Genomic DNA, 128,164 nt, shown 5'->3' on the forward strand with positions numbered 1-128,164 from the left:
CTGTGCTGACCCAAATCAGCTCTTTAACACACCCTAATGATTATGGTCCAGCATTACCATTTCCCCCCCATACACCGTGGATGGCTTCTACCCCAAGGAATACTTCCTCCTGACACACCTTCACAAGGTTCAGGAGAAGACACATAGGCTGCAGAAGCCTGAGATGAGGATCCTCCATGGAAAAGAGTTATTGTACTACAATGGGAAGACCTGCAATCAAATAAAATCAAGCCCAGGACCTTCAACTGCTACTGCAGTGAATTTTCTATCCCTTACAACCCAACAAGTCATGGATGATCCATGAACTGCACACTTCTGCATGTTGTTGTAAGTAAACAATGCTTGAGGACAAGGCTTTTCATACGCAAATAAAACTACAAGCTCAGATGAGCAACTTCTTTCAACACAAAGTACCTTGCCCCAACGAGGTTATTAGGGAAGCAGCAAACCGGTTGCCCAAAGTTTCCTGGCCACAGGACCCATGTAGGGCTGTGTTTCAGTTCCCTTTCTTGCAAGGGCCAGCAGCTGGAAAACCAGTCCTGCCGCTCTGTATTATTGCTAGGCTTTTCCTGAATTTCGTATTTAAATGAGAAAATCATGAGAAGATAACCTTCCAGAGAGCATTTCCCATATCCTGGCCTTCTGTTTCTCTCCTTGCGCCTCAGGAGAATCCCAACAACAACTAATGGACAAGAGGAGTGCGGAGACTAAAACTGCTGCTGCTTGCTCTCCAAATCCTACCATGTACGTCAAAAGAAGAGCCAGCGTGGAGCAGCCCTACGTTTTTACGAGCAGTACGTTTCCTGTGACCCACATTCTCTCCAACGTGTGGCTAGAAGAGAAGTCATCTCTGCAAGGCAGGCAGAAAACTAAAGCTGGGTTAAATAATGGAAAAACAGATCTGCGAGTATGTCAGTGAATAAATTACTCAATTCAGCGAGGGGCCATTCTATTCATTATTTGTGAACACTTGTAAGATCATTAGTGTTCTTTAATAGGGTAGCCAATTACAAATGTGCCTGGCACTAATGTACAAAGTGCATTATTATAGATCCAGCGACGCAGTCCAAAAGCAGGAAATATCCCCCTCCACCAAAAGGCCAACAACAAACAGAGGAAGCAATTTTCAATTAACAAATTCAAGATTACTAAGAGTCTGTGAGCCCTAAAGAAGAATCTAAATTCATCACACTCCTCTTTGCCTAATTAGTGGGTCTTCCACAATGTCATACTGCAGCACAGCTTTGGGTACCATGTATCTCCAAAGCCATCAAAAACCAGGAGCTGGCCAAGGGAGGAGATGGGATTTCATCCTTCCCAAGCCATGGATGGTCTGAGGAAAGACACAGTGTGGTGGTTGTGGCTGTCAGGGCTTGTTGCTTCACTTGGGAGGGAAAGCCACAAAGACAAGTGAGTCCTTGTGAGCAAGTGGCATCAAAAATGCTCTCCTTATGTACACCGAGCAGTCCTTTGGAGGTGGAAAAGGCCTGAAATTGTGGATGAAAACGCACTCTAGCCTGGCCCCTTTCCTCTCTTCACCTTGGGCCCTTAAGGCATCTCTATCTCCTTCTCTACAGACAATATTTAATGAGTCGGCTCTGCAGCTCTCCGCTTTCCTCCCCACCTGCCCTGCGTGCCAGCCCACCAGCTCCCAGGAGCTCTCTCTTGATCCGTTTTGCACAGTGCCTGGAGAGCTGCAACCCTGAGAGGAGCAGCCATCCCTTGGGAACAACTGGAGTATCAACATCGACCCAGCTGCCATGTCCTGCCACAGAGTCTGCAGCAGGTAATTCCGAAAATGGAGCTGGTCATGTTGCTACTTCTGCTGGGAGGGCAGAAGAAAAAACACAGCCACTAACACTGCAAATAACTAAGGTATAGAAAAACAGTACTGGGAAGGTTCTTTTATCTGATCCAAGGACATTATGTCTCCACAAACAGAATTACTGAGTCAGTTCTTTGCTTTCAACACTACTGATGGCTTTGAAACACGAGTACCATGGCAGATAGCTCAGACCCTGAAGGTAAGATGAAATCTATCAAGCTATGTTAAGATACAGAAAGTCCATGCTCTGCCCCTTGGCAATTTTTGAGACGTAGTAAGAAATGACTGGTGTGAAGTCTGTAGGATGACTCCAGGGATGTATTTCTCTTTGAAACACTGAACCAGAGCCCTTTCTCAATGCCCGCCCAGCTGGTGGTTTGCATGAACCATGCTACCCGTAGCCTGAGTTTTGTTGCTCACAGCTTTCTCCCAGAGCTATTTTCAAAGCCTAAAGCAGATGGCTTTATCTCCCCTTGTACAGAAGGAAAACTATCCTGCCAAGAGCAAACAGCTCGGTCTTTCTGCACCCACTGTCCATCCATCTCCCTCCTCTGCTCCAGCCACCCCTTGCATCTCACAACTCCACCCTCTCCTCTGAGCAAACAGCCCCTGGGAACACAATTGTTGATTAGACATGTCTACACTGCTTGGCTAACAGAGACTCTCTCCAAAACGTGCCAATCCATTTTTGGATTTGAAACCAGGAGCCCTGATCCAAAAGAAGTTGGTTCCTACAAGGAATTCAACCTGGAAGGTGATGCTTCTCCAGCATTGAGGTTTGAGCCTGTGGGGGAAAATGGTATAAGAAAAATTCTTGTGCACAATGGAGAAATCTGCGGATTTCCAAGGAGAAAGACAGGTGTGACAAGGGGATCTGTACTTCTGGCTAGAACATGAGGCAATGCTCAGCAAAGGCTTTGTCACTGGGGACAGGGAGATTCGGGCACAGCTGCAGAGAACTCGTAGGGTGGTGAAGGCAGCATTTAGATGAGCATATGGTAAAGCAGACCAAAGGGAGGCTGTCATCACTGCTGCTATTTGAGCCATAAGAAAACAGGGCTTTGGTGAGAGACAGAAATTGGCCAAATAAACTTAAATTAGATTGAAGACTCATTGCTAAAGACACAGGGTTAACAGCAGGTGTGGTAATACTGTCTCACTCATCTGAAAATCTCTTTTCTGGAGCTACTCATGACTTGGCCTGAGCCTTCTGCTGTGGGCAATGCAGGATCTGCAGCCTCCTGCTGCCATCAGAGTGGACCATTGCTCCAGTCCTTGGGGCTACAGCAAACAAGAGCAGAGATGAAGACACAGGAGTGGAAGGACCATCCTGAGAGCAAGAGGGTTTGAAATGGGGCACTGGGCAAAGGCCTTTCTTGGTACTCACTTTCAAACATAGTATTACCACTGATTATTTTTGTATTTTTTTTTTAACAAGTCTAAAATGACAATATATCAGTTTCAATCAAATCTGACAGCAGCAAGGCTAAATAAATTTATGTCCATTTTCATGAAAACAAGAAGCCTAGAAGAGGCAGAGGCTCCTTAATGCCTCCTTCCTTCCCACTCCAAAGGGGATCCTGAAGTGTGAACTCATCTTTATTAGACACCAGAGAAGTTGCCCCTGAGGAGAACATCCCCCCGGCCAATAAAACTCTTCAATCAGAATTTGCAACCAACACACTGTTAAAGAGTCACATCTCCTTCCTCCTAGTGCTGACAGAGCTACTTATTTTTTTTATTACATATTTACTGGATGCAAAATTTCTGCACCACCATGCATCTTCCTGTCCTGTTCTTAGACAGCACCTACCTTATCAAAGGCTGCTCCAGCAAAACCCAAGACTAACAGCACCATGTGAGATTGGCTCAGCTGTGACTGGAAGCACCCAAGTGCATGAACAGAAATGTCCCCAAGTTGCACTGAATTAACCCAGGAGGGAGATGCACACTCTCCTTTCTCAGCTGGAAAGTTTATATTTCTCCTTTCTAAGAGCGATTCAAATTGCTGAGGTCTAAATACTCATTGCTGCTTTGTAGGCTTAACCGTAAAGAAAACCAGATACTGGAAGGAACAGCCACTCGACTGGGCCCATGGAAGGAGAAGCACAGTTAGGGCGAATTCTGTTCAGTTAATCTGAGTTACATTCAGAGCATCCACAAAGCTGAAAATAAGCCCCTTGGTCACACAGGGACCAGCACCCACCTCATTTCTCCTGGCACCTGGTGACCACCCTCCTTCTGCCCAGCTTCCCCAGGCAAACTCCTCACCAACCAGGTCCCCTTCCCCATTTCTACATGCTTCCCTCGTCAGCCTCCAGCTCTGGCTCTTGCCCTCCCCTCCTTTGAGACCACACACAATTCCCTTTCTTCATTTATATTGTTACCTTGAAGCTATTTTTAGGCTGTGACCACGTTGCCCCTGAGCCTTCCTTTTCCCAGACTCTGTAAATTTAGTGCTCTCACATCTCCCAGCACTCACATTCCTCCTCCTGACCTCCTTGGTTTTTCTGCCTCCTCCTGTACCTGGGAGGACCAAAGCCACAACTCAAATTGCTGTCACCTCTGTGCTCTTAGACCTTGTTCCCCAAGACAGGCTGCTCCAGCACCTCCTCTCCTCAACCCTATGGCCACCACAAGCTCCTTGGGGATAAACCCTCAGATATAGCTTGGAAGACTGCCCATCAGCAACCCCCTTCCAGTTTCTCCAAAGCAGTATTTCATCCTTTACAATACACAGCTTTATAGCAAATAAAACTAACCTGGTTTTTCATGGGAGCTCCTCCAGTCTTGCCAGATCTCAGGACTGACTCAGCTTCCAGTAAAACACCTCCTAGGACCATAACTGCATCCTTGCTAGGACCCAGTCCCATAAAGCTCCTCATCAGGTGCTTTGTTCCCATCCAAGCACCTGCCTCCCACCAGCTTCAAAGCTGAATTAAAAGCTGCATGAACATTTAGGGACTAGAGATTGTCATCAGAAAGGAAAAATCCATCTTGAAACAGCAAACAACTCCAGCACATCTTATCTAAGAGATGAGCAGTGCAGGAGCACACACAATTGCTGGGCTTTGGTCTGCTTTAGGAGGAGCAGTGGGAGAAACCAACTGAAATAAATAGGTTTCAAATGGTCCCAGGTGTCCTGGGTTAAGAGGGGAGGAACCTTCCAGAGCTGAGATCCACCACACCTGGGTGGGCTGCTGTGGGGGTAAAAGGGGTTTGGAGAACAGGGCAGGAGCTGTTGAGGATAGATAGAATTTTTTTATTATTATTTTTTGTCTTCTTCCATGTTGGGGTGTTCTAGCACTTGTGGAGAGGTGCTGGATCATAGTGAGTCTTCAGAAGCAATGAGTCCACCTTGCCCCAGTGATAGGGGTCAGCCCTTAGTGAAGAACAGGGAAATAGGGTGCAATGTGCTTGTTGGGAGGGGGTAGCAAGGGGAGCTCTGGCCCCTGTGACTTTAAGATGTAACAGCTCCAAACCTGTATGAAGGAAAAACTTTTTTCCTTTTTTTCTAGTTTTTGGGCTTTTTTTTTCTTGCTGAAATGTCAAAATCTCCAGGTTTGGCAAGCAAGACAACCAAACCCAATCACTAAAATACTGAAAAGCTTTAAAGCTAATTATTGTAACCCTTCACTATTGAAAGAGATTTAAAAAATCTTCTTTCTAGGTTTTTTAATGTATTTTTTCTCTTTTCAAAAATGTTAGAGGGAGGATTTGTTGTTGGTTTTAATGAAGAGGCTTGCTTTTGATCCATGTTTCAGATTGAAAAATGCAGGTATTCTGTTGGGAAAATGCCAGGCAGACCTGGCTGCCTCGATGTTCCTGCCTCTGTCACAGTGTATGATGTCATAGGCAAAGAAAAACTCTTGAAGTAACTAAATGCACAGTTTTTCTGTACTGTGAGCTTTTGCTGCAGGCCTGCCTCAGCCAGTCTTTCAGCCTGGACGCCTGGGAAATCAAGAGAACACGAAGGGACAAGGGTTTATGATTTATTTATCTTTGACCTGAGGTCCTCAGGAAAGCTGATGTATGTGCATCTGCCTCTCGCTTCCCTCCTTTAAGAATGACAGAGCTTATGGGTGGTTTTTATCTTAAGGGGGACATTTCAGATTGCTACAAGTGAAAATGTGTGATCAGAGAGGACAGAAATCCTGAAATCTCCCTGCTGAGGGAGGTGCTGATGCACGTACACAATTGTATCAGACATCAGAGAACCTACCCATGGCTTTTCAAAACACAAATCCATGGAAAACTGGACCCCTTGGTTCTGCTGCTTGTGAAACTGCTGCTTTGTGAGCTCCTTTTGGATCCCACGTGGGAAGCACCGGAGTGGCAGAGCCTCTGCTAAACACTCCAGTGCCCGAGTGTTGGATGAGGCAGGACGGAGCCGGACGGGCAGCCTCCCCCACCCTGGGTGAAGCTGATGCTGTGTCTGCCAGATGACGTTTCCTCTCATCCAGCCTTATTTTCATGCAACTCCTGTTTTGTTCTTGTAACTTTGTCTTTCGTGCAGTGGTCCAAAGGATGTTCCTGTCCTCCGGGCATCCGGACACTCTGGCTGTGCCCGCAAAACCTCTCATTCAGCATCTCTGCACTCGCCTGTGTGTGCAGACAGCGGGCAGAGCAGGGGAGGGGGGGATGAAAAATAAGCTGTGTTTGTAGCCTGACAGCAAGCTGGCAGTGGCTCAGCTGCCCAGGCCACCCTGAGAGGGACTTCACCTCCACCTGGATATGCGGTCAGCCTTAGCCACCCCTCCCTCTCCCACACATTTCCCATAGGGATCTATGGCCAGAAATGTCCTGAGGCACCAAAGTGTATTGACCTGGTGCTGCATGCTTCCCTCTTGGGAACCGCTCTGACGGGAACTGCTCCGAGCATCCAAGATGCTGGTGCAGCTCCATCAATCACAGCTGCCCTCCGTCATCACCACAGTCCTTCAGATGGGCGCTGGAGGAGAAGTCCATGCTGTGCCCTTGGGGATGATGCACATCGGGGAGGATCTTCCCATTGTCCTGATGCGTGAGCAGGGGCTGGCACAGGCAACAGACCCCCCTGAGCCCCCACTCAGTGCCAAAACAGGCTGAGAAACCTGCAGCCTTCGCTAAGCAACTGCTGTCACCCCCATCAGCTCCCCACAGGGGTGATATCTGGGGCTCATCCTCCCCTCTCCCCTTGTCCTGCAGCCCCATCCCAAAGGCTGGCTGCTTCCCGACTCATCGCTCCGCAGTGCTGCGGCTGGCCGGGATGGCGAAAAGCATTTAGCAGATATGAGGCACAAAAAGAATGCCAGACGAGGGGTGATTAGAAAGCGTTTAGACTAGGCAAAACCAGGCCAGCCTAAATTTGCAGGCAGCCTGGCACACGTGAACACAGCTGAAATGAATTATTTGAAGATGCTGCAGTATCTCCGTGTAAAACACCCGAGGCAGGAGGGGCTGGCTGGGAGCTTGGCCCTGGGCTGTGTTACAGCTCAGGTTTCTCCTTCAGATCAGCAATATCTTTGCAAGAGGGTGAAGGCACAGGCCAAGAGGAGGATGGGACCTGGCGCATTGTCCTGCCCAGAGCTGCTGCTTCGCGCTGCCCTGGCGCTTACGCCAAAAGTGTGGATGCAGAGGGAGATGGTTAAAGGAAATGAGTTAAAACCTCCCAGGTTTGGTCCACTACTTGTTAAAAAATGCTGGGAGGGTGGCCCTTGCTACCCTTCTCCCTGAATTGGTACCTCTCTGGGGCAGGATTTGGCCAAGGGCAGGTGATGCGCTTTGCGAAGGGGGAATGATAGAAGCAGGGATGGAGAGACGAGACCCACCCAGGTGTGGGAGGGTTTCCTCCGGCCTGATCAGCCTTTTTTCCGCCTTCTGATTTGGCCCAGCATCTGTCTCCCAAGGAGGTTTACCCGGCGGGTTTTGTGCTACCAGCACAACTGTGCAGAAAGCTGGTCCTAAGGATGAAAAGCCCAGGGAGAACAGAGCTCCTGCCTGTGGCTTTCCATAGCCCTGTGGGGCCAGCCGCTTGCCCCAACCCTGTCTGCTCAGACCTGGGTGTCAGCACCGTGCAGATCTCCTCTGGGAAGGGGCTGAGCCTGGTAATATGTGCTGGGGAGCAGAGTGGAGGTGGTTTGTGTCTATGCTGGATGGAGAGCCGCCCACTACCAGCGTGGCTTTGCAAGGCACAACGTGCTGTGGAACCATCGAGGAGAAGGCAGGTGGCTGCTGCTGGGGCGCAGCCCCCCGGCAAAGGCGTTGGTCAGGGATGGACTCACTTTCCAAGGTCACGAAGTCATGGACTTCATGCTGCATCTGCATCGATCCTCCTCTGCCGTAGATGGTTCAGCAACTCCATCGCCAGCAGGCGATGGCAGGACCCATTGGAGTGATGTGCCCTGGTGGTGCTGGATGTGCACCTTGGCCTCCCTGGCAGTTGGTGGCATCTGATTCCAAGGTAGCAGGGACATGATGGAAGGTCAGGAGATGCCTGCTTGGTTTTCCTCCATAGCAGGGTACATTTTCAAACACTACCAAAATGCCCCAGATGTCATTATGACTTTTGAGTCAACATGAGACAGGCAGGACCTCACTGCCCACGTGGGGTTCAGGGTCAGCAAAACGTACTGGGAAACTGGTGACAGATGAAGGGAGCAATGGGAAAGTAGCTGCCTTAACCGGAGAGGCTCTCTCATGAGTCCAAACCACCACGTGATGCTCCGCACCAGCGTGCCGGAGGCTGGCACCGTGCCTGGTGACGTGCTGCCTGTGCCAGGTCTCTGCCAGGACGTGCCCAGGCAGACGGGGGGTTGTGGCTGGTGCTTTAACTCGCCTCTGAGTGCGGAAGGGCAGCGGGCAGCTCGAATTCACCCAGCTCAGCATCTGCAGCGTGGATTCCACTTGCAGTCTTGCAAAAGCCTTATAAATTTTTCAGAGCAGCCCAAAGTGCCTGCTGAGTTGGCCAATCGGCTCCGGTGGATTAAGGAAACTTACTTTAAATTATTAACAGTGCACAGCCAGACACGAGGCCTGTGGGGTGGAGGTGGGAAAGGAGAAGTTACTCATTCCTCCTTCTCCAGTGGGTGCCATCAGTGCGGCCAGCTGCAGGCTGGGGCCTGGCAGAGATGTCTGCTCACATATTGGAGGATGGTCCCATTCATGGGGTCTTCCCTTCTCCATCAGGAAACCCCAACGAAGCATCGGTGTAGTGCTGTGCACGGAATGTGCGTGTGTCTTGGAGATGATGTCCGTTTTGGAAACTGGATGCTTGTCCACATCCATCCCCTTGCACCTCCCTCTCCTTCCCTCTTCTTCTAGGTCCATTGGTTCCTCAAACACACTCTTGAGGAGCTGACCAGTTGTTGAAGAGAAAGCCAGCTCTGATGCTCTTTGACTTTCCTGCAACCTTTAGTAATTTTCCCCCCACGAGCTTTAAATTTCAGGTAATACAATCACATTTGCAAACTCTGGTCTCCAAAGAAACAACAATAAGCACTTTGCAGCTGCACTTCGCTTCGCTATGGACATGCTGCCTGCCAGGGCCAGGCTTTGCAGAGGTGGGATGCGGGACGGGATTTCCTCTCCTTGGTAGCTGCTCCAGAAGGACTTTGCCCTTGTTTCCACCAGATGGCATCGCTGAGACTGCTGCGGAGAGGAACCATCCACCGCGGCGCCCGAGAGGAAGACAGCGATGGAAAATGCTTCCAAAAAAAAAAAAAGTTGCTGGGAAAAACACCTCTGAGTTCTCGGTTGTGAGGTCCCAGCACACCTGGCCATGGTGAGGAGGAGAAGTCAGTGTTTTAAAATGCATCTCGTCAGCACAGCCCTGTATACCACCTGCCACGGGTTGCACAACACCCACGTGCCTTCCCCTGGTGTTGGTGGCTCTGGAGTCAACTCGAGTTCTCTTCAGGGTTTGCCAAAAGCCATCTGTGGCCCAGTTCAGGGTGACGCTGGATTGCTTAGAATTTTGGTAGAAACCCAAAATGGGTCACCTACCCCAAACAGAGCATTGTTCCCAGAGTGCTTCCGAGCCCTGCAGGGTCCTACAACGATTTGCACATGGCAGGTCATTGATCCGGTCCCAAACCCAGATCTGCAACGAGTCTTCCAACCCAAGGTTTGGGTAGAGGCAGGGCATGGCTTCATTTGATTTTGGTTTGAGATCCCCAGAAATTTGACATACTTAATTGGGTTTTTTTTTGAACCTCATGCGTTGAAGTGGGTCTAAATTAGAACATTTCTGTTTATTCTGGCTCTCTGCAGAGCCTGACCCAAACCTCCCAAACCAGGGGATGCCGCAGCTGCAGACACCTCACTTCAGGGCTTGTCTCTTCCTCCTGATCCTGCAGATTACCTGAGGTACCAACCGCCCTGAAACTGGGCTGAAACCCCAGACCTGCTGTGAGCCGTGAGCAAGTTGGAGTTAAATCCTCTGGGGTTTATGTTTTTCTTCTCTGCAGCTACACCGTTAATTACCGCACCGCTTGTGCATCGCTCCCAGAGCATCGTTCACAGCTCCCCTGGCATATTTCTATGGAAACGTGGCTGTGCTTTTGTCAAACTTGCTTTTGCTTTTCAAATAGCTCTAGCAGACCAGGGGCAGACTCTGTGCCTGCTCCTCTCTGTCCCTCACCTGACCCCAAGGATGTCCCCACTCCTGCTGTGCCAGGGATGGGCTCCCGTTGGGGACCGCAGAGCTGGAGTTCCTGCACAGCATGGGAAGGATGTTCCCGCAGGAGTCCCTGTTCCTGCTGCTTTTGAGGATGAAGGAAAAAATCACGCACATGATGATGTTCTCCTGCCTGGCTTGGAAATACCCAGGAAAGGGCACAAATCTGCTGTGCTGGCTCAAGGACAACATGCCTCAGGAGCTGGGAAATGCAGGAGGAGCTGGAAAATGAGATTAAACCATCAGTGGGAAAACAGCCTTCTCCCACGGTCGTGCTGCGCCTGGAGGGATCCCCAGATCCCCTTCCAATTTGAGGCATGCCAAGGACACGGCACTTCCTAGAGCCCAAGTGCTGCAAAGACCTTGGGCATCAAATCAGTCTCGATGGAGGAAGCTGGTGGCTGCCGGGGGTGTGAAGAGGGGTGAGGAGCCTCGGTGGCCTGTGCTCAGAGTTTTGGGGAAGGTGGCTCAGGGAGGCAGAACGTGTCCGTCTGCTGCCGGAGCGGGTCAGGGGATGGGGACGGTGTCGGAGGAGCAGGCGGTGGTGGCTTCATGCAGGGCTCTCTCCTTGAGGCTCTGCTTGGGGGCACTTAGCACTGCAGAGCGTCAGATGTTAATTAAGATCATTAAGAGCTCCTGCAACACAAACAGGAATGATACTTGTGCCTCTGGAGCTCTCCTGGGAAGGACGTCGCATGATGCTGTCCTTCACAGAGCCCGTGCATGGCACGCGCTCCCGGCACTGTGGCTTCTACTAAAAGCTGAATCAGGAGCACAGAGAACCTCAGGATGCTCCAGCATGCTGCTAACCCCACCTTCGAGGAGGAAACGTCCCTTGGGAGTGTCCCCGGAGCACTGTAGCAGGGTAGGAGCAGCACCCTCACATCTCCTCCCTCCACCTCCCTGCCCTCCATACCACCTCCCGCTCCTCCCCACGCTCGGTGCTCCCACCTTTTCCCCCTCAGAGCCCCTGGCTGTTGTGTTTTGGTCAACCCTAACCACTCAGCAAGCACAACCCTTTGGATTGGGACAGCTGGCACAGGGTGGAGCGGGGAGAGCTGCAGACCTTGTCCCGGGCTGCAAGTTTGCAACGCGAGCCAAGACACCATCCTGGGTAAAGACCGTGAGTTTTGGGGTTTCTTGGGAGTCCTGAGTCACATCTGGGCTCCAGCACGTGGCTTAGTTGGGGAGAAACATTCCTGTCATGTAGTTTGGAAAGAGCTGGAGGATCCACCATGCGTAAGGCAAAGAAAGGTGTAGAGAGAAGGCAGCCTTGGCCACTTCTCCTCAAATGATGGGGTATTATAAAGAATAACTGCGATGCTGCTAGCCCTTCCAGGAGGCACGGGGTACGCTATTTTCTCTCTTTAAATGGCATAACTTTAGGGGGTTAACTTCAGCTTATTTTCCATGGAAAAAAATGATAATGAAGGCCGTGATAATTGATAGTAGAAGGTTGAGCAGGTTAAGGAGCATATCAAAACCTGGACTGCCGTGACAGCAGCCCCTGCTTTAGGCTGGGAGAATCAGCCCAGACACTCGGTCGAGGGGCGAGAGCTGGGGAAGGGCTGGGCGCTGCGTGAAGCCCTGAATATGGGTGCTGAGCTCTCCTCCTTCCTCCAGACTTCCATCCCAGCCCTGTCTGTGCCTGTCCCCACCATCTGCTCTAAGTGGGACCACACGAAACCCACCAAAACCAGCCCCTCTCAATGACAGACGCACACACAGAGCTTCACACCTTTGGGCTTGGTTGGTTTGGGTTGGGGTCTTTTTTGTTGTTTCTTTTTTGTTTGTTTGTTTGGATTTTTTTTTTTTTCCACTGTGGATGTTGTACCAGTTTTATTGGTAAAATTAACATGAAGCCTCACAAACGCTGGAACATGCTTTTCCTTTTAAAGAATTTCCACTGGACCTTAATGGTGAGCATCCAGTCGTTGACATATAAACTCTTACAAGCTGATGTGCACACATGCGCCCGGGGGAGACGGTGGCAGCGTCCTGGTGTCAGGGATGGTTTCTGCGCGATGCACGGGGAGCCCACGATTCATTTGCCAGCCTTCTGGGCCTTCTGGGCAGACTTGGTGACTTTACCGGCCCCACCACTCTTCTTCTCCACGTTCTTGATGACGCCCACGGCCACGGTCTGCCGCATGTCACGGACAGCGAAGCGGCCTGGGGGGTGGAGAGACGGGGGGACGTGAGCGAAACGCGACCGCCTTGCCCTCCCTAAGGCTGAGCTCTTCTGGGTGGGTGATGGTGGGATCTGCACCCACCACTCGTGGTGCAACGCGTCACGCCTGTCCTGGGAGCAGGTTCCTGCAGGAACGAGCCCTGAGCCATCAGCCCAGGTTCCTGCAGGAACGAGCCCTGAGCCATGAGCCCTTGCTCTGACGGCTGACCTAGCCCTGATGCTCCTCTCTGTATAAATGCCTATTTATTAAACGTGAATCCCATCTGCTCTGCAAGCTCCCAGCATTGCTAAAGCTTCCAGATGTGCAACATCATCCAAGGAAAGCATGGCACTTCCCTGCATTAAAAGGTGTCCTCTGATGAGCAGACTTCCCTCTTTTTTCTCCTGACCAGTTGTGGTTCAGGGCAGAGATCATAGAATCATAGAATCATAGAATGGTTAGGGCTGGAAGGGACCTTCAAAGGTCATCTAGTCCAAACCCCCTGCACGGAACAGGGACATCTCCAACTAGATCAGGTTGCTCAGGGCCTCGTCCAACCTGGCCTTGAACGTCTCCAGAGGGGAAGCTGAAAAATATTTCTGCATTCAGAAACTATCAGGGTTTAGGAACCTTGAAGGAAAGACCCAGTGGCTCCTAAAGGGAAGATCCAGCCCTGCCTTTGGAAACCCAGCTCAGCAGAAAGCCCCTCCCACTCCATCAGCCCTAACAAAGTTCATGCATCAGATTTTGCACCCCCAGCACATAGGGGAGTAACAAAACATGCTCAGCTCCCTCTCCAGTCTAACTGGTGGGGGATACTGGGAGACATTCAGCATGGCTGGTGTGAGCTCTACAATCGTAGAGACTTCATGCTCCTCTGCAGGAGACCTCAAAAGAGCCGTTCCCTTACCAAGGGGTGGGTACTGGGAGAAGCTCTCCACACACATCGGCTTGCCAGGGATCATCTCCACGATGGCCGCATCGCCCGATTTCAGGGACTTGGGGTTGTCCTCCAGCTTCTTGCCGGAGCGCCGGTCGATCTTCTCCTTCAGCTCAGCGAACTTGCAGGCGATGTGTGCGGTGTGGCAGTCGATGACGGGCGAGTAGCCGGCGCTGATCTGGCCAGGGTGGTTCAGGATGATCACCTGGGAGACAGAGGAGTGTCAGGGCAAGGTTGGGAGCTGGAGGACAGTGGCAAACCACTCATGGTGGCACCATCCACTCTGCTGACCTGAGATGTGAACTGCGCTGCCTCCTGCGGCGGGTCTGACTTGCTGTCCCCGCAGACGTTCCCGCGGCGGATGTCCTTGACGGAGACGTTCTTCACGTTGAAGCCAACATTGTCCCCAGGCAGAGCCTCGCTCAGGGCCTCGTGGTGCATCTCCACGGACTTCACCTCAGTGGTGATGTTCACGGGTGCAAAGGTGACCACCATGCCGGGCCGCAGGATGCCTGTCTCCACCCGGCCCACGGGGACCGTGCCGATCCCTGCGGAGACAAGGACATAGCAGAGCAAAATGTAACCCACTTGGCATATCCCTGGGCCAGAGCCTGGCTGCAGCAAATGCAAGATATCTCCAGTGGCTTTCACCAAAGACCACGTTTGCTTCTTGCCAAAAAAACCCCAGTTTTTAGCTGCAAGATCAACATTAGGGTCTTCGAAAATACCATGAGTCTGTCCTTTCTACCCAATGTTTTGTGAAAAAGGAGTAATACCATGATCAGAAGGCCCTGAAAGCTCTTCCTTTGTAGCAGCTGTGGCATCTCCTGCATGGAGGACTGGGCATATCACAGCATACGTGCAACACCAACATTCCACATCCTTGATGGCCACACCATCAGCATGGGACCAGGCCCGGCTGTGCCAGGGAACGAGGCTGGTTAATTACATGAAGACGACCTTTTACAGCCTGTGTCATCAGGAAACTTTGGGAAAACTAACCTTCGGACTCAGATGAGAGTCATCAACTCACCAACTCAGATGAGTTGATTAAGAGAAACAACCTTGAAAAGAGGTTGAAGAGGTTGGCTGGACCCATCCGCTCCTCCACATCCACCCTGCTACCTCCCACGGTGTCTCTGCTCCCTAAGGACCTGCCTCATGGCAAAGCCATATCTCTTTGCCCCAGCTGAGCCAGGACACAGACCTGCTCACCACCCTTCATCTCCGTTGCAAACAAAAGACTGCACTAAAAAGCCTGCTGAAACCCAGGATCCATCCCTGCCTGGTTTCTGCAGCACACGTGTCCTTGGAAAAGTGTGGAAAAGGGCTGGAAATGGCCGTGCCTGCCTGATCTGGCAGCCGGGGAGTCAGCAGGGCTGCCCGCTGCTGCCAGCAGCTCAGAGAGCTCACGGGGTATTTATAGCTCAGAAAAGTGTCCCCATCACCGCTCCGGAGGGGAACGAAGACGCGCCGGCCAACACGTTCCCTACATGGCTGGTGCCGCGGTCCAGCTCGGCAGACGGAGGTGCCAGTGATGGACACCAGCATTTGGGAAGCACGGGCAGACCGCGGCCAAGCCGCCGCACACCGGCCTCACTGGTGGCCCTCTCCATCGACCTTGTCCCTCCTCTGGGCCCCAGCACGTTCTTGCTGCCTCCAACCCGCCCTGCCAGCCGTGACCTCTGCAACATCCAAATCCGCAGGCGTTTTGGCATCGTGTGTTCCCTGGGGAGAGCCCACAAACCTGCCGCTCTTTTCCGGTCCCTGAGCACCTTTGGGCATGTCAACCTCCCACCCGGACAGCCCAATCTCAAATGGGGACTTCGCCCTGGAGCTAACACCCTTTTCCCCAACTTTATATCAAGTTTGAGGAGTCCAGCCCCTTTTCCCAATACCTGGAAAGATCATTCCCAGATTCTCATGGAATGAAGACTCTGGTTAAAGCAGAGGGAAGAGGGACAGCAGCAAGGCTTTTGCTCACCTCCAATCTTGTAGACATCCTGGAGGGGCAGGCGCAGGGGTTTGTCTGTGGGACGGGTCGGGGGCAGGATGGTGTCCAAGGCCTCCAAGAGGGACACCCCACTGGCGTTGCCTTCCTTGCGCTCCACCTTCCAGCCTTTGAACCAAGGCATCTGGAAACAGAGCAGCAACAACATTGCACTGAGCGTGTCCGTCCTCAGCATCCAGAGGAGATCCCAGAGAGATGTCCCACCAGGACAACCTTCATGGAGTCAGCCCAGCCATGTCCTGGCTTCACCTGGGGGCTGGGGAGCTCTTTCCACTTCACCAGTCCCACAGGCTTATCTGCACCTCCTTGCTCAATCTCCCCACTCCCTCCGAGAAACATGCAAAATATCCATTAACAGGAGAAAAAGGATGGAAGTGGTTCAAACCAGCAAACGCACAGCCCCCATTTCCAACACCAACCCATGGGTGCTGCTCCAGCCACCTGGATCCTGCCCTCCACCAATGATGCCTCCAGCACAGGGACCACAGGGTCTCCAGATGAGTTCCAGCTACAAAGGACCCAAACTTCACTCCTGGGAACTGAGTTTCTTCCAGGTGAGCCCCAGACAGGTGCTTCTCCCTGCTCGCTCCTGGTATCACCCCTCCAGTGTTTGGTTTTTAAAATCTGGCTTAGGAAGATGCTGGAAACCCAGCACTTGCACTAGGGCTGCCAAGGGGCAGGATCGTTTTTCGCAGATTCTCTCTGCTCCTGCCCTAAATTGGACCCTTGAAACTAAAATTGGCCAGAAAAGAGGCAGAGAGGCAGGGAAACGTGCTCAGCAGAGGCTGTGCTCTGATGCAGGGAACGGCAGTAATTTCTTGGGGTGATGCTGCACATCTGGAAGCTGTAGGGTTTGCCGTCAAGAAAAATCCAGTCCTGGCTCTGAAATGACCCTGATACAATGAACAGGGATCAGAGTCTGCAGAGTCATTCCCCCTTCCGCTGCATGGAGAGGTTTGGATAATGTTTTCCCTCTCTGATGTAAACCGCTGCCCGTGTGTCCCAGCTCCATTGCACACGTTAGGGATGCGGCTTTTCCCTTGGGCATCAACGCCAATGTTGGGATGGGGCTGGGCTAGGGGTGAAATGGGACCCCCAGAGTGTCCCCAGCTTCACAGCCATCCCTGGAGGACACAGCTATGCCAAGGCTGGTTTCCCATCCCATCCCATCCCATCCGGCAGTCTGCACAGCTTTTGGGAAGGAGTGAAGGGAAGAGCCAGGTCCCTCTGGGAAATTCAGCCTGCAGACCCTCGTGGGGTCACATCCGACACCGCTTGCCCTCCTCGGTGACAGTGGCAGGAGGAGCCTGGGGACACATTTGCAGAGGGATCCTTCCCAGGGCACTGCACCTATTGCCACGCAGCCGGCCCCAGCGCCCGGCTAACTGCTCGGCTGGACCATGGATCCATCCAGGCGGTGATGGAGCCGCACGTGATGCACGGGATGACTCAGCCCTTCCTCCCGCCTGCTGCCGCCGGCCCGAAGCGCTGGGCAGGTGCCATGCGAGCAGCTGCGCCAGCAGCCGCCTGCCCACGGACTCTGCTCTCGAGGGTGACGGGTACCCGCGTGCCCGCGGCCCCCTCTGCCCCTGCGCAGCCTGGGGATGTGGAGAACCGGCAACCTCCGCCGCGCGATGCCCGGCTGTGCCAGCTGCCTTTTTTCCTTCCGATTCTTTATCCAGAAAACCTCTAACACCCCAAAAATCAGATAAAGACACCTGGCTTTAAACTGAAAGAGGGGAGATTTTGATTAGATCTAAGGAAGAAATTTTTTACAATGAGGGTGGTGAGGCACTGGGACAGGTTGCCCAGAGAAGCTGTGGGTGCCCCATCCCTGGAAGTGTTCAAGGCCAGGTTGGATGAGGCTTTGGGCAACCTGGTGTAGTGGAAGGTGTCCCTGCCCATGGCAGGGGGGTTGGAACTAGATGATCTTTGAGGTCCCTTCCAACCCAAACCATTCTACGATCCTATGATTCCGGGAGCAAATTCACTTTGAGAAACCTCGGCAGGATGAGGAGCATCTGCAAAGCCTGGTTTGTGCTGCCTCCCAGGGCCACCCGAGGAAAACCTCTCTTACATATTCCCCAAATCTGCTTCGCAAAGAGCAATTCCTGTTCCACCGCTCCTATGGCAAAATCAGGACCTGACCAAACCCTGCAGCCAGACAGGCTAAACCGCAGGCTCAAGCCCCATAAGCAACAGCTGAGCCCCAACTTTTTTGCACCCCAAGTGCATCTTACAGAGCAGTCGCCTCCGATTTTACCCAGCCCATGGGGATCCCAACACACCCACCCCACACACCCCGACATGCCCCAGGCCACCACACTCCCCTGCACCCCACAAACCCAAACCCTGCGTTTGCGTTGCAGCACCCCATGGGGTGAGTGTCTCCCAGTCCACCACGAGTGGCCCAGTTCCGTCAGCTGCAGCAGCATGAAGCTGGCTTCACGTAAAGCCCCGTTTGCCAAAAATATCTCAAATGTCAAACTTTGATGCACGCACAGCCCAGGCATCATTTTTTTTTGCAGTTGGCCTCGGGCTGCTGCACAACGGGGCCAGGGGCTGGAGTGTCCCAGCAGAGCTGGCTCCAGCTTGATGTACCACCACACCTCCCCTCGTCCAGAGGGGACAGGAGCTGCAGGGACATTGTGGCTCTAATCCCCACTTTCTGGTAAGTCCCCCGACAGACGGACAGTCACTTGACTGCCTTGTGCTTCAGCGAAACCTTGCCAGACACTGCGAGTGAAAAACATCCCAGCTTTTTTAGGTGGGGAATGAGAGGAGCGATATCTACACCAGCTTCTGCTCCAGCTTTCCTGGATGTGGTGCAATATGGGGAGGAGGAGCCTGTCCCAAGCCAGTGTCCTGGCACAGGCAGGATGGGAATGTCCTGGGGACCACAGCATGGGGAGGACTCTGCACCCTCTCTAGCAAAGCTCATGCTGATCCAGACCTCTGGCCAGACTTTCTTCCCAATTCCCCAGCTCAGGCAGCTCCTGGAAACCCACCTTGGAGCCAGCTGCCTCCTTACAGCAGAGTGGTGAGTTATTTTGGCCCCTGCCTTCTCTCGGGCAGCGCATCACGTTGAGAACATGCTCTGCGACCCGTCTGGAGGAAGGAGGCCAGCGAGCCCCATCCTGCTCCGTGCCTGCCCTCCGCAGCCTATTAATAGGAGAATTGTTCGGGATCATCTTCCCAGCTCAGCAGCTGCTGACATTTGGAGCCTGTCTGATTCGAGGCACCCAGGAGCTATGCGGTTGGGTTTGGCATGGCCGCAGCTGACCTTTATCCCAGCTCTGCTCCGCAGGGAACAGGAATCTCCCAAGCACCCCAAAAATTCCTTCCTTCCCAGGCAGCCCCAAGCGAGCTGCCTTTCCCGTGCAAGGCTGTGAGCTGCGTTTCATGACGGTGTGAGCTCACGTTGCAGCACTGCTCTAGCTCAGGCTCGGGAGCCCTGACCTCCTCAGTTGCTGCTGTACTCATACGTTGCTCCTCTCATCATAGAGCTCTGACCCGTAACCTACAGGTGAAGTCCTAAAACCCTCTTAAGCATCAAATTTCCCATTGGTTTCACAAGAGATTGCTGGGGACTTCTACTCTGAGCAACTTGCTTAAGGTCAGCCAGCAAGAAAGCAAGGACCTGCCTCTGGCCAAACTTTCCAGCCCATCATCTCTTGAGAAGAATAAAGTTGGAGTAGCTTTTTCCCTAAAACACAGTGTCAGAATAAACAACTGTTATTGGCAGCTTGTCTGCCAAGAAGCTCCCATCCTTCTTCAGGCTCTTCTTTCTCCCCTGGTATCATATGAAATAATGCCAAGGGCCCACCCAGAGTACCCTGCCTTTGAATGCCCACCATCCCCATCACCGCTGCACAGAGGGAGAGGCCTTGTAAAAACCAACTGGACAAGGAGCAGCCCCACAGGGATGCTCTAGGAAACCATGGTTTTGGCATGGGAAACCTGGTACCTCCTCACGAAAAAGTCACCTCCAGAAGGGAGATCCGGAATCGGAGGTGCAGCCACCACAGTGGCACACAGCACTGATGGGACAGGGTACCCGATGGTCGACACGCGGGCGCCCGGCTGCGCCGTGGGAGCCATTCCAAGCCTGTGACCAGATCGTGTTATTTCCCTGAGAAAGCAATGCCCTGAAAACAGACACGATCTTCCTGCTGAGAGTGACAATTACTGTGGATGACTCTAACGTCACCACGGCTCTGATGATGCAAAACCTTCAAATCGCATCCCAGAAGCAGAGCCATACAGATCATCTCCTGAAGATGCTCATGCTCAGCCTCTGGGGTGTCTGGCCACGGTACGGCAACCAGCGTGCCCATGAACAGTGTGTTCATTCATCCTGGCTCGGTGCGATCGGAGCTACGTGACAAACACAACCACGTTGGCATCACGGGCCATTACGCACAACGGGAGCATGGAATGCGCCCGCGGTTCTCAGAGCACGGAGGTCAGCTTCAGCCTGGATCAGGACAGTCAGGGTGGGGGAGATGTCTGACACAATGCACACTTACATTGGGAGAGGGCTCCAGCATGTTGTCTCCATGCCAGCCCGAGATGGGCACGAAGGGAACTGTGGCTGGGTTGTAGCCGATCTTCTTGATGTAGGCGCTGACCTCCTTGACGATCTCATCGTAGCGTTTCTCGCTGTAGGGGGGCTCTGTGGAATCCATCTTGTTGATGCCCACGATGAGCTGCTTCACCCCCAGGGTGTAAGCCAGCAGGGCGTGCTCACGAGTCTGCCCGTTCTTGGAGATGCCGGCTTCAAATTCACCGACGCCGGCAGCAACGATCAGGACAGCGCAATCAGCCTGGGAGGAGAGGGCTCATGAATTGCTTCTGTCCCCAGAGTACTGCTCCTGGTGACAGCCCTGAGAACTTTGAGTAAGTTCCAGATGAACACTACTCATGGTTTGGACAGACCCCCCACCAGCTGCTACCCATAACCCTGCTGATCTGCCCCAAAACTGACCTCACTGTGTTATTTCGGACTTGCCAACTGGGCATGGTTTTGCAACATGGGTCAGAAACCAGGGCGAGTCCCTCCAGGTTGCATGATTCTAACCAGGACCTGATCTTGATCATCCAGGGAAGCACAGACAAGGACTCACCTAAAACCCTACTGAAGTCTTGCAAATAATCTGCCTGGGTGACAGGTGAGACTCCAGGCACAAAAACTGTGCTCCCCAGGTTACTTCTGAACCCAGAGTCCACAGCAGAAGCTGCCTGGGTTTGACAGAAAGCCATGCCCATCCCAACTGGCATTGCAATTTGAATCTCGCTGGGCATGCAGTGAGGCTTATCCAGCACCCATCAACCACAGGGAGATGCGGGAATGTCCTGCAGTGCGATGAGGGGAAAGCACCCTACCCTGGAAAGGTAGACCGCTGAGTTTGGCAATATGATGGGGTTTATGGGATAAAAACAGATGTTTCAAGAAGAAGGAAGCATAAAAGATCCATGGAGTCTCCTTTAGCCAATAAAATCCAAGGGATTGCTGGAAGTTTCTTGTATACTTCAGTTGGCTGAGAGATACTGAGGAGATATCGTCATACAAAGACCTGTAGCTCACAGCATCTCACCTCCCAGGGAGGCCATATTCATTCCCACCTCCTCCAAGCAGGGGAAACGAGGTAGAGAAACCACCTCTTTGTGCCCAAGGAGATCCTTTCTCCCACACACCCAGGGAGGTGCAGGACTATGGCATGCTGGGTCCCCTGGTGCTACCTAGCCTCTTGTGTGGACCCTGCTCAACACTCCTTCATGTCTGCTTTCTCAGCTACCTCCAGAAGGACTCCAGCAGCACCTACATGACCATGGGCTTGTCAACAAGCCTCAGCCTCTCACCTCCAGCAGTCCCCCAACCCCTGGCCACAATTTCTCACCTGGGAGGTCCCGGTGATCATGTTCTTGATGAAGTCCCTGTGGCCAGGTGCGTCAATGATGGTGATGTAGTACTTGGTGGTCTCGAACTTCCACAGCGAGATGTCAATGGTGATGCCACGCTCACGCTCGGCCTTCAGCTTGTCCAGCACCCAGGCGTATTTGAAGGACCCCTTCCCCATCTGGCCAACACAAAGGCGAGAGCTGGTGAGAAACCCAAGCCTATGGCACCAGTGCCAGCAACCCACCCTCCAGTGCACATCCCAAGCTCACATAGGCAGAGGGTCCCGTTGCAAACATTGAAGGTAAAATTCCCTAAATCCAATGGCAATGATCTATTTGCTAACAAATACAGGTGAAAGGAGATATTGCTCTCAACGCATTCCTCAACAGGATGGAGGAGAGGCTGGAAGAAGAGCTGTGAAGTGAATTTGTGAGTGGGACTGGATGGGGAGGAGCTGGAGCCAGTGACCCATGAGGTCTCCTCCATGAAACGCCATGGTCCTTCACTGCTGCTGGGAAACCATTGGTGCTACAGAACTATACAGGAATGGTGGAAAGCTTCTTATCGTGATGTTTTAACCCATTAACTGACGCTGTGAGACAGCTGGTTAGTGGGAAGGGGCATCGCTGCATGAGTGAGCCCATAACTGACAGGGGTGTAGGAGGGGAATGGGTTAAAAGAAAATGAAATGCGAGATGGTTGCTACGAGCAGAATAGAAATGTGATTGATTTTTGCCACAGAGTGTGCGAATTCACTCGGAAAGCTGCTGTGAGCTGCAGCCAGACCAACTGTTGTTGCCAAATGGCCAAAATCTCAGCCAACATTGTAATGCACAAAATCACGCCGGGTGAGATCAGCCACAGTGAACTTCTCTGTCCTGCACTAAAGCACATTCCTTGGTAAAACCAGTGTCACTCCTGAACTGCTTTCTCCTTTGGGTCAGTCTCCTTTGACATGATGGCATCAGGGAGAGCGCGGAGCTGATGCTCCCACTCGGAGCTGGGATCCTGCCAAGGTGGAGATGGGGCAGCACAAGCTCACCCCTTGCTGGCCACACTGCGTGCCAGGGCAGTCCGGGGAGCCCAGCCAAAACAAAGGGTTAATGGGCATCGATCAACAGCTCTTGGCCTCAGCTATGAGGGTTTTTTTAAGATGGAACATGGAATTTAGGTCATTTGCGGATGATTTAACGGGATCCTACCGCAGGGCTGCGACACCATGCTCCCATCCAGCCATCCCAGTGTTCTCTCCAACCGCGGTTTCTTCTGGAGCATCAACGCATGACTTCATTACAGGCAATTATAAATCACGGGTCCAGAGGGACGCGCCTCCCGACTGCAGGCAGCGGACGCTTCGGTGACGATCCTAACGCGGTATCGCATCCGAACCCGTCCAGCCCGCGCCGTGCCCGGGGGCTGCTCTGCCCCCGGCTCCCCCGCTCCCGCCCCATGCCCGGCCAGCGCCAGGAATTAGCGGTGCTGGTCCCTTTACGTAACAGCTGAGCGCTGCGATGACTTTGCAGCTTGGTCTGGAGGATTATGGGCAAAATCCTAAAGCTGGGGCAAGCTTCCCCCTCCGAGAAGGGGACAAGAAAGCTGGAGAGGGGCTTTTTACCAGGGCGTGTAGCGATAGGACAAGGGGCAATGGATTTAAACTGAAAGAGGGGAGCTTTAGATTAGATATAAGGAAGAAATTTCTTACACTGAGGGTGCTGAGGCACTGGCACAGGTTGCCCAGAGAAGCTGTGGCTGCCCCATCCCTGGAAGTGTTCAAGGCCAGGTTGGATGGGGCTTTGGGCAACCTGGTGTAGTGGAGGGTGTCCCTGCCCATGGCAGGGGGGTTGGAACTGGACGGTCTTTGAGGTTCCTTCCAACCCAAACCCCATATGATTCTATGACATTGGGTCAAGAAGGTGATGCCCCCTTCCCGCTGGGCACCAGTGAGCTCTCATGCCTGCAGGAAGGGCAGTTGGGGAGGGGCTGTGGAAAAATCCAGAATTAAATCTCTGCTCCTAAGCATCCTCCAGGCTTAGTGAGGGGGCTGAGCAGGAGCTGGGAGGTTTGCCCTTGCAGCGTGCACATCAACCCCCTCTCTTGCCAGGAGAAAAGGGAGGGGGTCATTAGAGGGGGACACAGCAGAGAGACACGAGGAACGGTGCGTTTTATGCAATGCATTAATAACGGATCCTTCTCCGGCAGGGGCTCCATCAGCACATCCCACAGCCTTTCACCCATTAGCAGCCTATTCTTTCACTTCTGCATGGGGAAACTGAGGCACGGAGCAGACCCCTGGCTCTCCCTCATCGCCGGCCCCCGCAGCCGCGCACACAACCAGCCAGTCACTTCGTGTGGAACCCCCCCAGAACTCGGCATCATACGTAACTTGAAATCAAATGAGATCCTTTATTTAGCAAACAGTTTCCCTCTTTTCACGGGGTATATTCAGTTACCCAGAGCCGTCGTCGGAAAAAAAACAGGGTATTATCTAGCTTTGCACAATACCTTCCCTGTTCAGTGCCAGAAACAGCCCGATTTTCCTTGATCGAACCCCAGCGGAGGGACAGCTTTCTATTTGGAGACCAAAATACTGATTTATTTCTTTCTTTTTAAACAGAACAACTCTTCTTTGGGAGCTACCGTTACCTCTGCCCCTGAGTCGAGAAGAAAAAAAAAAAAAAAATCCTTTCTCTTTTCTCTTAAATAAAAAGAAAAAAAAAAATCAGACTCTGGGGTTTTTTTGTTGGCTTTTGGGTGCGCAGGCCTCCATTTCCTGCGAATGCCACCTAATGGAAGCAAACCCTTCCCCAGCCCTGCATCAGAAAATGGAGTCTGTAAGCTCAGTCAATAGGCTATTAATAGCAGCTCCCAGTCCCCGCGTATTCCGGCAAGTCCGGGAAAAGTGTCTGTGCAATTAAAAGAGCTGCAATCACATCTGCCATCACCTCATCTCGCCATCTCCGACCCCCAGGTAGAGGTGGGGGGGATAAACGGAGGGATATCAGTGCTCGTTTTCAACCCGGCAGGGGAGAGGGACCATTTTGTACGAAGGAAGAAGCTCTTTGCTGAAGGATTGGAAAAAAGGGCTGGAAAAAAAGGGCTGATGGCAAGGCAGGAAGGTGGGGGGTTTAGCTCAGATGCTATGAGCAAATTCAGAGACAGACAGATGGACAGCAAAATGTCTAATCGAGAGTGGCAGCTCTGTAAACCTTTTTTTTTTTTTTTTTTCCCACATTGAAATGTGGGATCTTGTCCAGAAAAAAAAAAAAAAAATCATTGAGGGATATCTGCATTAAAGATTCCTGGAACGATGATGACAAGCCATCTTCTGAGAGACCAGCTCTGCCCTGTCAATAACCCAGCCAGGCTTTTCCTGGCTCACCCACCTCTCTAGAATTTACCCTCATTAATTTCTGAGAGCTTCTAGTCCACATTTTTCTCCCCAAGACTATTTCTTCCTCTTTAACCTCCATCTTTGCCACATTATAGGTATTGGGTGGTGCTTTGCCATGTGTGACAGCACTATGACACTGCTAGAAATGTCACCATTGTAAGAATGAAACAAAAGAAATTTAACTTAAATGCTTCACGCCAGCTTTTCTGTATTAAAGGCTACCAAGCAAGCTACATACCAGACCATTTGCTTGAGAAAAACCAAGAACGGGCGTTTTAACAAACTGGATCAAATGAGTGGTCCAGCTGATGCTGCACCTCGTTCTCGGCAGCACTGGAAATAGATGCTTCGGAGTGAAATTCAGGGAGTCCTGCACCAGGCAGTGAGGGATTATCAGGTTTTCCTCCTCGTGCACTATACTTAGAGGGAATTTCATGCCCTGAAACACTACGGTTTTCCAGAACCCCAACCCCATCTCGCAGACCTTGCCATGCCCCTGCTCTCATTAACAGCCTGCGGCGGGGAGTCCCCCAGCTCCGGAGAAGAGGGTGGTGAGCGCCCAAATGGCCTATTTTCCCAAGGCCAGAGAAGTCGGGAAGACCCAGGGATACAGAGGGGAAAAAAAAACAGATGGGAACAAAGGGAGAAAGAGAAGGTACGAGAAGGGCAGCGCCAGGAAAAGGGGAGTATTGCCCGTGGGACGCTTGTGGGACATCAGTGCGGAGCATCCCTGTGGGTGGGAGTGTGGGGCGGGGGGGCACACCGGGGGGACGGTCTCCTCACCTCGGCAGCCTCCTTCTCAAATTTCTCAATGGTCCTTTTGTCAATGCCCCCGCATTTGTAGATGAGGTGTCCGGTGGTGGTGGATTTCCCAGAGTCCACATGACCAATGACGACGATGTTGATATGCGTCTTCTCCTTCCCCATGCTGGTGGGCTACGCGGGGCTGGCGGCGGCGGGGAGGGCTGTGGGAACGCAGCTGCGTTTTTGGGGAGGCTGCGGGGGGAAGAGGCAGGTGCATCAAAAGAGCCCCCGTGACAGCACCCTCCCAGCCCACCGGGGATGGCTCTCCTCCCCTCGCCCCACCTTCCCGCCGGACCACGCGCCCCATCCCGGCCGGGGGTGTCCGGCCTCGTCTGGCAGCTCTGCCTGCGCTGGGACAGAGCCAGCCCACCCCCGGAGGAGACCAGCCGGGCTATTTCTGGCCACCACGTCCAGCCTCCAAGTCTCAGTGAGATGCCACGTTTTATGGCATCTTGCCCTCCACCACCCTCCTGGAGACCCCCAGTTCCCAAGGCTACGTCATCCGTGCCTCGAAGGTGCCCTTCCTCCCTGGAAAACCTTTCTCCAGCTCAGGACTGCTACTGGTGCCTTCTCGGTCTTTCCAAACCCGAGGGCATCTCCTCCATGGCGTGGGTGCCCTGGGAGGAGCCGTGGGTGCCCGTCCCCGCTCGCGAGCTGCGCGCGGTTCGGGTGACAACATGGTGTCCGCAAAATGGGACGGACAAAAATAGCCCTCGCCAGCTCCCCGGAGCGGGGCTGCCCACAGCTCACGGCGCGGGCTGAGCCCGCAGTGGGGAGGGGGTTCCTTATATTTTGGTGCCATGAATCTGGGTGGAACGGAGGGAGGAGGCTAAAAAAGCAGATGGATCTATCCGGGGAGCTGTTCTGGCATCTCCCGGCGTTACCATGGTTCTGCGGCTGCTGCACCAACCCAGCACGATCAGGAGCTTTAATATGACGTCTAATAAAATCCAATTTTACCAATCTGCCCGTAGAAGTCAAGGAGGTCAGGAGGAGTTTGCTGCTCTAACAGCGATGCAGTCATGCGGGCAATAACACCCCCCCCCCCCAAAAAAGCCTCCCCCGGCTGCCCTGTGTCCCCCCCCCCCCCGCCCTTGAACACCCCCAGCCCGGCCGTGGCCGTTCCGCAGCTCCGCTGGGCTCCGGTCCCCGGGCGCGGGTCCCTCTCCCCGGTGCGCACCCCCAGCACCCGGGACGGGAGATGCGGGGCTGCTTTGGGAACCGGGGGGTGACTTTATTTTTATTCGAACCCCCCCTCCAAGGAGCTAAAGGCTGGGCGGCAGGGAGCGGGTTATTTCCCACCTGCGGAAAGAGGCACCTGCGGGATGAAGGAATGGCCCAACCTCATCCTCTCCCTCCCTCCCCGGGGGTACCCCCCACCCCAGGGACACACAGCACATGGGGGGAGAGCGCACTGAACCCCCGCAGCCCCTAGGGCAGGACCCCCCCCCACCTCCCAAAGCCCGCATCCTCCCCCCCCCGCCCCGCTGCGGAGCGGCCCCATCCCGGTGCGGCGCGGCCCGGGGGGGTCCCGGAGCTCTTACCGGAGCGGCGGTCGGGGCGGCAGAGGCTGCCAGCTTGGGCTCCGGCGGCTTTATCTCCCCGGGAGGGGCCCACCTATTGACGGCGGCAGCGCAATGCAGCGACCCCCCCGCACTACGGCAATGCGGTACCGGGCGGGGGAGGAGGAGGAGGCGCGCCGGGGGGAGGAGGAGGAGGAGGAGGGAGGGAGGGAGGGAGCAGGGCGAGGCGGGGGGGGGGGGGCGGGGGAGACGGAGGACAGGGCTGGGAGGGAGGGAAGGTGGAGGGATGGGAGAAATGGAGGGGTGGAAGATGGAGGGATAGGAAGGATGGGAGATAAAGGGACGGGAGGAAAATGGAGGGATGGGAAAAAAACAGAGGGATGGGAGAAATGGAGAGGTGGGGGAGAGGGGGAGAGGTGGAAGATGGAGGGATGGGAAGATGGAAGGATGGAAGACAGGTTCGAGGGAGACAGCAGGATGGAAGACGGAGGGATGGGAGGAAGGCAGAAGGGTAAAAGACAGAGAAATGGGAGAGATGTAGGGATGGAAGATGAAGGCATGAGAGGGAAATGGAGGGATGGGGAAGAAGGAGAGGCTGGAGACAGAGGGATGGGAGGAAGATGGCAAGATAGGAGATGGAAGGAAGGGCTTTTTGGGAGAGAGGGGAAATTATGGAAATCCTGGTCCAGAGGGGGTGGTGTAGACAGGAGACCAAGGGGGGCTTGGACCCCCTATGACAGCCTGAGGGTGAAGGGACAGGGATGGATTTGGAGGGGTACCCAGGGCCACCCAGTACCACAGTCCTTGCTCTGACCCCAGTGGGGCCAGTGGTGCAGAAGGGCTGGTTTTCTGCTCGTGTGGGAGGAGAGGGGTCCCTGCACGGCAGATGCAGGGCAAACGTCTCCCTGGGCACAGCCCTGCAGGCACTGACCCACATTCCTGCCTCGGTGGAAATGCATTAGCCCGGGAGCGAGCAGCAAAGCAAGGGACAGATAGAGCAAAACAGATTTCTGCACCTGCAACACGTATGTTGGTTGCTCAAGAATCTGTGGTTTATTGACATCATGTCATTTAACAGGAGATGGGGTTCGAGTCCTAAGAGGACAAGGAAACCATAAGTAATGTCCTTTGGTAGTACTATGAAACCTTCTTTGCATTAAAAATATATCATGGAGCGGTCAGAATATTTATACCTGTGTCAGCTGTGCAACTACAAGGCTAATGCAAAATCTTCTGTGTCCCAGAGCCAAATATAGGTCAGAAGGAAGCTAATTCTGAACTAAGCTGTGACCAATTTTATGGCTCAGACCATCTTCCAGTGAATTTAACAGCTAAATCAGGTTCTCTTAGGTGCTCTTATGAAGGTATTCTTACCTTCGTAGTCTAAGGGTTAAAAACTTACACAACACGTAGATTAAAAAGTTACTAACCTCTCATTAATGTTTAAAAGGAGACATTATTTTTTGCTGAATGTTATAGTTCATTAGTATTTTCTTAGAAATACAATAGGAAAGATATCTTTTATTTTTACGCAGCATTCCTTGCACAACATAAGATGTGCTGAGAGCCAGAAAAAAAAATAAAAAGGAACTTCCAAGAGGAAGACACTTGGAAGACAGCATTTAGAGGGACTGACTCAGCCTTGTTTTGGGACAGGAGCAGCGGCGTCTGGGTGTGCGGGGATGGACACCAAGTGTGGTAATGTGTAGGAGGGATGGGTATATGAATCTCTTGTTCTTCCTGTCCATATTTTAGTGCTTTGCCAAGAAATAATCTCCCTTTTTTACAGGAGTGCTGCAGGCAGCCTGGGGACTGCCCTCAGCTGGGCAGAGGCTGCGTTTGCTAATGAAGACTTCAGCCTTCATGGGGATGAAGTAAATCCCAGGTCTGGGATAACAGAAAAATACAGAAAAATCTCTGCTGCTCAGGCCAGGCGAGTGTGTGGTGGGGCTCTGCTTTCTCCAGCTTTCTCCAGTAAAGAGAATTTGAATTTTCACCTCTTTTCCCAGGTAGGGAAAAGAAAAATTCTCACCCCTTTCCCAGGCAGTGCACTGTGCTTTACCCCTGCAACGAAACGGAGCCTGACGGGCCATTGGACTATAAATAGTACGGGACATGAGTAGGAGAGGGCTGGCAGACCTGGCTAATCCCAGCTCCATTAAGCCACCTTATGCCCAGCCTCCGAGAAGTTTAAAGCCACAGCCCTGTGCCCAGGTCTGGCCAGTGCCTGGAGAAAAGGGTTTCACCGAACAGGTGTGGTCCCTGCAGACCATCAAGCTGGACTGTCACGCTCAGCTGGAACCGTTTTCCCTCCTGGAAAATAACAGCAATCTGTCCTTAAATGTTCAGCAATGTAAAGTAAAAGAGACCTGAGCAGGTAAAATCCGAGGGTGGTTGAAGTTCAGCGCCTCATCTCCATCCGTCTGGCTTCAGATTCAGGTCCCACAGGAAACAATTCCCACCCATCCTATTTAGGCTTGATTCCCTCGCCCCAAAAACCATCACCAAGTGATTTGGGGTCACTGGAACTAGATGATCTTTGAGGTCCCTTCCAACCCTAACCATTCCATGATTCTATGATTCTATGATTCCAGGAAACAGAACCCCTCTCCAAAGAGACAGGCAGGTGCACACATGCCTGGCCCTCTTACCCCCTTCATCATCACCCCGACCCCACCCAGCCCCACAGCCCCCATGTTTGGATCTGACTGTACTAAAATTTCCGTTTGCCCAGACATAGTAACTGAGATTATTTTTTTCCCAAAGAGGCCCTGCACGGCATGACTGGGAGAGCGAGTGATCTGCAGTGCTGGTAATTTGTATGTATCTGGGATGCGAACGCCGCGGGCTCCCTGCTGGAATTTTGCCTTCGTGCTTGGGGGTGTTTCTTCCCGTGAGTAACGCGTTCAGCTAACAGAGCGCTTGTGGGTTTGTCTCTGTAAAATGCATCAGGTCTGCTTTGAAGGTGGGGGTTTGGGCAGAGTAGACAGCAGCCACGAGGGATGCCCACCCTGATGTCACCTCAGAAGCCCTGCTCTCACCAGGGATAAGTCGGGGCTGGACACAGGAATGGCTATAAATCACTATTTTTCTTCCTTCTTCCCATGCAAAGCACTAGAGATATTTTCCTGAAAAATCTACATCGAAAATATCTAAAATATCTAAAAGGCCTCATGCTGGCCTCATGCAACAGCCATCAGTAAAGCAGATCAGAGTGTGCAGGGCAGCAGTTGTCCTCCAAAGGGCAGCTTTATGGAAGGGGGGAATGCTGTTAGGTTTCCCTCTTCCCATGGTCAGGGTTTCAGCTCCTTCCACATCAGTTTTGGAGGCTTTGCAGAGGCTTTGCACTCACATGTTTCAACGTTTACCATCTGCTGGAAGTGGTCAAGCTCAAAACACCAAGACGTTGGCCATCTCCTCCTCATCTGTACAACATCCCATGGCAATCTCACGCATCAAAGCTGGTGCACATAAAGCAGGCATTCCCATTTCAGTTAATCCTCATCTGAACTGGGGTTAAGACGGGATGGGATTCCCCGTGTCATCTCCTAGAGGTTTCTAGAGCATGTTTACGCAGGGTTGGCTTTGAGGTCAACCTTTCCAGGCCCCCGCGTTGATGTGTCGTGCCTCTCTCTTTGTGTTTTCCTGGCAGCACTCCCAGCCCAAGGCACCAAACAGGAGGAGATTTCATGAAACTTTTAATGTGAGCGGGTTTTTCAGCTCACGCTCATGCTGTAGACCTGGAGAGGGGACATGAAAGACAGAAATGATGGGACAGAAAGGCAGGGGAAGGAGGAGGAGGGGAGTATTTTGAGGTCCTGCACTCAGCACATGCTGCTGATACCTTTAAATTGGAGCCAGAGTTTTAAAAATAAACTTTGGAGGTGATAACAAGATGCCCAAGCTCTCTGGCCACCCAGCCAACTGGGGATGGTGTTTGGTGTCATCCTTGATGGGACAGCACCATGCCTTACGTGAGGCGGGCTGTGCTGGTCTGCACCCAGGGACCCACCATTGTGCTTGCACCGCTGGGACCTGTCCCGTGGGGTTTCCATGTGGCCACAGCCATCAGGTGCCCAAGGCAATCCGAGGCAGCAATGCTGAGGGGACAATGCTTAAAAGCCTTTAAAATCATCCCCATCCATCCTGGGTGTGGGTGGTAGCACGTGGCTCCAGAGGTGCCACGGGGATGCTCCTCCAGAAACTCCTTGTCCACCAAACGGTTGAGTTATGGGGCAAGACCGGGAAAAACCCCCACCATAGGGCAGCCGTGTCCCATCACTGGTGTGGGTAGGTATCCACCCCGAAAACTCAGCTCTGCCGTGGAAAGCCTCCGGAGCCGTGGGTGCCGAGGCGGCTCCCGCGTTGGCTCCCGGTGTCCACGTTCCCCTGGGAGCGCAGCAGAACAGCTTCTCACTTTAATCACTTTTTAATAACGGCTGGGCATCACATGTGCATGGGGTGAAATCCCTCCTCTGATGGTAACTCACCAGCCTTAACAACTCTCCATCCTTTATTAAAACACCACATAGGAGCAGTGGATGTTGCTAAGGCTTAGCGTTTAGCCTGGCAAGCAATGCAGGGATGTCCGCGGGGTGCCAGGCTCCGGGGCCAGCGGGGCAGCGCGGGGAGCAGGGGAAGATCGAGCCACCCTGACTGCATGACCCGACCCAGTGAGCGTCACCTAAAGCTGTGAATCCTGTTCCAACGGCGCAGGGGAGCAAAATCTGAGCATGTGGTGTAAATTGCTGATGAGCTGGGAGCCCCGCGCTCCCAGGGACCCATCCACTCCCTTTCACCCTCCAGCTGGCCACGGTGGGTGCGGGTACAGAGTTTCGGTACAGCCCAGCCTGCCAGGCTGATCTTTAAGAAACCACAACACACAGGTACCCTGAACCTCTATGTCCCCAGCAAGCAGCTTGCAGGCTCTTGGACCAAATTCAGCCAGGTTGAGAGAGAAGCAGGGGTCCCAGCTGCAAAATGATCAGAAACTCATCCCTCCAGGATGCAGTTCCTCTGGTACCCTCCGATGCTGCTCCCTCGTCCCACCTCTCCAAGCTCAGCAGCACCCAGGGGGTATAAGACACCCTTGGGTGCATATCCCCAGGTCAAATGCAGCAGCTCCTCACCTAGACATGGAAATCTTCTGAAGGTTTTAACTCCTGCACTGCTCTTCACCTTCCCCACTGTCAGTTTAATATTGCTACTCTATTTCTTTGTGCTCTCTGAGATGCTGCTGTAGAGGACAAAACTGCTCAGTCCGAGCCACTGTCCATCCAGGACAAGCCAGGACGGACATTTCCAAACTCTGAAATAATTTTTAACTCCAGGGAAGGAGAAAAACACCATTTCAAATGCCTCTCTTCAGGGACATCCTGGCATTTCTGATGCCTGGATGTAACATCTGCGGGGGCTGCGAGAAGCTGATCCTGTAAATCTCCCTGTGTGCCGCGGAGGGGACAGACCCTGATTTAGGTCAGACCCAAGTGAGATAAGATCCCTCTGCCCCGTGGTTTAATTCTGTTTGCAGCGTGCTAGGGAGCTCCTGGACCACGTTGGGTTTACAGCAAAGGGATTCTAGTGCTGTATCAAGCTACAACAGATTGATGTGTTTGTTTTGGCAGCCGGGCACATCTCCGAGTTCGAAAAAGGCTGCATTAATCCTGGGGATGGCTTTTCCTATTAAACCACAGCCACTGAGTGAGAGGAGTCCTGGCTGCCCGTATCTTCCGACCACTGTAGTCAAAGGGCTGTTCACGGAGCTACCTGGCTAATGGTGTAAGCTTTGGATGCATCCAGAAGGAGAAATAAGGATCAGAGAACTTAATGAGAAAATTTGTTGCTGAACCAATCCCATCAAAGCCCAAGGATTTATATCAGTGAGGAATTTGTTCGCATACGTTTCGAACTCACTGAACGGTAGTGAAATCTCCCCCGACCCCACGAAGGAGATGCTGGTTTAAGAGTTTTCTGCAGAGAGGTGGATCCTGCTCAGCGCTGCTGCTGGTTTCTGCAAGATGATTTTCCAGTTTTTGCAGAGGAATAGATGGGCCAAAAGTCAGGAACTCGTGGGACCGAGTTCACCTAAAGCGTCTGGATTACAGCAAGCAGCAGTCATCTCTCTCCACCCCTTTTTCCAAACTGGAGACATCCCTTTTGCATAGGCAAGTCAGGCAGTTTGTGACTTTCTACCCAATTCTCTCCACAATGTGCATATTTGCAGATGAGACTCAGATTTTTGGGAGGGCCCTGATGCCAATTCCCTGTGCCCTTTGGGAAATCAGCCCTGGATCCCTGCACCCCTTGGCACAGAGTGCACATGAGGACAGCAGAGCTGCTCCCATCACCACGGGGACAGTGGTGCGTGCCCTGCTCTGACTTTGGCTTATCCTCCTGCCAATGTGGCACCTGGGTCACTTTGCTCCATGTATCCCAGAAAGACAGAGCATGATTCCCAGCCAACAGGTAAAATACACTGCTCATGTGTTGCACTTAAGGAAAGTCACTCCTTGCGTTTCCAGAACATCCCCTTTTCCAATTTAAACCTGTGCAGGCAGGGGAAGATGCCCGGGCATCGGTGTTGGACCGCAACACGACCATGGGTTTGGTTTGCTCTGACCTCAGCTGGCTGCAAAATCTTGGGACAGGGAGGATAGGGCGGCCCTGATGTAGCATTTGGGGTGAACATTTTGCTTATATTTTATCCGTAGGTGGCAGCAGCCGCCTGCGCTGGGCAGACGCTGCCCGAATCCCAAACTTGGCACTGAGCACCCCAGCCGGGAAAATGCAAGGAGGAGCAGAGGGGAGAGCTAAGCACTGGTCAATCCCACTGCCTCCTCTGCAGCAAGAGGTCCTCAACAGAGGGAGAATTAAGCAAAACCCTCAGTGCTGCAGGATCGGGCCCTGCAGCACTAGAGAGAGCTCCAGTCTGGATTTCTGCTGTGCTGGGAGCGAGTGCTCCCTTCCAGCCCAAACCATTCCATGATTCTGTGATTCTATGAGAAGTGGATTCACCTTTTGTGTTCTCAGCCGCATTTCCATTCCACGCAGATGCAATTTTCGGGGAGGTTTGCGTGTTTCTCTCACGGGGATACGGCGCTGCCCAGGCTCGCCAGGACTCGCGCCTGCAGTGCCAGCGTTTACACAGGATCGTACCGGTGCCCAAACACTGAGCGGCTGCATTTTGGGGGGGTGTACTCAGACCTTGCTGCAGGCTTTCTTCCTCTATATAAAGTCTTCTCCCCCCAAACGGCAACAGCCTGGCCAGCTCAGAATCCTTTCAAATCCGTATTTATTTCATAGAATCACAGAATGGTTTGGGTTGGAAGGGACCTCAAAGATCAACAAGTTCCAGCCCCCTGCCATGGGCAGGGACACCCTCCACTACACCAGGTTGCCCAAAGCCTCATCCAACCTGGCCTTGAACGCTTCCAGGGATGGGGCAGCCACAGCTTCTCTGGGCAACCTGTGCCAGTGCCTCGCCACCCTCGGAGTGAAAAAATCTTTTTAAAATCTCCTCGCTCCAAACTCCAAGTACTATTTGACCATTATTCGGAGGGTTCAGCGCGACCATCCCGGCAACGCGCCGCTTCCCCCGGCGCCGCTAACGCCGATCGCCGCCCCCGCCCCGCCGGTGCGCGGCGCTGCGCACACCCCGCCCTCCGCGTGAGGGGGCGTGGCCTGCCGCGCCCCCCGCCCCGATTGGTGGCGCTGCCCGCGGGGGCGTGGCCCGAGGGGATATAAGGGCGGGGCGGGGGGCGGGGCCGGCAGCGCCGCGGCTCAGGCCGTGCGGAGCGGACGTTCCTCGCGCGGCGCCGCCGCCGAGCGGCCCCCCCGCGGCCCTAGTGCCCGCCGGACCCCGCCGCCCAGCCCAGGTGCGCTGCGACCGGGGGTGCAGCCCCGGCGGAAGGAAACGGGGCCGCCCAGTAGCGATTCGAGGGTAGAGGGTTTGCTTTGGGAGGGGTCAGCTGCAAGGCTGCACCGAGTCACTTTGGGGGGAAACTTCTGGTGGATGGCTCCGTGCCTCAGTTTCCCCACTAAGGGTTACTGTATTAACGGGGGCGTGGGTGCGTGGAGGACATTCTGCAGCAGGACACCCAAGGAGTGGGTGCGTTGTTAGACGAGAGAAAGCCTCATCAGGAGCTGGGGAGGAGGTGGACACCCGAGTGGCACCCGCTGTGTGCCTCCCCTGTGCCTGGCTGGCAGCCCAGGTCGGTGCGTTTGCTGTTCCTCCGGACGGCCATGGGGCCCCGTGTCTGCCTGGCCCAGGGACCGTGGCTTGTGCTGGCAAGCGGCACCTGGGACTGTTGGAGCCGTTTTGGAGTTTTCTTGAACAAGAAAGGATCAGACTGGGGGGGAGATGGGGAGAGTCAGCATCTTAGCAGGGGGTGCTCTGTACTAGGAGGAGAAAAATATTTTCCCAGCTCAGAACTGGGCATGTTGTGGGCCAGGAAGAGAGCCATTTTCTTGCCCATGCTGGAAGTGGATGTTGCAGAAGGGGGGATATATTGTGCACGATGGTGCAGGGCTGGCAGGTTTGCCCCCTGGCTCGGGGGTGGCGGAGGCACTGCTGGGGACAAGCTGGTGCTGGAACCCCTTGCACGAAAATCCTCGGTGTGTGCCCGGAGCGAAACGCTCCCTACGCCAACTCTGCCTGAGATTTCGTAACTCCCAACTGTTGACACAACAAGGGGAACTGGGTTTCTGCAAAGAAGCAAAACACCCGTGCGGGGCTGGGTGCTGTGCAGGTTTGCCAGTTTTCGTGCAAGCAGTCGTTTTTGAAGGAATTATTTTGGCTTTGTACGTAGCTCTTGGCTCTACAGCCGCAGATTTAAACCGTGTGTAGCACCATTAGTGCAAACCTCTGCACCCACAAAGGTGCACGTGTCGGATCTCTTGGGAAATCACGCTGGTAGCCTTTAAACTCCTGCAGTTTTCTGGTGGGTGGGTGCAGGTGAGGCCCCGGGTGGGTGGGGGCTGTGGGGGGCCGTGCTGCCGCCCCTCTGCGATCACAGCTGCCCCTTTGCTCGCAGGTTCTAGATCTGCACAAGAGCCAAGATCGAGAACCATGGCATCCATCCCATCGAGCGGCTCGCTCGTGGCCACGCACAACTACTACAGAAGTAAGAGTGCGGGCACGGGGCTGGGGTGGGCACGGGGTGGTGGGGGGGTGGGCAGGGAGCTCTGCCAGGCTCGAGGGGACGTGGCTGCAGCAGAGATGGAGCTGAGCTTGGGTGTGAGCTTTCAGCCAAAGCCCCAAGGAGAGTTGAGAAAGGGAGGGGGCAGCCAGCAGCCGTCCCTCCTGCTGCTCAGACCCTCCTTTGGGCCACCGCAGCCCCTGCCCCGTGACACCAGCTGAAGATGGGTCTTGCAAACTCCTTCGCTTGTACTTGAGGTTGTAGATGAGGGCAGGTGACGGTTTCTTGCTCTGTTGCTGCGGAAATGAGCTGCAAAACCAGTCTGGGCGATAGCAGCTGCTGGTGTATCTCCAGGGGAGAGACTTTCTGGTTTAATGGATTGCCTAAACCGGAGGGAATTAAAGCATTCCCCTTGAGCTGAAACTGGTAACAAGCTCGTAGCAGTGGGACTAAAGCTGCGTGGATTATATGCAGGAATCTGCATCCCCTTGGCCTCAAGTTACCTGCAAAGGCTTCCCGAGTGTTGCATACAGATGCAAACCCAGTAAATAATGTCCTTGGGGTTGCAAGTGTTTTCCTACAGAGGTGTTTTTGGGTGCTTTTCTGCTCCCTGCTGTTGGCCGGCTTGTGATCTCCCCAGTATTCCCTTCCGAGTGGTTTTTATTGACTGAGCACTAAAGCTGGGCAGGTACTGGGGCGAGACAGTGATGATGCTGAGCCATGTCAGCCCCGGGACGGCCACGCCGAGGCTGTGCTCTGCTTTTCCCGGTGCGACCAGGGGTCGGTGGTGGCTCTGATGGCTGTGGTTTCCCCGCAGGGCGCCTGAGCTCCACATCCAGCAACAGCTCCTGCAGCAGCTCCGAGTACTCTGGGGAGGTCATCCCCCACCCCCCGGGTGAGTGCCACCCGTCCTGGCTCGGGGCCGCGGGGGGACTCTGCTCCCAGCCCCTCCACTGCAAATCTTACGGGATGTGACCCAGCATCTCCTGGGATGAGACTGGGGTGGTGGTGGGGCCAACAGGGCACTCTGACCTGGCCCTTTCCTGGCACACACTGTCCCCCAGGTCTGCCTAAGTCCGACCCCGGCCACTGGTGGGCCAGCTTCTTCTTTGGGAAGACGACTCACCCGGCCATGACGACCGTGTCTGAGTCCCCGGAGAGGTGAGTGCTTTTCTTGGACAAGACGACGTGCGGGAGCACCAGTGCAGCACCCGGGGCGGTTGGGGCCATCCCCGCTGCATCCCCTGAGCTGCATCCTGACCAGATGGGTGACATCTTCATGCCCAGGGCACCCACTCCTTTGCTGCAAGGATAAACGCGGGGCGACGATGCAACGCCTCGGCGTTGGCCTGACCCTTTCTCCGCCCTGTCTTGCAGCTTGGCATCACTGCAGGTGACGGCAGGACCAGTGGCGTGTGGCCCGGTGGCAGCGCTGGGAGCGGGACGGAGGCGCCACGCCAGCGAGCCCAGCTCCGGGCCCTCGGCATGAGCGGGTGGGCGGCTGCACCCCGTGCCGGCGGGCACAGCCCCTTCCCCCCTGTAGAGCAGGCAGGCTGCTGCCAGGCAAAGGTGCTGCTTGGCAATAAAACAAGCGCAGCAACCCCCCAACGAGCCCCACACCAGCCTTTTTCTCAGCGTAACTATGGCCTTTCTGCACAGACTCGGTGACACATTCTATTTACATTCATTCATGTGCTCCTACAATGGCAACTAATAAACTTTAGCAGCCTTTTAAAATCCCGTGAGTTGTTCTTGATCCGGGGCGGGAGGGCAGAGCGGTGCTGCAGATGTCGGTGGGGCTGGACCAGGACACGGCGCAGCCTCCGACCGCAGCGGCAGGGTCTGGCAATGCCGGGATGGCACGGTCATGCCAGCGTGACTCACTGGTGTGTGTTTTGCACGTGAGCAGGATCCGGCTCTGCTGTGGCGATGCTGTGAATTCTTCCCCCTCCCCGTCCTTTCTTTCTTCCTTGGCTGCACAGCCCGTCCCTGCTGGCACCAAACTCGTTTTGCTGCCCGAGCACGTTGCTACCCTGCCCTGCTCCGGTGCCTCGGGGGGTAGGAGCAAGTGCCTGAGCCTGAGCCAAGTCTGTTCGGGGTTGGGGCAAGGATTTGGGTGCAGAGTGAGGCCCCTGTACTAAGGGGACAGAGAAGGCTTGCTCAGGGTTTGCGTTTCGTGTGTCTGATGTCAGGCTGGAGCTGTTGGTGCTGATGGCAGCTGAGGGGGTGCGCTGGGCTGGGCAGCCCTGGAGCCTGGCTGGCCCGTGTGCCCAGTGTGGTTTGGCTGATTTTTTCCCTGAATTAGTCAACTTGGCTGTTTGGCCCATCCATGATCAGCCTGATGATAGCTGGGCAGTGCTGCTCGAGAGAAAAGCCTGCAGGTTGCAGGTGCCTGTGTGCCAGGAGCGAGGTCCCTGGTGCTGGGGGTGGCAAACCAGACCCTGGCGGGGGTGGGTTTGAAGATGCCAAATCTTCCCATTCCGGTCTGCTTTCAGCCCCAGCACAAGACTCGGACAGTCCCTGCGTGCTCCTGGTTCCGTGGCCCCGATGGCAGCCGGGGGACCCCTGAGCAGTGACTTTGTACCGCCGTGCCCGGCGCTGGCAGGGGCGAAGGGCAGAGCCGGGTTCGGGCAGCTCCGGGCGGCTCGGCCCAGGGAGCAGCGGGGGGAGGCGGCTGCTCTGCTTTTCGTCTGCGCTATGGAGGCATCCAGGGTCACTCCGAGCTCCGTTGCTTGTTTCTGGTAGGAAAAAAATGTTGTGTAAGCTTTGCCCTGAGCTCTGCGTCTCCGGGCAGTGGTCCTTGTCCCCAGGGCAGAGCATCTGGGTGTCCCCTGTCCTAGGAGGGGCCGGGGCAGCGCTGGGACCTCCACCCCTCCAGTGTAAGCGTGGGCATCCGAAGGGGATGGCTGTGCAGGCCAGCAGCCTCGGGCACATGGTTTGGACCCCTGAGGCTGCCAGCACCTCGTGGGTGACATCCATGTCCATGGCAGCACAGCATCACCCCACGGCTGATCCGAGGTGACTTCCAGCCGGGGAACAAAGCGATGGTGCTGGGCACTGCCAGAGGCACTGCACCTGTGTGTATCGCACGAGGCACGCAGCAGCCTTTAAATTTACACAGTAAATAATTTACAGGAAAATCTAGGAAAAAAAAAAATCCTTTCTGAGTAAGATAAGAGGCTTACAGCCTGGCTGGGGGGCTGAGAAGGGTGACAGTGGCACCAGCTCATACCAGCAAGTGCTGCTCCAGGGTCTTCCCATGCCCAGGCAAATGCCTTTGGCTGCTGGGGGAGCAGCAGGATGCCTCGGGGGAGCAGCAGGGTCTCATCTGCTGCTGGTTCCCAGCAAAAGCCCCAGATTTGGGGATTTTTTTCCAAGCCTCCAGCCTCATGGGCTGCAGATTAAAGTGTGGACACACAAAGGTAAAGTCAATATTGTCATATTTGCTTGTTGGTCTTGTGATCGCGGAGAGTCAAACCCAGCAACTGTCCCCGGGCACCCGGGGGAGGCCGTGGCAGAGCAAAGGCACCGATGCTGGTGTCCCTGGTTTTCAGCTGGGGACCTTCCTCGAACTGACCCAGCTCTGGGTGAGCTGCTCCAGCTGTCCACTGCAATGCCACCAGCACATCGATGCTCCTCCAGCCCCTTTTTGGACGCTGCGTGGAGGTTGAACTTTTTCCCACATTGCTGCAAGGCAGGTCGGGTTTACAGCCAGGGCTGCAGCATCACGCAGTGACTGCCCCGACGCCAGCGGCTCACTGCCCAGCGGAGCAAAACTGTCTGCAAAAGCCCTGCTGAATTAAAGGAGATTTTTCTGGACATCTGTAAAGTCTCACAGACTTGGGCTGCTGCTCTGCTGGGGTGGAAAAAGGGGAAAAAACAGGGAGAGCCCAGTCTCCTCCAAGACTGTGCTCCAGGGCAGCTTCGTGGCACTGCCAGGAGCAAAGACCTTGGCAGCACCTTGGTGGCTTTGGGTGCCTGGTGTTTGTGGGGCCTTTCTTGCTCTGCTGTAGCACTCGGCTGCGTTTAGGAAAAGCATCTGACAGCCAAGCGTGTTTATTTTTGTGCTCTCTCCATCCCCCACTGCTATTTCCAGCTGATTTCCCATGTCTTGGGTCATTGTGGTGCCCATTGGGCAGCAGACGAGACACGCAAAGGAGCTCTTAATATACCATACCCCTCCCTAAGCATCCCCCCTCTTCATTGGGCTTGCTATTGGGGGGTAAGCACCCACCACCCATGGCACAGACCCCCACGGGACGGGCATCCCCTCCTCTGCACCCCCCCACTGCCGAGGTGCCGTGTTTTGGCTGTTGATGAACTCACGTGTTTGGGCAAAAACCAGTGGGTGCTTTGGGCTGGCACTCGGCCCTTGCAGCAGCCCTCGAGCCGCCCCGCTGCCCTCGGAGGAGCTCTCCAGAAAGAAAGGTTTCCTTCATCGCCCGCCTCTCGTCGTCGGGGAATCAGGGAATTTGGTTGTTTGTTGTTTTTTTTTTAACTCCAGCAGTTTTGCTTCCCCTTCACCCTTCAAAGGCCAACGTGGGACCTTAGAAATAGAAACGAACTGTGCAGCTCAAATAATACATCACGTCAGCCTGAGGCTGGTTTTGGTCAAGTTGAAGTGCAAACCGGGCACGTGCCAGGCTGAAAGCAGAGCTGGGCAATGCCTTCAACAGCAGCCTCTGCTGTGCCCACCCCGGGGGGCTCGGGAAGGGCTGGGGCCCCAGCAGCTCGGCTTTTGCAGGATGGATTTTGGGAAGAGCCCTGTCCCCGTAGCGGGCCTGATTTTGGGGATGAGCTGCAGTGCTCAGCCCAGGCTGAGATTCTGGGAGAAGGTGAGAAAAGCTGGGTTCCCCCCCCCACCAGCAACACCATTTACTTTTAGAAAGCGAATAATGACACAGAGAAATGCCCAGCGGACCGTGCTGGGGGGGTGAACCCGAGCACCAGACCGGCTTTCAATGCCGCTGCGGAGGAGGAAGGAAAAGCTGCTGTGGACTGTGCTGGCTTGGCCCGTGTCCCCGTGTGTCCCTGTGTGTCCCCATGTGTGCCCCCCATCATGGCACGGCTGCAGCAGGGCGAGCTGTGGCCCCACCACCCCACCCCACGCTCACCCTCCTCAATTTTTAGCTCCATCTGGTGGCAGCCAGACTCGCAAATTTAAAATCTTTTCTTTTGCTGCAACAGCCCTGCCATGCCCGTGCCACGCGTGTCCCAGCCCTTTCGTGGCGTGAAATAAATCCCTCGGGTGCCGGGCACGGCTTGGGTCCTGAGCTGCTGCTCGGAGGGGCCGTGGGCTGCGCGCCGCATCCGTGCTGCTCGGGGCTCTGAGCGGGATGTGAAGCACTTTGCAAGATGAAGGTTTTGGGGCTTCAGAGGAAGCGTGGCCGGGTCAGAATTCATCACACCCCTAAATCACATTCCCCGCTCCCCTTTCCAGACCCCTGGTGCACGGACACTTGCCCAGTTAACAGCCGGACTCGTTTCTGCTCTGTTTTCACAGCACGGATGCTGCTCAGGGCGAGCGCTGCAGAAACTTTTTTCTCTCTTCCACCCTTGCTGCTGTTTCAGTCCTACCTGCCACCTCCTTCTCCTGCAACCAGGCAAAATGGGCTTGTTGGGAGGAAACCTAAAACCAGGCAGCCCTGGCTGCCTCTCACCCACAGCACGTGGTCCCTGCCACCAGTGCACCGAGCGTGCTGGTGCTCCAGCAGCCCCCACGGAGGCTGCCTGCCCCAGCCCGGGGCCTCGGCACTGCTCCTGTTCTGGGAGTGCTGCCATGGCTGCCAAGGACAGCCCGGCCTCTGGGAGCGTGCACGGGGGGGGCAAAAGATAGAATATAATCATAGAATGGTTTGGGTTGGAAGGGACCTCAAAGACCATCTAGTTCCAACCCCCCTGCCATGGGGACACCTTCCACTCAATCGAGTAGCTCAAAGCCCCATCCAACCCAGCCTTGCTTGGCCAGAGCAAACGCTCCCCGCAGCTGGGGGAGGACAAGAGGCTCAAGGTCCTCCTGTGCCGCCGTACCCCAGCGGTGGGACGGGCTCGGCGAGGAGCTGGGGGTGGTGGCAGCATCTCTTGGCTTTGCACCGTGGCTGTGCCGACGAGCGAAGCGGGGTGAAGCGTGTTTTAAGAGCACTGCCTGCGCCAGGGCTAAGCAGGCGTTAAATATTTGAACCCAGACCTACGTTTTTCTTGGAATAACCACATGATGGGAGACAAGGAGCCAGAGTAGAGCAGCCCGGGCAGGAGGGTCCTCAGGGCAAGCAGGGCAGCTGCCTGGGAAAGGGGTGGCAGGGGCACACGGTGTAAAGCACACCCGGGTGAAGGGAGCCCAAAGAGCCATGAAAATGGTTATAGCTGTGGTTGCAAGGGCAGGACTGGCTGCAAACCATCGCTTCCTGGGCAGGAGAGGAGCAGCGTGGTGAGGGCAGCGTGCCCAGCGGTGCCCTGCGAGGACCCCCGCGGTGGATGCGCACACGTTTATTGAGAAACACACCGGACACACGCTACAAGAAAAACCAAGCGGAGCCCCAACGGAACACAACGTGCAAACCTCCACGCTGGCGCGGGGAGCGGCAGGGACCTCCCGCCTGCCCGACGGGGTGAAGATGTCAGCTCTGGGTGATGCCTTCACTGCCATGGGGGCTTCTCCAGGCTGCTACACAGCCAAGCATCGACAACGAGTTCTCCATGGCTCATTGCTCTTTCCCTTGGCCGCCTTCCTGCGTCCTAACGAGAGGGGCCACGGGACTGTTTTTTTGGGGGGATGTGCTTTCCTCGGAGCCTCATCAGAGGGCAAACCAGAAGGAAGGAGCCACTTGGCAAGAGCTGGCCTGGAGGGGCTTGTGCAGGAAGGGTGGTGCAAAGGGGTCCCTCAGGAGAGGGAGGTGAGCAGCCGTCTGTAGATGAAGCCCAGCTTCTCCCGCAGAGCCAGGAAGGTGGGACGCTCCTCCGTGTTGCCGCTCCAGCACTCCAGCATGATGCTGTAGATCTCGGGGGGGCAGGAGCTGGGCCGGGGAAGGCGGTAGCCCCTGGTGATTTGCCGTACGGTTTCTTGGTTCGTCATTCCTGCAAGGAAGGAGAAGATACCCCTCAATCTAATGCACCTGAAGGATGCTCTGAAGGCAGACCTGCAATGGGCCAAGGTGTCAACTGGTGCTGCTGTGAAATGGTGTCTCTCTGCCATGAGGCTGGTAGAGTAGAGGCAGTGGGAGATCATCCAGCCCATACCACCTTCTGACCCCAGCTCCCGCACCCACTCTGCAAGCACTGAAAATCCCTCTAAGCCATCCCCAAAGCAGACAATAACTTGCTCATGCTCTTAGAGGTGCTTCCACATCCATGTGGAAGGGACAATATGACAATTCATGACATGTTGGCTTTTGGGGACCATGGGCGAGCTGCCCGGCATGTGGATGGAGTGGCACTGGGGGGACTGGTAGCCTTACCTTCGTATGGGATCTGCCCATACGTGAAGACTTCATAGAGCAGAATGCCGTAGGACCAGACATCGGACTTGAGGGAGTAGGTGCGGTAGTTGGCTGCCTCCGGGGCTGTCCACTTCACCGGGATTTTGGTGCTGCTGCTGGTGGAATAAATGTCATCCTGAAAAGCAATGGGAGATGGGTCATGAGGGGTGGTGTGACGAACACAGCCGCTGCTTTTGGGGCTTTGCTGGGGCTGAAGGCTGGGAAAGGGGACGGAGGGGGACAGCAGCAGCAGGAGGCAGCTTGGTGGCCTGGAGAGACAGGATGGACCACAGCATCCCACTGACCAACCTTGAGGAGCCGGGCAAGTCCAAAATCGGCGATTTTGCAGGTGAGTTCCTCTCCCACCAGGATGTTTCTGGCTGCCAGGTCCCGGTGGACAATGTGCTTCTCCTCCAGGTACCTCATCCCATCCGCCACTTGGCAGGCGATGTTGAGCAGGTGGGAGGTGGCCAGGGACTTCCCTTCAGGACCTGTTGACCCAGACCAACCAAGCGTTGGGAGCAATCTAGCAATGTCTATTTTGGGTGTTCTGGTTTGGAAGGAGACCCTGCACTGGCAACATGGGACTAGGGGAAGATGTAAAACCTAAAATTTGAGGTCCTGCTCTAACCGTCCTGGCTGTGCCATGTGGGAAGTTCAGCACAGCCATGTGCTCCTCAGGAACGGGACTGGGGTGCGCTCTGAAGAGTGCCCTGTGCTGCAAAAAGGACATGGACGTCCATGGCTCTTTCAAAGCTAAAGGTGACCTGCCATGCAAATCTCTCTACCAGCACTGTTGGGCTCTCAGGGACTGTTATGGACCCCAATCCATATGGACACCAAAAAGATCATGCCAGACTACGTCTTTGGGTCTTGGGTTCACCCAAGACGGTCTCCACCAAACACCCATGGATTGCTCTGCATTACCACTGATCTAAGCAGGATGGAAACCAGGCTCACTCCCTCTTAGGGTCCTCATTTGGGTTCCTGGGGCCATTCCGGGGCATGGAAAGCATCTGCAGAGCAGCACTGCCCCAGGAGCCCACTCCCCACAGTGCCAGCACCAGCACTCACTGTTGAGGTAGCTGTGGAGGTTGCCTTTCCGCATGAGCTCAGTGATGATATACACGGGCTCGTCCAGTGAGCAGACGGCGTGCAGCTGGATCAGCTTCTCATGCTTCAGGCGCTTCAGGTTCTGAATCTCTTTGGTGAAGTCTTCTGCCTTCATGTCAGCTGGGAGAGAAAGCCACCATGGCTGTTGTGAGCTACTTTCTCACATGGACTTTGGGAGCTCAGCACCTCCAAAACTGGGATGAGGATCTTTTTTCTCCTCAAAGCCCACCTCTGCTCTCAAAGCTCATGTCTGCACGCCCTCTGTCTCAGATCCAAAATCCCAAGAGATGTTTTCCATGGGGCTTTGGATCCCATTTTCAGGATCACAGTCTCATCAGGACTTGACTTATCACAAACTCATTTATCGACTTGACGTGACTTATCACAAACTCACTGGACGGAGTCATTTTATAAAGGTGAAGCCTGAGCTTAGGTGAGTCCACAGAAGAAGTCAAGTGTCTACTTCCCAGGTCCTACCACAGTTTGCTTGACAAGACAGACCCAGTGACCAAGAGGACTAGGCAACAAAAGGGGGTGAACGATGTGGCAGTGAACAAGAGACCCAGTAGGCCATTAACATCTGCTCTTCCACCTACCTTTTATGATCTTGATGGCCACTGGCACTGTGTTCCTCCACAGTCCTTCCCACACCTCTCCGAAGTAGCCCTCACCCAGCTTCCTCCGCAGGGTGAACTCCCAGCGTGGGCGCTCCCAGCCATCCCTCTCGGGGGGAGTCTAGAAAATAGACATTGCACATTTGGACCAGCTGGCCAGACAGGACCTGGTGGTGGATACTGCACCAGCTCTTGGTGCCCACCAAGGCCCGGTGGCCACAGGGGAGTGAGCAGGACATGGTGCTCCACCACCTGCATTGTACTGGTGATGCAGCCTGGGCATTGCTTTTCCATCCACTAAATGCTCCTTGGGGACACAAAGCATGAGGAGCATCCACTGCATGACCTCTGCTGGGAGCCAACGTATGAAAGAGGGAAGATTATCAGAGACTACATGAAATATTGGGAATTCAAGTCATAATTCTCTCCTCATCAGACCTCCAAGGTGCTTTTCTCCATTTCTACCAATAAATAAAAATTATTAAATGAATATTATTGCATATTATGGCTGATTTAGACTTCAGCTCATTAAGCATTTCTTTTATCTTACACTTTCAATTTCACTCTCGAATTATTCATGTTTAATTGTTATCTCCAAGTCATAATCGGTGAATGGAATTCTAATCAGGAAATGAGTCGGCAATTTGGGATTAATACTCTAATTGGATGTATGAGTGCCACGTTAATGGGCATGAAAACCATATAAAAGCAATGTGGTCTTATTATAGTCTAGGAAAAAAATTGGAAGCACAGGTATTTCCAGACTCGGTATCAAAGGGATTTGTAACAACGTGGTTTCTTGTCTTTGAGATGGAGAAGACATTTCAGAAAAGCCTGTGCATTTTGGCCGGCCAAAAATACATATAAATGCCATGCCCGGCCTTAACACGGCTGAAAAATATGAAGCTGGCAGCTCTGCTGATGGTGTCTTTTAAATTTCACTTAATCAAGCTCCAATCCCAAATAGATAGAGTAATTATTTCTATTTTTCCCCAATTTCTCTTTTCGTTTTTCCTCCCCAGCTGTCTCCGTACGCACCGCGGGGCTGCAGGGCTGCAGCAAGGGGCTCTGGATGACCTTCCAGTGCTGGGTGTAGAAGGCGAGGAGCTCCTCCATGTCGGGGAAGGGATGGCCCTTCTGGATGTAGAGGCTGCCCCCGGGGCTCTTGCAGATTCGGAAGTGGCTGACCTTCGCCTGGTTGCGCACTGCGGGGAAGCCCAGGGACGGGGAAAACTCAGCTCGTGCAATCCTGGCTCCTTCCCACCTCCCTCCTGACTCTCGCCCTCTTTCCTTTCCAGGTCTATTAATTCACCCTAAAGCAACGTGACTCATCCCTGGGGTATTACAACCTGCTCCCCACCATCCCTTTTGCTCCCACCTCCTGGCTCAGAAGGCTTCTGGCCATGGAATCATAGAATGGTTTGGGTTGGAAGGGACCTCACAGATCATCCAGTTCCAACCCCGCTGCCATGGGCAGGGACACCCTCCACTACACCAGGTTGCCCAAAGCCTCATCCAACTGGCCTGGAACACTTCCAGGGATAAGGCAGCCACAGCTTCTCTGGGCAACCTGTGCCAGTGCCTCACCACCCTCAATGTAAAAAAATTTCTTCCTTTCTCCCACCCCCTGGCTCAGAAGACTCCTGGCCATGGGCAAGCTGGGCTCGTTGCACCAGTGAGGCGATGCTTTATTAGTGGGGATAATTCCCTGCACAAACAGGCTGCTTGGAGAGCAGCGGAGCTCGAGGTGGGTGATGCAGTGGTGGATGGACATCCCGCAGGCACGCTGCAGCCTGGGGGGGCCAACGGGTGGGATGTGAGTTTTGCCGAGAATTTCTTGAGTTTGGTGTTTGTTTTTTTTTTAAAGTGGATGGGACCAGATCATGACGGCGCTGCCTGGTCCAAAACTCCCAGAATTCAGATTTCGGTAGGTGGGAGCAGCCCAGGCCCTGGCAGCCCGGAGCCGCGGCGTGTTTTTAAACAACCTTGATATGGCCAAAGCCACTGGAATGAAATCCTGGGAGTTGGTGCTACAAAACCATCATTAAGCTGCTGTGAATTGTTTATGGCTTTAATACCCTGGATGGGAGCAACGTCCTTTCCTCTGCCACACTAATTCCGAAATCCATACCCGCATCTATTAGCTTTCCCCATTCTTTTGCAAAACAGCCAATTTGCTTCAAAAAGCTTTAAACATCTTTCCTTGTTTTTCACCCTGCGCTATCCAAGCTGGGAGCTGCCCCTAAGGAACAGCCTGGTTCCTTTCCCTCTGCTCATTTTCTCCGGATAATTGCCACAAAATTACCTGAGAGAGAGTACTCGCCCTTGCTGCTCTCGCTGTCCCGGACGAGGAAGGAGCCGTGCCGGTTGGGAGGCGAGAGGAGAAGCTGCTCGGCTTCGTTCCGGCTGATCTTGCTGAAGTACCAGCTGGGGGGGGGCAGAGCAGAGGGGTCAGTGCTGTGCCAGGAGATGGTGCACGGATGGGGCCGCATCCAGCCCAGGGGCTCCTGCGCCTTCTGAGCCAGGGAGGGGGGAGCAGCTGCCTCCCACCCTTCGCTCAGCCCCGGTGCATTTTATTGCAACTCGCTGACTGCAAACCATTTCCTCTGGTCACCGCTGCATCGAGCTGGCCAGGTCTCAGCTCCGTCCCAAAGTCAGGAGGTTTACAGCCGTGGCTCGGTGCAGCGGGGAGGTGAGCAGCCTGCGACCACCCGGTGCTGGCTGGAAGGTGCTCTGGTGGGGTGGCACCCATGTGTCCTGCTGCGAGAGCAGCAGCTACAGGCACGAGATCACTTTGCGCTTCTTGACCTGCAGCTCATGGTGACAACCAGCTTTCAGAGCCCGCAAGCAAATCATAGAATCCTAGAATGGTTTGGGTTGGAAGGGACCTCAAAGACCATCTAGTTCCAACCCCCCTGCCATGGGCAGGAACACCTTCCACTACACCAGGTTGCCCAAACCCCATCCAACCTGGCCTTGAACACTTCCAGGGATGGGGCATCCACAACTCCTCTCACAGCAATGAAAACACCCCTGGGATTTACCCTTTGCTGCTCCAGACATGGCAGCGCTGGTTGAGGACATCGGCAGCACCCACCCAGGAGGGAGGACCTGGCCAAACCCCTCTTCCGTGTCCCATCAGTGCTGAGATCCTTCACCAAATCTCCAGCAGCAGGTCGGCTGGCTGGGTCCCGGCTCTGCGGGACGCGTGGGAGCGTGGGGAAGAGGCTTCTTCCTCCAGCTACTACAGCCGGGACGTGAGGAGCTGAAGGTTTCATCATGACCTGCGATCACCAGCTTCTGAGAATCAGCCGTGCAGGAAATGATACGTGACGGGGTTACACAGCCGAACAAATTACCGCCCAGCTCCGACCTGCGGCTCCGCACAGTCTGCGCGCTCCCGGCGCGCTCCGGCTGCCAGCCGCCCTCCCGCACCGCTGGGACCCCTCGCCTCGTCCTCGGGATGGGGCTGGGCACGAGCTGGGCACACACACACACGCTCAGCTGTAGCTGTTCTGTGCAACAGCAGCGAGGGGACCCCATGGTCCTCTCCGCTGTGGTCCCACCCAGTCCAGACTGGGCTGGATTCACCTTTCTCCAAAGCATGTGCAGGGAAGGGTGGGAGGGAGGGTCTCTCCCATCGCTGCAGTCGCTGCCCCTGCACTTCGAGGCCCCTTCCCAGGCTCTCCCTGCTCCTTCCCTTCACCCCTGTGCCCTGGCAGCACAGGGCAAGCGCCGGGGGAGCCTGCGGGGCGGTTTCACCCGCCGTGTCCGTGCGATCCCCATCGCTCGCCGTGACTCAGGGCCTGGCACCAAGGGAGCAGCAGTGTCCTGGGGCGCTTTGCCCGGCGTGTCAGGACCAGGCTGCCTTATGCAACGATGAGCCTGGGCTTTCCCCAGCTGAGAGAGGGCTGAGACACCAACCCCAGCTCCCTGTCGGGTGGGAGAGGCACCGGGAGGCAGGGAGCCCCCAGCCCCAAGTGAGCAGGAGTTGGATGGCAGCAGCAGCAGCACGGTTTGACCCTACACAGCTCCAGGCTTCCCTGGCAGGTCCCAACCCAAACTGCCTCTCCCCATGCTCCCGGGTTCTTTGGACCCAGCAGGGCTCAGGTATGAGCATCCCCAGCTCCCTCCCTCCCTGCTGCCTCCCCTTTAACAAGGAGCAAGAGGAGCTGGAAAAAGCAGGAGCCTGTTTACTGAGCACTGTAGCTGTACCCGTGCACCCCACGGCACCGTGTCCCAGCCCGGAGCCACCTCATCCTATGCGAGGGTGATGCACCTGGGAAGCAGGACCACCATCTCCGCCCCCCCAGTGCATCCCCCAGCTGAACACCTCCACCCCAGTGCTGGGAGCTTCAGGAGCTCCACAGCAGGGATGCTCACAGGACAGAAGGTCCCCTGGTCCAGCCTCCAGTGCATCCCCCAGCTGACCACCTCCACCCCAGTGCTGGGAGCTTCAGGAGCTCCACAGCAGGGATGCTCACAGGACAGAAGGTCCCCTGGTCCAGCCTCCATCCCCCTGTGAGCCCAGAGCCCGGGATACTTACGGGCGGTGAGCGGAGGTGCCCTGGCAGAGGTTGGCCACGTAGGCAGCAGGGACGTAGCCCGTGGCCGGCTCCCCCAGCAGCCGCCGTGCTAAGACATAGTCTCCTTCTTCTCGGAGGACGCGCAGTTTGTCCCCTGCGCTTACGCTCAGCTCCTCCGCGCTCCGGGCTGTGAAAGCGTATAAAGCGATAAAGAGAGAGGACTTGGGGATGAAGGAAACGGAGTGCTCCGAGTGCAGCGAAATGGAATCGGAACCAAGATACCCCAGCGAGCAGCTCTCCTGCACGGAGCGGGGTCGGAGCTTGTTCCAGAAGGACGTCAGGAAGGTCAAACGCTTCCGGACAAACTGCTCCATCGCCGGTGGGTGCGGGGGATGCGGTGGTCTATGCCACCGTGCTTCTCGAGGCCGGAGGAAGGGGCGACCCCGGGCTCATGCCGCTGGCCGGGCAGCTCATGCCGCCGTCCCGCGTCCCTCGCGCGCGTCTGGGCGCTCGGCGCCCTTCCCGGAGCACTTCCTATTTCTGAAAGTGAAACTGGTTGATCTGGTGGGACGAGTCTGCAGGTGGGACGAGTCTGCAGGCGGGAGTCCCACGCTCAGACCCGCGGGCACATCTGGGAGTCGGGCACAGCTGGAGCCGGGCTCACTGCTCTCGAAGAAGGAGAACGGCTTTTTTTTTTTTTTTTAATTATTATTTTAAGGTGTGCTCTCCTGCTTGTTACCAGAGCACCAGTACACACAGCTCTCTTCTTCAAGCAGCTCTTGTGACAAGTGGCTGACTCCAGTTAATGGTCTTGATCTCACTTGTGTGGGAGAGTATTTTTTTTTTTTTTTTTACATAGGAAAACAATTGCATCCACAAACGTGTGAGAGCTAAAACAGAATTAAGCAAATAACCTTAGAAGAGACCCAAAATGGTTCGGATATTTGCTGGGTGGATATTGTGGGATTTATAATCATAGAATCATAGAATCATAGAATGGTTAGGGCTGGAAGGGACCTTCAAAGGCCATCTAGTCCAACCCCCCTGCAAGGAACAGGGATATCTCCAACTAGATCAGGTTGCTCAGGGCCTCGTCCAACCTGGCCTTGAACGTCTCCAGGGATGGAGCATCCACCACCTCTCTGGGCAACCTGTTCCAGTGTTCTACAACTCTCATGGTAAAAAATTTTTTCCTAATATCCAACCTGAATCTACCTCCCTCTATTTTAAAACCATTACCCCTTGTCCTATCACAACTGGCCCTCCTGAACAGCCTCTCCCCATCTTTCTTGTAGGCCCCCTTGAGGTACTGGAAGACCGCTATAAGGTCACCCCGGAGCCTCCTCTTCTCCAGGCTGAACAGCCCCAACTAAAACAAGATCCTTTTTCCTTTCAGTCTGCAATGACCTCCCAGGGCCACCCCATGAATGCATTTGCCTCCTCCCCCTAATTCCCCATCGCAGAGGGAACCCACTTCCCAGATCCACCAGGATCTGGTGCTTGCTCAACCTCCGGCAGAGATGGATCCCTCTCAGCACCGGCAGGTCCTCGTCTGGCACAGGGTCTGGATCATCCCCAGGCACCTCTGTGGCATCCAGAGCCAAGCCCTGGCACACGGCCCCCGGCTCCGGCTGCCATCCGCACACCCACGCTCCTCGCGGGCCCCATCGCACTCGGATGCAGACACGCTACAACCCCCCTGCTCAACCCCAGCAGCACAGACATGGGCCAAAGGACGGAGATTTCCACCTCACATCTTGCACGTGCACTTTAAGCCTCCTGAAGATCGCTGCTCCGGTGAGGAATCCCGACTCCAGCGCCCCACAGCCCCTGCCTGGGTTTTATCACTTAACTGTTCCATCTAATTAATGGCAGTTTTGTGCCTGGCAACTCTGCTCCTGGCCTTCAGCCCATTATTTTGATCTTCCTTTACTTGGAATTGGTCTGGGTAGCTCATTTTCGGTGTGCAGTTGGGTTTTGAAAGAAATTGCTTAAAAAAAAAAAAAAAGGAAAAGGAAGCTTTATTGTACGGGTCTAGGCTGTGGACTGCAACCGTATGGTGTATGAAGAACAAACTGGACCCATCTCTGGGTCAACAGCTCTGAGCTTGCTGTGTCCTGGGCATCTCATGACACCCAATCCACCTGCAAAAACTGGATTTCAACATCTGGGTTTGGGGGTCAGTGCTTTCCCCACCTTGTCCCAGGTGGAGAAGCCCAGGGCAGAGGGCAGGAGCACGCAGCGCTCCGTGGGCGTGATCTGCACGTGCTGCACAGATGGGAGAGAGGAAAAAGGGTCTTTAATGAAATATTCTGCTCCCTCCTTACCAAAGCAGCACCCCCACCTGCCCAGCACACAGCCTCACTCTTGGTGGCACGCAGGGATGTGTCACTTCTTGGTGTGTTTTCCCCATTTCAGCACGGTGCAGGGACCAGAGGATGGGGTGCAGAAGGGTTTGGAAATGGGGCACAGATGGGTCACAAATGGGGCACAGATGGCTCACACATGGGGCACAGATGGGTCACATCCCCTCTGCAGTCCTTCTGCAGCACCTCTGACAATTCTGCTCCTCGCAGGGCGGAGGAAAATGGGCTGCTTGGTTGTGAGTTTAGAGATTATCTGATTAGATGGAGCACTGAACGCTTATGCTTTACTGCTTTGAATGGGGACTTGGCAAACTTGTGGTTTGCAGGAGACTGGAGACTGATTTACCTTTATTGACCTTTGCCAGATGAGATTCTCCGGTGGTACAAGGGATAGACAAGCGCAGCTGATATGTAACACGCACAGCTTTGGATCTTGATTTGCACCCAAATGAAAGAGTACTTTCAAATGACAAACACCCCTGAGGACTAAATACTGCCTCTGAGCTGAGCACACCAGACATGCACGACACACACCCATCACTGCGCACCCGTGTCTGCACAGGACACGGAGTCCCACGCCAGGAGAGAGCTGATAAATCACAACCTTCTTCTAGTATCTTTTTTATTTTCCTATTAAGTTCCAGGAGCATCCCTGCTGCTTTGAATCCCTTTGGTACTATAACACACCTTAAACAAAAAATAAAAAATAAAAGGGGGGGAAAGAACAGAACAAACATGTTCACAAAAGTTTCTGGTCCTTGCACCGTGGGAAGGAAGGTGGGAAGACGCAGGAAATATTAGGAAGGCACAGATATCTAATGGATCAAGTATTTTCTCTTTAGTCCCTGTGACCAGCTTACAAGGCTGTATTAAAAACCAATCTGTCCACAGATTTGGGGCGATGGTGGATACACAGGGACTTTAGTTCTAGCACCACTAAAAAGCACCTCCAAAGAGCGACGAAACCAGAAGACCTGTTCAGGAGAGCTGGTGACACAGTCCTGGTTTCGCTGCAGAGCACCTGGGAGCAATAAACACCAAGAGCCCTGTGTCAAACGCTGCACGTCGTGTTCTCCGCACTAATTGACAGAAACCAGCAGCTCCCCTCCACTAATGAGAGCGCCCATTACACCTAATTATCTGAGGTTCTGTTCCAGGTCCTGTTACGTTTCCACTCAAAATACATCTCCAGCAAAAAAAGCCTTTTGGGGAAAAAAAAAAAAAAAAAAAAGGAAGAGAAACATAAATCCAATTAATCCCTCAAAGGGGCAGAAAATTGGAGAGTGTGGGTCATGGCGAGGAAAATGTTTTGGAGCACTGGGAATGTAGCGGTAGGTCGCTCGCAGGGTCCGTACCCGAGGATGCACCAGGCATTGCCCACGGCCTGGCAAAGCCCAGCAGTTGATGTTGGCACCGCTGCGTCTGCCGCCCCCTCCTGCAGCACCCAAACAGCCCGGAGCCTTCCCGAAGCCTCGGGTTCACCTCCCCGCTGCTGGCAGGGACTGCCAGCCCAGCCCAGGGCCCTGAGGTTCCTCTTGCTCCTTCTGTTGGCATGAGAAGATGGCTGGGGGGTTGTTTTGGGGTTTGTGTTTATTTAATTTTTTTTTTTTTTTTTTTTTTTTTTTAAGATTTCTCCAGATGCTTCCGGGCACCGCAGTGCATTTGAGAGGTTCTGCTTCTCAATGAATTGTTTCAGTGGGGTGTCCACGGGATATTTTGGACAAGGGGTGGTGGATGGTGACAGCATCACGTGGGAAGAGGAGAAGAGCAGAACAGTGGCACTACAGCGGCTTCAATCACCCTCCGTTTCCTGGGGACTGCAGAAGAAAGTGGCATCTCAGCAGACACCTGGTCTGTCACCATCGAAGAGGGCAGAGCCCGTCCCTGGAGGTTGACAAGCGCAGGGATGATCCAGGGGCTCGTGGACGGTCAGTGCAGAGGGTTCAGGACAGTTGCCCTGAGACACGGAGCGGAACAGGAGGTGCGAGAGGAGGAAGAGCATCGTGGGGTCTCGTGGCTGCTGTTTCCGAGCCCTGCAGGACTGGGTGGGACTGGCTGGTGGAGAGCAGGAGCGCAGGTCACAGGGCACCTGGAATGGCACAGGAAAGCAGGAAAACTCTACGGGAGGCAGCTGGAGGCAGAGCGAGCTGTTTGTACAGGGTCTGGCAGGTCTGGGGCACACACAGCTGCAGCACAAGAACAGCAGCTGCCCTCCAAAACCACAGAAATGCTTTTCAGGGACCTTGTAAACCTTTGAGTGCTCTTCAAGGATCTGCAAACGGTGGCAAGGAAAAGTCAACTCATGTGTCACACTGCAATTCATGTCAAGTTTCTAAAGGGGAATCGCTGTTCAACTGGAAAATCTATAAGGACCAGCACACCAAATCAGACTGGAAAACAGAGTGGCCAGTCTACAGGCTTCCCCCTCTGCTTTCTGCTGAGACTGTCAGCACAGACCAGCCTTTGCTTGCCCTCTCCTGTAATCCAGCTTCCAGAGGATGCTCTTTCTAGTACAGACTGCCTGGCAGAACAATGCTTCTGCATAACTCTTCTGCTCCTGTCCCTGGAGTAATCATCTGCAACACGTAAAAAGCATTAAACACCACCTCCAGACTGGCAGGTGCCAGCGAGTTGTTCACTCTCTCTGCCAAGGCTGCAGGGATCTCCACGGAATGTGGGATGAAGGAACTCAGTCTGTGCTCTCCGTGCCCCTACAGACAGGTGAGCAGAGGTCTGGCAGCTTTCTGCCACCACCCTGACCCCACCGCAGCCGAGCAGCAGCAGGAGTCCCCGGGCTGGCAGGGGCTGACATGGCTTTAAACATGCACTTGAACATCATCACTCCCTCGTCAGGAGCTGAGCAAACAGAGTGAATGGTGCTTTCAGAAGAAAGGTGCACGGTGACTCAGTCGTTGAGGGGAAATCTCTGTCAACGTGTACGCAAATGATGGATTGCTCCATTTGCCCAGATGTCCTTGTTACCCTGAGGAGGAACCAGTCTATCTACTCCATCACCACGCTTTGTGATACCTCTCCCCACAAAGGTCCTTTGGAGGCTGTTGGATTTGGGGTTATGATATTAAGCGCTGCTAGAAGAAACCTACCCAGAGTCCCAGGAGAATAGGCCTGGGAGACCTCACCCAGTCCACCAAGTCCATCCTATACTTATGTCTTTCCCCATCTTTGCCAAACCAGTTCTTAAAAGACCTCCAAGAACGGATACGCCACAACGTTCCCAGACAACCCATTCCAGTGAGTCACTCATCATTACTGGTAGGAATGAGTGTCTAACCTGCTGTGTTTAAGCCTATTACCTCTCGTCCCATTCATCACTGGGTTGCTCCATTCCTTTCTGCAAGACTCTTCTGCGTGTGAAGACTACTGAGGTGTCCCACCACACGCTCAGCAGCACTGCACTGATCCACCTCTTAGACTCCAGCCCAGAACAAACACACTGACCTTATATGAACAGGCAACATGGTCATCTTTTTCTCCACTGTTGTCCAGTCTTCTTTCCCTGTCCATGCGTGCTGGTGCTCCTGTGCTGCCACCTCAGCTGGCTCTCTAGTGCATTCACCTGGTGTGGACAAGATAATGGCAGCTCTAAGAGGACTCTGCACCATTGTACAGATAACGTTTAACCTGTCCCAAATGTAAGAAGAAAGTGTTGGCTCAAGTTACCTTCACTGAGGCTCAAACTTGCGTTTTACCCTGCAGTTGTGGAGGTCTGAGCTCACAGAGCTCAGCTTCATCTCTTCTCTCCCTATTCTACCTCTTCCGTACCTGCTGCTAGTTCCCTCTGAAGGGATGGTTGCTCCTGGCTCTGGAGGGCACAGAGGTCGCAGAGGCTGCCCGTAGCAAAAAGCTAAATCCTGCTCCTGGGGAGGCTCCATGGAAGACAAACATTGGGCACAAAGTTTTACCTGTTTCCGTAGGGAAGCAACTGTCTTCTCCAGTTCAGCCACGAAGGACTCGAGACTCTCTCTGGAGGAAGGGCTGGGAGAAGGCGCCTCATTTCTGGGGTCAGGGATAAAAAGTGAAAGGGATTATGAAAACGTCAGCTTCCTGGATGAGAGAATCAGTCGCCTTCTCCAACACCAGCCTCCAAGTAAGTATCAAACAGAAGGGCCCAACTCCCAGATTCACCTGCCAAGAGATGCCAACCAAACAACCACTCAGTCCAGGTATTTAAATATCAGAGTCCAGCTCTGCACTAAAGTGTTGGAGGACTTTAACCGAGCTCAGCATCTATCTACTGAAACACCCCTGACTTCCAGACCTCTGCAGAATGCCAATTTCAGAGGCCTGAACGGACTGAGCTATTAAAAACTTCTCTTAAGCTTCATAAAACAGAGGTAAAAGAAGTGGTGATACCACACCTGGGGAAGGCAGGCTTATGCTTGGCTGGGTTTTCTTCTGGGTAGCTGAAGCCAGGAGACCTCTTGCTTCGGAACCGTTGAGAAAGAGCCCTGAATTGCCCGCGCGTCCGGCAGTCTTGGGGAAGAAGGGAAAGTCCACAGTGAGCACTCGTGTTTAAAGCAGAACCATGTGGATTGAAGCGTGAAGGAGGCGGCGCTGCCCTCCTTCACCACCCACCCTTGACACATCGCTTGTGCCGGAGGGGAGGAGGAAACAAAGGTGTGTAACAGGGCATGCATCATGCATGGATTCCCACGGCTCAGCTGGACATCTGTAGCCAGAATACAGCACAAAGTGTCCATGGCAGGATCTGTGGTTCAATGGCAGAGCTTTACAGACTCCCAAACGACTCGGTAAAGTGGTATGTGGTGGGGATCACCAAGCCTACCTCCTGTTTCGGTTTCTCCTCCTAAGCATGAGCTGTTGGTTGCTGTCAGAGACAGAAGCCCTCAGGCTAGGTGGACCTTCGGCCACATTCAATGAAGCTAACAGGCTTCCTAGAGAGGTGGTCGATGCCCCATGCCTGACAGTGTTTAAGAGGCATTTGGACAATGCCCTTAATAATTTGCTTTAACTTTTGGTTAGCCCTGAATTGGTCAGGCAGTTGGACTAGATCATCATTGTAGGTCCCTTCCAACTGAAATAGCCTACCCTACCCTATTCTATATTCTATTCTATTCCATTCCATTCCATATTCTATTCTGTATTCTCTATTCTATCCTATATTCTGTTATCTATTCCATTCTCTTCTCTCTATTCTATTATCTTCTCTCCTATTCTCCTATTCTATTCTATTCTGTTCCATTCTATTCTACTCCATTCTTCTATGCTACTCCATTCTACTCCATTCTTCTATGCTACTCCATTCTACTCCATTCTTCTATGCTACTCCATTCTACTCCATTCTTCTATGCTACTCCATTCTACTCCATTCTTCTATGCTACTCCATTCTACTCCATTCTTCTATGCTACTTCATTCTTCTATGCTACTCCATTCTATGCTACTCCATTCTACTCCATTCTATTCTACTCCATTCTACTCTATTCTACTCCATTCTATTCTACTCTATTCTACTCCATTCTATTCTACTCTATTCTACTCCATTCTATTCTACTCTATTCTACTCCATTCTATTCTACTCTATTCTACTCCATTCTATTCTACTCTATTCTACTCCATTCTATTCTATTCTACTCCATTCTACTCCATTCTATTCTATTCTCTTTGCATCCATTTGCTGACACATGGTTCTCATGGTGTACCACGAAAACAGCTCCTGGCATTTCCTATAAGCTGACAACATATGACAAACGCCACCCCCGTGCCAGTCGGTGCCGGAGCAGCCCCCTCCCTTACCCTCACAGCAGTCCTGCCACAAGCGGAGGTCCACTGCGGGAATCTCTTCGCAGCTGACCATGCCCTGCGGGTACGATGCCACCTGGAAAACATCTCTCTGGAGCTGCCGGATGTGGTCACTGTTGTCACAGATGACACGAGCAAGCGACGTCTGTCTGATCTGAGTCAGCTGCGCCGGCGTGAAGACTCCAGGATTCTCATACCAAAATCTGCAGAGAGTTGTGATCATGGCATGACTCAAGAGTGGGAGAGGAGGATGGGAAGTGAGGCTGGGGGAGGGATAAGAATTCCCCTGCATCTGTGTGGCAGCATCCACACCCCTCAAAAGGAGTTTTTATTCTGGTGTCAGGTGGCTGCGAACATAGACTGCCCTTTTCTGAACCCAGGAACCCCTGTTTGCTGCTGGGGAGCCGCAGGGTGCCCCTGCCTGCAGGTACAGCCCCTGGCAGGGCAATCCCAAGGCTCAGACAGTTCTGCTGCAGCAGGTTGGGACATAGGTGAATGATGCTCCTGCCCTAAGTGCATCACCAGGCAAAGACATGTCTTATTCACACAAGCAGCAAATAGGAACTAGAAGGAAGGTCCTGCAGACATTTTCTAGCGCTTTCAGGAGACATTGGGCACATCCTCACTGGTGCCCAGTTCCTGCAGTGAAGTGAGAATCATTCAAGGAGGAAAGAACATATTGATAGTAACTGTGACAAGTCCTTTTTGCAAATACACTGGACAGAGGAGACCCTTCCTAGTATTGTAAGATAAGAAATAATCAAAAATTACAGGTTCTGCTCCTCCCTGAAGGAAGCAAATCCCCCCAAACAGAACCCAAAGACTTTGGGTTCACTCCGATGACAATACCTGTCTCCATCCCTCAGCCTTCTGAACTGCGTCGTTAACAGGCACATGAGTGTTGGTCCAACTCTGGTACCAGGGACAAGATCCTCCACCATCAGTGCTGGAAACAGGTCAATATTTTTGGTAGTTCCATATAAACTGTGGGATAAAAGATATTTTTTTTTTTTTAAAAAAAAGATTAGAAGACTATCAAAGAGGGGAGATACAACAAATCTGATCCCATCATAAGAATTCATATGCAAGGAACTCATCTGGACAATATTTATAATGGTCTTATCTAAAAGGCAATGGGCTAAAGGCCTGTCTTGGACAGAGGCAGCCAGTGCAGATAGGACGCAGTTTAGTCTCACTGGAAAATAGCTCCAAGGCTCAACCTGCTCCCAAACTCCACCACAGCAGCGCCTGATGACGTTCCACTCAGAACCAGACTGATCACTCGGAGAGATCTCATTTGTCTTACCCCGGTCTTAAACCACAGCCATTTCCCTATCTTAACATCTGTGGGTAGCAATATCTGGGAAGGTTATTTGATGGGTGTCCTGGGAGGAGCAGAAACTTTTCACTGACTGATCTCCAGTGATTTTGATGCTTCCAAGTCCAGGCTACAGTACCTCCTGAGCTTTTCCCTGATCTCCAAGTTCTTTATCTCATTTCTCAGGTCCTCAAACTCCTGTGCAGACGAGAGGTTGCAGAAGACCCTGAAGTCGTTGTAGGGTGGGATGCCATGGTCTCGCCCTCTCTGGATGTTGATAGCAGCCAAGTCCAGTGAGACAGAGTGTGCCATGGAGAAGAGTTTCTCCGTCAGCTCCATGTTGAGGAGTTCAGAGGGGACCCGCATCTTCCCAGGAACCCCAAAGAGCCCACGGAGGAGGGGGTCGATCCCACCCTCCTGCATGATCCTGAAAGGGGAGAAGAAGGCCTTGTGCAGAGGGATGTGGCCTTGGCGGATGGGCTGGAAGGTTTCGTTCAGCCGGTAGAGGATGGGGTTGATCAAGGTGTGCCCGAAGCGGAAGGCAGCAGTGGCAAAGGCATTGAGAATCCCCGCATTGATGTTGGGGTTGTAGCCTTTGTACTCACCCAGCATCTTCATCCCAGCTTCCCCGAGGACCTTGGGGAGCCACTGGGCATAGGTGATATGCTGCATCTGGGCACCCACAATCTTCCGTGCCTCGTGATAGAGGAGGTCTCCATCCCAGTGAGGATTGAGGGCCGACAGCTCCGTGGCAATGCGGTTGTGCTCCCTGAACCAAAGCGTGTGCATGGCCGTGAGACCCAGCTGCTCGTTGGCACGGTGGTCTCCTGCCAGGAAGCACGGCACGGGGCTCTCGTTCTCATCTCTCATGCACTCCGTGGGTGGCCCTACAGCAAAGGGAAGGAGATGCTTCCCCGAGCTGGGCACCACTCGCCCTTGCTTCAGCAGCCCGTTTTGGCTGCTCAGATCCCGCAGCTCCCGCGATTCCTGCTCTGTGCTGCCGTAAACATTGGAGGCATCAATGTAAGACGTCAAGTGGTTGATCTGCTCCCTGGCGTAGACCGAGTTCATCAGCAGGGAGGTCATCCCGCTGCCACACACGGGGCTCGAGCGGACGAAGAACATGCAGCGCCCGTTCCTCACACGGGGGTCGTTGGCAGGGACCGTGATGGAGAAGCACGGCGGGTCACTGGTGCACACCTGGCTGCAGGGTGCTCCATCGGAGAAGCGGGACATGCTAATGGCTGCCACCGTCTGGTCCATGTCATGGTCCAGAAACTGTCCCCACTGCATGAGCATGTGTGTGAACTGGTCATCAGGGGTGATGGTCTCAGTCCCGACCATGGCGGTGGAGACGAGGCGGGGCAGAGGAAGGGGTAGGTCCCTGGCATCTTCTGCCAAGGAAAACCCCCGGGGGAGGTTAAATCCATTCTGGTAGGCGGGTTTGAGGAGCCTCTGGAAAGCTGTGAGAGATGCACCCCACATCGGGTGCTGGAGGTTGTTGCAAGACCCATCGTGGGTCCTGTACTTCTTGTGGAAGCAGATATCCGAGCAGTTTGGCGTGCGGCGGTGGGCAGAGCAGCCCGACAGGTTGGCGATCATGTTCAGGTAGTGAGGGGACACCAAGTCATTGTACCGATAGCCTGGCAAGGAGAAGACAAAGCACCGGGTCAGACCGTGGTTGCCGTCACCAACCGGTTCCTACCATCCCACGTAAGGGCTCTGTGTGAAACCTATTGCTGGGATCGTCTGGGTGGGCACGGGAGGGCCAGGCTCTGATCGTGGCGTTGCTATGGAATTTATGGAATAAATAAAGCACAGCATCATATCAGGCCCGTGGAGAAGAAAAGAAGGGGAAAAGAGTTTAGTATAAAGCACACAGAGGTGGAAACCAGAAATGGGACCGGCAGACCAAACCATGGGGGTGCTCCTGGTCTCCATCCTGGGTTTATTTTACGTCTCTCTGGGTTATTACTACAACCTCGAGCACCGCCGACCACCCAAACCCTACGTGAGGAGCAGCAGGGAAGCCGTGGGTGACCTGCGCCACGCGAAGGCGCTGAATAATGCTGCGCTGTGCGGATGCTGACGGGGCAACGAGGAGGAGAGGTTGGCTGTCCAACCAGCCCAGACGAGACCTGCAGCCTGCAGGGAGCCTCCTCGCAGCCTGGAATACGTCCAGGCAGGCAAAAATATTTATGGGCCCCAAACGCACACGCCTGCTACATGATGACTCATATGTATAGGTAGAAACACGCAGTGTACAGGGATGCCTGTGGTATATAAAGGAAGTCCCAGCTAGCAAGATTTGGAGTCCAGCTGCTGGACTAGGTATTTTTGGTGTTGCATGGCTTTGTTCCTTGCTATCTTGCCTCGATAAAAGGAAGCTGAGTGGCTGGAACCCATCTGAGCTTGTAGCTAAGAGGTCAAAGTAAGAGTGAGACAGAGGAGGAAGTCAGGAGTGACATCCCCCTTCCTCTGTTACAGCACCCAAACACTCCAGAGTTTTCAGTATTTTTCTCATTGCCACTTGGAGGGCAGGAAACGTGTCTGACCAAGATGCCAAGGGACTGAACCCTCAGGTACTCCTTTGTGAGTTAGATGGCTAAATATTTTTTAAGATTAGGGCTTTCATAGCCAGCCAGGAAGGAAAATGAGGAACTGAACCACTTTCCTGAGTACCTGAGTGCCAGCACAGCCCTCCAGCTGTTACCAAAACCAGATATAGAGAGAATCGCAACCCAGACAACACTTTTTTTTTGACATATCCAAAATTGCACTCTTTAAACATTCTAGATATCTACACATAGTTGTTTTAATTTCATCCTATGCACAAAGTAGAGAAGTGAAACGAAATCTCTCCTACCTGTGACATTCATATCGACGATCAGACCTTGTTGCACGTGTTCCTGAATCAGCTGCAAGGTCCTTTCGAAGATCTCCCCTGCCCTGGCTGTTTCGAGGGTGTAGGGGTCCCGGGGGTAACGGAAGAGAGCCAGCAAGTCGTTGGGCGTCTTGGGCCGTCTGTTTCAAGGAGTCAGAAGTGATGCAGGAACATGAAAATAAATCGACTCTGTTCAGAGCAACAAGACTCTACAGGCAGCAAGAGTCAGGCTCTAAGCCTGGTCTGCTGCTCGAGCCCCAGGACTCGTGCATAAGACCAACGTGGCTTGCCTGCATATTGCAGCTGATTAAAAAAAGCTGTTTTTCCCCAGGAAAACAGACATATTTAATTTCCTCAGCATCTCTGTCTTCTACTATAGTAATCTATTTTTCACTTTTCAGCAGCTGAAACCTAGAGGTTTTGGGCTTAATACAAACTGCCTACCTTTTCAATAAAAACACACACTGGGGTGGAAGAGGAGTGAATTACAGTTCACTCAGGAAGCCATTTTTCATTGAGAAGGTGGTTGGAATTATTATTTATTATTTCTGTTCACCCAACACAAAGTCAGCTGCGTTTATAAAATGACTACGCTGATTAATTTCTTTTCTATGCACTGTCTCTGGAGTCAACTCCAGCTGACAAAACGTGTGTTGCAGATGTAGGTGATATAAGAGGTGACAGCCATGTATCAGCTTTTTCCAAAATCTCAAATGCCTGTTAGGAAATCCTATCACATCCTCACATCTACACGGTGCAGCTCCAACCTCCAATACTCAAAACAATACCGTAGCTTTCATCTGCGGATCGTCAAAGATAAAATGAGATTTGAGAAAGCTTCGTTCATTGTCCTTTTTCTCTCTTTCTTGTTTCAAGTCTCAGATTCTGGAATTTCACAGACTTACTTGCTAAACAGCTCAGTGCGTGTTGAGTTGATGGCGTGGTCCACACTGCTGATGGCTTCTCGTAGGGACGTGGCTACGAACGTGTCGCCGCTCCGACCGACATCCGTGGCTTTCCAAAGCAGCAAGAAAGAACAAAAAATTCTAAATTTATTTTGACATTGATTTGTCTTCTGAGCTCAAGAAAATCTGCATACCAGTACAAGCCCCATAGTAATTCCACTGCAGGTCGAACTCCATTTCCATTTGCAACATAAACACGCAGCAAGTTTTTTTTAAATAAAAGACAGAAATTTCTTTTCAGAAATTAATTTTCTGAAAAAGAAGGTGACTTTCAGGAGACAGCTGTGGAATACATATTCAGAGTTTGCTCCAGTATGGCTTTGCAAATAAATGCCTGCTTTGGTTGGTGGTTAAATTGGAAAAAGAATATGGAAAAATCACAGTGGGTTAACCCAAAATAATGTATTTACCTCCTGCAAAGGAAAGTGCTTCTAAAAAAGCTTCTAAAATTAAAGAAATTCATTTGAGTGTATTGCTCACACATTAATTCTCCATTTGTAAAACACTTCTAATTCACTTCAACTTCAGTGTTAATACATCAGATCCATCATTTTAAAACACAGATGAAAACTGCTGTTTGAATACCTTCAGAAGTAAACGCATGAATCCCTAAAAATTACTACAGAATACATTTTTTTAAGTCAGGGTCTTTGTCCCAGCTGAACAAACCAGCTCCCATTTGCCTCCCAGCGTACGCAATAGCCGACTGGAAAATGAGGTACCAATAAGAACAACTCACAGAAATAACCTCCGGAATGATTTCAAACAACAAAGACATTTCAGATTATTCTCAGCTCCTTGCATACAATCCCTGTATAGAAAACAATATTAAATTCACTTAATAAGCCACTTGCTATTCATGCTGGTTATTCCTGTGTGCTTGAGGAACAGCTCGCCACTTAAATATTTAACCTTAACACTTGCCTTTGATTTTTTTTTTTCCCTTGCCAGCCCTTCCTTACCCTCCAAGAAGCACAATTTCCACTCTTGACCTCCGGCTGCAGTAGCAGAGGAGCACGACTCCTCTTTATTCATTACAGCTCCCCTAATGCACGGGGCACTTCAAGCAGTGGCTTGAAAACGAGCGACTTATTTCCCACCCCCAAGGGACTGAGCCAACATTTAACCCCCCCTATTTGCAGCGACAACATTGTTCTCCTCCTCCCTCCCCCGGCGTGCGAGGTCACGGTCGGACGAGGACTCGGGAGCGTGTTGGCACATTTCAATAAGTTCCTGCTCCTGGCAGAGGCAGGAACGATGTGGATGCCGACAGCTCGGCTTGCAGGAGGTGGTTTAAGGCAACACCTCTGGCTTTGCAGGGAGCAACTGCAGCTCAGCTGGGAAAACAGTGGCTGGGAAGCGCGTGGGCTTAGAGAACGGAGCGACTCCTGCGAGGGGACCTGTCTGCAAAGACGCTAAAGAAATAACGGAGTTATCCGTGCAAAGGGTAGGCATCAAGACAGCATGGCTCCTCCTTACATGAGAGCGAGAGAAGACTCCAGAGGACCACAGGAGACACCTTACCCGTGATGGTGAGCTGCATAGTGCTGGAGGTGAAGCCAAAAGGGTTTCTTGCTATGCACTCGTATCTGCCCTGGTCAGCCACACCGAGGTCTTGAATGGAAAGGGTCCCGTCTTGGCTTACGTGGAACTTGCCACTCTCTGTGATCTGGATACCCTCCTGTTGCACCATCAAAAGACAGAAAACGTGTCAGGGTACAGAAAGTTTCCCATTATCCCAGCCTTCAGCCTGCTCAGCAAACCCACAGGCAGATGCGATGAACTAATGTGGCCACCAGATGTTAGCATTGCTCTTCCAGAGAAACCAGAAAGCCATCCGAGGATATCGGCTCCTGCCTGGACCTGCTGCCAGGAGGTCCTTGCTCGGCTCCTTCACTGCGATCCACCCCCAGGCACCCACTGCAGGACACGGACACCCCATGCCAGACAGGCTGGCTGGAGTGAGTGCTGTGCCCTGATGCTGTCACAGCAGCTTCATGGCACATAAATTAAGTCTAAATGTCTTCAGTTTTGGGACAACTTGAAACTGATGGATTTTTGCTGGCCTTGAACTGCAGATACCAGCTTTTGCTGCCTCCAAACAGCATCGCTGACCGACACGCCGTGAGCACCAGCACGCTCTCACCCCACCCAGAAACCTGGCTGGTGCCAGAAGTGGCTTCAGGTTCCACTTTTTCATTCTCCTGCTTCTTAACATCTTTCTGCTGCCCTGCCCCAATCTAACGCTTACTCTGCTGCCCTCCCAGGCTCTTTTCTTCTGCTCCCACTGTTGGCTGGAGCCCAAGGCAAGCTGCAAGGTCACCTCCCACGAGACCTCTGCAGAGGAACTGAGGCTCAAGCATTTTCCCCTCTAATTTGTTCTGTTCCTGGCTGTGCTCATAGCCAGGGCAGGTCCCAGTGAAGTTTGCAGGTGCTGTGCTACGGCACAGCAGGAAAAAGCCTGAAGAGCTTTATCTAATAAATTCTTTAAAAGAGCAGCCAGGCTGCAGTGTGATTTTGGGGGATCGTGGCTTTGCCCCGTCAAAGCTGGAGCCAACCAGCATCATTCAGTTCCACCAGTGGGAATCCTGCAAATAAGGAAAAACTACTTAGAAAAAAAAAAAATCTATTTTCAGATTTTTTTTCCAGGAATAGTCAATCAAGCGTTTCTAACACCCTGGGAGGTCACTGGCTTCAAGTTACTCATTTGGAAGGAAGAACAAGAGCAAAGCTTCCAGCCTGAGACAGAGCAACATTCTTATAGACCATTAAAAACTCCACATCGGTGGAAATGTTAGTCCTTAATTTTTCATCAAACGCAATTTTCCATGTGTAACGCACAAACTGATTTAACGAGTTGAACCAAGGGAGCTGTTTCCTGCCCCCACAGAGCAGCCATCCCACTTCCCAGTGATTATCCAGTACATGGTATCATCTCTTACTTTGACCCAGGTGATGGTGGGCCGGGGATCTCCTTGGGCAGCGCAGGTGATGGCAACGTCCTGGCCTGTCTCTGCCACCACGTCTTGGGGGGGATGAAGGAACACGGGTATCACTGTGCGACACGGGGGGAAAAAAGTCACAAGTGTGAGAAAAGCATCGAGGAAAATCGAGAAATCCATGTGCAAAACATCTCAACGTGGGGAAACCGGAGCTGCTGGGCTCTTCTGCTGTCGCAAGGGCTCTTCAAGGGGTGTCAGTTTATCCGTGTTCTGTCTCTCTACCAACTCCTCTGTAATTTATGGTCGTTATTTTTTGCTCCTGTGTGTCTTTATTTGGGGCAATTACACAGGGATGTGTTGGGTTCTCTGTCATTTAAAATCCTTAATTCAAAGGCTTTCCAGAAAAGATGCTTTAGCTGAAACAAGGATGGTGAATGGATTGAGGAATTATCGGGTGAGGCTCTCTGGCAAGTGTTGGTCAGGTCAGATTAAATAATCACATTGATCTTGTTGGTCTTAAAACATTCTGTGAATTCTGTGGTTGAAGCATCTTTCTAGACAGTTTCCTTCTCTCCAGTCTACCAGGAGTAAAATTCTGCCGTGTTTGTGAACAAGCAGAGATGTTTGCTTCTTTAGAATGATTGTTTATATGGGAATAAAAAAGAAAATAAAACCATGAAAGCATTCCTGTGCACTTGTGTTTTATAGAGGCTTGGTTTTAGAATATCTAAATTTAGGCTGAACCTATGCTAGCTAATGTTTAAGACAAACATATGCGGAGCCAGAGTTAATTCTTCCTGAGAAGGAATAAGGTTTTTTTCAGAATATTTCATTTAAAAAATAATCTTATAATTCATTTTGTAGGAAAGCCAAATAGCAAAAAAAAAAAAAATTGCTAAGAATTTAATTAATACAATTTTTTTTGAATTCTCAGACAAAAATCCTTTGCTTCACCAAAATAATTTTCTTAATAACAACTCCCAAACACATCAAAGAGCCTCATTTTTCACTCAAACCGGCCAGATATCAGAGCTCATCTGACGGGTATTTCTGACCACATAACCCTGCCCTGGTGCTCATTTGGGCAGATGCCAACCGATACCATCCCATTCCCCGGCCGCACCACATGAGTTCCATTCCCACGGTTATACTTTTTCTAGACTACCAGATACATTTTCCAGGAAAACTGAAGCAGCTTCTACCAATTCACAAATCTTGGCACTCTGGAAACCTCTTTAAAGTTTCCCACCAACTGATGGAGCTCTCATGGCTAGAGGTCAGCTCCCAGGGAAAAGCAAAATGCCATCCCATAGGAACCAGGGCAATTCCCTGCCTTGTCAGCCCGTGTGTTACATACCATGATATTATCTTAACAAATCCATTGGCCAGCCTTTATCCATACCTCGTGGGGTCACCGACAGCTGCACCGGGAGGGTCCTCACTCCGATGGCACTGATGGCATGGCACTCGTACTGGCCTTGGTCATGCAAAGCAGCCCGCATCACGCGCAGGGTCCCCGTGGAGAGCACGCTGTGCCTCCGGTCGTTCGGCAGCGGCCCACCTGGTCAGACAAGCAGTGGGATTCGTTAATTGTCCGTGAGATTTCTCTTCCCATCACCGAAGGTACCTGTGCGACAGTTAGAAATCCCATTTCCTTCCCAACAGGGCATCAGCCACCCCGAAATACCATCTTCGCTTTGCGAAGTGAGGGACAGGAGAGATGCTGCTCTTGCCACCCCCAGGATCACGACTGAGTTGTCTAATCTAAGAAACTGGAAAGGAGCACGTACCCTTTTTCTTTCCTCATAAGCCTTTTCCTGTGCAAACCGCACAATTACTGACACCTGAGAGACAGCAAATCTGTGATCAATTATCCAAACTGGCTGTTTAATCCAACAAATGGAAACATTTAGCATTGTCTTTTTTAATTTGGAATTTTGATTTTCTTTGGTTTGGAAACTGCGTTGTTTCAATATTTCCTCTATTTAAGGAGAGAAGTTCAAAATTAAAATGCTTTACCAAACCCAAACAAAATGATTAGAACTTCTCAGTTTAGCAACTTTTTTTTTTTATTATTCCATTTTCCTCCAAATAAGGGCTCTATTTATTCGTCCCAAATACCAAAAGGAATCTGAATCCTCCTCACACTGTCAAAAGTGGCTTTGAGAATGAGTGATGCTCCATCACTCCTCTTCATCTTGCTCTTGGCATGCCTTCTGTGAAAGCCCTGTAAAGCCTGCTTAATCTCTGGATCGCTGCGTGACCCAGCAAACCCAGTGACAAAGCAGTTATTAACCTCACTTCTTGTCACTGTGCTCCTTTCCACATCTCTAAGGGCTACCTTCTGAAATCTGGGCAGTGGAGGAAAACAGGTAAAAGGAGATGGAGAACATGCTGGTGGAGGGAATTTCACCTGGTCCTTCTTAACTCCGCATCACAACTATTGCTGTGGAAGCTGGAATACAATAGCCATGAGCTCTCCACAGCACTAAACCATTAATTATGGCTTGTGAAGCATAAGGAAAAGTTGGAGGGCCTCTGGGCCAAGTGTTACTGGCTTCTGTCCCAGAAAGTGTTGGATGCGGGATCAGTTCAGTGGAGTCAGCGCTAACAATCATCCAAGACTTTAAAAGTTCACCACCACCTGTGGGCCCAAAGCACTTTTTTCCTAAGCTAAAAGAAATCTCAGAGGTGTGTCAGTGGTGAACAGTGGCCTTCTGCAACGTGCTCCCCAAGAGGAGCAAATCAATGACAACGAAGGAGAGCTGGGACACAGTGATAGCCACTGACTTGGAGCTTCCAGACTTCACCTTCTCAAAGGAGGTAGGAAGCCACTGCAGGAGGAAGTTTGCGGCTTTCCGTGGCTTTCATGCTGATGAAAACCAGCACGCTCCTTCCTTCTGACACCATGACTTAGTGTGTTAAGGACCTAAGAGACTCCCTTCTCAGTGCTTAACATCATCCTTGGTGATGAACGACATACCTCCTAGCGTGGCTAGGTCTGTGCTCATCACCATCTGCCCTCTGATCACCATCTGTCCTCTGTCACCACTGCAAGTCATCACCCTGGACCAGCAGCTCGGTGGTTCTCACCCACACCCCACGGATGGTGCCATGGGAGAGAAAGAAGTCGCGAGTCAAGCGAGGCAGTACCTGCCCTCGTCCAGGCAATCACGGGTGGAGGGTGACCCTCAGCAGAGCAGGGGAAGTCCACGCTTTGTCCCTCAGTTACTGTCTGATCAGTGGGGATGAGGAGAAACCTGGGAGAATCTGGAAGGGAAAGCAATGACTGAGCAGCAGGAAGAACTCGGGCAGCAAGACTGGGTTAATTCTCAGGTCGGGGAGCAGAACCAGCCACTGCGCTTAAATACAGCCCTCCGGATCGAGCACGTTACCCCTGAAATGTCAGCAGCCTGGGACTCCTCACCTTGCACTATGATCCTTGCTGTTGCCTGGATGGACCCCTCAGTGTTGCTGGCGTTGCAGTTGTACTGCCCCTGGTCCGAGAAGGTGACGTTCTGAATGAAGAGTCCTCCAGAGCTGGTGATAGCGAAACGGGAGTCCTGCGGCAAAGGAGAGCCTGTGCCAAGTGTCCAGCTGATGCGAGGGTGGGGGTGCCCGGAGACCCCACACTCCAGGGTGACGCTTTCCCCAATCAGCACTTCAGTGTTCTGCGGCTGGATCACAAAAGTGGGCTTGGCTGGAAGGAAACGAGTGCTTCAGAAACCAGAAGCTCTGCTGCTGGCTCAGTTACGGGCAGAAATTGCTTGGACTCCTCGTGCAACCCAGCTAGAAGTCACCTGGCTCTTCCCAGACCTCCAAATTCTTGATGTGAGCAGGTCCCACAGCACAACTTCTTCCTACCACCTCCTCCCTCCCAGTCACTTAGCGCTGGAGCATCCTCATTCCTGTGTCCCCTTCCCCCTTGACACCTCTGTGCTGCAGAATTCATCCCAGCCTCCAAACTCCCTCCCTAGCCCCAAACTACCTCCAACCTCTAAACCCCCAATGTCTGACTCCCATGAGTTTGCTCCCAGCCTCCCCCCCATTCCCGAGCTGAGCCTTCAAGGGGTGCACAAGACTCAATTACATGGGGTGCCAAAATAGCGCAGAACGACTTCTTGTGTCTTGACCTCCCCAGCTATGTTCTTGGCCATGCACTGGTAGACGCCTTTGTCCGACTCCCTGGTATTCTGGATCATCAAGGTACCGTCTTGCAAGAGGTTCAGGCGGTTGTCATCTTTCATGTCAATCTCGTTACTGAAAAACAGTCACAAACAGGCAAAATTTGAAAGGAGCAAAGACTGGTGGTCTTCCCCCGAGCTGCTGGGGGAGCGGTGGGGCTTTGCATGCGCTGCAGTATGTTGGCGTTCCTTGGAGCTGTTCTGAGGCTTCATGAAATTTATAGCCAGGGTTATGATTTACAGCACTGAACTTCAGCTCCAGCTCTGATTTACTCCCTGGGTGAGCTACTTTTTCCTCTCACCACTGATCACACACGACATTTACAGCCCGTCAGGAGAGCACACTGTTCCCCTGCAATAGCATCATCGCTATTGTCAGGGCATCTAGGCCCGGGAAGCTTGTTCTCGTTATTTACCAAGTGCAAATATATTAATGAATTAATATTGTTATTGTGTGCAGCCGTTTCTATTTGAACGGGCTCACAGACCTCAGGGGGGCGAAAAGCTCTGAGTAAGTCATGGTGGGACTCCAACCCAACCCGAGAGCTGTGAAACATCTTCCTTCTTTCTACGATGACCTGCGACTCCTGGATCCCAGCCCGTGGCAGAAGGTCCCACTGCTGCATCCCATTTGTCCCAGCATAAAGGAATCCTGGATGGCTGTAGAGGAGTGAAAAGGGAGAGGGGACCTCTCTCCCCTGAGGACAAAGGCTGAATCCACTACGCAAACTAATACGCTTGCCGGGCATTGATTTAATTCCCCTGATGTCTCCTCACTCCAGTCATATCTCGTTTGTGGAGCATTTGTTATCATTACCCCTCTTCCAGTGCTATCTTTGGGAGCCTGCCAGCATTTCCCTAACAAAACCTTCCTTCCAGGGGGACTTAACTCAGCCATAAACTTTCGCTCTGCGCTGAAACTCTGCCTGGTGGGGAGTTAGCTGGAGAAGCACACATTGATCATTTTTATTAATAACCAAGCCCTGCTCAGGCTCCCACAGCCTCGTAAAGCAGCAAAGTAACTGCACTTCCACAGCGGGCAACTGCTCCAGCACAGAATATTTTATTGTGTAGCGTTTCCCAGAAACACTTTGGCATCTACCATAGCCATATATTTTTGCAGTGTTGCTCTATAGAATGACCATGTATACACTGTTCTGCAAGGTCTGTTTTTCGGTGCAGACCAGTGATTCTTCCCTCTGAAAACGAGCTGTTCTCCCAGCACGCTGGGTCTTCGGTGAGAACTTCAGAGACTAGAAGCATTTCAGCAGTTAATAAACGGCAAGCATGGTGGCTTAGAGCAACATGAAATACCAATTTTATTGTATTTTCTGATCAAAAGACAATTGCTTTCAGCCTGCAGAGTATGTTTATGGGAAAGTTATAAGCTCTTGGAATCCATTACAAATGCAGATGAAACATTTCAAATGCAGATGAGAACGCCACTTGGATTACGTGGTCACCAGAGAATGCTATTAAAAGGAAGGTAAATACAACCCATGGAATACCCACAGATATTTTATTTTTTTTTATGTTGCGTGAAACAGCTTTTGTAATTACAGGCAGTCACTGAAGAGCTCAGTGCTTGGAAACCTTTGCTACCCCAGGGCCCACTGTGCACGACTTACTTGTTGTGCAGCCAAATAATCGCAGGCTTTGGGTTGCCTTCTGCCCTGCAGGTGAAATAAACTGTGTTTCCCAAGAGGACGTCGACGTCGTGGGGTTCTGAGGTTATTCGAGGCCTCTCTGCAAAACACCGTTTCAACACAACCCGGTCAAAAGCAGCACAAAACCCCCAACAGCCCAACTGGTGTGTGGTGGGTAACGCAACACCCACCCTGCAACCCCCGAGCAAACGGGCACCAGCAGAGCCCGAGGCACAAGGGCACCCCGAGACTTCTCACCAAAAATGATGTCAGGGAGGGAACAGCATCATTCATCCGAGCCCAACAAAAGCCCTGGAGAATCGAAGCGGCTGTTCCTATCGTCAGTGTGATGGGCAGCGGATCAGCTCCCACACAGCCCCAGGCAGCGCTGGGAGAAACCAGACCTGGCTGTACACTGCTTCACTATAGCTGCCCCAGCAGCTGGTCCCTGGCTCCCCCAAAAATAAGCCCGGGGCATCCCCAGCTGGGTTGTTTTTCTGCCCCTGGCAGCCTGCCCGCTCCATCTGAACACAGTGCCAGCTCTCTGCAAACCACACTACTTCCCTTTCCACAGGATTTCATTCATTACATCCCTAATTCCTCAGCTGATGCCCGTTCAGCCAAGCCTGTCGCTATGTGCTTCAACTTCAGATGTGCCCAAGCACTACGCAAGTTAAACATCTGAAAAATGTGCTAAAATAGGATGGAATCTATGTACGTGGTCTGGAGTGCTTGATCTTGATTCAGCAGCACATGTACCCACCTAACAAGCCGTACGCTCACCAGTAATCCAGCAAAACCAGCTGGATTGTTCATAAAATTAAGTGAGAACCTGCCACCTTCTCCAGTGGAAGGTCCCTTACTCCTCAGACCGCAAGTTAATCGCTTGGCATCTTGTCCCCAGCGGCGATGCCAGTGTGGCACGGAACCCACCGCGGCCCCACGGAACCAAACACGGATTCGGTGCAGATGTGCTCCGCTGGCTCACATCTGCTCTGAAGCGATGGGTTAGCTGGATGCCAGCGGGCTTTGGACTGACTCGGGTATCAGCTGCCCGCATCGTTAGAGCTTTATGCTGAATTATGCATCGTTTGTCTTCCCCGGCTGGCACAATACCAGCATAAAAGCCTAATGCCAGCAAAAATCTTCCCACCAGGTGCTCTGGTTAATTTGACAGACACCCCACTGTGCACCCGTGCCTAAACCAGCACAAATTTACATTAACGGCTGCACCGTGGCACCGGGGGTGTATCAGGGACAGCTCATCCTCGTGCAGCCGATCCCGCTCCGTGTGTCCCCACCTGCTTTCTCTAGACCCCTCCTGTTCCTCCCCATCCCTCGAGGTTACAGACCCATTTGTCCCAACTCAACTCTTTGCATGGCTGTGCCCTAAATTAAGCTGTGAAATGGTCAAGATGTTAAAAAAAATAATAAAATCATCGGAGAAAAGCAGAACGCAAGGGAGAGTTCTTCAAAATCCAGTTGATCTCACACATCTGGCTCACAGCACAGCTGGACTGGCAGAGCCAGGAGGGATGCTAATAGCTGGCCCTGGGTGAGTGGGAACATCTCAGACTGACTCTACCAGCAAAGAAGTATCAGGGGACCACAGCCCATGCCTGTGCCATCCTCTGCCAATGCCTGCACTTAAAAGTCAGAGTTTTGTCTTTTTCTACGTGAAATATTTAATTTTGGAATTTTTCAGAGCAAACCCTTCCATTTCAAAATGGCATTTGTCAGTGAGAAATCTAAAATTATCTAAATTTGACAAATAGCAGCTTAACAAACACCCTACGTTGCCGCAGTCAAACAAAGCATTCAGCTACGTATCTGCTCTGCGTTTACTTAGGGCTTTCAGTTGCGTTTCCAGTCATTGCAGCTCTCCCAGTGTTCCCCTTCTGTCCACCCTAATGCGGGACATTCCTTCTGGTTGCTGGTTTAAACACTGACCTCAGCAGGTCCCTTACTGGCCCTACTCTAGCTAGACACCAAGAAGACACCTCCCAGCCAAAACAGATGTGCTTCCAACTCCCACGCCACCGTCAGCTTTCTCTGCAATATAGAATTACAGAATCACAGAATGGTTTGTGTTGGAAGCGACCTCAAAGATCATCTAGTTCCAACCCCCCTGCCATGGGCAGGGACACCCTCCACTACACCAGGTTGCTCAAAGCCACATCCATCAGTTGTTATCCTGACAACTCACGTGACTCCACATTTCAGTGGTAAAAGGAAGGAGAAAACAGGATGCCAGGACTGGAAAGAGGGAGGAAAAGAGGTGGAGGAAGCAATTCCTAGACCAAAGTCCAACTCCACGGGCAGAGGGTGGCCAGCGGAGGGGTGTGACCTGGCTCACCGCAGTTGAACTCCTGGGCGGTCAAGGTGACGATGGAGCGGCCGTGCAGGTCCCGAGGAGCCTCGCAGGTGGCGGCCGTCTGGATGCTGCCCTGCTCCGTGTAGTTCCTCAGCAGCTCCGCCAGCCACATCAGGTCGCAGTCGCAAAGCAAGGCGTTGGAGTCCAGCCGCCTGCCAGACCCAGGAAAAGGCAGGTCATGTCCCAGCCCCTGACTGCTGCCTCCTGCTCCGGGACACAGCAGGGCAAGAGTCCTCCGGAGCGAAGGATCACTTGGCTGGTTTTCCCTGCGTCCGATTATATCCCAAACGAAAATTTGAGATGTTTCATTCCCACAATGTTTAACTAGGATGCTGGATCGATCAGAAGGATTTCATTGAAAAACTAACATTACCCACCAGCCCTTCCAGTTTCAAATGAAAATTTGTCTGTTGAACTGGATTATGCATTTTTGGCTTGATTTGAGGCAAAGAGACATGGAAATATTGGGTTTTCCTCCAGGATGGCAATTTCAACCTCTACTGAATCCTCTAAGAACAGCAGATAACACTGCCTCTGGTAGAGCTTTCCATTCTCTTTTACTCCTAGCTCCAAAAAATTCCCCCTTGGTCTTTGTGAGCATCGGATCGATCTCTTTCTGTGACCAGCTGCTAGAGGTTGCTCAACAACTCCAAGAACTTCTATGACCGAATCATCCCGCACGGAGCACCGGTGACCTCCCAGCGCACCCACGCTTTTCCCTCCGCTGACTTCATTCCTATGCACGGTGCAATGCATCAGGATAAACAAAGATTATAGAGGGATCAGCTTATGCCTCCTCCCCCAACGGTTTTACAGTAGATGGGTTGGGGCCATAGAAAAAATATATGGAAGGAAGGTCTAACGTTTCCAGGGACAAACTCTTGAGAATGTGAGATTTTGCACAAGGGCACGATACAGCGTTTTATGGACACCCCACCTTTTCCTCTGACACACACGGACAACATTTCACAAGTTATTCCCTGTTGAAGAAAGGCGAAGCATTTTACCTGCTTGCAGAAATCACAGGGGGCTGCAGTGAGAAACACGTTATTTTCTTGTAGTTTAAAATCGTGGCAGAAAACCAAAATTCTTTAGTTTTCGCCTTTTTTCTTTTTTTCCCCCCCAAAACACATAATAGAACTGATTTCCAGAGATCATAAAAGACAAACAAAGCACAGCTCTGGGGGTTTAAGCAAGCAAAAAGTAAGCTTAAGAGACAGTCAGGTTATATAGGAATAACACACCAGGACATTCCTACACGGGATGAGAATCCTGCACCTCCGAGTATTCTCAATCTCTAGGAAAAAACCCTTTTCTTGAATGTTCATTCCTGTGGCATTATTGAGCATAAGAAGATCAGAGTTAGATTATAATTAGACAGTGGCCTGAAGAAACTACTCACTGGTTAAATCAGCTCCCAAGTCCAACGAAAACTGTTTCATAAACTTAGCGGTGGCCTTAGGAGTGCAACAGCTAAAAGCTTTGCCAACCAGGCACATTTTTCCTCAGGTCCTGGCCATCTGATCAAAGATAAACAACTGCTCTTTGCAGGCAATGTTTTTCACTTACAGCCGTTTGAGGGATTCCAGTTGAGAGAACGTCCCTGGATGAATCCTGGAAATCTTGTTGTTGTGCAAGAATCTGCAAAGGGAGAACCCATGCCAAAACATTATTCATTATTCAGCACTACACGGCTGATAACATCCCAGGTCAAAACCCAGTTTCAATTCAAAGGCTGCTCATCAAAATGGGGCTTTTTCAAATGTTTCAAATTCACTGTGTTTGTTCCCATAAGCTATGGGGATTCCATTCATTTGCGAGCGCGCTGCATCCCACCGAAGCGGAGGGAGGGTGTGGACTGGAAACGGTGACTCAAGATGTGATGTAACAGGTTTAAACTGGAACCTTAAAGTTAATCTGCTTCATGCTCTGCAAAGGGAGGAGAACGGGTGCGAAATCCCCACAGCCTGGACCCACCCTACGTTTTCTGTGCCTGGGTCAGTCCCAGTTTAGAATGGACCTTTTCTTTTCCCCCCTGCAGAAGACACAGAAATTTTTACAAGGGCAGCCACTGAAGAAAGGCTCCAGACAACTCGTGCCCTGGGCTCAATGTAGTTATTAACCCAAATCCTTGATTAAACCTAATTCAGACAATAACAGCCTAAGCTGGGCTTATCTCAAATTCTCACTTCCAGAGTCTCAGCACCCAGATAAAACTCTCCAGTTCTTAGAAAAAAAACTGATTGCGCTAAGGGACAACAATGGGATAATTAACTCTCTGCTCCCTTAATGGAGGGGGGAATTTAGTTACGTTGGTTACATCTTAAAAGACCATTGACAAAAGACAGGAAGCGATTTTAGTGGAAGAGGAAAGAAATACAAAAGCAGTTCAGCTTGAGTGCAAACGTCTGCGTGCACACGTGTACACGCGAGGTCAGCCTAGCTGCCCAGCTCAGATGCTGACAAACCTTCCTCTAAAATTTAAATCCAGAATTTTTGTTGGATCAAATACAGCGACTGAGATCAGCCATGGTGGACTGATCCAGGTCTGAATTTTCCTAAGGGTGTTTGGATCCCATGATTTTATTTTCCTAGCCTGTATGGATAGAAGGCACATTTCCACGCAACATAGAGGGGTCTGTTGGTTTCACCATGGCGCGGGAACCACCATGTGAACTTTTGTCCCAGTGGCTACATTACTACTAGAAGCAATCCCGGGGAGCAGAAGACACAGGACTTCGTTTCCTAACTGCTTTCAAGAAGGAGGTGTGTTTTTCTTGTTAGAGACTTTCTTCTGACTTTATTCCTTTTCCATCCCTTTTTTTTGTACACGCTGCCCAACAGTGACTAATGTTGACCTTATGGTCAGAGTAAAATTTCAATTGGCTTGGCCAACTGTAGCAATTTCTGCAGATTTACCCCTTCTTGGGTGGAAACATGAACGTTAACACAACATGGGAAATTCCCTTCATATTCTCAGTAACCCTCCTACTTGGCAAGAACAGAAAATCTCCTTCAAGGAAGCTTCTTTTTGCATTTCCTTCTATCCCGAAGGCCAGACTTCATGCTACCAAAACGGTGACACAAAATGAAAGGTTTTTTCCCCCCTTCTCCTCACCCCCTTACTCACAAGAAAGGTCCCATCTTTACTTACAGCCTTTCAAGTTTTGGCAGGTCACTAAAAGTCTCTGGCTCCAGGCTTTCCAGGTTGTTGAAATGCAGGTAGCTGTCACACAGCAAATCACAAAGGGCAGGGTTACAGATTGCAATTGAAAAGACAGGAGACCTTTCCAGATCAACCCACCAGTGCCCACCGATCGGTCACTACACATCTCAGACGTGCAGAAGCCAATGTTCTCTTTAGCCTCTCCACTTTCCACTTGCCAAATCAGTAGCCAACACTGGCTTTTCCCTATTCTGTCAATTATTTACTCTCTCTCTCAATAAGAGGAGGACAGATTTACTCTTCCCTGAAGCCTAAGACCACCACCATCACTGTGAATTGCCTGTCGCACTGTTAAGGGTCAGGATGAAACCGCTGCCCACGGAGAGCCAGCAGCAGCTCCTCCCATCTGACCACCATACAGGAATTTTCCCTGCCTTTCCCCTGGTGCCTCGGCATTCCCCAACGCATCCTTGGATCGTCAGGAAGGAAGAAATAGCCTTACTCTGAAGTACTTGTTCCCAGCCTGGGAATTGCAACATTTCTGAAGGGGATCATGAGTCTGCTGAGAGTTAATTTGTAGATAAAAGGCCCTGAACAACCTGGTAAAACTTTGAAATTGGCCCTGCTTCTTGCTGAAGGCGGGACTGGAGACATCCAAAGGTCTCTTCCAGCCTGCGTTTGTCTCTGATTCTAAAAGGGGCTCCCAGCACATGCATCCACCCAGCGAGAGCTGAAACATCTGGAAACAGCTGCCGTCAGGCTATTCTGTTTCTGCGGAGGAAGGCACAGTCTCCAAAAACAGAGACGGCGCAGTCAGCTGCAGCACTTGGATCCAAATGGCACATTGATGTGAACAGCCCAGTTCTTGCTCATGCAGATTAATGTTTTCAGTTCCACTCAAGTGGCAGGTGTGCCCTGCTATTCCAGAGGTCTGGGAGACCTTCTGCACTGCCCCAGCTCGCCCCTTGCCCTCAGCAAAGGAAACGCGGGGTCTGCAGAGCAACACCCCCACCATACCTGAGCTCCCCATTCCCATTAGCTGTGACATTCACTGGCATAACTGACACATTCCTGACCTTTAGATGCGTTTTAGGTTTCGAAGTCGCCTAAACTCTTCCCTCTTATTTCACCCAGGCATAAATTTCACAGCGGACACCGATTAATCACGGATCTCCAAATACTCATTCTGCTGTTGTAGCTGACTGCGTTGAGAAATAATTGCCTAAGCCGCCACACGGCTGTTTGATTTGTAATGGAAGGATTGGTGATAAAGGGTTCACTATCAGAGCACAACCCGAGAGACGGTGACTCAGATTCTGCAGTGGAGGGCAACAGTGGGGAGAGACGGTTTTAATAAGTCTCAGATGTCTGCTGACCTTGAGGAAAGCATCTGATACCGTCCATCAACCACGTTATACTTTTTCTTGAAAAGCTGGTTTGTGGGGTACAGGAAAACGGGGTAGGATTTGAGCAAAGCTAATTCTTTTGGAACCATGCCTGCCTGAGATTGAAAACAGATGGGACCTTCAGCGGGTTTGTTTTTGGTTTCTTTTTTTTTTTTTATTCGTGACATCAAGTCTGGAACGCTTATTGTTAAAATATCACTGTGGCCAGCATCATCTCCTCTCTCAGCATAGCTGAGCCAGTATCTGCTTCCTATGTTTTCTTCCAGGCATCCTTGCTGAGCTAGCTGATGAAAACCCACCTTGTCCACAAGGTTGGTAGCACACCTATTATTAAGGTTGCCTGAAACTTCCCATATACTCTGTCCTTTTCTGCTGTCAGCCTGGAGAACAAGCTGGATCCTATCCCTTTTACAGCAAAATCCTTAGTTACATCCCAGCCTTATAAACGCTGTCATTTGGCACAATCCATGAATTAGAACGGTTTCATCTTTGGTCCTAGTTCTCCAATGATGGAAATAATTCCTGTACTTCAAACATCCACGCTCAAACTCTCTCCATATGTACACATGTATTTACACACAGGCATATAATATATCGTGACTCCAGCATGAAAAATCCAATCCCAGTCTAACTTTAGAAGAGTCAGACCTCTGTCTTCCCATCTCGCCTTGAGCATGGAGCGCTAAGAGTCAAAACCCAAAACTTCCTTGAATAAACAGCACAGATTTGCAATACATAGAAGGGGAGTAAATGAGGACTGACTGTCACTGTGATGGCCTCCAGCTGCCAGGAAAACACGCCAGGCTCTTTTCATCCCAGAGTGCCACGCAGCTTAGAGGGAAAGTCATTCCTTTTTTTGTTTGGATCCATCATCTTTCCCCTCGTTTCAATCTCCAGATGCTCTACAGCATGCAAGCACCACCATCCTGGTAGCTCCCACAAATACCTCGCTGCCCCACCTCTCAGCTTGCACTTCATCCATTCACTTTCAGCAAAGGTATGGGTGAGAAAGAAACTCAACCAGCTCCCTCAATTCCAGAAAAGGGCCAGATCCTACTCTCTGCTCCAGAAGTCCCAGCAGACATACACACAGCAGGCCAGCTGTCTTCTGCTGTCTACAGACTCTTATCTCCTCCCACCATAAGGTCCTTGGATGTAAAGGGAATCAGAAGCACAGCTGGGCTCTTCCTATGCTCCAGAGTTTCAGGGTCAGGAGAAAACACATGGGATGTCAGTAGGAAGAGACCTCAGCATCAACTAACCAAAATCAGTGCTGGGACCAGCTGTTTCCAAACGGAGCCAGTGCAGTCTTGCAAAGCTGGATGATAAAACAGTAGAAGCCTCATCCTACTCCTTGCTAAGTGTCTGGTGCTCTGCACTACTGGAAACACCACGTTGGGGTTAGAGGAGCCAATAAATCAGCTCTTACGCACATCACATTCCGCAGCAAACCAGGCTCCTGCGTACTTACAGCTGTTCCAGAGAGCGGAGCCCGTTGAAGGCATGTTGCTGGATGCTCTGAATTTCATTTTTGTAAAGGTAGCTTTCAAAAGGAGAGAAAGAAAAAAGCATCAGGATAACTGATCAGCAGCTGTGTTTTCAAAAGACACAGGAAACGTCTATGAACCTCAAGCCAAAGCAGAGCTTGCTGATTGGATTCAAGGGCAATGTTTTATAGCTGTGCCACCAACACCCAGAAATTGTGACCACAGAAAATACGTCCTTGACTGGCAAACATTAGAAGTGGGTTGTTAAATTTCAAAGAGGTAAAGAAACTACTGAGCTACCAACTCACAGGTATTTCAGGTTCTCCAGATCTTCAAAGGATCTTCTCACAATTTGTTTTATCTGATTATTGTTCAGCAGCCTGTTCAAATCAAGAACAAAAAACACAATCAGTCAACTCAGCAGGTGTAAGGCTGGTGGCATTTGTGTTCCTGGATGCCCACTGAAAAATCCTGAACCTGTGTTTTCCAGAGTTTAAGACTTGAAGAGGTCAGCAGATCAAAGTCTGGACGCTCACACCAGTTGAGTCAATGAGAAGAAGTACCAAGTGGTTCCAACATGTACAATATTCAAAGACTTTTCTTTACCTTTCAGTTTTCACCCAAAAGTTACAATCTTGGCCAGGAAAGGGATGAGGGGAAGGGAAACAGGCAGAAAGGAGTGGAGGGGAGGGACAAATTAAATCATTGCTGCCACTCTTGTACAAGCACAATGGTTTCTGAAGGTGCATGGTTGTGTCCAACAGTGTGTGAGCAGGGGCATGCACAGACAGTTTTTAAGAGTACACGCTTTAAAACACCAGTTCACAGTGGAGTTACAGACGTTATAAAATGGTAATGTGTTGTTCTAATCACTTTGTACACTAATATGTGCAAACAAAAAAAAAAAATCACAACAGATCTGACTCCTGAGGCTACTCAGAGACAGCCTCTTTCGCTCTAGAGAGCCCCGTGCCAGATTTTAATACAAAACCTATGGACAACATCTCACTGGCAGGCAACGTCTGGCTTGTATGTGCAGTTGCCATGACTGTGCGTGCAAATGATGGCCAATGCCAACGACCAGAAACAGCTCAACCTTGTAACAACCACGCAGCTGAACGCTCCAGAAACCTCTTCTGCAACCACTGCCAAGCCCAACACCAAGAAAATGAAATAAATCACTTATAAATAGCTCTTTAATAGATGGCGTTTAACCATTCATCGTGGCTGTCCAACCTCACTCCTGCGGGTCCCACCGATGCTCGGGTTCGGCAAACCTCCCCGCACGGAGCTCACAGCCCAACAGCTCAGAGAGAGGATTTCACCAGCCACGCTTATTTCTATAACTCTTAAATGGAGATGTGGATGGAGAGGAAAGCTGTGACCCTGTACTGCAAAGATTTGTTTTTCTAGTGTTGCAGGAAAAACTGCTATTCCCTCTGCAAGCAGCCAGACCTTACGACGATGGGTCAAATTCAACACGTGCACTGGATGTGCATTCCCTATTTTACAGGCTCCTTTTTGTGACAGCTATGCTCCTCAGAAATGATCTGCCACCAGGCAGCAGGTGAGAAGACAGTTCAGCACTTTCCCAGCAGTAAAGCCCAATCTTCTGCTCCCCTTTGCTGGAGGAAACAGGGTGGGCAGCGCATCAGCCAGCCTCTGGCACTACCAGCAAAGGTCCCTTCCTGGAAAGAATGGTTTGTGCAGGTAAAGGATGGAGAGAAAAGACGAAGAGGCAAGATGAAGAGGCGGGGAGAAATGGAAGAAAACGCGTGGGAAAAGAAGATGAAGATAAAATCAAATGCCTCTGGGATGTAAAGATAAAATGTGCCAGAAACACACACATTATGGCAACTTCACAAGTTGCCGCCAGGCACCTGAGCCACACCAGCTTTCCACCTCCTCGTTCTCAGGCAGAGTATTACACTAAGGGTCCAAAAAGCACGTAAGAAACTCGAGTGCAAAGAAACCTTTGGAAGTCAGAACAGTAAGGGGTTGAGAAAGATCTCAGTATCCTTGGTCTGACTGTCCTCCCTTGATTAGCTACCCTGCCACCAGGGATGTGGGTGCCACCACCAAACCGCACGTTGCCAGGGTGGTGGACAAGCAGCCCGAAGAGGTTAAGGCAGAAAGTTGCTGGAAAGTTTCTGCACAGCTGGAAGCAATGGCTCAACACACACGGCTGAGGTTAAACAACCCGCTTTCACTCCTAAGGATGCAAAGATGATGTCAAGTCCTTGGAACACACTATTCTGCTTTGACAGCCAGATACGCTGAGCAGAAATACAGCCCCTCAACACCAACCCAAAGGTTTATTTGATGACTGAACACCCAAGGACTGGAAATAACTGCTTGAGAGCAGTGCGGGAGAGGGCTTTTGTCTATTTACCCGCAGGACAAAGACAACACAGGCACCACCCGTGCGCGCTTCCCTCCCTGCCCTCTATCAGCCAGCTTTCATCTTCAGCCAGAGCAGGACGAAGGCAGCTTGTTCTCTGCTGTCTGATCCTTGGCCCCACTTCTGAGGACGCTAGATGGGCTGATAGATGGGTGCCAGCTCCGACATCACTCCCATGGATGTGAGCACCTGTCCCCTGCCACGCAACTGGCATCGACCGCTGGTTTCATTGGGAACACGAGACAATGACCAGGTCCTGGAGGTGAGGACACACCAACAACCCGAGCAGCCCCACACATCATGATGGTCTGGACTCCCTTCTTCCCCCTTTATCTTTAATGCGGCAAGTTCAGGCCGGGACTGAAGTCCAGGGAGGATTCCAAATTGCAACATGTTGTCTGACTGCACTTTGGTGCTATTTAAAAGCTTTAACCTAGTCCGTTTTGTTGTCTTGGCTATTTAGGACAGTTCAAGGGGATGTAATCAGTGATCCAAGCCAAAAAAGACAAATTGTGGAAGTTCAGATGGCATGCAGTACACAGGCCTCTTATCTCATCGTCTGATACTTAAAGGTTTGTTCCTTGCCCGACTAAAGCTTAAAAAGCGTATGGAAGAAGCCATCTCTGTTTCCTGTCTCAGGATTCCCTATTGCATTAGAAGGATACATCCTGGAAAAAACTCAAAAGTGAGATAATTTATGAAGTTCATGACAGTTCACATATTCCAAAACGCCGCTTTCAGAGAAACCCATAGACAAGACAGCACATCTGGCTCCTAGAAAGACTTTGGATGGCTTGTGCACAGCTGTCTGCTCCTTGAATTCTGTGCAATTTGCCCAAGCAGAGAAGTGTGCAAAATCCTGGCATGACCTGGATATTGATCCCAGCTGCGATCAACAGCAAAACACCCAAATTCCTGCTAATATTAAAAGAAGATGGAATGCTAAGATCTACTGCTAACCAGACCTGCTGAGAATAAATGCTCTGGTAGACAGAAGCTGGAAAGATCATTATCGACACGTCTTAAGTATACCCTGTAGCAAAACAAGCTAAATTGAAAATATCAGAAGTACTTTTCCTGGAGCTTATCAAAAGACAGCAAAATGATATGGCATTCCCCTTCGTGCCAGCTGGTGAACTGGGCTCCAAAGGAGTAGGTGGACTCAATCATACAGGTTTTATTCCTGAAAAATTCTTCTGGGAGGTTTGAGATATACAAGCACCATGAGATCTGGCCCAGATTCACTAAGAGAACATTTTACATGCAGTTTCCTTTAGGTTTTATGTCCTGACCACCCCTCCCTTCTTCCCCACCCTCTCTCCGGGATGCCAAGTGCAGGCTTAAGTTGCATTAAATGAGTCGTTTTCTGTGTTGAAGAATGTATTAAATGATGTGACAGTACAGAATTCAGACTCGAAACATGTACTCTTTCCTTTTTTCATTTGACAAGCCACATGCTACAGTCGTTGTGACATAATAGTTCTTTTTTCCCTCCCACCATTAACAGAAATCATCACGTAATGTATTTAAAGGGAGAGAAAAAGTGAGTTCAATGTTCAGCCATGCATTCTCCCTTGTTGACAGAATGATCTGGAATAGCCATTTCCTATATTTGAGGGAGAAACTTTTATTCTGAGATCCAAGAAGGCTCCGACACCCCCTCCTTGTTGGCAGGAACACGTTCTCTCCAAGAGCTACTAGAGGGTTCAAGACACAGCCTCCATGTTAGTGCTGTCGTTCACCCTAAAACCCTTTACAAGCAGCATCTAAGAGAGAGCTGCAGAGCTCACCAGGAGTGCCTTTTGCTCTCACCTAAGCAGAAAGAGAAACGTGAGCAATGACATTGACAGGGCAAAGCCCAGGCAGAAGCACACGAGGTCTCCACAGAGTCTCTAGTGAAGAGTCAAGAAATACTGCCTTGGTCCCAAGGTGCTCTAGAGACTCAAGTAGCAGCAACCACTTGGCTGCGATGGTCTTGGTTTGAAAATACAGCAATCGAGCGATTGGGTCACCATGGCAGGATGATGACCTCCTGTGGAAACACGTAAGGGGACAGTCATGCAGGGGTGTCATCATCCATCCCCACCCAAAGATGACCTAAGGGAGCAAAAACTGAAAAGCAATAAGACACTACGCCTCACCACGGGCTCACAACACGTTTGCTCTCTTCCACAGTCCACCACCGGCTGTGAGCTAATGTTGGGTTAAGCGATGTGGCTGGCGTTGGCAAACTCAAGCCAAACAGCTGTTGAAGAGCTGTGGGCATTTTGTGGATGCCACACAAGAGTTTTTTCCCCCTCCCTCTCCCTGCTACCCTATTTTTTTTTTTTTACCAAGGGGACATATTAAGAGTTTAAAAATACACAAAGGAAATCCTGACACCAACATCTGCACGGGAACTGAGAAGAGGCAATAGGAAGAGATGAGGAAACCTTACAACTCTAAGACCTTCAGGCCAAGAGGACTTCTCCAACGCACATAACATCGCAGACAGCTGTGCAGCATTTAGGATAACTGTTTATTACCTGTGGTGCTGTAGCAGGAATCCCCAGCCAGAAGCATATAACGACTACATCTCTTCCACTGACAAACAGGGCTCCTGTTTTTAATTTTCAAGTAGTGCTCTGTAATTTATCACATCTCCCACACCAGGGAGAGACAAGAAGAGGGGAGAGCCAGGAGGTTTGAGCTGTTGAAACGCCCCACTGAACGTTCACAGCCGACTCCTCTTCTGTCTATCTCACAGCCCACCACCCCACATCCAACACAGGCTACAAAGGATTCCTTATCAGGGTGATGTACAAACTGTCAAACTTGGATATACTACAGCCATCCTGCCCAAAAGGAGACACAGAACAGAAACTTCACCAGAATCTGCTGCCCTTCCTCTGCCAGGCCAAAGCAGTGCAGGAAAAGGCTCTTTCAAAAGCATTTACTTGCTTATGGAACATTAATTAAAGTCCCAGAGCAGAAAGCTGCAAGCTCAAAGTTCTGCATATGGAACCTGAGCTACTCTGTCCTCCAAAACTCTTGCTTCAAATATTCTGGGCAAACTTTCCCAGCAAGTCTCTCAGGGATTTTAAAAGATTTTTTTTTTTCTCTTTATCGCTTGAAGACCTATATGACCTCAGGCAAAAGTCTACCATCTAAGAAACATCAGCAAATTCTTCACCTCTTGTCAGTTTTGATGTGGGAATTGGACGAACCAAAGTTCCTGGAGAGAAATTTGCTTTAGGAGTGTGAGGTCTGACATTCTCTCATTCAGTTATCAAGCTCCTCATCTGTGGGAGTTAAGTACCACGAGTGTGAGAACAACCAATTTTTCCAGTTCACTGGCCAAACCTGGAAAAACCTGGCATATGAAGTACTGTCTAAATGAAAAGGTTTCATTTGCAAAACCAGTTGATTTTCAGATTTCAAATATAAAAATGCAGTATTTTGTGAGAGCAGTGTTCCACTTAGTATAGAATAGCCCAGTATTCCAGCTCTGATGGGGGCCACAGGACAGTTTTAGGGAAAGCAGGGCAGCCTGTCCACCACCTGTGCCAAACACGTTCCTCTTACTGCCCTGGCACCCATAACCACAAGATTAGGGATGTTAGGGGGAACGTTCATGCCTATTCCCTTTATATCTGTTCATGGACTTGCTGTCCTTGAGGTCCCTGTCCAGAAGGGTATGGAGACAAAATGAAAAAAAGAATTGGGTAAATTCATGGAGCATAAACAGGTATTACAGAGAGACAGGTCTTTCCACCTCAGCCAGGCTGCGTATCTATATCCAGCTTTAAGCAGAGTGGCAGGAGTCAGAAAGGCAGAAGCAGAAGTCTTGCAGGTGTCAGGGACTGGCCTGGACCGAGGCACTGGCACGGCAGGAACTGGGATCTCTTACAAAGCTCTGCAGGTTGGGTGGAGCATCTCTCCAAGGGAAGGCCTGCCAGCATCCTTGGTTTCCCCAGGGTTTGGCTGGAACTCGCCTGGCGGTCCTGCCGAGCTGCCTGCCAAACATCTGTCTGCATCACACACAGATGACATCATTTGGAACAGTCTGTTTTCTCGACTCAGGAGAGCTTCGGGGGGGGAAGAGCTGGTCTGGAGATCGAGATGCCTCAGCAGAACTTTGTGATAAGGTAAAACCCTACATGCTTGGACGCTGTTTTCTCTCTAGATATTTTAGTTACTTTTCTATCCCTATCCTGAACGGCAGAAATCCATCAGTATTAATCTTCTGGATCTTTTCTCTCTACTGTTTTTCATAATTAAGTACCACACAGTGCTGTTTGAGAGACCAAGACGGGCCGTCCTTGTGCTCTGGATGAACACATTGGCAATAAACTTTTCTATCAGTCTACTAGCTGACCACGTGTTGTTCTATGAGCAGGGACCTGGGCCACGACCACGGTGCTTTGAAGCATCCTGCAGTCATGGTTTGGTCCATCAGTCCCACACACAGAGCAGAACAATCCTTAGCAAATGTTGATTTTTAAAAGACAGCTATTGAACAGGTCTCTCTGCTAAAGTCCTGCTGTATTCCCACTCTTTCCACAGCTTCTTACAACTGACTGAATGCCTTATTGCCCAAACAAGCTAGCTGGTTTGCTTGGCAGAGAGATTTGAGCTTAGACCTGGAAATCTTATAGCTGTTAGCACCATGTTACAGCTCAAATAATCAGATCTGAGTCTCAACAGGCCAATTACATCCAGCACGGCGCGGTGCTGACGGAGCTTCTGTTCCTGATTTGAGAGCTGGTTTGTTTTCAACTTCTTGGCTGCACAGTGCAGATGTACTCGTATCTATCTTCAAACCCTCAGCCTTACAGCAGCAAGAAGCAGCAAAGGCTCCTACTACTTCCATTGAGCAGAGCGAGAAACTTGTTAGTAAGAGTAGTATATCATACGGATGTGAGCGTGCCTGTTCTGGCTGGGATGGAAGAGTGAAGGAACTACTTTCTACTCTCATTCCTCTCTGCAGTAGGTATTTATTGCAGAGCAAGGCACAGAGACACAACAGCATTTGGAAGGATGCACTCTCCCTTCAGTCAAAGTCATGCAGAGCAACTAACATGTGGTTCATGCATTTGAGGTCATAGAAAGGAAGAGGATTTTAATGCAGAACCATTTTTATGGGCTACTCTAAAGCCACACCTGCTGAAACATCCTCAGGCACTGAGAGCACGCATCAGGATTTTGAAATTTTTTTTAAAAAAGACAAGTTAATTGCCAAAATGAAAGTTACTAAATTGTACAATTAGTTAAAAAGGGTAAGAAACATGATCCAGGGTAGAAGAGAGAGATTTTTAAAGCTTTAGCTGGATATGCACAACTTGGCTGAAATAACTAAAAGACCAAGACCATCTTTAAGCCATTATAGGGATAGCACTAACATAAGTGATACACTGATATCCTCACTGCAGGATCACCGAGTGGAACTTACAGTGTGTTGAGGTTCTTCAGTCTCCTGAAGGCTCCAGGTTGTATCTCCTTGATATGGTTGAAGCGTAAATCTCTGAAAGCAGAAAATACAATCAGTGCACTCGTGATATAAACAAGCCATCAGCAATCAGGATGGGAAGGAAAGGAGGAGGGCTGCTGGGAGAGTATCATACCAGGCCTACATGAACTGGAGAAATGAAGACAAAGACCAGGGAAAGGAACGGAGAAGGAGTAGGGATGATGGCTGAGGTCTACTATTGTCTGCAAAGTCAGCCAATAGCCAGGACAAGCCAACATTCACAAAATTCTTTTTAATTTCATAGAAAATTAGAGACTAAAAGGACTCAAGTCATCATCTCCATGAGCACTGGGCAAGGTCTCCTGCTCAACACCTCAAGTTCACATGCAATTACACTTGTATCTCATACTGATTTGTAGAGGAATGCATATCACTATGTGGACCCATTTTTTAGCTCCCTAACAATATTATCTTTGCCCTAAAATGGTTAAATCTGATCAAATAACCTAATATAATAAGCATTTCACATTCTGCTCTGCAATGCTCCGAGACTCAGAACAGCTTATCACCGCCTGCATTTCAAATTTGTGCCAACTTCAATTAGAATTAGTGGAGTCCAGGGGATTCTGGCAAATTTCAAGGGCTGTCCATGTAACTACATCGACTTGGAGCCCTAAAACATGGGGTTTTGATTGTTAATGAGATAATAAAATAAGAGCTAAGTGGTTTAACCTGGTTAACCAAGTAGAAACACTTCTATAGGGAATGTGCATTGATTTGGCACCTTTCATGGTCCAGTGTATAACAAACAAATGGGTTTTGCTGCCAGTTTCTATCCAAAGCACAACAACAAAATTGCCTTTTTTTTTTTTCCTCTTCCGCTGCCTGATCTATCACAGTTAGAGAATATGCAGCTATTTCTCAGTTTAAGGAAGCCTTTTAAGGTCATTTGCTTTCAGAGGAAAAAAAACGATTGCCCATCATTCTGGTGGTAAGTTAAGAGCGTTTGGAGGCAGAGTTTAAAACAAGAATTCTACAAATAGCTATGAGTTCAACACTTACTTTCAGAACAGGCATCCACAAGATTCATGTTTATATAAAATCAAGATTAGAAAGAGGTGAATTCATTGCAGGTGGCTGCAAACTCAAACTGACTGAGCATTCAAGGGGGCTGAAACATCTTCGAGCAAGTACTCGATAAGAGGATGCACACACAGTAAGTAAAGCTGATTTTATTTTAAGAGGTAACGTTTCTTTAGCTTAACAGTTTGCAAAGTTAGTTATTTCTTGCTAAAAACGTCTCACTAAATGTTCTTACTTTTTAGGCAGAAAATGCACAGCATTTTTACTTCAGTTACACTGAAATGTTCAGTCTCTGCCTTGTTGCCCCTTTGTTATCATCGAACAGAACAGAACACACGCCCGTGGAAGTCGCCTTTTCTCCTGGGGTTTTTCCTTTCTGTAACTTTTCAACTTTGAACAAAGGGATGAGAAGACCAACTTAGGGAGGAGTATTGCACAGAGAAGAGTTAGAGGGCAGGAAGGAATACAGCTCCAATATTTCAAAAAAAAAAAAAGCATTGGAATTGTAATTTACAAGCACCAGTCTTCCGCTGCAAACCACAGTCCCGAAGGATCACCCTATGGAATTGCAGTTTTTAACAGCAGCTTTACCTTTGACATTTTCTGGTAGCTTTGGCTTTACTTGCATTGCTTCAAACGCACGTTTCTTGCTCTTCTTGTTGGAAGGTGTTACACATCCCTCTTCCCTGATGATGTGAGTTGGAGGATATCTGTATGGAGTTTTTCAAGGCGAGGGCTGACACCATAAAGCCAAACACAATTAAACATTGGCAAAGGTGATAGCACAACGTGCTGACTATTCTCCACAGCCTCATTAAAAGGAAACGAGGAAAGACTAAGTCATGAAAAAAGGTGAAGAAATGCAAACTTGATTTATACACTCTAAAGCAGAGACACCAACTCTGCCTGCCCTGGGGGGCTGTAAAGGGCTGTGTGATTAGTCTGGGCAGCTGGCTACAGGTAATAGGGAACATAACAAATAAACGGAAGAAATACACAGGGGTTGAGGCTGAAGCTGGTGATGCTCATGGAAGGCAGTGGGAAGCAGGCAGCAAGGTGTAAAACACCACTTTGGGTCACAGACTGCAGGTAGGGAGGGGGGGAAATAAACCAGACTATTTTAGTGAACAAAGAGAAGTGCAATCCTTCACACCCCAGCGTTCACACATCAGTGCAAGGCTCCCACAGCTGAAAGAAAAAGCAAAACCCAGAACCACAGGTGACTGAAAACACCCCTGAAAACCCAGACAAATAAAACACGAGCTCCTCCGCTCCCAGGGTTGTTTTCGCTATCGGTCACGTGCTGAAAACAGCTCCTTGGAAATGGTGCTGTGGAATTTTGCACCTGGTCTCCAGCTCCCCAAGCAAGTCTGACCTCCCAGGCAGGGCTGGCTTCACCTGCGAGAGCACTAAAGCCAACCCGGGCTGCAGAGCCCAGCAGGAGTGACCCTGAGGAACATCCCGATCGTTCCCACTGCTGAGCGAGCAACGGGGATCTGGCTTCATGCAGGAACTCTTCCCCTACACCATTCCCAAGGAGCACATAATAAAACTTAGCTTATTATTTTCATGAAATATCTTGATTTTTCTTCTCTTTTCTGCTCCAGATAAGACCTTCAAATGATTCCCTGGACTCCAGCTGTCTCGTACTCCTTTGGAAAGCTCACTCTCCAGTTTGCTCTCCATAACACGAAGGCAACAGCTTTCCCCACAGACAAAAAAAGGGATCTGAAACAGTGCATGTCTACTCTGAGCATTTCATGTCAAGAAACGATGTGAATTAGCTGGAGAGAATCCAGAGGAAAGCAATGGGAACGATGTGAAATCTAGAAAACACAAAATGGGAAGAACTGCAATGGCTTATTTAGCCACAGAGACAAGAACTATGTCAGAACACTGCTACAAACAGAAAAGGGCAAATAGTCACAGACAAAACCTGCAGATTTTGGTTTTTTTTTTTTTTTTTTAATTTCTCCTAAACAGCAATGCTAATAAAGCCCTCAGGTGGCCAGCAGGTGAGGCAGACGTTAGCCACAACATGGTTTAGGTAATGTGGATGCTGGATGCAGAAGGATGGACTAGACTATTTTGCTCCCTGTATCCAAGAAAGCAGTAAAAAGACACTAGTGTGGATATTAAAAAAAAAAAAAAATTGACGTTGGCTTATCCATAGTGTTCTTTTCCTCCAGACTTTGCCTTAACCTGAAGCTTAGCTGGTCATGAATGCGTGTAGGGCTGCACTGGGAAATTCCTGGCTTGTATGAATTTGATTGAGAACATTCCCTACAGAGTTTGTCCCCTCTTACACAGAAATCCTTGTTTCTCTCTATTCCCAGGGCAATCGCTCTGGAAACTTTACGTTTCTTTTCACGAACAAGTGTGCTTTTTACAGGGACCCACCACACAGCTGCTCCCATCCCAGCCCATTCCAGCTGCTGCGTGCACCAGCAGCTGGGCTCCCTCACCCCCGCCTGCTTCTTCCCTCTTTGGAATTTCCAAAATAGGGGGAAAAAAAGAAAATAAGGGTCCCTGTGATTTAACTCTCCCCTGTGTTTCCAAGGCTGGCAGTCTGGGATCACAAGATACCTTTCCACAAGGAACAAAGGGGACCACTGCTAAAGGATCCCAGATCCTTTCCGACCTTCAGGTACCCAGTGCCTGGAGCCCTGGGACACAGCTGTCCCACCTCACGCAATACGGATCCCTCTGGACAACACCAGCTTGATTAGCTCAGCAGAAAATCTCACCAAATCCTAGTGCCAAAGCACCACAGCTCTGGCAGGAAACTGGGCTGGATACGTGGATAATCTAGGATCTGCTATTGGAATAACTCCCCTTTTCTGACTCTGGGAACTCTTAACCCCATTGCAGAGGCTTACCAAAAATGCCAGAATTTGCAAATGGATGGGGATACAGGTCCTTAGAGAATGACACTTGAGTCTTTCTGATCCCCTCAGCTGCTATCAGAACAATTATTCCTGAAAGCATTGTGTTAAATAATTAACAGTGATTAGCATATAAAGCAATCAACGGCTTTTACAAGAAACTTCCACTTCTGTTTCACCTATTTAGGCTTTTACAGAGTCATGTATTACTATGTTAACTAAGCAGATAATTAGCTACGAGGGATATTTTACTGCAGTTCCATGGAAATTACTGGGTTTGTTTCACCAAAGCATCTTTTGTGTTCCAAACTGTGCACAGCAACGGGTGCTGGCAGTTCTGGGCCATTTCACCCAGAACTGGTGGAGTAAGTGGCAGCCACTCAGTCGTTATAAACAAAGACAGAGAGTAAAGGTGGTTTTATAAACAGAGACAAGACATTGAGGTTCTTTCCAGTGTTTCCTGGGAAAGGGCGGGTGTGAGAGACATCCTAAGCACAATTTTTAAGTCAAGTTTCCCATATATAAGAAGAGCCAGAACATTTATAAGATGACAGTTTCTCTCACTTATCGGCAGAACATCAGAGTCAGCTCTGCAGGTTCCCCCGTCCTGCCAAACAGCTCCAGTCCTGGCAGGAAGGGAAAACAGCCTTGCTGAGATAGAAATGAAGTCTTCCAGACCCACTGTCATCGGCTCCACAACTCAGGAATGTCCCTCTCACACACGAGTCCCCAAATGGCTTTAATAAACGACAGCCTTCATCTCCAAATCCCTACATGGACAGCTGAGCATGGCCATCTCTGCTAGACAGATGAGGAGACCGCAGGGAGGCTCAGGGCTGGGTTTTTTTCCAAATCCTGGCTATTTTGGGGTGCACCAGCTTAAGACAGCAAGATTTGACTGTTGCAAGAGTGAAGAGGAAGGAAAATACGTTCAGCATGGAAACACTATAGAGATTCTATGATCATGGCTGAAATACTGAGGAGCGAGCAGATGCAGAGAGCCTCATGCTGTAGAACAGGCTGTTGTTCTCTGTCACACCGCTTACATTTTGCAGTTTTAGGGATGGGCACACTAGATTTTAATTAAGAAATTACCACAGGCATTCCTGAAACCAGCTTTTTAAGATTCCAGCTCCCAAGGAGTCAGATTTTTCAAAAGGGCGCACTCTGCGTCAGCTGGGGCAAGAACTTGATAGTAATTCAGCAGTCAACCAGTACCAAGCTGTTTTGATCCCACCTTTTCCGTGCACATAAGCTGGAGTCAACATTGCACTTCACAGCCTGGCCCTGAAGGCAGTGCCAGCGCAGGAGGAGTGTGCTGGTACTTCATCCCTGGTGGAATCGGTTCATCAACTGCCACAGAGCATCCCTTTAGCTCTTGCCAGTAAAAGAAGGAGCAAGGGATATCTCCAAAACATAGTTTTGGTGCAGGACACATATTCAAGTAGGGAGATGACATAGCCAACTGTTGACCTCATCAATCTTTGATAATTTGAGCTATCATGTATAAACAGCTGGTGTGGAGATTGGGGTCTGATCCTAATCGAACCAGCCAAGTCTATTCTTGGGTATTCATGCCTGCAAGGAGCAGATTTCTCTTAACCTAATGCATATTTCCTTTGCACCATCTTATCAAGGTATTGCCCCCGTCAAACGAAGACAACTTTCCCTCCTCCTGAAGCGTGTTCGGACCCTGATCTGGAGGGAGTAAAAGAAAATTTCTGAGCGTAAAGATAAACTTAGCTGTTTCATGGAGTCTAAGAAGCAGTAGCACCATGACAGCTTCAATGAACTGCTGACCCATTCTTAATATCAAGTCTCATGCAGCATAGGAGTCAGCTTTTTTTCTTTTTTTAAGAGCACGAGCATTTAATTCTTTACTCAGAATACACACACATTCCTTCACCAAAAATTTCTGACTTTTCCTTAAAGAGCACAGGAAAAAGTCCTGCCATACCTATGGGGAGAAGGATACAGTGAGGTCAATGAAAATGCAAATACTCAAGTGGGAACCAGATGATGAAGCACTGCGAAGTTCAGTGAGGGCAGGATTTCTAAACACTTGAGGTACCTACAATCCCAAAAGTTAGGATGTTCTCATCAAAAGATGCTGGAATGTTTCTAGGAAGGAAAATGTTTTAAATACCTTCCCTCCCCGTTTTCCTTCCAGTGAAGAGTCTTCTATAAACAGAATCCACTGAAGACTTTGGTCACCTCTAAAAGGTTTAATGAGGATTAAATACTCCAGCGGAAGAAGTCAGAAAGGGATCACACCTGGCACCTCCGGAACGCGTGGGTGTGCGTTTAATGGCTGCATATAAGACTATCACACGCAGAGGAAATGAGTAATCCGTTCTTCAACCCAAAGCACACGACAGAGACCGCAAAGGCAGCAGCGTTTCCAAGAACTCATTTGCTCAGCAAACCTTTCCCCAACAAATGTCTAAAGTTCCTTCTCAAAACTATGCTCCTGAAGCCAGAGGAAGACAGCTACAGCCTGTCCTACTGCAGCCTTCCCTGCCGCAGCGCAGCGACCTGTGGGAGGAAGAAAGGAACCCAGCGGCCACCAAACAAGCAGCACAATGATGAAGGGAGACAAAACTCGTCGAGCTGGCCGTGCCGACACTGCCCAATTAGCAACCAGGTCTGTGAACAACTGGGTCACCTTCAGTTCATGCCAGCGATGCGTTCAGATCCCCGATCTGCGCCGCCTCTGCTTGTGCCCTCAGCTATGTTTCTCTAGAAGTACTCATTATGTGCTACGCAGAATGCAGGAAGGAGAATAACCCACGGATAATTGGATTGCAATCCATTAGCTGCCAGCCAGAGGGGAACTTCTTTCCATGGATTTCTTCTACTCGTGCCCACACGTTTCAAAGTTTATTGTTTTAAATGTCACACTGTAGAACGAATGACTTAGAAGGTTAAAGACCTATTGAAATTTTCTGAGTGTATGTTTCACAGCTGTTCCCTTCTTTGGGCTGCTGGCTAAAAGAACTGCTTGAATCCCAGCGGTAACCAGCAGATCACATCTGGATAATCATGTTCCAGTTGAAGAGACAGCAGCCAAAATACGTTTGCAGCTATACACCATGAATTTTTATAGCTTACTTATCTGTACACGTGTAGCCCTTCCTACCATCCTATTCTCTGCTCAGGACAAAACGAACAGACTTTATTACCAAAGACAAATAGCCCATTGCTAAAACCAGACGTTGGGCCAGATCCTCAGCTGCACCCAGCTGGGACGGGGAAGGGAGGAGGGAAACGGCGACCAAAGAGGAGCCAGTAACAGCTCATCAATCCTGGAACTGGTTCCATGCCAATCCCAGCATCGCTTGGAGAAGACTATGGGCTGCTCTAAGTTACGCCAGCTGGCTACAGCCCCGAGGGGGCCATCTGCCAACGGGCCATGTTGGAGCGCAGCATGTGCCGGCTAGAAGACTTCCCCACTCTTCAAGGATTGTTAGAGAGAGGGTGGCACAGAGTCACGCAGGTCAGAAAGTCCCAAACTCCCAACTTCAAAGCAAACTCCATCTGGAAACTGCAGCTGTCCTCCAAAGGAACTGAGCTGGAGCCTGGGATCGGTGTTTGCATCTGCAGTCACAGACTTGGTCCTACTCATACCAAAGGGCAAATGTGGAAATTATCACATTCCCACATTTTCTGCTCAGAATAACTCTATGATCAAGACTATTCTTGCTACAATTCTGAACGTTCACTCTGACACAACGGTCCTCCCAGGAGAAAGATTAACATACCGAAAAGCTGGAGTAGTCAGGGGCTTGGTTAAGAAGCATTCTTTGATCTTTCACAATTACAAAATGTTTAATTATTCAAATGCTATTTATAATAGATACAATGGGATGCCGGCTGGCAAATGCATTTACATACATTAGATCTTCAAGATAGCCAGAAAGTCAGGATTCTTTCTTACCACACACCATACAAAGGCACATGATCTGCCAACAGAACACTTACTGGGCTCACATGTCTTTGTATCTCTGGGAATCTCTGCTCATCAGTATGGGCTTTGCTTATAATCATACAGACAGTATTAAAAGAGAATAAACCAGATAAATCTCCCTAAAAAATACTGGTCTACAAAGGCAGTCATCTCATTTTGGAACATTAGCACTTTTATATCTCACACCTATACCATTTAGTCAACGTTTAAAAGACCTGTCTCCCATTCAAGGCTGTGGCTATCATTTTAAACTATATTAGCCAGCTTTCCAAATGGTTAAGGAGGAAAAACATGGACCATTTACAAGCAGTGTACGTGCAAACCAGTTAGATCAGAGGAGAGGGAATTAGGGTGACTGTGTCCACCACAGTAGAAAACGTGGTCACCTTTCTAGATCAAGTTTTACAGACAATGAAACACCACTTAAATTATAGCAAAACACTACCTGGAACTTCACTGAAGCTGCAAGGACAAGCCATGGAGCAGAGCTGGGTTTTGCACCCTGCAGCACAGAAAGAATGAAGCTTGCTGTTGCCAGAGGGCATTTAGAAATCCACCATTCCAGGACTGAAAAAAAGTTGGTGACCACAGTAAATTTCCCTCCCTCTGCACTCAAAGAATCTCCACCAGAAACACACTCAGGCTATCCAGTGTGACAGTAAACGTCTCATTTCAAAGACAGAACAGAGATTAAGCTTTATTGAGCTCAGAAATATTTCAGTTCAGTCAACAAAACAGCTTTTCCCTTGATAGAATCTATGTTTCAACAAGGAGAAACAAGTTACTTTGCTAAAACCAGAAAGTGGAAGGGTATTTTAAATATTTGAATATTTCAAGATGCAGGGGAATACAGGGGAAAAAAATTTGGAGACAATCTGGAGAGTCAGACCCTGCAAGCTGCTGTAGAGCAGAAAACCACTACCCAGATAGCTTCCAACAAGCCATCTAGTGCTGACCAGCTCCACACTGCAGAATAACCACTCCATCCCTAACCTAGAGAGAGAGAGCAAGCCCAGATTCCGACCTGCCTGTGTCAGGGTGATCCCAAGTAGCCCAGCTGCAATCTTTTTTCCCAACAACATAGCTCTGGCAGCTGTAGCAAGCATAGACACTTTGCTGTGTGCCACTAATGCTAGAACCTCTGTGGTTTCCACCCACCAAAGCAGATCTGGATGGCAGCAATTAAAACACCAGCATCCTGCCCACATCACGTTCCTTAGGCTGCCAGCAAAGAAATCACATTAGCAATGTTAGCGAGATGTTTACAGGAGAAATGCTGGTATAGATGCTTTGGCTGAAACCAAATTTGGTTTGTTACAGGCACAGGGAAAAGCTTCTCAAACTAGTGTTGAATAAGGTTTACAATCAGCAGCATTTTAAGGAGGATGAGTATAAAGATAAATTTCTGACAAGTCTTCCCTACTATTTATAGAAAAGGCCTTTCAAACCAAGGGATCAGCTAAGAGCAGCACAAAGGGAAGTATTTTGTCACTTGCCACTGCATCTTAAAGCCACCTTTAAGTTTAGGATTAGATTAGAATCACAGGGAAATGCTCTTACTGGCTGTTTAGGAGTCTCGAAGCATTACATGCCCTTTTCCTCCACCTCTCGTGTTTGAATGGACTCAGCCAGCAGCTCCTCACCAACAGGTACTTTATTTCTCAAGGGATCTGTGAGTTACCACAATTGTTGCTTTCCAAACAAGCCTTAAGTTAGATTCGTATAGTTCAGATAGAAACTGGAAAACCAGTATGTAACAGTTTCAGAAAGAAATGGTGGTGTATGTATCAGGAAAGTGTTTGTTTCAGCAGAGACAAAAGCCTGAACTGCTGTTATTTCCTCTCTCTCCCCTGCACCCATATGCAAAGCCTCTCAAATGTAAGCTGTGTACCTTTCTATAAGCTCATTTAACATTTGTGACCTTTGATTCTCCAAAAACGTCTTCCAGTCATCGCCCTGGCATTATTCTTACTAAATTTTTCAATTCCCTTGATTGTCCTGCTAGCAATTAACTGACGCCAAAAGCAGCAGTTTCTGTTTTATGCTCTAAAAGCACGAAACAGTTTGCGATGCAGACAAAAAGGAAGAGGATAAAACCCATGCTTTTGGCCTTGGCTTTTTCTTTCTTCTTTCTAAAGACCAAGCAGGTAAGAAAGGCAGTAAAATGAAATGGTTACTCACAGTATGTTTGTCTGGGGTGGGATATCGGGGATGGTTTCCAACATCAGATGCATGCATCTTACTGTAGTCCTGAAGCACAGGCAGCGACTAGGGCAGGAGCAGGAGACACTAGGCAAGAGGAGAAAACACAAAAAGCCTCGAAGAACTGAAGGTTTGATCAGCATGGTGTTTGCTGGAGTGTATTTGCCTCAATTCTGAACTGCAGGGAGCTGACAAAAAAAAGTTTCCCAGCCCTGAGGTCCAGGAGGAGGGGACTCATCAGCATGTGTTTGCAATTAAATTAAGGCAGTTTGACAGTCCAGCCGCCCACCCTCTCTGCCATTATGTACATCACTGCAGATCAGACTGTTCCCACCCCTCTTTAATTGTGGTGCTGAAATATAAAGTCTTTATTTTGATTTATTTTTTGCCTTTTTTCTTATTTTGAACAGCAAGTTAACTCCTCACCTTCTTGGCCGGCGTTTATCTGAACGCAGGCAGAATGCAACTCTGGACAAGGACCAAAAAATGACCCAGTGCTTCCAGGGCTGAGCCAGGACGCAGACAGCCCAGGGTCACGTTTTTGATGTTGAAATTTTTGCCTTAGCATACGCTCTGCAAACTAAGGATAGCATCTTATCTGCCTGTCAAACATATCAGGCAGTAAGGCTTTTAGGATAGAGGCTGTCACTCATTACATGTAGTTATAACATCCAGCAAAAAAACATCTCCAGCCATTGATGGGTGCATGAAACGCTACAGATTTCAAAAGGGAAATCACTAACAGAGATAAATAACCTGCAAATAAAGACCAAAAAAAATACCTGATTGTATTCTGTAAAGTTTCTTATGCAGAGTAAAACTGATTCATTTCAAAGACCATTTAGCTCGTGTAATTCCTTCCTACAAGGATGTAATTTGGAAAAATGACAGGATTTTGGTGAAATTAAAGGCAATTGAGGGGTGAAGAAGGAAAGAAACAATGAAACTGAGTTTGAATTCCTGTAGGAAATGCAGACCTCAGTTTGTTTCTCCCACTGGATAATAAAAATTGAGACGCAAGTTGAATTAATCACCTTTTACTGTTATAAAGCAGCTTAGAGCGAGAACAGTTTGTCTTTAAGTTTTAAATTATTACTGTACAAGATCCTAAATGTGTGAGTTCAGCATGAGCGTGAGACGTTAACGCTCATTAGGATATAAAGGTATTTGAGGGATTCCAAACATGGCACCATTCCACCTTCCCTGGAAGATCAAACAGAAGTTTCCCATCAGCCTGCCAGTCTGCTTTATACTGGAAACTACAATATAATTAACGTGACAAAAGAGTAACAACAGTGACACTTCAAGCTCCCCGGTTCTCTTCTGCCTCCAGACTGTCACTAGAGCATTTGGGGAGAGAGTGTTGGGTTTTGGGGTTTCACTTACAGATTTCAGATCATAGATGGTAAAAGCTGTATTCCTCCCCAGCTACAAAAGGGCACGATCCTGCAGGTTTTCTGCATCTGCTCCTCAGGCGATCTGCTGTTTCTTTGCTCTGACATCACTTGGAAATCCAAGCAAGTTCGCTCAGCTCCCCGGGACCCAACTCATGGTTTTGAGCAGAGTGTCCTCTAGTGGCCACCCGACCCCTTCTCAGAAAAACAGGCTGTAAAAGGCCAAATAATCTGCTCCAGCCTTTATGGAACAATCGGCAGCGGAGAGCAGATTGCTCCAGATAAATGACAGCTTTTAATTCCCATTTGGGAAGCTAAGTGCATTACAAGTGCATCCTTCGTGTGCATCAGACGAGACACCGATGTGGTGATGTCAACACCTTCGAGACTTCAGTCATGTTCTTCCAGCCCGATCGCTCCCCGTCTCTCTTTCCAAAACACAGCGAGCTCTGTTAGGACAGGGTAACACAGCTACTCCGAAGTTGTTCTGTAAAGTATTTCTAGGAAAATAAACAGAAATGCTTTCCTCCAACCATGTGCCAGCATTTAAGTCATCAACTTCTTCCCTGGCACATCTGGCCACTTTACAAATATGAGGCATTTGCCTTCTGCCTCCGATTATATCTTGGTGCTTAAACTCCGAGCTCCAAACCAACCATCTGCAAAAAAAAAAAATCCCTTCCAGGTTTATTTAGATTGCTACCAGGAGAGCTGGGGCAGGCATCGATCCTGTTTCTGTACGCACTGTCTTTGGAATCTTCTTTCAGCGCCTGGCTGTGCGGTGGTGGCAGCTCCTGGGAGGACTGATGGGTATTTGCCTACCGCTTTGTAGGAACAGGATCTTTAGCCAAGTCAGCAGATTTAACAGTGGCCATATCACAGGGAACAAGTTGAGTGCAAAAAGGCAAGTTCTGCAACCTTTCCATTGACTCAGAAGCAGATCGTCACTTAAGCTTGAACCACATCTCTTCTACCTCACTTATCTCCTCTTCATGACAAACAGGATGTTCATGAGATGTTGCTAGCCATCACAGCTCCCGTCCTTTTCCATTCATTTATCTTATTTTCCATCAACATGACAAATTGCTTAAAAAAGAAGCATGCAGCTCTGAACAAGAACCAAAAGTTAACTCCTAAGCAACAGGAATGAAAGTTAACGCTTGTGTCCCATGCTTAAGCACTTCCAGCCCCTGCTAGACAGGCTTTTTCACATCAGGAGAACACAAGGAATTTTGGTTTTATTTTTCAGACGTGTGGTTCCCCCTCTCCCTTTTTTTAACTACCACTTCTGCCCCAACAGAAAGATTTCACTGGAGTAGGTCCCCTGAGGCGCTCATCACTACTTCCCAGGGAGGTGTGATGGCTTACATTTTACTATGAAGTGAACATAAACATTATCTGACAAATTTAATTTACTCGATACCATTTGTATGACATATCCATAGCTTTCCAAAGCAGAAAAGGATTTTTTTTTTTTTTCAGCAAGCATCACGTGAAGGAAAACATTAACACTGAACTAGTCTTACGTTGTAGTTGGTAAAAGGACATCTATCATACACACAGATGGCAGGAAGAAACACAGACTACAGGTAATTATCCTGTGGAATAAAGATTAACAGACATTTAACCAGCAACAGCTGTATTTGCTATTATGATCAGTTTCCTGTTACAGCTGAAGCCAATGTAGTAGTCTCAATATTAGTGAAATGGGAGCCTTTAACACAAAAATCTGCATTAATTCAGCACTGAAACAGAGCACAGGAGAAAAGAGTGGTGCATTAAAGACAAGAGAATGTATAAAAACTAACTCCTGCCACCTTTGGCTCAGGCAATTCCTTGAAGTACAGAAATGGACTAAATGACCTCTTGATATCTGTTGTCTACAGGTCTGAGAGCCAGGTAAGGGAACTCACTCTTGAACCGTTTTGATGTATTAAATCTAGATCAGTTCTGAGTGTGCTAATTCCAAAACACATCTTGCACAACTCCACTACATGAAGGTTTAGAAATCATCAGCTGGGCAGGTTGCTTTTGAGAGATTATATTCTGAGGAGTTCGTCTAAAACGATGCACCTGCACTACGTTATTAAGTGCTTTTTCTGGAGTTCTGTCTTAACCTTCAATTATGGAAATCAGTACCTACCTACAAAGTGTTCGAACCACGACATGATGCAAAGCCATGTTAAGAAGGCTAAAAAGTCTTTACTGAATTTATTGATACAGAAACACTTATTCATAAAGTTTAAATTGCATAACACTTTTGCATGCCTCAGGCCAATTTAACTCTACTTTCTACACACTAATGATTACAGCAGCTTCAAGTTCATTTCTTTTTGCACATTGACTTCAGTATCGAAACCTAAAAGGAATCACATACAATTGAAGTGAAGGCTACTTCGAACACAAAAGAAACAAAGCAGGTAAAATTCCCAGATAGGTTAAGAGACTATATAAAAACAGTGATGCTACAATTACTCTATTAGAAACGGATACAAAACTACAGTGCCAGTGCTTGTGCACAGGGAAAATGTATTTACAGTCCCCCTTCATTTACAGGCTATAAGCAATACAATTTTATAATTATGTTACACATAAAATTTGTACTACGGGTTTGTTTGGATCCGTGGTTTTTCGGACAAGGGGACAATCTGACAACCTAGAACATAAATTTCCTGTATATGCATTTATTTATTCAATGTTATCCAGGAAAAATAGCAGTATTTTATGCATCTTATAGAAAGCTACAAAAAAAAAATAGTCTAGCAAATGTAATAAAAAAGGCAAATCTGGTGAAAAATCCGACAAAATATCTCTTACAACTGGGGGTGGGATGGGGGTAAAATCAAACAAGGATAAATGAAAGCTAATTCTCCCTCAACTAGTCAGCTTTAACAGAATCTCAGCAAGGTTAACAAACACAAACCTGAAGCTTAATGTCATTTTTAAAGCAACTTCCTTAAAAGAAGTTTTGTAATTAACAAACTGAAGGATGACCCGGTTGCCAGAAGTAGGAGGCACCCTGTACTATGTAGGGGTATGGAAATTGTGCCACAATACAGAAAGGCACGTACCTGGCGTGACAGCTATGAAGCAGAAATGCCCAACAAACGCAGAGGCAACGGCTTTGAGGAAGCACAGAGAAACATCACACGTAGATTCTATTACGCCTCCACTCCCCACCACATTCAGGATTTTCATTTGCAGAAATAAATTCACGGTAGGTGTCAGAATTACAAGATGGGTACTGAAATGTTTACAGGAAACCATCAGCTCAGCGGCCACAGAACTGCCCCAATTAAAATAACAAAATAGAATTCTGAGGGAGCAAGATAGCTCAGGGTACCATTTAGACCACAAGTGGAGAGTTAGGAAACGAAAGGCAAAATGCAGCCTACAACTGTTATGTGCCAGCAGCCACATGACACTGTACTGTCAGGTAATACTCTCAAAGATACACAAAAAGTAAGGAAGAGTTCTCCACCTCGGCCTCAGACATACAAGAGTTATCTATTTCCAAAGCCACACAGAGCTTTGGAACACTATCACCACGCCAGTTGTGCAACTCAGCACCGTTAACCGAAAACTCAGCATATTTTTGGCAAGACAGTCTTCATTCGCTCCTCCTCAGAAAATGAGGAGATGAAAAAAAAAGATATCAAAGTGATACCAACTCAAGTGCTTCTGATGGGACAACACCTTAACACAGTTTCGTTACCTACTGAGAGGGGGTTTTTCACCCCACTCCCTCCCTGCTTGAGGAATATTTCACATCAATATAAGCTCAAGGGTTTCTTTCTAGCCTTTATCAGCCTAGGTAGATTTTGCAAACAGCTGAACCAAGTAAAACTTCCCCTTCTAACCATGGTATCTCCTTCCATCACCATTACAGGAAGACTTGGGAATAAAAACTAAGAGTTCACATCCACAGAACTGCAGTGTAAAGTCCTTCTATATAAGCCTGTTAAAACACCTACTTAATTGTTGCAGGAATAAAATAACCTAACAAGTCAACCAACCTCATTCCACCTACTGCCTGTGGACCGTGTGTGCACATGAAGTATTCCGGCCACCCTGCTACAGCAGGAACACACGGCAACACCTACGAACTGCATCAGTTTGGCTTTCCAGACTGTTTTCAGGTCCCACATACCCTTCACAAAATGATGTTTGGCTGATTTACCAGGACACAAGCCACTCTGCCCAGGCTGGTGCTCTGCACTTCGCTCTGTTCAGCCTAGCAGACATCTCACACAACAGCAAAATCCACGGATTCTGCCTTCTCCGTCAGTTTTCACAAACTCACTGCTCCGCATCTCCTCTCTGCCCTCTTCCCCACTCAGAGCTGCTCTGTAGACATTCCCAGAGACAGTCACAACCCTGGCTACCCTAGCATTCTGTCACAGCTAATCAGCTCTGCAATTCTTCATTTGCTTCCATCGCTTTAAAAAAACCCAACAACACAACTTTGCATCTCAGACTAATTCACTAAAACGAGTGTTTCCCATTAAGACAATCGATATTCTGTAAAACATTTTGACCTTTTACTGAAAAATTATATATAGTGTTTATAAGGAAAACTGAGACCAACCAAAGAGGAGCTGATGCTTTCCTTCTCACTGAAAACTTGGATGCCACAAGGGTAATGCCAAAAATTCTTTCCATTCTGTAAAAGTTGTGCTTTTTCAGATTACTGGAAGAAACAAGATTTGCCAGGTCAGTTTTCACTAATATTCTTCATCCTCCATTAAACACTCGCCATGGTGAACATATGGCAGGTTTAGTGGGAGAGAACACAGACAGCAAAGGTCTTTGGGGAACTGCTTAAGAATATTTAAAATTCAGCAGAGCAGCCACGAGATTTTTAGAATATCTTTGTGCAGTTAGTTTCGGGGAATTACATCCTCCTTTCCAAAAGCAGCTGAGCATTTCACCGACTTGCTCCCTAAGGAATCCCTGCTGTAGGATAAAACTATAGCACACAACTGAGAAGAAAGAAGAAACTCAAAAAAGCTGTAATGTTTAAGTATACAGCAGCCACATTCCCCAGCCAGCCTACTGCCTTGGGTGGTCATACTAGCAGGCAAGCAAGTGGTACACATTTCTCAAGCCCTAAGTAGTACTTTACTTTCTGCCTACTTCCTGCTTTCTAGAAGAAGGAAATTACTTTTCCCTGTAATAAAGCAGGTAATATTTCAAGGGATCAGGCAAAGGCAGACTCAAGACCTTTTCTCTCAAAAAGTTTACAGGGGGATCTGGCTTTAGTTCAGAGGGTTTAGGTTCTTCCTCTTCTCGTCTCTCATCCTCGAGATCCTCACTGTTGTTGTTATCATCCGATGGGTTGGAGATGCGGCTAGCGAAGACCTCTTTGTCCAAGAAAACAATAGTTTCCATGCGACGGCGACGCACTCGTCTTCGTTTAAACCTCGGGGGGTTCTTCAGCCCGTTTCCGTTTTTGCTCATTGTTTCTTCGTGTATAAGTTTTTTAATGGTTCCTCGGATGGCTATGCGAGCCAGATCCTGGAGGCTGCGCACAGCCACTGGGGCTAAAACAAAACGAAAACCATGAACAGATATGGAGGAACTCCCCTCAAGAATACTCACAGCAAAAGTTGTATTTGCTCAAATTAAATCAGGCCACTTGAATTCCCTGCTGTGATTACTAAAGCAGCTCTATTCAACTCCTGTCAACTCGGATAAACTGTATTGTAACTTTCCAAACAAAATTTAATTATGCATTTCTCTCATTAACTGAAGAAAAAGAATGGGATGAAAGAAGAGTTTCGTATTTTGATGTCAAGTCCTCACAATTATTTTAAGATACACATGTCTTAAAGATTATAAGAATGCAGACTTAGTGACTGAAACTGTGACTGTTTAATAACTCAGAAAAAGACGTTTTCCTACTGTAGATAACTAGACCTGAAGTCTATTTAACTTCTCCAAAAAATTATTTTTCTATTGGGAAGTTACTTCGACTTTGCCAAATTCTTCACTTAAAACATGAGTGCTGTTTATGCTCTTCAAAAACTGCTCCAGACTTAGTGGGTGAACACTGGCTGGAAACCATTTAGTAAAAGTAATTATAGAAGCACACAATAAGTTATTGTATTAAAATACCTCCCACAATTAATGCTTTGGAAGACTGTTCTGTCTTCTGCACTTATTTGCTGGCAGCCCTTAAGAAAAAAATGTACTGATGCACACACATCCATGTATTAAAAGGAATTAAAACCAAACCAAACAAAACCCCTGTCTTCTGACAAGTAAGCATTCCTGCGACCTGAGAGAAGGAATCAGAACAAAATTCCATGTAATGTATATGCAGGTCTCAGTACAAAGCTGCTGAAATATGCGCTTAATGGACTTTATAGCCCTGTATGGACTGCTGACTGAGCTGATTTTTGTCATGCAAAGACACCTTCCCAGAATAAGAACAAAGCCTGGCTAATCTCTTTATGGAAGCACCTCTGTCTTCGTGTGATCTTAAGAGGCCTCTCTACACCCAAGTCTTAATCTAAAGATTGAGGTCACTGCCTATGACCTGCATTTCAAACAGCTAACCAAAAATTGCACAACTTCTATCCCCTAAGCGTTCCAGGTTCAGGATAATTCTGAACTGCTGGCCAGGGAGAGCCTTTTGAGTAGATAGGACGTTTGTTCACAGGTACTGCTTGTGTATTTTCCATCACCATGGCACAGTGCCTGAGAACCATGACAGTATGTAATTCAGGATTGAAACAGGTATCTGCATGTGCAAAACCAATGACCAAACATCCCACAAAGTTTAGGTACAATTTCACATGAAGTCAGTTGTATTTAGAACCTATTTTACACAATTCTGATTCTTGCACCAGGCTTCCGCAGGTATCCTCAAAGACAGACTGGGATCCAACATAAGACTTGGTCAACTGTTCAAAGAAGGAAGCAGTTGGAGTAATTTTCCTTGAAAGGATTCAGTGACGTTACATCTAAGGAAGCAAGGTGCAGCTTATAGCCAAACAGCAGAAGAAACCTCCCCCGTACTCAAGAACGTCCGTACTCACGCAAGTGAACGAGCCTTGATTTCCCTGAATCGGCGTGGTTGGGCTGAATCAAAGGAGCAAAAGAAACAGCAAGAATCTTCTTGGTCTCCCAGGCAGAAGGACCAGTACGAGTTATTTTAGTTAACTAAACCAAAACAAGGAGATTATTGTCCATTGTGTGAAGTACAGTCAGGTTTTTGAACAAAAAATGAACAAACGAATTTTCTGCCTGAACAAGCGGCTAAAGTACCAGAAGCTACAACAGTAAAAGTTGAGTAATAAGGAGAAAGGTAATAAGGATTTTGGTTCCAGCTCAAATCTCTTATACTCACTCACTGCACAGCATCTTACTGGGAAGAAACTCTGCTCATCTCAGCTACTCTGGCAGAGGTGAAAGGTCTGACACCTCCACCTCAGCCACTCGAGCCCAGTAAAACACCACACCTTGACGCCAAAGAGAGGATCTGAACAACCTTGAGCTTGCACAAAGGGCTCAGGTTTCCCACTTTTTACTAAAAAGCAGCCAGTGACACTTGAAAATAGGGACAACTCGCACACTTTTTCTTTTGTTAGGGTGTAAAATTGTGCATTTTGCCATTAAGTACACCACTGGATTATATAACTTGAACAACACCTCGCTGACATTTTTCTGCAGCACGAAAGTGAACGTGCAATGAACAACAACAGATTGGAATATGGGAAAGACTCAGAGCTACGAATTTCTTAAATATTATGAAGTGTGCAGAGTTCAGTCTCCACTCATAGCGAAAACTGGTGCATTTAATGCTTTCTTCAACCTGCTGCAAGAAGGGCAAACTAAAGGAAGAACTATTGACTAAGGCGAGATCAGAATAAATAACTGAAAGAGAAACATGAGTAGAAAGTCACTCAACCTTCTCTTCTAGAGGCATGACAAGAATTCCCCCAACTTTCAACAGGTTCTTCATGTAGTCTTCGTGTTCCTTCTGGACTCCAGCACCACAGTAAACACGGTCGTACTGAGTACAGTCTGGAGAGATCTCCAAACAATTGCCAGTAACAAAAGATGGCTCACAAAATTCAAATCTGAAAATGAAGAAGACGTGTGCCACACAAGAACATTACAATTTAGCAAATTGATTATTTTCATGACTCTGAAACAAATGAAACAATAAAAAATACTTTTAAAAAAACACTTTCATGGGATTTCTCCTCTGAAACCTGTATATTCTAGACATTATCAGAACAGACCACAGCTAGAAGCCTCGAAACCACAGAAAAACGAGGTGAGAATTCACATATTAAAATCTCCAGAGCATAAGGATGCATCATTTCATACTTGAGTTGCATGTGACTCTTCAGAACAAGCTATTTTTAGTGACCTGATGCTGACTCAGTTATAAAATGCAAACACAAATATTCAACCTGCAAGTCCAAATGTTAAAGTCTTCTGAGGACTGCACCAGGGATTTTTTTGGCATTTTCAAAACCTTTTAAATGGTTTTCATACGTTGCGGGGAACTCTAACCTGATGCTTCAGAAGTATGCTTTGCTGAAGCCAGTGGAGGTTTTGCCATTAGATTCAAAAGAACTGTGCTTTCACCCATCATAAAAAGAATTTTTGCCTCTAGCATTTCTGGTTCAGTTTACATTTCTGATTTTCTTACGTGTTCCAAATGTACACAAGCCTTAAGCCCCACATTTAAGGGCTGATTTTGATGGAAGTCGTACAACATATCCATTCTTCTACTGGTACCTTCAGAGGCAGCTCAGTACAGCACCTATTTATTCCTGAAGCTTTCTGCCTTTGCAGAGCATGCTGGATGTTCAGAGCAGCCAGCTAACAGCTCCTGCACACGGTGTTCTAACAGCACAACCCAGCAGCTCTTTCTCCCAGCAATGCCAATTTTCCAGTCATGTTGATTTTGGAATTCAGCTCACTTTTGCTCCATAGCTATGCTTGTCTGGAGAGAGGAGAAAAGTCTTCCTTAAAACACCTATTCGAACAAGAGTCACACTCTGAAAAAAGTCTAATCATCTATGTGCAAACATGTCCACACCAAAAACTTTCAGTCTGCTGCCAACATCAAGAAAATACAGCAGCTTTCCAGTACAGCAGTAACGGCACAAAGCTGAGTAGTTGAAATTCCAGCATGTAATGACTTTAATTTTCTTCCTCCCACGAGAGGAAGACTATCAGGTAGCCAGAGATGCTTTACTTCCCTGTTTGAACAAACTGTGAGACGGATCCAAAAATATGACAGCTACAACTTTTATTGCTGAGGTTACTACTGGCAATGGTTATCTTGCTGGAAAGTTATTACTTGTGACAGCAGCAGAATAGAGGTTCTAAGGAAGAACATAAATCAAATCCCAGGCAGTTTTAGTACCAACTTAATCATCATAAAACTACCTTCATATTTTAAAACATCACTTTTCTTCTTCTCAGATGAAACCTATTAGGGCCACCACAGAAATCAGTTCGCATTCTTCTGATAACCACGTGCGCTCTTGCGTCACAAACGTAACTACTACTGCTATTTGCAAGTTTCAAATTCTAAAACGCACTTGCAGGTAACAAGTAACCTTTTTCAGCCTCCTCAGCTCTGAAACAGCAGCACTGCTATTAAAAACACAGCAAAAATTACCGAAACTCCCCCACAACACGCATCAGTTTCCAAGGTCACACACTGCAGCTCAGCGAGCCTAAGGAGCCCGAATCCTCGGATTACCCTGAATCCAGAGCTGCCCCGCGGGAGCAAGAACTGCCACGACTAAAGCCAAATGCCCCAAATGAATCCAAAGAGGCATTCTGCAGTCTTACTTGTCAAAGCTGTCGCTCGTTTTAATGAAGAAGTCCAATTTCTGCTTCGCATATTCGATCACATCGGAATGAAGCTCCACACCATGGTTAACGCCAAAAGGACCTGCAAATTTGGAACATTAGGATAATGGTACCAGGCAACACCACAAATCCTACAGGACTGAACACAGTTTTGGTTTCTTCCTGTAACAGATTGCTCCTTGAGTGCCAGTGCTTGTGCAGGGTCAGCTCCCTCAGTCCTGCAATGGGAACTGCAACCCTACACCTGCAATTTCTGGCAGCAAACGAGGCTGTTTGGTACAACTGATTTTTGAAACATTTGCTCTTAACTATGCAAGAAATTCCTTTGTAGGAAGGAAACACTGATGTTATTGCTGTAAAATTGATCACCTGGAAAAAAAATTCAATGCAGAACAACAGCCTGCATGTTTTAATAAATCTCTCCAAAAAAATTTTTATATCCCCTTGCTGATATGCTAAAAATCTCCTCAGAGGAATCAGGAACAGTCACCACACACTGTATCTCGATTAACAGCAAAAATTATGTTAGAAGATACAGAAGTCGTTCAGCACTCACGTTTTTTATTCAGAACTGACTTTTGAATTCCAGAAATTCAAAAGAATTCAAAAGCCCTGGAGTTACATAGTGGCATCCCAGCTAATCTCAACAAAACCAGCAGAAAACCACAAATGGGAGATGGGAGCGAGGCTCTGTCCTTACAACATTTCAGCAGTTAAAATCCTTGACACTCCCACAAAAGCAGAATCTGCACCCTGTAGTCATTTGTTATCTATCCTGGCAGCACAGCTGCCGACTGAAATACTTCAGGGTGAATTGCACCTGTATAACTGCACTTGGATGTTCTGCTTTGTGCCTACTGCAGACATGGTCACAAAGTCAGCTCTCACGCACAAACTGCTTTCCAGAGACTACTCCCACCTGTACGTCGGTCAGAGTCAAAACTGCATCTCAAACATGTTTTGGTCTAGGCAGGACAGCGTGAAAACAAACGAGGCACAGGGCAGCTATAGCCACAGGTTTCTGTGGACACGCTCAATCCTGGTTTAAACGTGGCACTCCTGCTCCAGAGCTGGGTTCTTGCTTAAGAAGCAAAAACCCGAGTTTGCGCCCCATCCTGCAGGAATCCACTGCAGCCACCTGTGCAATCACAGCATTGCCTGTTCTGAACTGCCACAGAAATCCAGATCCCATCCAGTTCCAGAGAGAAGGCTGCAAGAATCCTGATAAATTGGCCAGTTGGATTAACTCATTCTTTATTTTCCTAGCTACCCATTAGGTTTTTTGTTTCACTACTTGAGGAATGCGTCATTCCCAATTTCAAAACTTTTTTTTTAAAAAAAATCTAATGTAAACAGTTAACACGATTGAAAAGGTATTTACCCAAGATGAGTCCAACCATAGAACTCAGATAACCAGTGCCACTGCCAAGATTCAAAAATGACAGCCCTGGTTGCAGATCCAAAGCTTCCATCACCTCAGAGTAAATGCACGGTGCCGAGAGATGAATATTTCCATGCTTCCACGCCAAGTCCTTGTAGGCATTGTCTTTGAACTCTTCCAGGTAGTAATCTGCTCGATCGATGGCTCGGAATGCCTGTTCCACCAGTTCTGTCCGGATGTATTGTGCCTCCTTCAGGTTATCAATTAATTCATCATTATCTTCTCCTGCACTCACTGCACCTCCCATCTTCAACAGTTTTCTATGAGCACCGAAACTGAAAGAACAATAAAGAGGTGAGGTGTAGAACATGCACTTCAGCACTAAATTGTATTGCTGTAAATTAAGTGGGACCTTTAGGTACTGTAAGGACCACAAGCAGCAGAAAAACATCACCCCCAGCACCCCCAGCCCCCATTCACACAATGAAAACCAAAATGCAGCAGATCTGGCTTCTAGGACCTGACACTAGCAGGGAAAATCACAATAGGCAATTCCAATGTGGAATGCCTGTCTTCAAACACTACCAATCTTTTCCTAGCACGTCAGCTTTTCCACTGAAGCCCTTTATATAGAGGATTATTCTAGCTCCAATGCTTACAGGTCATTTTTCACTGAAAATCCAAGCCACGGTGCGAGTCTGGCTTGCCTGTCAGAATTCTGGCCACACGCAGACTTTCTATCTCTAAAAGCATCAAAGGGAAATCAAGAGACTAAGACACAGGCAGCAAGAACCAGAAAACACCCAAACTGCACGTTCAAAGAAAACGTAACGGCATGCTGGGTTCACAGAGGTTAAACAAACCTCTGACCTGGAGCACGAGCTCACTCACTTGAGCAAATGCACTTTCACACAGCTCATCTTCAGAGCTTGAGCCACCACCATCAGGAAAACACTTCACGACACAGGTGGCAGCAACAGAGAGAATTTCCATGGAAGCCTGGGGAATTTCTTTGGTCCTCTTAAGTCCTAGATGAGCTAACCCCCAATTTGGAAACCCTTCAGTGACACGGATTTATGAATTACAAACACTTCTGCCTTCAATCATGCGATCACCTCCAGCAACTATCAAGCCTGCTGGTGTGGGGGAAAAGAAAAGCAAGCTTTTCTTCCCTATCTATATCTTAAAAAAAAATAAAAATCCTTTTAAGAAAACACAACACGATTGACTTTTTTAAATCCACTTATTTACAATGCCATTCTCTGCTTAACAATAACAACCACAGAAGCAGCAGCTTTAGAGTTCATTCCTGGGATCAGGAGATCTGCCCACAGCTAAATTGTTGGGGTTTATTTGTCACATTCAGCAAGAGCAAATTATACACTTCCAGCTTCAGAGGAAACAAAGAAAAGCAACAGGAGTCCAAGGAAATTTCACAGTTATTCAAATAACATACCATCCTGATTACCTGCAGAGACACACAAAACAGGATACACTTAGGCAGGGAACTCAAGCCAGTTTTTAATACATTCACGTCTCAAACACGTCAGTCCAGTTGCAGACCATTAATAAAACGCCACTCCTCTCCTTTCTACAGCTACTCCTTCATTTTCTCTACAAAAGAAGATTGTGTTTTACTACTTCACAGTGGAAATGCACCAAGCTGAAGGCTTAGGTGGGTCTGTTGTTTTTGTTGTGGTTTTTTTTTCTCCTTTTTCTTAACACACACATCAACTCCTTGCATCTGCACATATAGGGCTGCTTACATATTTGACCAGCATGCTTTACGTAACATTAAAATACTAAAATACTCTCTTCCCTGAGGATGTTAACTCCCTTGACTTTCTTTTGCATGTTTTGCTCTGAGGCTTGCTTCTTTCTTCCACTTAAGCTCTTTTTTGCTGTTAAAAGCCTACATTTTTAGATTTAAAGTATGAATAAGAAGTGGTGGCTTTAACAGTGTTCCACCTTGGACCCCCAACAAATTCTTTCTGATGTACGCAAGCCCCACTGGGACCTGGTTTTAGCTCAGCAACATGATCCACAATTGTTCTTCCGTGTTCTACAACATGGAAGACATTTTTCTAATGAGATGAAGGAATATCCCAGTTGTGACAGGTGTCAGTTACTTCTGAAATGATTGCTTTTACTGGAAACTAGCTTACTTCCAATAAAATGCAGGTTTTATACGTAGAACATAGAACTCTGACATTTAAATTCCTCCTCGGATAATTCCAGATCTTTGTTTAACCTTGGTTCCCCCTTCCGATAGAAGGGAAACAAGACCAGGAGGAGGACTTATCTTTAAAAAACTTTTTAAAACAAGATCCTCTCCTTCCACAAATAGTACAGCTGCACTTTTCACGCTTCTGAGTAAAGCACAGATTTCCACAAATCTGAACAGGCACAAAGTTCACATGCAAAAATGATGATCATTAGCAGATCACGACACAGGTATCAAACCAAGCAGCCTTTCAGTGCTGAAACATCCCTTCAACTGCATGTTGCTATCTTCTCCTTCAAGCAAAACAAAACAACCAGCCAACCAAGTCTGAGGTGAGAAGCTGCGTTCAGACACCTGAAACGTAACACTGGAATTAAGGCAATTTCTTCCAAGGCAAACACCAGCAGAAGCACAGAGCAAGACTTGAAACAACACACAAGGCACAAAAAACACAATTCCTCACGCCAACAGAATTCCAGAGTAATCCCTGCTCTGACACGACATGCTCCAGAAGGAGCAACGAAGGTGAGCATGTCCACCCTTTAAAAATAAAGTTACAGCTGGCACAACTTGCAGTCCGATCCCTTCCAAACCTCTCGAATAACAAACCAAACAGCCCCACGCCACACAGCTCGATCGCTCCCTGCGCTACCAGGCTGCTGCCGAGGAAAGCGATGGAGACGAGAGAGCGGGAGGGGGGTCTGGGACAGCCCGGTGCTGACCCCGGTCCCCACAGACCACCGCGGCGGGGAAGAGGCCCCGATCAGGACCGTGCCCCCACCGCGGGGCACCCGCAGGAGCGGCCCCGGTGCCGCCGGAAGGCCGCGGGGCTGAGGGGGCGGCGCGGCCGCGGGCAGCGCTGAGGTGAACAGGCCGGGGAAGGCGCGGGGGGGCCGGGGGGGGGGCGGTGGCCGCAGCGGCCCGGTGATGTCGGGTCGAACCGGGCCCGGCCGCAGCTCAGCGCACAGGGTCTCCTCACCCCCCCGGCCGTACCTGAGCGGTGTGTCGGCGCGGCCGAAGCCGGCAGGGCCCGCTCGCCTCCCGGGCGCTGCAGCGCGGCCGGCCCCGCTCCGCTCCGGAGCAGTAAACACCGCTCAGCTGAGCGGCGGCCGCCGCACTGCGCATGCGCGGCGCGCACCACCGCCGCCGGGAGGGGCTCGGGGAGCGTACCACTGCGGGGCGGGGGGGGGGGGGGGGAGGGCTGTGCCGTTCAGGCGCGGGTGCGGACTGTACCACTGCGGGGCGGGGGGAGCCTGGCAGCCTGGACCAGCAGCCTGCCCGCACGGATCCAGACTAAACAAGGATCAGGACTAAATACAGACTGGGACTCTCTTCTTTTCCCATCTGTCCCATAGCACAGCTCCTGGGAACATCTCCCATCCCAATGTGGTGGCCTCCCTCCAGCCCCGAACCCCCTACCCTGCCCTAATTTCTGGCTCCCAGCACATGGCTGCATTTCCATACCTGCTCCTTCAGCCCACCGCCCAGTTCTCCCAGTTCTCGGGACGCCTCCTCAGCAGGCCCTGCCGTGACAGCACATTGCCTTGGCTCCGGGTGGGATTGGGGCTTCCCAGGGTGCGGGAGCAGATGCACCGAGCAGCCTGGCGCTGGGAGCTGGCGAGGAGCTGGGGAGGTGCCAGTCTCCAGCTGGCACACACAGCCCTCATGCTGTAGCTAAACCTCCCACGTGAAGCATCGCCAACACCAGATGTTCTGATATTGTTGGTCAGGCTTGGGAAAAAATCATGGGAACTTAGGAAAAAAAAACCCACATTACTCTGGGAGCTAATTGGTGTTCTGCATTTTGAGCCTATGAACACCCAACTTGAGTCATATGCTTAGATTTTTCTTTTGCTGCAACCATAAACGGCAGAAGTAAATTCACTGAGAACAAAACATGCACGTTCACCTGACTCCAGGTGCTGGGGCTTGAAGAAAACATGGAATATTGTGAGACTGCCACAATATCTGACTTGCCATTCATGCAGTGGAGGGATCTCTGTCCCCTGATGTGATCTGGCTGAGCATTAGGCACCTGATTTAGATTTTAGCCACCCACAGAAGCTCCTTCAGTGGTTGTAACCGACATGGCAGGGCCCAACAAGACGAGAAGGAAAGGTGGTTCCTCTCACCCATCTCAGAATGAGAGGAATTATCCCCTAAAAGTGCTTGTCTGTCTTCATCCATAAGGGACCCACACAGTGTTGGCTGAGTTTATGTGGTCTGTGTGACTGCTAAAGCTGCAGATCAAACAAAGGTTTCTGGTCTGGCCTTAGGTCTAGGACTTGATACTATGTATGGCTACAAAATGAGAAAGAATAACCACATCTAGACAAGAGGCTTCTTGATTTCAGTTATTTGGAGATGAATTGTGAAAAAGGAAATAGCTGTCCTTCCAGACACAACAAGCCCGCAGTGCAAAAGAATAAGAATTACGCTGGTAAATGAGCCTCAAATAGGAGAAAGTGAATCAGCATCCGAGATGTATTTATGCTTTAAGGTGATTATCTCAGCTCCCTTCATTACCATGATAACAGCAGACTCCGTGCAAACAGGCACAGGGTAATACTGTAGATGTCTGCACTTTCCTTTCGCAGAAGACAGCTGCCTGGGAGAATGGGATTATTCGTGGAGAGTGAGCACTGAGGCTCCTCCTTGCTGTTTCGCCCAAAACGGGCCGTGGTGACTGCGCTCGCCTCGTCTCGTTTCCTACGGGAAGCACTCAAGCATGATGGCAACGTGGTTGGGGTCTGCAAATGCTCAACAGACAAACTCCTTACACGTGTGATTCCAGGGCTTCCGTTCAGCATCTGCTCCCCTTGCTAGGACAGCCACTTGAAAAATAGCAGCTGGTTTATTTTTTCACCCCAAAATTGTTAAAGTAAAAGTTGGGTAAAATTTTTCCTGGTATTGCTCGAGCAGCCTGCTGTAGGCAGCGAGCTCACAGCAGCAGGGGTAGAACCCCTGTGCCTCCCTGCAAATGGTTACGAAGGCGGAGAGGGAGATTTGGCTGCAGCAGCTGCTTTTGCAGCAAGTCCTCAAGAAGCCCAGAAAGAGCTTGAGAAGCATTTTAGGGATTCCCAAATATGCTGAGCCCTGCCAGGTGTATTCATGATTCCTTCCAGCCTTCCACTGCCAGGATCGGTGAGACTGGCAGCCGCTCCATTTCCAGACAGGATTACAGGATTTAGCCAGGAGAAGCATGCAGGGAAGGCACTTGCCCACCACAAGTCCCCACCTCATTGCCTGTACCCCGGACATGTCAGGTGGCAGAGCCGTGGGGAGGGATGAGCTGAAGGGAGGCTGTCACCCCAAGGGACAGGTTATTTTCTGCACCTCTCACTCGTACATGTCTCTGCAGCACATGGCCCAAATCATGCGCTAAGGGGGGTGATTAACAGAAGAGTCATGCCAAGCTGTGCCCCAACAGGCACACTTTCGCTGCTTCATGGGCTCACCCCCAGCTTTCCACTGGCACCCACTGGTTCTACTCCCTTGGGAGATTTTTGCCTCTCTAGGTTCTTTGAAAATGTAGCTATTGCTGAAAACAGCTCCACGTAGGTTACAGCACCGGGCTCCAGCTCTGGAGGAAACCCAAAGTTGTCTGATAATATTGCAAAAATACCCACATTTAGAAAAACAGAACGGTCGGGTATGTCGGGATTTCATGGGTCTACGATTGCTGATTCTTTGTGCTACTTCTTTCCCTGCTCTTTGAAAAGACCTTCCTCTCATCCTTAGGGCTCCACTGGGGCTTTGTTATCCATGACTTATAGTCAGCAGTAGATTAGTAAGTAACTCCTTGTCTGCATTGTCCGCAAATGCGTGTGGGCAGCTCCCTCCAGCAGCATCTGAGGGTGGAAAAAGCAGAGCAGGATTGGGAAAGCAGGGCCTGGTGGCCCTGGTTACATCCCAGCGTTATGATATTTCCCAGCCATGTACCACGAGGTGTCTCCAGCAGTACAGGCATTGCTGCCGGGTTGGGAGGCTGCACCTCAGCATCTTCTCCTGCGCTGGGGCACGGCGGGGACCCTCACAGGCACAAGTGCAATCCCTGTCCCTGCTCAGCAACCCCCAGTTCTACAGTCTTACCAGTAAGAATCAAGTCTCCATCCTTTCTCAGCTGAGATACTTAATTGCTGAGAGCAAGCAATTTTCATGAGGGTGGGCTGAAGCCAAAACTTTTATTGCTTTTCCCTGTCTTTATTTCCCTGCTTTACAGTTTCTTCCACCCTTTTTTAGATCAATTTCTACTACAAATATTTTTAAAACACGAGTCAACGTGAATTAACTTTCTCAAGTCCACTTCGGTGACGGTCAGTTAAAATGGGATGGTTTCATGTGTTTGAAAGAGCAAATAGTAAAAATTGGTTTTCGTGCCTGTGGCCGGGCCGGGCAGGCTGAGCTCGTGTGCTCCAGCAGCCTGACCTGCAGCCTCTCCATACGGATGGCTGCTCGAGTCAACAGGATGATTTGTGGGTGACAGCATGGCTCACATAAATTAAGAGCTGGAGGAGCGTTAAATCATAGGGTTATATTTTCACTATTTCATTTTTTTTTATTATTTAACAAAATATGCTCTGTTGCATTTTCTGGTCAGTTTGGCACTATACCACTTGCAGGAGAGCATCCTATACATACGTGCACACATATGCCTATATATAAACACATGCAGACTCACACGTTTACAGTAGCATTACTGTTAACACACTGATGGCAGCTCACCTGAGATCATCCTGCCCATGCAAAGGGGGTGGGGGTGTCTCCTAAAGCTTTCCTCTTGCCTCACTTCATCAAAGGTCTCTGTAAGTAATCGCTGAAGCAAGAGGAAGAACATATGTCTTGATTTCCACTATATTGCACTGTGCATAACCACCGCCACTTGGAAAAAGGACCCATGAAGACCTGGATTCATCTCACTTAACTGCGGTGTCTGAGTGAGAAGCAGAGGAGCTGCTGTACACTCCTGTGTTGTCAAAAGAAAGCAGCCAGGAGATGGTGCAGCCTGGCTGAGAGTGGGAGAAAGCATCACCAGAGGTCTGTACCCATCACAGAATCACAGAATGTCAGGGATTGGAAGGGACCTCAAAGGATCATCTAGTCCAATCCCCCTGCCGGGGCACATATAGCAGCGAGGTGCCTCAGCGCTTCACCAGTGAGCCCTGGTCAGTGTCCTGTCCCTCTCCAGTCTCGTTCTGGCCTATCTGCCAGGATTTAGGAGAGGGCTGGAAATTAAAAATCTCAAAAATCAAGCTTCTCATATTTATGGAAGAAGAAAACGATTCCTAGTGATTCATGGATTAAATAAAATCAATGGATTTTATCAATCATAAATAATAAAAATACACGAGAGCAGCCATATCACATTTTCCTGCGCCTGCTTTGGCTTTGGTGGTCCCACGTGTCCTACCTGCAGACTTGCCTGTCAGGCTGCACCAGCCCCAACATTTGTCCATCTCCCCTTAAAAACCACGGGGGCTCAGCCCTCCTGCTCAGAAGGCCTTTCCAAAACTTCCCTCCTCCAGCAATAGGAAAACATCTTCACGTTTCCAATGGGAATTTATTCTTGGCCAAGATGAGCCTGATTTGATCTCCCACCCTTTTTATCCTCTAACTTAAATCATTCCCCTTCCTCCCACCCTGGATGTATTTATGAAGAGTAATCATATCCCCTCTTAACCTTCGTTTTTCTAGACTAAACAAGCTGAGCTCTTTTAATCTCCTCTCCTAAGAAAGGTTCTCCGTTCTGCTAATCACCCTGCCAGTCCTTCCCCACACCTGTTCAAGGATAAATTCATCTTAAATTCATCTTTTCTTTTCCCAAAGAGAGGTCCCAGGGCTACACGCAATATCCCACACGAGGTCCTGTCGACACCAGTACTAATATTTCTCCGTGTCTGCTACATAAATGGTTTGTTGCGTGAGCCTTTTTGCACAGCAAATGGAAAATAGATGTAAATCCATAAACCAATAACTATAGCACAATCCTATTCAAGGAGGTCGCTGTTTTACTCGCAAGGGTGTTCTGCTCCTTTGCATTTGTGGGTCCTGGTCCTTAGCAGGCTATAATCAGTGGTTTTCCGTATTTCATTTACCCTGGATGAGCATCAGGACCTCTTGTTAAAGGAGGCACTGAGGGAAGTCTTGTCTGTGTTTCCCTCAGCCTTTGCTCTGGCAAAACTCCCTTTGAAGTCACGGCTGAGGGTTTGAACTACGACGATGCAGAGTCAAATGATGAAAAGCATTTTGCATTCGTCTCTTCTCTTTTCAAAATGATTTTCCACTTTTACTTGGGGTTTAATTAAATTTCTGTGACCCAGGCAGGGAGTTCAGCCTTTCTTGATTAATGCTCTTTTAGGTGGCTCTGATAAGAATTTAGCATCAACAATCGAGCTAACAAGCCCCGGTGAACAGTTTATAGCAGGAGACTAATTCTATTAACGCTTTGCAGTGTCAGGACTCCACTTCGAGCTCACAGCCGGGAGGAGGGATGGGGGAGAGGGAGCAAATGCAAAATTTGGCAACTAAATCACTAGGATTCAGCTTCTTTGTGGGCACTGCTCATCTGGAAACTGTTTTAGCTGACAACATCAGAATTTCACCTGTTCTTTTTTTTTTTTTTTCTTCCTGGCTGATGCTCTGCACTTTCTTGGCTCCTTGTGATAACGGCTGGGAATAAGGAGCAGAACTGAATGGCAGCGTTGATAAGAGAAATGAAAGGGCAATGTGATGACATGATACTGGGGTAGGGCTGCTGCAGTTAGCCCTGCCCGTGCTGGATGTGTACTGGAGTACAGGATGGTCAGGACGACAAAAATGCTGGTGCTGACAGTTGCAGATTAGTCTGTTGTGAGGGAAAAATTGAGGTTAATGCTCTGCTGAAATGTTTCTGTTAAGTTTTGGTGACAACAGAAATATCTTGCAGGTCTGTCATGCCGTTCAGCACTGAAGAAGCCCGGCTGATTCACAAGCATTTCCACTCTCTTTCCCTCTCCTCCTTGCCCTGCTTAAAGTACCACTAAAATCTCACTGTCTGTGCTAGGACACAGCCTGATGTCATGAAACCATAACGCAAAGTCTTGGCCAAGACATCACAGTTGATCCACCTGTCCAGAGCTTCTCATCTCCGATACTTTGGAGATCCAGTTTTGTACTTTTCTGCTTTGAGCTGCTTGGTGCTCTCTCTGTTAGTAGCAGGACTACAGTCACACCGAATGGTGCAAGGTAAAATCCAGTGTCCATTGCTGCATGACCCACAGGTGCTTACCATTGCGTCTTAACGGAAAGCCCGGATGCCTTTCTCCATCATTGGCCACCATCTCTCTTGACCTCTCCCACTTAGGGCTCTCACTCATTGCTGCGTTGCCTGGGATCAATCCATGTAGCTCTGCTGCTCTCCGAGGCTTTAGGAGGGCCAGGGATGCCCGTGGCCGAAGGGGCTTTTCCAAGGCTGAAGGCTGAGCGAGGAGAATGGGCTCCGCAGGGGAGCTGCAGCTCTGTTGGGACAGAGCTCTCCAGGAACCATCCAGCACCTTTCAGTGCTTCCCAAGATGTTTCTCCTGCCCTCCTCAAGAACAGGGATGGGCACTAAGTGCTGCTGGAGCTGGTGCCCGCCAAGGGAGGCTGCACCCGGGGTCTCCTGGCAGGGCCGGGTGGCTGCACCATGTATTTGTCTGTGCTGTGGTCTGTGTTCCGTGCTGACAGTACATGCCCGGGTTTATTTTATTTATTTTACAAAGCAGGCTAAAAATTCGATTAAATTATTTAGCCGATTCGATTACCTCCGCTGTCAGTGCGGTCGTCGGAGAGGATTAGCGATGTCTCAGCCCCTCCTCAGCAGGAGCTGGCGGGGGACACATCACCCACCACCTCCTGCTCAACCCCTACCCCCTGCACACCTCGCTTGGATGACAGCTCTCTGCTGACGGTGGATGGAGCCGATGACAAAAGATGCCAAGGGTGCACAGACACCCTCCCTTGCTGCCTCCATGACTTTTGCTGCAGCATCACTGCAAATTGCAGTTGTCAGCGGGGGAGCAGGCTCACCAGGGGACTCCATCCATAATTACTATCAAGAAGATGCATGGATCTAAGTCCTGGATGCTCCCCAATACCGGATCAGAGCAGGGACTGAACTAATACCCATGTTTCCTCTCCTGAGAACGTGAAGACCCATTAGGAGATCACAGACAGGGGAGGCTCTGACAGCGCTCCCGACCTCTCAGGACAAGAGGCAGCCGAAGAATCGGTCCCCGAAGGCACCTGCCCTCGTGGTGCTGCTGAGGCCGGGCTCGCCGTGGGAGCCACGTCGTGAGCAACCGGCGAGCGCCGGCAAAGATCCTCCTGCCTTCATCTCTACAGCTGTTGAAAATGGCCCCGTGCACAAAGGGCAGCGTTCCTCATTAAATTTCGCGGAGGGTTGCCATGTGGCCAGCAGAAATTTGGTTTTGTTTTATTTCGGTAAGCGGCGCGGTAATATATTCACCACCTCCGAACGTAATGGGGTGACAGATGGGAGCTGGGCTCTGGCTTTCATGGGAAAGGCTCCTCTCAGCAGGGAGGCAGTAAGTTTCCCACCTAATCTTCTGTAACCTTCAGACTGCTAACAACTGTAAGAAGCAAAGCAATGGGTAGTTATTAAATTAATGACTTCATCCCCAGGTCGGTAATAAATATTTTTGCAGTTTTATCTCTCTACCCTGTAGACTGCTCTAGACAGACTAGACTGTTTATTAATCTAGCTTCTGGATTTATGTTATTTAATTGCTAAACAGCCTCAGCATGGTTGGGCTGGATTATTGAGTGTTGAAGCCCAAGAAGGAGTCCTATGGCAAAAGGCAAAAGCTGAGGAGCTGGTCCTTGATCTTGAGCTTGATGACCTTCAAGCCAAAACCAACTCCCCTGTGGTGCTAAAGTCAGGTGAGCCCCTATTTGAGTCCAGACCTTTCAGCCGTTGCCACGTGCTCAGTTTGGGTGGACTTGGGGACTTGCTGTGAGTGAGGAAGAGGCGAGGTAAGGTTTTGGCACATTCTGGCTTCAATAAGGACGTGCTGGAATTAACCACAGCCACGATACTTCGGGGTCAGACATCACATCTTAGCTGGGACTGGTCCTGCTGGGGTAGTCCAGCCCTTCGTGCTAGTCCTGGAGCTCAGGCAGAGCATATGTCCTTGCTCTATCCCTTCATGGCTCATGTTTCTTTAGATCATCACGGATAGTCACTGACATTCAAACAGAAGAGCATTGCAGTTATATAAACGAAAGCAGCTTTAATGGTTGTTATACTTCCTTGTTGACAGGGTCGAAAATGTCTTTAAATCTGATACTATCATTTTTACAACAATTGGTGATTTATTCATCCCACTGAAAGAAGGGGATGAAGGCATCTGGAATAACGAGAGCTATTTGTTTGAAGAATGCATCATCTGCCTGCTTTCCTACAGCCTCAATCCCACGAGCCCTTCTGTACAAAGTGGAAGGTCGTTTCGGGATATATCTTCTCATAAAAGTGGAGAAGTGAGTGCGTTAACAAGTGCGGGCCAGAGCCTTTAATCCAGCCAAGATGTGCTCAGTGCTGGTCGGGAAGGGAGCAGTTTCCAGCCCGGGGCTGCTCTGCCGACAGCAGTGTCATCTCCAGCCCATCCAATTGCTCCCCAGCCTCAGCATCATCTTCCCAGGGCCCAAAGGCAGTGAATTTGATGCCAAACAGCAGCTCTAAAGAGCAAAGTTGCCTTCTCTCCCCCGTAACCTGATGGAGAATGAGGCAACCCCTTCCTGACCACTTTTTCAGGACCTCTTGGTCTTGGGAGCAGGGTGAGATGGACCGAGCCTTAAGACTTCACCTGGAGGAGTTCTGGAGCAGGGAAAACAAAAACCAGAAAACATGCACGAGGCTGGGAAAGAAACCCCTTTCTGCGTACACCCGAAAGCCATCGCCGGAGCTCAGGGCTCTCTGGGAGAGGCTAGGTACATGTTGACAAACAGAAGGTGCCACTTGAGCAGAAGAAGGGAGGGATGGGTCGTTAGCAGCTTTTAACAATTAACAGCGGCATCAGCGAGGCCAAATGGTGCTCTCGTTGGCCAATGGTTTATCGAGGTGTTTAGAAACAACTTTATGCTGACAAGTATCTTTTCCCTTGCATCCTTGAAGCAAAAGACCCGCTCTCCTCTGCTGTTCAGCAGACACCCTACGTGTGTTGGAGGAGGCTTAAGAGCTCTCCTAAGCACACCCATAAACCGACAGTGTACCATCTTAAACCAATTCAATTCCCTTCCCTGCGATAAAGGACGCCAGTTCAGAGAAGATAACATCTCACGGTGATGGCTCCCCGAGCTGCAATTTAGCACAAACCTAAGCGCTCGATTATGCAGCGCAGCCAGTTCGTTAAGAAAGGACAAGCCAGCACGTCTATTAGCTCCGTCGTCATAATCAAATATTGGCACAAGGAACGGCGCCGAGGTGCAACGTCTGGCGAAACCCCCCATAAAACACTTTGGTGCCCTTCAGAAAAACACCGTGCCAGCCGGCTGCGGTGAACCATCGCGTGCGTCGCCCTGTGTTTCTCCTTTGAAGATGCCCAGCCCTTCGTGGAGGGGACAAAAGCCCCTCTTTGTGTCCGGCAAAGCCTCAAAGAGACCTTGTCCTTGGGGCTCCTGCTCCCACAGCTCCCCGGGCTGGGACGGCTCCTGGGAAAGCTGGGCTCAGTCTCCAGCAGTCCTCGCTCCCCAGGGTGTTTCTGCTCAGACATTTGGGACCACATGGCTAGGGGATCCAGAGCAGGTCCTAAACCTGACCGCTCAGAGAGAGGAAAGCCAGATGCTGATAGAAGAACCTGGAGAAAGAGCTCGGGCAGAGGCAAGAGGAGCACTTACTTTCAGCAGAGCCAGGAGTGCTGCAGGGAAGTCTCTGGCTTGTCTCAACGTGAAGATGAGGCAGGATGGGTTGGTGCCCCGGGACATCTCCTGTGCCTGGAGCTGGGGCTGCAGTGGGAGCAGAGGGAAGGTCTGTTATTGCCACACACATAGGGTCAGTGTGAAGGCTCTGAAACAAACCATCCACTGTGTCTCCATGGTGGCTGTGTCGCTTCGTGGCTCCCAGTAACTCCCAATTTTGCTGCTGGTCACAACTGGAGGAGACTGCGGGCCCAAAGTTTAATCCCTCTCATCAGCCCCTGCCTTGCATGTTTAATTGCACTTGCAATCTCTGTTGCATGCTCTGCAAAGGAGGGGGAGAGGGAAGAGCCGGTGGCAGAGCTGGCAGCTCTCTTGTCCACTGCACTGGCCCTGGGAAACCACCAGCATGAAGCAAGAACAAGTACTGCAGCCTCTCCAGGAGGGATGTCCTCTCCTCCACCATCCCCACAAGCCTGTCCTAAGCCTTTGCCAGTTGTCTTGCCCCAGGAAAGCTAGCAGACATCCAATTAAGACAGAAAAAACTTCCAATGAACACCCATGGCCATGTACATGCTTGAGGAAAGGCTTTAAGAAATCTTCTTTCTATCCAGAACTTTGCTGTAAGTTTTTCTGGCTGCAGTTCTTACCCTTTTCGCTCCATTTTACCCTGCTTTTCCCCTTTGCATCTTTGCAGTACGGCCACCCCCTCCTGCTGTAACCCAGCAGCGCTTGTGCCTCTGCGCGGGGACAGTCAGGAAAGCTCAGCTCAGTTAATCAGAGAATTGAATTTCTTGGTGATGGACCCACCTGAAAGTCCCATTTGATCCAACTCGCTCAGCTCCAGATGGCCTTAATACGATGGACCTTATTCCACCTCAGAAGCTACAGCTGCAGCACGGCAAAACTGAACTTTGGCAACTTCAGAAATGACATCTCCAACGCAGAGACCAGTGAGAAGTTCTCTTCGTTGCCACAGCTTCAAAACGTGAACTTTTGCCAGTGGAAAAGCTCCGTTCTTCCAGGAAGGTAATGTGTGACCATCGTGGCCGGGCGGATGGAAGGGAGGAAATGTTGTGGACAAGTACAAGCCTTGGGAAAGGGGCTCCAGCAACCGACTGAATAAATACCCACCTTGGGATTTTGGTTCTCCCCGTCATGGGACTAGTGGGATTTGAGGCACCTGCTTGGTTGGATGGTGACAGCTCCTTAGTCTTCGAAGCCTTCAGAGATACCAAATCTAAATTCCCCCTAAACCCCCCAGTTTAGCAGGTGGGGAGAGCCAGTTTTGGAGTGGGCAGGGGGGACACGCCGACCCTCCGAGCCACGATGCGCGAGCAGGGACGAACCCATCGGGGACGTTGGCAGCAGCTCGAAGAAAGACCATGGGAACTAAAGTCACAAACAGAACTGGGTTTTATTACGAAATAACCCTGCCGGTACATAAGGAAGTTCTGTCTGCAAAATACATTTCCTGAGGAAAGTAGATCACAGTATTTGTTTTCACAGAATAACATGTAGCCTGCTATAACTTTCAATGTGACTCTTTATTATTTAAATATTAACAGTATTCCTTCACATAAACAAGTACTCAGTCATCACGTAACCGACACACAAACGACAAAATAAATATACAACAAGAGCACAGTTCATTTCCCCGCCCCCCCCCCGGCTTAAATATTAAATAAATAATAAATACAGAATTTTCATTTCCTGTTATCAGTGCCTGAAACAATATGAATGAAAAAGAAAAGAAAAACTGAAAAAGTCTCTCTTCCCCCCGGTGCCCCTGCCCCCGCAAAAAAACAAACCAAAAAATTATCAAAATGTCTCAGTTATAAAATATCTTTAAAAAAATTCCCATCGTTAAAAGAATAAATAACAAAATATATAAAAAATAACTTGGTTGCATCAAAATTACAAGTAGGAGTTGTAGATAGGGTTTCTTTTCTTTTTTTTCTTTTTTTTTGGAATATAATTTTTTTATGGTCAAAAGTTTTAATTTTTAACTTTTTTTTTTTTGCTTCCTTTCTCTTCTCTTCTATGGTGCAGTGTCCAGTTTAAAATAAGTATAAAATTAATAAATAAAAAGTTAAATAAATAGCAAAAAGTTAACATAAGGTGTTGTAAATATAAATTACATACATCTTGCCAAAATTAAATAATTTACAGGATAATTAAACTAACTACTTTTTTTTTTTTTTACCTCTCTTTCTTCCAGGAAGTGCAATTTCTCTACTTTTAAATACTAACTGAATTGCAGTCACAATCAATTTGGACTCTATTTACATGTTAAGAACATTGTGTTTTTAACACCTCAATTTATTTCATTTTATTTTTTTCCCCTTTCTTTTGTATTTTTGCACTTGGAATGGGTTCTAAAATAAGTGAACTCATGGAGTCTGATCCTGCAAACACTTAATTCCGGCAGCGAGCCCACCCGTGGGTCGAACTCAACCGGGGAACCGACACGAGCCGAGTCGCTCGTGAACTTCGAGGCCGGATCCAGTGGCCACCACAGTCACTGGGAAGCTTTTCCACCGACTTCTCCGAATCGCGGATTACACCCTAAATATCTGCAGGATTGGGCTCGAAACGACACCACAGTCTCGCCTTTAGTATGGGTCAGCAAAATCCTCCCCAGCTCTGCCCGCGCCGCCGCCGGGAGGGATGCGGCTGCGGGATGTGGGATGCAGCTGTGGGATGTGGGATGCAGCTGTGGGATGTGGGATGCCGCTGCGGGATGCGGGATGCCGCTGCGGGATGCGGCTGCGGGATGCAGCTGCGCCCTGCGCTGGGAGCCCTCGGAGGGTTTTGCCCCTCTTCCCAAGGGTTTGGAGCAGGGAGACGGCGAGCTCCGATGGGAGCGAGGGTGGGGGAGAGCGAACCCGCGGGGTGGCCGCTGGCCCCACGCGCCGTGGGGCGGGTGCTGGAGAGCAGCGTCGCAAAGACATTCATGGAGTTGTTCTTTAAGTGCACAGTGGGCTGCGTGTACCGAGCTGCTTATAAAATGCTTCTTTGGAAGAAGAATACCCAATACCTGAATACTCTTTTTTTTTTTCCTTTTTTTTTTTTTTTCAGAATGGCGCTTGCGCTGCGATTTTGCGCAATACGTGGAACACCAAACCAAAAAATACCCATTGCCCTGTGGATACCTGTAAGAAATCAACTGCTTATTCGTGGTAGGTAAGCACTTTGCTGGCCATCAATTAACATCTCTCTTTTTTTGTTGGTTTTTGTTTCTTTTTTCTTTTTTTTTTTTTCCTGTTCATCGCAATCTCAAACGTTCTCTGGCATTGATGTACGATCTCTGGACTGGCAGTACTGCGCCACTGTAGGGATGATCACAATAATGAAAAGAACCAGAACTGTCATCAAACAGACTTCCAAAAAATCATATACACCGGACCATGACACATTGAAGAATTCTTCTGTATGAAACATCTGGTATTGGCCTATCCATAATAGCTATTCTCATATTTAAGACAGACAAAGGAATACTGTAGTTGCAAACTCCAAAAGCTTCCCTGAGAACCTTTTTTCCATTGCGCTTTCCACTGGAGATCCAGAACTGCTCTTCGGATTTCTTTCAGAAAATAAAAATAAGGTACTTTATAATACTTCAGAGTTCCCATGCCCAGTGGATATCTGAACACCTCGGGGTTGGGAGGCCCAGCACAGGTTCAGATTTACAGGTAGCTTGCAGCTCCAGCACTTGTAGCAACACAGAACATAACTCATGTGTGAGTAGGTGGTCTGGACATAGGACCATAGACAACATGAGGGTTTAAGCCAGTCTTACGCTAGTCTTGGATCAGACAAGACCCTGTTCT

The 128,164-nt window shown here is 49.7% G+C and overlaps 5 protein-coding genes across 7 annotated transcripts; 1 reads left to right on the forward strand and 4 right to left on the reverse strand.

Annotated features, from left to right (window-relative positions):
- Positions 1 to 12,525: 12,525 nt before the first annotated feature.
- Positions 12,526 to 25,823, reverse strand: EEF1A2 (eukaryotic translation elongation factor 1 alpha 2). Its single transcript, XM_086622824.1, has 7 exons — positions 25,680 to 25,823; positions 21,504 to 21,683; positions 20,133 to 20,429; positions 15,577 to 15,727; positions 13,884 to 14,140; positions 13,563 to 13,797; positions 12,526 to 12,653 (listed from the first exon to the last, which is right to left on the reverse strand). Exons 1-7 carry the CDS (start codon positions 25,821 to 25,823, stop codon positions 12,526 to 12,528), a joined length of 1,392 nt encoding a protein of 463 aa, XP_086478950.1.
- A 9,240-nt stretch (positions 25,824 to 35,063) lies between these two features.
- PPDPF (pancreatic progenitor cell differentiation and proliferation factor) lies at positions 35,064 to 38,078 on the forward strand. The gene is made up of 5 exons (XM_086623035.1): positions 35,064 to 35,097; positions 36,256 to 36,345; positions 37,178 to 37,255; positions 37,425 to 37,521; positions 37,738 to 38,078. Exons 2-5 carry the CDS (start codon positions 36,291 to 36,293, stop codon positions 37,847 to 37,849), a joined length of 342 nt encoding a protein of 113 aa, XP_086479161.1. The 5' UTR covers positions 35,064 to 35,097; positions 36,256 to 36,290; the 3' UTR covers positions 37,850 to 38,078.
- A 5,162-nt stretch (positions 38,079 to 43,240) lies between these two features.
- SRMS (src-related kinase lacking C-terminal regulatory tyrosine and N-terminal myristylation sites) lies at positions 43,241 to 50,462 on the reverse strand. 2 transcript variants are annotated; one of them, XM_086622711.1, is made up of 8 exons: positions 50,110 to 50,462; positions 47,868 to 47,989; positions 46,601 to 46,767; positions 45,545 to 45,683; positions 44,910 to 45,068; positions 44,145 to 44,326; positions 43,815 to 43,971; positions 43,241 to 43,434 (listed from the first exon to the last, which is right to left on the reverse strand). In XM_086622711.1, exons 1-8 carry the CDS (start codon positions 50,460 to 50,462, stop codon positions 43,241 to 43,243), a joined length of 1,473 nt encoding a protein of 490 aa, XP_086478837.1. The 2 variants fall into 2 exon arrangements, with proteins under 2 accessions (XP_086478837.1, XP_086478836.1); XM_086622710.1 differs by having other exon boundaries at positions 44,145 to 44,385; positions 44,906 to 45,068.
- Positions 50,463 to 55,840: 5,378 nt separating this feature from the next.
- Positions 55,841 to 98,739, reverse strand: LOC104381538 (peroxidasin homolog). The gene is made up of 22 exons (XM_009989278.2): positions 98,576 to 98,739; positions 88,442 to 88,513; positions 80,918 to 80,989; positions 80,594 to 80,665; positions 77,705 to 77,776; positions 76,120 to 76,191; positions 74,533 to 74,702; positions 72,159 to 72,276; positions 70,437 to 70,606; positions 69,774 to 70,046; positions 69,500 to 69,616; positions 67,749 to 67,907; positions 66,347 to 66,459; positions 64,929 to 65,085; positions 63,345 to 63,453; positions 62,422 to 62,579; positions 59,695 to 61,198; positions 59,087 to 59,221; positions 58,232 to 58,440; positions 56,834 to 56,948; positions 56,378 to 56,471; positions 55,841 to 56,031 (listed from the first exon to the last, which is right to left on the reverse strand). The coding sequence occupies exons 1-22, from the start codon at positions 98,737 to 98,739 to the stop codon at positions 55,936 to 55,938; spliced, it is 4,221 nt and encodes a 1,406-aa protein (XP_009987580.2). The 3' UTR covers positions 55,841 to 55,935.
- A 3,433-nt stretch (positions 98,740 to 102,172) lies between these two features.
- PCMTD2 (protein-L-isoaspartate (D-aspartate) O-methyltransferase domain containing 2) lies at positions 102,173 to 114,481 on the reverse strand. 2 transcript variants are annotated; one of them, XM_086622947.1, is made up of 6 exons: positions 114,435 to 114,481; positions 111,218 to 111,552; positions 109,816 to 109,918; positions 107,906 to 108,077; positions 107,034 to 107,157; positions 102,173 to 105,533 (listed from the first exon to the last, which is right to left on the reverse strand). In XM_086622947.1, the coding sequence occupies exons 2-6, from the start codon at positions 111,522 to 111,524 to the stop codon at positions 105,151 to 105,153; spliced, it is 1,089 nt and encodes a 362-aa protein (XP_086479073.1). In that variant the 5' UTR covers positions 111,525 to 111,552; positions 114,435 to 114,481; the 3' UTR covers positions 102,173 to 105,150. The 2 variants fall into 2 exon arrangements, with proteins under 2 accessions (XP_086479073.1, XP_009987579.1); XM_009989277.2 differs by lacking the exon at positions 114,435 to 114,481 and having other exon boundaries at positions 107,034 to 107,076; positions 111,218 to 111,550.
- Between the last annotated feature and the right edge of the window lie 13,683 nt (positions 114,482 to 128,164).

The sequence above is a fragment of the Tauraco erythrolophus genome, chromosome 18, assembly GCF_009769465.1.
Source record: "Tauraco erythrolophus isolate bTauEry1 chromosome 18, bTauEry1.pri, whole genome shotgun sequence".
NCBI lineage: Eukaryota > Metazoa > Chordata > Aves > Musophagiformes > Musophagidae > Tauraco > Tauraco erythrolophus.

What these genes read in the sequence shown, in the direction of transcription:
- PCMTD2 (XM_086622947.1), bottom strand. Translation starts at nt 111,524, where the DNA reads ATGGGAGGTGCAGTGAGTGCAGGAGAAGATAATGATGAATTAATTGAT. An exon ending in TATGGTTGGACTCATCTTGG is followed by an intron (nt 109,919 to 111,217) that starts GTAAATACCTTT and finishes CCAAATTTGCAG; the next exon opens with GTCCTTTTGGCGTTAACCAT. An exon ending in ACGAGCGACAGCTTTGACAA is followed by an intron (nt 108,078 to 109,815) that starts GTAAGACTGCAG and finishes CTTCATTTTCAG; the next exon opens with ATTTGAATTTTGTGAGCCAT.
- LOC104381538 (XM_009989278.2), bottom strand. Translation starts at nt 98,739, where the DNA reads ATGCTGATCAAACCTTCAGTTCTTCGAGGCTTTTTGTGTTTTCTCCTC. An exon ending in ATTATTTGGCTGCACAACAA is followed by an intron (nt 70,607 to 72,158) that starts GTAAGTCGTGCA and finishes ACTGTTTTTCAG; the next exon opens with TAACGAGATTGACATGAAAG. An exon ending in CCACCATCACCTGGGTCAAA is followed by an intron (nt 65,086 to 66,346) that starts GTAAGAGATGAT and finishes ATGGTGCAACAG; the next exon opens with GAGGGTATCCAGATCACAGA.
- PPDPF (XM_086623035.1), top strand. Translation starts at nt 36,291, where the DNA reads ATGGCATCCATCCCATCGAGCGGCTCGCTCGTGGCCACGCACAACTAC. An exon ending in GGTCATCCCCCACCCCCCGG is followed by an intron (nt 37,256 to 37,424) that starts GTGAGTGCCACC and finishes ACTGTCCCCCAG; the next exon opens with GTCTGCCTAAGTCCGACCCC. An exon ending in GTGTCTGAGTCCCCGGAGAG is followed by an intron (nt 37,522 to 37,737) that starts GTGAGTGCTTTT and finishes CCTGTCTTGCAG; the next exon opens with CTTGGCATCACTGCAGGTGA.
- SRMS (XM_086622710.1), bottom strand. Translation starts at nt 50,462, where the DNA reads ATGGAGCAGTTTGTCCGGAAGCGTTTGACCTTCCTGACGTCCTTCTGG. An exon ending in GGGCGAGTACTCTCTCTCAG is followed by an intron (nt 46,768 to 47,867) that starts GTAATTTTGTGG and finishes GCTTCCCCGCAG; the next exon opens with TGCGCAACCAGGCGAAGGTC. An exon ending in TGGGCAGATCCCATACGAAG is followed by an intron (nt 43,435 to 43,814) that starts GTAAGGCTACCA and finishes CCTTCCTTGCAG; the next exon opens with GAATGACGAACCAAGAAACC.
- EEF1A2 (XM_086622824.1), bottom strand. Translation starts at nt 25,823, where the DNA reads ATGGGGAAGGAGAAGACGCATATCAACATCGTCGTCATTGGTCATGTG. An exon ending in TGATCACCGGGACCTCCCAG is followed by an intron (nt 20,430 to 21,503) that starts GTGAGAAATTGT and finishes CTCTCCTCCCAG; the next exon opens with GCTGATTGCGCTGTCCTGAT. An exon ending in TGCTGGAGCCCTCTCCCAAT is followed by an intron (nt 15,728 to 20,132) that starts GTAAGTGTGCAT and finishes CTCTGTTTCCAG; the next exon opens with ATGCCTTGGTTCAAAGGCTG.